The 144,179-nt window shown below is 35.8% G+C and overlaps 3 protein-coding genes across 5 annotated transcripts; all 3 read right to left on the minus strand.

Annotated features, from left to right (window-relative positions):
* Window positions 1-5,672: 5,672 nt before the first annotated feature.
* Window positions 5,673-17,922, minus strand: FBXO5 (F-box protein 5). Its single transcript, XM_044676813.1, has 5 exons — window positions 17,793-17,922; window positions 9,358-10,084; window positions 8,453-8,543; window positions 6,930-7,109; window positions 5,673-5,924 (listed from the first exon to the last, which is right to left on the minus strand). The coding sequence occupies exons 1-5, from the start codon at window positions 17,920-17,922 to the stop codon at window positions 5,673-5,675; spliced, it is 1,380 nt and encodes a 459-aa protein (XP_044532748.1).
* A 6,628-nt stretch (window positions 17,923-24,550) lies between these two features.
* On the minus strand, window positions 24,551-35,492 carry MTRF1L (mitochondrial translation release factor 1 like). Of its 3 annotated transcripts, none has more exons than XM_044674870.1 (7): window positions 35,213-35,492; window positions 33,190-33,269; window positions 31,732-31,807; window positions 30,502-30,665; window positions 29,155-29,272; window positions 26,382-26,518; window positions 24,551-25,100 (listed from the first exon to the last, which is right to left on the minus strand). In XM_044674870.1, exons 1-7 carry the CDS (start codon window positions 35,478-35,480, stop codon window positions 24,900-24,902), a joined length of 1,044 nt encoding a protein of 347 aa, XP_044530805.1. In that variant the 5' UTR covers window positions 35,481-35,492; the 3' UTR covers window positions 24,551-24,899. The 3 variants fall into 3 exon arrangements, with proteins under 3 accessions (XP_044530805.1, XP_044530804.1, XP_044530806.1); XM_044674869.1 differs by having other exon boundaries at window positions 31,624-31,807; XM_044674871.1 differs by lacking the exon at window positions 24,551-25,100 and having other exon boundaries at window positions 26,426-26,603; window positions 31,624-31,807.
* An 8,839-nt stretch (window positions 35,493-44,331) lies between these two features.
* On the minus strand, window positions 44,332-98,057 carry RGS17 (regulator of G protein signaling 17). Its single transcript, XM_044674895.1, has 4 exons — window positions 97,924-98,057; window positions 57,357-57,446; window positions 53,930-54,164; window positions 44,332-44,520 (listed from the first exon to the last, which is right to left on the minus strand). The coding sequence occupies exons 1-4, from the start codon at window positions 98,040-98,042 to the stop codon at window positions 44,332-44,334; spliced, it is 633 nt and encodes a 210-aa protein (XP_044530830.1). The 5' UTR covers window positions 98,043-98,057.
* Between the last annotated feature and the right edge of the window lie 46,122 nt (window positions 98,058-144,179).

Consider the following 144,179-nt stretch of genomic DNA (forward strand, 5'->3'; position numbering starts at 1 on the left):
CAAGAATGGTTTAGAGAAGTTCTGGATGGCTCTGAGTGGTTTCTGGATCTCTGAAGATAACTCTAAAGCAGTTGTCTTCAATTGTTATCAAAGTGACACCCAGATCTACATTCCAAGCTGCTGCTGTGTATCTCCTGATGCTAGGCAGAAGTTTCTCCCTTTTTGTCCATTCCCAAAGATTCCATCCCCTTTTTCTTAGGATAATATAAAACCTTTAATCTGGCCTACCCCACCCCAGATCTATTCCATTTCCTGCATTGTGTGGTTTTCTCTCTCCTAAAGGAAATAAACAAATTTGCTGAGCACAGTATGGCTTTCTAGTTTTCAGGACTAACAGGTATAACTCTATGGCTCTCTGGTTTTCATGGGAAAAGTTGTCCTTGTTGCTCTCTGGCTTTTAGGGGCTGACATTCACTTCAATTTCTTTTAATTTTTCAAAATTTCCTTCACTTTTCTTAAAAATATTTTTCCTTTCCCTCATTCTCTATATTATTTTCCTTTCCATTATGTAAATTCCAAGCTTTTATTCTTGAATTAGTGACCCTTATTCTTATCTATTTCTTCTTTTCCATCCTAGATATACAAACAACTAATATATATTAATTTTTATGACTAAGTTCATGATCATTTTTTTAAAACATAAAAATTATATTTAAAAAAGAAAACAAATGGCAGCATTCAGAAGAAGAGATTTTAGAGTTGAAAGGAACCTAAATGGCCCATTTCATATCTTAAAAGAATCCCCTCTAAATGTTTAGACATCTAAACTTTGCTTGAAAACTTTCAGTGAAGAAAAAATCTATTACTTACCAAAGTAGTTCATTCCATTAACATTCCCCCCCCCCCCCTTATTTTAAAAAAGCTTTTCCTTACATAAAACTTAAGCTTGTTTCTTTAAACCATTGTACCTAGCTTTGCCCTCTGGAATAAACAGTCTTATTCCTCTCTCAAGTGATAGCTCTCCAAAGATATAAATACAACTCTTCCATTCCCTTTAAGTTTTCTTATGTTACATGAATTTGAAGCCTTTTTTTTAAAGGAGGTCACTCAAAAGAGTTTGGTCTAGCAATCCACACAATAAAAAGCAAGTAGACAAAGAATGCACCTTAAAATAAAAACAAAAAACAAACAAACAAAAAGAATGCACATTAGCCAGGTGTAGTGGGACACACCTGTAATCCCTACAATCCAATCCGGAAGGCTGAGAACAGAGGAACACTTGATCTTTGGAGTTCTTGGTCTCAGGCACTGTGTAGTTCTTGTCCTGAGAAGAGGAAGCAGCTCTGCTGCCTAAGAGGGGCAAACCAATCCAGGTTGGAAACAAGAGGCCAAAACTCCCGTGATCTAAATGGGCCTGGGCCCATGAGTGGCTGCTACTGCTTTGGGGCTGATAGGAAAAATTAGCAAAAGAAGGAAAGGAGGAAAAAAAAGAGGGAATGGAGGAAGGGATGATGAAAGGGAGAAAGGGAAAGTGTTAATTCAGTCTAATTCAAGTTAGGAAGTTTTCAATGGTTATGCAGCCCATTGATAGACTACCTCAATATGTATATTTTGGATACTATAGGTGAACTCAGTAGAAGACAAGAAAGAAAGCAGATTGTATTATAGTTAGGATTTTGTGCAATACTTTCACCAATCCCAAACTCATCTTGAAGCAAAATCTCATCTTTTTAATAATATATACTCAGTGATGTTATATAGCTGCTAATCAGAACCACTACACCTCTGAAGAAAGAAAATTATAAGAACTCAGAAGGCCACAGAGCCTAGTTGTTAGTAGGCTTGTGGAATATTACCATTAAAGACTTACATGAAAAAGTTACGTAAAATCTGTCATCGAGGAAATGAATGATTAGAAAAAGCTATACAAAGTTCATGTTTTCAGAGAAAGGGAGTGGAAAAAAATAAAGTCTAGAGTTATCTAATTACCCAGAAATTTTATAAGACCAAGAAGAAGGCTTCAACTATGCTGAGATCCTCTATGAACATTGTATGGGAGGACATAGATAAGAAATGTACAGGTTGGGAAGGCACAGCTGTATTATGATCTGCAGTGGTTGAATTAGTGATTTATATGGATGAAATTATAAAGCCAGCAAGGAAGAAAGATGGAGATACTAACAACACCTGCTCTGCCCTAACCCAGTTGTAGTGATCTTTAGAGTGAAATGTCAAAAGTATACTTTCTGTTAGGAGAAAAAAACAAAAACTATTTCAAATCTCTCCATCATTGTGGTGTACAACTAAAATGAATTACTCCAAACCTTTTCCCAGGGAATGGTAAGTATTTTTCATAGGAGTAGCTAACATTACCTTTCAAAGACAATGTTTTTTACAACTGCCTAAATTTCCAGGCTATTGAAATTGTTCCCCCAGCTGGAGCACATTGCTGTTGTCTATTGTTATAACAATTATAGTGCTGAGCTGGTTGGTGCCGCACACTCTTCTGAGAAAGAGAAGAAAGAATCTGTTTTTAGACTATCAACAAAAATTAACTTAACCCGTGGTACTCTAAACGTTTGATCCAAATGGTTGACATCTAGTGGAGGAAGAGCATCGTATTCACTCAGCTGCCAAAATAATTTTTCTGAAACAAAAATCTATCTTTTGCGCCAACTTGATATCATTTCCCTCAGAAAAGTAAAAGAACCAAACCTTTAATAAACTCCAATAGCTCTCTATTACCTGTAGGAATAAATATCCTCTTGTTTAGCATTCAAAGCTCTTCACAACCTGGCCTTATCCTATTCATTTGGTCCTTTAAATTATTCACCTCCAGGAACTCTAGTCATACTGGTCTACTTGCTAATTCCACACACAACTGTTACTGATGGAAGAGGTGTCGCACAGGGTCCAATTTCAAGAGGTACTTTCTATAGATGGTGAAGTCCTCTAGATGTTCTAGTTTGCAGATGACTGCATTACTTTTGTCAGATTCAATCAGATACTGAATACTTCAAGACCCAGGACATAGATGAGCCTCCTAAATGAGACCTAATGGTTACTCAAGTGTTTGGACTAACTAGACACATAGGAAAAAAACACTTTGAAAATTTTTTTCTAGAGTGTAACAGGAAGGTGGAGAATTACTTCTGTAGTATTTATTCATCTATCAGCAACACTTGTTAATAAGCACCTCTAAGCCTGGCTCATCTACATTATTAAACCTTCAAATCCCACATAAATGGGAATTGTTATATGAAAAAAGGGAGCATAGACTAGAGGGTCTCTGTGGATTGGTCTCTGGATTGCTTCTAGTTAGTGAAGTCTTTGAGACCATGCCTGATATCTATTTATAAATGGGATGTAAGGGTATTCATTCAGGAAAAACTAACTTCTCTAATGTGAGGGCTTGCTGAGCCATTTCCTGGGTGGCTTTTTGCCTTCGGTGTCTTCTACCACTCAGTTCTCACCAGTGGCTCCAAGAAGCTGAATTTTGGCAGCCACACTCCAGCAAACCATCTTGGGCAATTCTTGTCCATGACTGGGGAATGAGATGGGGTTGGCCATGCCAGGCATGTGAAGACTTCTCCCAGAGGGACAGATGAGAACAATTTATTCCCAAGGTCATCAAGACAGGGAAAGCAAGTGCTTTAGAATGCTTCGAGTTGCATCCAAAGCCATCACCAGTCATCTTGACTTTTGTCTTGCCAGTGAACTTAGATGACTTGACTTTGCACAACTCTGCTTCACTTAAATTCAATTTATGCCCGTCAAGACATCAGCAGTGGTTATCATTTTGGTCCTCTTCAAGAACAAAGGACAATAATAAAATGGCCCAATACTTAACAATAGTTCTGACTTAAAGGGTACCTTATGATTAACTGCTTCTATAGTAAAAGAACTTAAATCTTATTTTAATATCACTAGGTAGTTCCTTCTTCCCTAAATTGTCAACCCCTCCATTTTCATTCTACTTAGTATATGTACTTTATCTCTCCACATTTATGAAATATCTAGTCTATGCCATTCAGTGGGAGACACATAAACCTCGCCTACCTTGAAGGAGCTAATGTATTTAATAAGATAAATGTTTCTATATTCATTTATCCTTTCTAAAAAAAAATTATCATACTAATTTAAATCTGTAGCCCTACCATGTAATTTTGATCTACAAGAAAATAAAATGTCACTTTTGGGAAAAAAATAAAACTACTGGATTCACTTTGTGTCACAAGAGCACCATCTTGGGATTCTTGTATGGTAGAAATAAGCGACTACACCAAATAACCACAAGGGATTTTTTAGTTATCCTAAAGATACAATATATTTTTTAAAATAATATATTTCTTTAAAGTAGTGGCAGTTGTCACTCCTCATATTCATGTTCAAAAAAAAATAAAACAAAATCCTTACCTTGTCTTAGAATTGATATCAAGTATTAATTCTAAGGCAGAAGAGCAGTATGGACTAGGAAACTGGAGTTAGGTGACTTGCCTAAGGGTCTTATAGCCTATGAAGTGTCTGAGGCGAGATCTGAACATAGGTCCTCCTGACTCCAGGTCTGACACTCTTTCCACTCATCCTAGCTTCCCCAGTAGTAACTGATTCTTAAGTGATCCCTTTATAAACTACCAGCCAATCCTGACCTTTTACCAATGGCTCACATTTGCAATAGGGATAACTAGAAATAGAGAGAAATATTTGGCGCTGAAGATAAAGCTATTTAACATTTATACAGATTGTATTTTATTAGCACTACCTAACATATTTGGAGAAATTTGAATAGAGACTGGCAGATAGAAAAAAAATACTGCAATAATGAAGTAATTAATGTTGATAGCTGGTGATAATTCAGATTTTGCATAGGGCATTTAAAAGTAAACCTGATGAGAGCTCAGAAGTGTTAGCTCAATTACAAAGAATAGTTTCCATTACTTGGCTTAAATATTTACAGAACAACCAACCAAATGATATTTAAGTAGAATATTTAATTTTTATTATGTAAATACACATAAAATATGGAAAAATATATAACAAATGTACAAAAGTCTTAAAAACAGATTTTAGAGAAGAAAAATAAGACATCACAGTTACAAATATTCCTCTCCTTTTGAATATAACTGGAGGGAATTACAGACTCACTGACATTGATAAGGACAAAAACAATCACACAGACAAGACTCTTGATATTGCAAGTTGTGGTTACTTTAACTTGGAAGCCAAATGAACAGTACCTTGAAGAATAAAATCGGTAGGAGGATATCAAATACATTTTTAAACTTGAAAATCATATTAAAAATAACTGGAAAAAATGTATAGCATGTTTAAATAGTTTGGGTATAAACTACATTCTTTTGACACGAATATCCAAAGTATACTTATGGAAAAGATATTCTAAATAGATCCCTTTTGATTGTAATCTATTCCAGTCTTAACTGGCTATTTCCTGTCTTTTAAAGACACAATCAAACAATGCTTTAATTTTGTATTGGGATTCTCATTTGGTAATAAATGTAGTAGGATTAAAAAAAAAAAACACACCAAAGCTACCAAGTTCCAAAAATTTCACTGTAGTTTTTTTAATTGATGTTCATGTAGAATTAAGAAAATAACAATATAGTCACTTTTCTTTTTGGTTTAAAATAAAGACTTCAGGCAAATAATCACCTGATGTAACATTTCCAACCCAACTTTAACAGCCTGCAAATTGCAATTGATATAACAATAGATCATAACCTCCGCAAATTCTTTTTACTTTTTTTACTACCAGGAAGTGGTCCCACTTTGGAGTTTGCTTTTAAAGTTTTTTCATTTGAACAGTCTTTGGTGATATGATAGCTGCATAAACATTTTGTACAAAAATCAAAGCCACAGCTTTCTCGGTTGCATGTCGCCCTCTGTAAATAGGGGTCATATTTTGCAGGTGAGTTGCAATGGATACAGGCTCTTAAGCTTTCGTTCTTTTTCAAGGTCTTGGCAACCTATAAAAAAAATTCACATATTAAAAAAATCAGCACAGGAATTTTCCTATAGCATAGTGAGAATAAGTTACTTAAAGACTATATAATAGGAATAAACTAAATCTCTCCCAGGAGCTTTTTTTTTCACCCATTTTCTTGAGGTGGGTCATCATATACAAATCAATTGGCTAACAATATTGGTGGAGGGAGAATGGGATAGAAAATACTGAGGATTCTAGGACAAATAGGTCTTTGTATCCCCAGAGCCTGGTAGAGTAGGCACTTTAAAAATGCTTGCTGAAGCTAAGTATGGCAGAATAGAACCATAGTCTCTTACTACTGAGGAAACGGAAGATGGTGGGTTGATCAAGCTTTGTACTTCTGAGTTACAGTAATTTGGTGAGCCTTTGGGAGGGAAAGGTCACCACGCTTGCCTAATGACAGACAAACCAATCAATACTAGAAAAACTTAACAGGTTGAAGTTTCCATGCCAATCAGTATTGGGACTAGGACTGGAAGCAGTTTCAAAAAATAAGACAAAAAACCTGTTAATTGACTGAATGTAGTCAACACTGTATGTTATCTTGGATAGGCAATAAATTGGCTCTTAAAATGAGAAAGGAAAAGTTGGCTGGATTTCATCTGAGAAATACAGAATGCTGATATCAAAATGCTTATTAATCCCCCTCCTCCACCACTCCAAACCCATCTGTTTAACAGTATTCTCCCAGGGACACTAATACTTTTGAATCATGAAATAGTAATCTCAACCTGAAATGCAATACAAAACACCTAGTGAAGGGAATAATCACTATGCTGCATCAGGTGATATAATACCTTTAGGTTTTAGGGAAGATTTACTTATGCTTTTAGATTCTTTACTTTAGTAATGATTTACATATAAAAACGGGGAGTTATGAAGAAATCCCTTTTGAAGCCAAAATTGTCCTAGAAATTGACTATAGATTTTAGAATGCATGTGTTTATATCTTTATATTATTAATATATAAACAAAAAAGATTTACCTCAGAAAACTCGTTGTGTCGGCTGTATGCAGAAACTCCTTGATCAGACAATTTAGACCGAGATACTTTTTTGGATGCACTAGGAACCTGGGCTGTTGATTTCTGTACAGAAGCCAATGCTGCCCTGACTAGAACGTATTCTCTAGTTGCAGCCTGAGCTGAAAACTTAGTGGTATTTTCCTATAAAAAATGGTTAGAAAAAGAGTTAGTGAACAGCACTTACCATCCCATTGAGAATGACATACTTAGTAATCCTTTTTAAAAAGTGTAAAAAAAATCCTTTAAAAAGAGGCAATAAAAATTTTCCCCAAATTAACCTAGAATGATTTTACATAAGACAGACACATTATTAAGTTGCACTAAGCATACAAAAATGTTTTCAAAATATACAAACAAATATTACATAGATAATTTACTACTTTTTGTTTTCTGTTTATACCTAGTATCTGGGGACAGGATACAAATACCAGTCTGTCTTAAGTGATTTTTGCTCTCTATTACAACTTTGACAACCCAATGTAGCTATCAATTAAGTGTGTAAATGGAATTAGCTGAAGCCCATTCACAGTTAAAACTCTAGCCACCAGAGATAATGTCATCCCCACCTCCCTTAGTGGGGAGGGGAGAGGAGTTACCCACAGGTGACAATAAGTAACAAATCAAAAACAAGATAATTATAGAAGCAATCTAGATTTGATTGATTCCTGGTGACCACACCTTATATATATATATAATTCCTTCAGTTTGGTTACAAATCAACTTAAATTTTCATCCTAAAACCAATATATATAAAACCCAACTTAAATCATTGATAGAAACGGCACAACAAGTTTTTATTATGTAGTTGCCATGTCCAAATTGATAAATGTTTTATTGAATGGATTACTGTTAATTCTCAAATATGTTAGGATCCTAGGTCACACTATAAGCTATTCCCAATGGAATATAAATTTCATGAAAGCGTGTTTGTAGCATAGTACAGGATACACAGTAGAAAAAACAAATTAAAATGATTATTGATTGATAGGGTTTTCAATGGAGTTTAAGGGATCCCAGAAGACATCCATACTCTTACATTTTATAGATGAGGAACCTGAAGGGTCTAGAGGTTGAGTGAGACTCATTCAAGGTCACATAGAAGAAACAGTGATTGAAGCAGGATTTTAATTCAAATCCTGTGCTTCTAAAGCCAATGTTCATTTCTCTACTGTCTCTCATATAGATTAAAATATTTGGAGGCATATAAATTGGGCTGAAGTTTCTGTTTTCACTTTCATTTTTAAAGTCGCAGGTGAGAGAGAGAAGTGCGAGAAAAAGCATACAAATATGGTGTCAGTAGGTATTCCCTTATATCAGCGGTCTCAACCATCCTGCAGAAGGTCTTAGTTCTTTGAACCCCTGCGGATACAGGAGCCTTACTATATTTAGAATTTCTAATTATTTAAGTCTGCTTTCTATCTATATTGATCATGAAAAATAGGTGATATAAATGAAAATGAAATCATTTAACTGTTAAAACTTACATTAGCTTTCTTCATTGCCATACTATATAAGTGGAAAGCCCCTTTATTGTCTTTCAGAATCTTCTTCCATGTTGCACTCACTCTGGCCACACTGACAAGGTAAAAATACAAATGATTATCTCTCCAGTCATATTGGTAAAGGCTAGCAAAATAATGACACAAGAGCTAATCTTGCTTCCTACAAATAAAGTTTTCATTTTACAGAATATCTATAAACATTGCCATTAGCTAAGTACTTAAGACCTATATTGTATTCACTACTATCTTGATTGAGACTGAATATATCAAAATCCCTTATTTAAGTTCAAATCTGCAGGGAAGCAAACACAGGTTCTTAAAATCTATGCCAGGGAAGCACAAATTGTGTCAGATTTTACCAATCTGTAAAAACATTAATGTTCTATAAATATAAGAAACAATTCTGTTTTGAGCGGCTTACCATTAGAAGACTGAAAATTTGATAAATTATTTTTTGGTCACAGTAATTCATAAAGGCTATCAGTTGTTATGTTAAGACTGTAATGTGTCTGTGAATGGGATACGTACACCAATGAAACCAAAGATTTTTCCAAAAAGCGAATATAAAAATAATAAATCCAAATTTAGCTCGATGGGACTTGAATACTACTACATAGTCCCATAGATCTTATACCAAGTATGCTTTGAAATCTGTATGTTTCTATAATTCAAAAATAGAGAGTGTACAAGAATCTGTTTTCCTCAGCAGGGAGGTCCTCATACATGATTCTAAGTCCTATTTGTGAACCTCTCTTTGTCTTCCTATTCCAAAGTATTAGAAATGTGGATCTAGACTAAATTAAAATAATCATTCCAAAGTTCTACTCTAGCATATATCCAAGAAAGAGCACCTATGAAATAACTTCTTTGCAAAAAAGTAAACTTACTTGATTAAGTCCATCTCCCTGAGGTGCCTTAAAATGCTTGCTAAGATATGTTTGAGTCCTCTCTGGAAAAGTTCACTGAGAATATCCAGTTGCTCTAAGCCCATTTTTCTACCAATTACATTATGTAGTCCAAAATCTCCATGGGAAACTAGTCTTTCCACTGTTTCCCAATCTACTTTAGGATTTCTTTTGGCATTCTTTTTTAAAGTCGAACAAACCACTTCCTCAAAATGAAGAATTGGCAACAAGTTTTTATTTGGAAACTGTTCTGTGCTTTGGCTCTGTAGAAAGCAGGGTTTGGGGCTGATAATGAAATTCCGTGACAATAGAATGCTGTTATATTGCTGTTCATCGGGGCTGCTTTGCTGAGAGAATGAAGAGTAGCCACTGTCCTCATAAAGTCTACTGCTCTCCAGCTCTTCAGATTCACTTGAAGCATCAAGCATGTGCAGTGCTTGGTTTTCCTTGTTGTGGACTGGTCTGTTTTCAGTTTTCAGTTCTACTATCCTAGGGCTCACATTCTGAGGTCCAGAGTAGGATAGCCTTCTGTGGTCTTTAATACAGTCTTTACAAAAATCTTCCAAATATTCAGGAGTACCAGATTCCAGCTTTTTATTAATATCAGGCTTTACTAATGTAGGCCCAGAATCAACATGGTTACAATTAAAATCACATTTCATTTTGACAGAATAGAATGGATCGTTGTCTTTATTCTCTGATTTGTATCCTGCAAAAAGAATACAAAACATTTACTCAAACTACTTCATAAAACAAAACATATAATTAGATTCTCTTAGCATTTTATAGTCTATACCATCTAGTTACATGGCCTCTCTGTGCCTTTGTTTCCTCATCTATAAAATAAAAAGATTGGACTAAATGTATATTTAGTCCATGTATCTGTTATCTATATGATGTTCAAGAGGTATAACTTATAAGGTAATGACAATGATTACAAGTTACCGATTACAACTATTTCACTACCTTAATTACACTTTGTAACTTAAATTAGACTGCTACCAGGCAGACTCTAAAATGAGATATACTACCATGATCATTTCTTCAGTGTTAGCTGATAAAATTAATGAAAATGAAAATAGAACCAGCCTTATTAAAGTCCATTGCAACCTGGTACTAGCCTTACCCCTCCAGGCTTATCTCTACATTATTCTCTTAACTATGTCATAGTAATGTTGGTTTACTTGCTGCCTAGAACATGCTGCTTCTTCACCCGCTTCATTAAATTCCAAGGTTCATCCAACTCAAGCACTTTGTAGTGAACATTACTAGTATCCTCTCCATAGAAATTGCTTTCTATGTGCAGAACCCTGACCGGTGCAGTGCGGGCAGCATAGCAGCTCAGTTATGGAAAGTCCAAACATGGAAAATTGAGGCAAGATTCAAACTGAGTTTTATTAGGAAAATACCCTATTGAGAGTTTATAAAAGAGATGCTCTGTATCCTTAAAATTTCAGTCTTCTCAAGGATACCCTCATAGAAAGACCCCCCCCCCCACCATTCAGTTGAATCAAATAATAATATTGGAAAAGACATTAGAAATCATGAGTCCAGTCTAATCAGTCCCTGTATCTTCCCCAGTCCTAGGATGGTGTAAGACACAAAACAAGTGCTGAATAAATTCTTGTTGATAGAGAAAAGCTGAGGTTCTGACTTGCATACTTCACAAAACGATTCAGTGGGATTATGAGAATCAGAACTCAGTTATATCTTTCATTCAAAATTTTAGATCCCAGGGTATCACTGTCTTCTGCCTAGCTCTCAATCCACTGAGCTACTCAGCTGCCCCCAATCTCATTTCTTTTTATTATTTACCAAGAAAGCTGTTCTATACACTGAAAATAGTACTAGTTCTGGAGTTAGAAGACAAAGTTATAAATCTTGCCTTTATCCTCTGTGAAAGCGAAGTCATCTAACCACCTTGGGCACTAGATGGTTTCATGTCCTTTCCAGCTTAAGACTTAAGAATTCAATGATATTATGCTAACCAAATCCATTTTAAAAAATGATTCATAAGGCCCTTTAGGATCTGTCCTTAGAATTCACTCTCATTGGGCCTTCTCTTTTAGTATCTTATTATTTCCTGAATACATTCTGAACTTGTGGATTTCAGCAATTTGGATGAGGAGAGCATCTCTGCTGCCAGCTGAAATTTTAAGTCATCAACATGACAGCCAATAATATAGCACTTTGTAATTCTACATTAGAAAGAGCACTGGACTGGTTATCTCAGAAGCCAAGAGCTCAAATCCTAATTCTGTTTATTACCCATGTGACCATTTGCCTCAGTTTTCTAATCTGTAAAATGAAGGGTTTAGGCTAGGTGATCTCTAAAGTCTCTTCCAGCTCTTAAAAAAACAACAAACAAAACAACAAAACAAACAACTACCAATCAGTTGCTGATTCTTATTGTACTTTTACAATATCATTTATATCCCAGTTTTTCTGCTCCCATAACTATGTTTGGATTAATATAGAACCAACATTCAAAGGCAGAGGAATAATGAATTAAAGTAGTAGAAAACAAGGTTTCAACCCCAGCCTCTTTCCTCCAAACAAGTTCTTTTGTTCTGTTGGGTGAGTAGATACTTGAAGTAGAAAGGGAAGAGAAGTGAACAAAAGAGCAATTTGCAAGGGGTGGGTTACTCCAGTAGTATCTCAGTACTTGAATAATCAAATTACTATGAATACCTCAGGTCCACCAGTTCTCAACCAGTATTTTGGATTTGTATTGCAAATTAGCAAATCAGTTCTTTAAACATAACAAAACCAATAGATTCCAGTGGATTTCTGATCTCAGGCAACTTCCTCAGGATACTTCCTCCAAAAGTAACTGAAAATAATCCATGACTAAATATCCTCTAAGATTCACATGTTCTCTCATAACAGGTCCACTTAAGGTCGTTGGGGGCCTTTCTCTCCTTTTGACAATGATTAAAAATCTTTACTGGCTCTCTACTGTCTTTCAAGTATAGTTCTAAAGAACTCTGCTTGGCACTGGAGACTCCATAATTTGGCATCATTTCTAGCCTTATCTCTTTAACAAAAATCAACAAACCCATCAACAAGTTCTTACTAACTATATGCCTGACTAAAGCACAGGAGTATAAAAAGAAAGGCCTCTAGCAGAGGTGAGATTTGCACTGACTACTGAAAGAATCTTGAAGATGTGAAAGGAGAGCATTCCAGGAATAAGGGATTGCCAATGAATCAGTCCTTGGAATAGAATGATGCATAAGACCGGAAACATACAAGGTCCAGATTGAGAAGGATTTAAAAAGCCAAATAGAGGATTTTAAATGCTACCTATTACTTTATATTTGATACTAAAGGTAAACAGGAGGCAAAGGAGTTTACTGAGGATAACTAACCCCCTCTTCCATACTATTGTCTTAGACAAACTACAATACTTAGGTCCTGATTAGTACAAGTAATGAATCCTCAGTGAAACTTTGGTCACATTATTCAAATTTTCACTTCATATTTCCTTTGGGCAGGAATCAATCAACCATATTTTTATGTTTATGACTTTGACAAAGAGCACCACTTTATTGATTTCATTATCAGAACTAATTAGGACCTAGTAATATTTAACACTTTCTTATCACATTTCTCAATTTTATTCTAGTAGTTTTTAATTTCTGGAATATTCCTCCCCCCCCCAACACACACTCACACTTTGCATTCTTATGTATCCTTTAAAAGCCCAATTCAAATGCCATTCCTACCAGGAAGCCTTCCCAGATCACTCAATAGGTAAAGAATTTCACTCAGTGGAACTCAAGTACCTCTTTTTCACAGTCTGGCTATTAATAGATAACAGTATATCTCATTCTTCAATTTGAGTGTAAGCTTTATGGAAGCAACAATTGGGATCTCTCTAAACTTTGTATCTCCTAAAAACCTATCAGTTTATAAGTGTTGAATGGATCAATGCTTTCCAAGTGGGAGTTCCAAGAAAGATAAACTACTCTAATGTTTTAAACTTCAATTCTATTACCTGACTGTCTTGAATGGTCCAAAAACCAGTTACATATTTGACTGTGTAACTTCTAAGTTGGCCCCACATTGTTAGTTTTAAATATATCATCTGGTACTATAATTTTTCTGGATGATACAGAAGGTCACTTTTCCTTTAACCTCTTCTTTGCACAAACTCAGTTCTTCAAAACAATGGCAAAGAAGAAACAAGTTTTACTTTACTTTTTAATGAACAAAAAGAGGAAAGCCCAGAAATTAAGAATATTAAAGATAAGAAAATAAACTAAAAATTAAAACCTTATTTTTTCATCTTTATAAGTAATGAGAAATGCAAGTTTATATATTTAGATATGCATTGTTAAATACACACCAAATAAATGCCAATTCAACTCTGGGCAAATTAACATGGGTTAAAAAAAAAATTACCCTGGTATACCAATTAGGATATTGTCAACTCATCTTTACTGCTAACCAACCTTCTTTCTTCTCCTACCTCTCCCATTACTGCCAATTTTAAAAAGCAGATGTTATCCTCAACTTTTCACTATTTCCAAATCCCTCATATTGGAGCTATTGCCAAAGAACTCTTGAATATGCCCCTTGACACTGTAGGCCTTCATTATCCCACACCTGGACTATTATAATAGCACTGGTCTGATCATGTCACTCCTAAAAAATGGATAAATACATTTTGGCTCCCTCGAATGCCTTCAAGATCAAATATAAAGTCCTCCAAACCTAACTGCCTCCTACCTTTTCACTTTTCTTATATTCTCTCCGATCCATTGATAATGGATCCTTACCATTCCATGAACAAGACTCTATGGTATGGATGATGGACTGGAGAAGAGGGTAGACTGGAGGTAGGAAGACCAAGTAAGAGCCAACCCAATGGTCCAGATTAAGAGGTGGTGAGGATCTACACTAGAGTGTAAATACAAAGGAGAGATATGAAAGGGTAATTGATATAGAGAAAGGGAGAATATATATTTTGAAAACTGACTGGTTAAGTGGAAAAAGGCAGAGTGAAAGGTGGTGGATAACATGATAAGGATAGTGGCTGCCCTGTACAGGAATCAGGAAGCTCAAAAGATGTTTTTTGCCCAGTGTCCCACAGCTAGGAAGTGTAAGGCCACATTTGAAGCCAGGACTTCCAATTTCTAGGCTTGGCGGCTCTCAGTTCACTTATATACCTAGTGGTCCCCTAGAGAATACATCTTAGGTGAAAGGTAAGATCTTAGGTCTAGAGTTGGGAGGTCATGGGTTCAAATGTGACCCCAGACACTTCCTAGCTATGTGACCCTGGGCAAGTAATTTAACTCCCACTGCCTAGCACTTACTGCTCTTCTACCTTAAAACCAACACACAGTATTGATTCTAAGACAGAAAGTAAGGGTTGTTTTTGTTTGTTTTTGTTTTGAAGCTGCACTCACTAGAAACTAACGTAACCTAATATGGTAGATTTACATAGGCAGGGGCTGAGGCACTGCTCTTTCCCACAAACCACAACCAAAAAGACTTGGGGTGGGGGAAAAAGGTTAGTATTGACTTCTCCCTTCAGGTCTATAGTATTTCCTGTCATCAACTTTAAATGATTTACATTTCAATGTTCCTTTGAGTTGCCATCATCAAACCCTGATCAAAGTCAAAAGGCACCCTACTTGGCTTCACTTTCAAAACCACTTACAGATTAAGTAGTCTCCTTAATTATAAAATAAGTATTGCTTAAACTAAGAATGGTCAAAAATTAATAATATGATTATTTGCTTTTTCAAAACTATCCCTCAAAATAAGGAGACACGTTATTTTTTGTGATGGAAAAGTGAAACTCAAATATAAAGAAAAAGGTATTGGGTGTTGGATCTAGGTTTCACTTTGGTTCTACCACAAATTCAATATGCCAACCATAGGCAGTTATTTCACTCACCTCAGTTTCCTAATCTGTAAAACTGATGGATTGATTTTTACCTCTTAAATGACTAAATATTTCTAGTGCTTTTAGATTAAATGATGTGCTTAAGGTTAGTAAGTAGTTAAGCTGAGAATGTCTAGTTCTATTATGCCTGGAAGAGCTCTAATCGACCACCTTATATATAAAACCAAATGTCCTTAATATCTGCCTATTTGTATAGATAACTGCACCTTTGCAAATGAGGAGACAAGATCAGAGGTGGTCTCAGAATTGAGCATACACAAACCATCTATTTTATTTGTCCCCGTTGTATTTCCGCCCCCTACTGGATTATAAGCAGCATTATAAAAGTCAACTGGTAACATTCTCTTCATCTTCTCCTTGTGATAATTTCTGAAGTAAAATGGTTAAAAAAAAATTTTTTTTTTAAGATTGGTAGATTCTTCAAAGAAGGGGAGAATAAACGACAGAGCTTTTTTTCTCTTTGAAGGTAAAATCATTTATTTATTCTAGTCCTTAATAATTATTTGTTGAAGTTAGGCTTTAAAACAACTATATAGCTATTTTATACATAATTCCTATCATTCACTATCATTACCCACTGTATCTGATAAAACTGTGGTTCCCCATCTTTATAAGGAATGCTCTTAAAAGTTGCAACATTCCAGGGAGTCTTCTTCACATCATAGTTCTATTATCAGCTATAATCAGTTAAGAAAATGCATAATGGCAATGCCTAGTATATACAGAAGCTGGGAAGTACTCTTTCAAAAGTTTTAATAGCACCAAAATCATTATATAGCAGAAGGAATTTTAGTAATTCATTTTTTATTCTAAATTTTACACATTTTATTTGACTTCATTAGTTCATGTTAGATCTGACTCTGAGCTACTCTCAAACTGTGAAATATATCTTCTTTTTACCAAATTCAAACACCATGGTCTAAAAAACTCTTAAGACTCTTTAGGAAAACTCTCATGTTTTACCTTTCTTAAAATCTTATAGATAACCACCATGTGACTGGCTATGTGCATGCCTTTCCAAGGCTCAGGGGCCTATTGCCACTAGCTTCCATATCACCAATGATCAAAGTTACAAGGCTCCCTACTTGCTTCACTTTCAAAACCTTTTACTAAGAAAAAATTACATTTTCCGTCCTTAGCAATCTTAATTGCCATATCAGTAGATATTCCTATTTAAGTATCTCCTATGTTTCAGGCCCTATCTTCTGTAAAACAGTGATAAGAAGGGTAATAATATCCCTTCTCAAACTATCAATCTCTGAATTACACAGGGACAGTATTGATTCCTTCCTAGAAATTTAATTTTAAATGAGTGCACTGTCATTTCCTCTGTGAGAGGCCAAGCTTCCTTTTGGGAGAAACCTTGATATAATATTATAATAATATTACTTCGCTTCACCTTTTCTTTTGGTCACTTCTGAAGTAAAATGAAGTAAAATTTTTAAAAAAGTAAATTAAGAAAAATATGGCCAGATACGTCCAATATGGGAAGAGCAACAATGAGGTAAGAAATAGCATTTATTCTAGTACTCTCTAGCTAAGGCCATCTCAGTTTTGGATTAGGAGGGAAACCTGACTCTTCCACCTCCACACATGTCTACAGAGAGATAAGGCAAAGGAGGTATTTCCCTCCCAAGGAAATGGCTAAAACAGTGATCAAGGTAATATATTTGGAAGTATTAAGAATAAAAAATTAATTTAACTTAAAAAAAAAAAACCCGTTCGCTTTGCACCCACTGGTCCAAGGAAACTTTGCTAGGGAAAGGGGGTTGGGGGGGGGGGTGACCAAATTTAACCCTTTCTTCAGGTTATAGCCCCGAATCCGCCCTGTCCAAACGCGGGGCGCATTTGGCGGGAGAGGGGAGCGAGGCCCACGAATCCTGAGGGGAGGACTGGACCTGGTCTGAGGGGCCCGCAGGAATGGCCCCGAGAGGGAAGGCAGGCGGGAGATGGTCGGGAAGCGGGCCCAATCTCCCGCGCCCAGGCGGTGGGGAGCAGCCCTGGATTGGGAGGAAAGACATCTCCAGGGCAGCTTGGGGGAACAGAAGGCATCAGGATCCCTGGCTCCTCCTGGGGCAACTGCAGGTCTGAGGTGACCTGGCCGCCCCGTCGAGGTGAGGCCTTGGGTGGGGGAGGGGAAAGGGGGGGTATTTGGCGCCTCTTCCAGGGGCGAGTCTTGCCCGCCGGAGGGAAAACGGACACCCGGGGCTGACGCGGCGCCTCTTTTCCCCCAGAGAAGCGAAGCAACCCGGTATGGAGAGGGTAAAAGCCCATCATCTCTCCTCGGGTCCCCCACTTCTCATTCCCCCTCAATTCGATCCCCTCTTTCAAGGCTAGACTCCTTTCATTCTCTTTCCCTTGCCCATACAACCCCCTGGGATGTCAACCACCCCAAGAACGGCTCGTGGCCTCAGCTCCTGGGGAGGGGGGGTCGTCCCCATCCATCCCCGCTCCACCCCTCCCGGGAGGACCGCGCGCCCTCCTTTCCTGAGATACTCACTGTCAGTCGGGCACTGGGATTCGGCGGCCGTAACGGCGCCTGGGCCGCTGCAGCAGGAGGAGGATGCAGCCGAAAGAGGTGAGGAGCAGCAGGAGCAGGAGCAGCAGCAGTGGCTGCGGTGGCGGCTCATTCCCAGACTTAGGCACTGGGAGCGGAACAACGCTCAGGTAGGAAAAGAAGCTCTACCAGCACCAACCAGCTGAAGCACCGGCTCCTACAGAGTAGTAGCTTCCAAAAGGCGCCAGCTGGTACTTTTAAAATCTTTGAATTTGGTGCCCAAATCCGTGAGACCCAATAGTAGCAGGCGGTCTGACTAGTCCACCAATAAGGAGGCGGAAGGAGGGGATGCTTCCATCCCTGGCCAATCAATCGGCGGCGGTCACCGGCAAGAGGCGGGGCCGAAGCCGACGTGCTCCGCCTCTCTCCATCTCTCGAGCACAGTAACAAGTAGTGCCGGAAAGATGCAGGACCCAAGGGTCCAGGGGGCGGGGCTTGCAAGACGCGGGCGGCTTAAACACACGTGGCGCGCAGCCCAGCCGGCACGCTCCCGCGCTCCCCTCTGCTAGGACCAATTCAGAGTTCATGGCATCATCAGGCTTCTTTGCACACTCCTGCCTCGGTCCGGGAGTAGCAACGGCTCTAGCTGGAGAATCCATGGTGGGTAAGCAGAGGCTTTCTCCTCCTGCAGGTGGTAGTTTTGGGTAGTGGCGGAGGGGGTTTTTCTGGTCAATCTCTTTGTAGTTCGGTTCTCCGCAAAGCATTTCTCTCCTATTCCCTTCGTTTCCCCCGCCTCCTCAGTCAAGCGCGCGCTCACGTCTCCCTCTCTTCCAACCTCTCCCGCTCTCTCCGCCCCCTCCCCCACCAACCCCCACCACGCAGGCGCCAGGTGCCTGGAGAGTTGGCGGGGTGGCGCGTGCGCCGTGAGTCCTCCGCGCTTCTGCTGGGGAGGGAAGGGGAGAGGCGGGGCGGATTCCAGTCTCTCCTTTTTCGTCTCCGCCCTGGGAGTCCCGCGCAGTCAGCCCCGCCAAACGGGAGGGCGGGGATCCCGCCCTACCCTGGACTCGGGCCCTTAGGGCCTAAGGCTCCTCCCTCCGCCCACTGTGGCCCGCGATCTGGATCTCTGGCTGGATGTAATTGGAGGGAAAGGGAAACAAAGTTTTAAAGTCTTTTTCTGCAGTTTTATGATTTCTGTGCAAAATCCTTATGGACTTTGGAAAGAACTTCTTGGATTTGATTTATTTAACATGCGATTTATGTAATTCCAAATTTTTACAAACCAGGTGCCACTTTTCAAGACCAATAATGAAGATTGGACCCTGGAAAATCTTAGACCATCTTACTGGCAAAAGTGGATCCACCACGATTTAAAAACTCCCACTACCAAATGCACTGTTTCGTGTTGACAGTGATAATGCTAATAATAGCCAACTTTTGAATAGTGCTTACTATATGCCAGGCACTGTGCCAAGCACTCCACAAATATAATCTGGGAAGCAGGTTCTATTATTATTCCCATTTTAGAGTTGAGATACTAAGTCAGCACTTGCTCAGGGTCACACAGCTGTTAAATGTCTGAACTCATCCTTCTTGACCGGAGAGACTCCAGAGAGATCTTCGTTGGTCCATATCTATTCACTGCTCAAATTAGCTTCCTCTAGATGACCTTACTAGAGCCAAAAGATGCAGGGGCCCCCAGAGATTAATACTGCTTCCTAGGATCACACGTGTAGGTAAGTTGTAAAGCCAGGATTCAAACCTTTAACCTGAGCTCCACTGCGCTTCCATTGTAGTTGGAAGTATATTAGTTCTATGAATTGAGATAACTCAGAAAGGCATGGCAGTTTGGCTGGCATGGAGGTGTGGTGTTGAGAGCAGTCAGGGACAGAGTGACCAAACTGGTAGACTTCTTATCGGGTAGAGAATATGTAATTTATAGCCTCTGCAGATGAAAACATCATCTAATCCAACTTCTATGTATGAGGAAACAGATTCTAAGAGCATATAGCTAGTACAAGTACCAGAGCCAAAATTCAAACCTAGTTGCTAGTTCACAGAATCATGTCTTGGGTTTAGGTTAGGTTATAAGAATTAGGTGGAAGAACCCTGCTTTTCTGGGCATTGTTGGGGTTTTTGTTTGCTTAAAAATTTTTTTTTGTTTGTTTTGAGCCAGAATTCAGGAGGAGAAATATCTAGAACCAGGCTGTTGAGTGCCAGCTTTTTTCTGCTGCCCTAAACTCAGGTGACTGAGGTTTTTAGTTGCTATTTCTGCAGTGTTGTAGTTAGTGGAGAACTAACCCCCTGAACCAAGAAGGCATAGATTCAGGTCCTGACATACTTGCTGTGTGACTTGGGGCAAGTCACCTAATTGTGACCTCATTGTGCTCGACAGCTTTAAGACTATAATTTGTAGAGGAAGTTTGTTCATCCTGAAATTCCCCATAACACTAAAATCACAAGTCTGGTCTGTTCCCTGTTCCTGTAGCTAGAGTGTGCTGAAATCATCTAGGAGGCAGGCAGTAAGCATATATTAAGTACTTATTATGTGCCAGGGATTCTGTAACTGGGGATACAAAGAAAAGCAAAAAAACAGCCCTTGCTTTCAAGGAACTCATATTCTAATAGGGAGACAACATGCACACAACTGCATTTAGATGTGATCTCAAGAGGGAAGACCCTAGTATTAAGGGAGGACCTGGGAAGGGTTTTTGTAGAAGGTTAAATTTACCTGAGGAGTACTTTTATATTATATTTTCTGGGCCTCTTCCCCCCCCTCCCCACAATCAGTTAACAAGTAGTTCCACAGAAACAAAACTCCCTAAAAGCAGAGGCTGCTTAATTTTTCTTTTTTCCTCAGCACTTGGTTCTACCTTTAATTAATGCCCACTCTGCAGAACTCTTTGTTGGATTCTAGGTGTGAAGTTAGGAGATAGGAGAAATAGAAAACATGGATTCTTGACTTGAGAAATTTAAAGTTTATGACCATAGGATATACATAAAAAAACTTGAGAACTGGTCCTTAAGCATTTATTAAGGATCATTGAAGGCAGAGTGACAATGAAAGAATATTTGAGATCATATAGATTAAGCCTTGACATTTTACAGATTAGGAAACTCAGACTGAGGGATATTCATTAATTTGCCCACTGTCACAAAAATAGTAAACGGAATAGCCTGGATTCAAATCCAGACCTTCTGGCTCTGAATCTGGCTCTTTAACACTACACCATGCAGCCTCCCTTTTGTATATGATCATACAAGCATATTGCAGGAGGGCTGAAGAAACATTGAGCAAAGGGATTATGAACCCAGGGATTAATCAGCAAAGATATCATAAAAGGGCTGTTGAGAGAAACTAGGAAGAGGCTGCATTTCAGTTTGGGAAATGACCAAGTAAGAGCTAGGAAGTTATCTAAGAGTTGCCAAAGGTTGTATGCAAATTAATTTGACTTGTGTGCAGCTGGATAAGAGATGAGGTCTGAAGAATGGGAGATAACTTCAAATGGTAGGCCAGAGGCAGGTTGCATAGTGATTAAATGAATGAATGCAAAAAGGATTTTATTAAATGCTGGGGGGGGGGGGCATTCAGTCCACAATCATTTACTAGGTGCTCCTTATGTGCCAGGCATTGTGCCAAGCAATTAGAATATAAATACAAGCAAAAAAAAATAAAGCCAGCTTCTGCCCTAAGGGAGAGTTTACAGTCTAATGGGGAAGACAAAATATAAAAGGAAATGGAAAAGCAGAGGAAGAGGGAAGAAAGACAGTACTGGGCATTGGGGCATGATAAAAGTCTAGAGTGTAGCCTGGTGAGAAATGGAAGAGAAGGCTGGCCAGGGCATGCTCCTCAAACGGATTCTGAGTAGCCATCCAATGACTGATAATTGCCATGTTACTAGTTACCCTTTTCCCCCTCCAGTTTCCTGAGGTTTTACTAGTTCTAGTATTCTGATGTTAGGTATATCATATAATTTAGTGGAAAGGCCACCTCATTGAGAAGGTTGGACTAGGTAAAAGTTCTCACATATGTAAAAGTTGGATTAGGTTACATTCTGTACTAATAGGAAGAGTAAATCAATTAGTCCCCCTGGTGCCTATCTAGACTATATTTCTGGCACACTGTCCTTGCTACCTCCTGCTCTGAGCTTTTTCAGAGCTGTCCCACATCCATAAAACTAACTTACTTCCATGGACGGTATGCATGGTAGAAAGAACAGTGGATCTGAAATAAAAAGACCTTGGTTAGTGGACAATTTCTGTTCTAGATGAACAAATCTCTTTTAGAAAGTCAAAAGCAAATAGAGTGGTTAAAATCACTTCAATGTAAATGAGTTAAATATTGTGCCCAGTTCTATAAAAATACCAGAATAACATTGTCAGTTTTTTTTTCTGTAAAATTCAATCACTCATAAGTTGAAAAGCTTCTTAGAACAAAAAAATTGCATGGGCTGAAAAAACAGATGGTTATCTTTCTAAAATATTGCCATTTAGAAGTGAATTGGAAGAATTTTATGGACCATAGTGTGGAGTGTTCCAGATATAGTGACAGATACATAGGGGACTCTTGACTGCAAAAATAAGAGCTGAATGATAATTGATTACAAAACATTTTAAAGAGTGTCATTGGAGCCTTACAACAGTCTTATGCAGGAGGTACTTTTGACCTCATTTCATAGATGAGAAACCTGATCAAGATTTAGGTTTTAAACAAGGGGGTCCTGCCTCCAAGTCTAGTCCTTTGTCTATTCAACCACAGGACCACCTGTGGGGAATTGTGGAAATGAGTCTTCAATGATGAAAGGCCATTTCTTTAACAATCCTTTTATTTCATCCTACTTAACCACCTAAATCACAGCTGAATTTTTTTTCTCAGTTCCCTTAAGAAATAGTCTATATGTTGGCTTTATGTTAAAGTGGCCCTTATGGCAGCCCTGAGAACCTAGATTGTTGCATTGTTCAAATTGGCATGTTTACCAGATTTATAGGTAACAAAACAGGGAGGGATAGCTAACATATTGGGTGAGAATCAAAATTAGATTGGCTTGTGTTCAATTAAGTGAAACTTGCTAGGAATGAATTTTAATACCTTCCGGCTCTGCAAAAAACAAACAAATAAATAAATAAATAAAAATAAATCAACTCTAGGGGCAGAGTAGATACAGCACTAGGCTTGACTTAGGAGGACCTAGGTTCAAATCTAGCCTCAGACACTTATGCTACCCTGGGCAAGTCATTTAGCCCCAGTTGCCTAGTTCTTGCTGCTTTTCTATCAGAATTAGTAATAGGACAGAAAGTAAGGGTTTAGGAAAGAAAAAATTTTTTTCTTAAGTATTAGATGGGAAAGTTATGGCTTGTTTCACTGGAAAGGATCTGGAGGTGAATGGTTACTGAACTTAATAGGAATCAACAGTGGGATAGCAGAGCCCTCAAAACCAATGTAATCTTGGGGTGATTTAAGAAATTAATAAAGGTAATGATTTTACTCTATTATGGTCAAACCATAAACTTAATACTAGCTCTGGACATCACATTTTGGAAAGGACATTGATAAGCTGGAGATCTTTCCAAGAAGGGATCATTGGGTTACAGATGAGAAACCTTGAGCTCTTCCATTGGAGTCCTCTCATTTAACAGATGAGAAGGAATGCCCAGAGAGAGAAAGTGATTTGCCAGGTTCTTCAAATCCTGCATATCTCTCAAATTAATCCATGGTGAACCCTCAAAGTGGTTTAATTTGAAACCTGACTTAGTTTACCTTTAGAATTCAGTGGTTCCGAAACTTTTTTGGCCTACTGCCCCCTTTCCAGAAAAAATATTACTTAGTCCCCTGGAAATTAATTTAAAAAAAAATTTTTAATAGCAATTAATAGGAAAGATAAATGCACCTGTGGTCATCACTGCCTTCCTGGATCACTGCAGCACCCACTTTGGGAATCACTGCTCTAGATCCTAGTTAACAGGGATCCTCCTTAAAGAGATATATGAGATTATGACTTTGCTTAAGTACATTTAGTTTTTATAGGACATGTAACATTAGATTATGATTTGTAAGATGCATGGCCACAGTACTTTTTTCCTGTTGTAAAAGTCCCCTACCTTATAGTCACTAATGCTTATTCTAGTTGATTCAGCACAAGCAGCAGAGATTCAGATAATGCATTTGAGAGTGGAAGAGTGATACAGGTCCAGTTTTGATGCTGCCTCATTAATATGATTAGATCAAATGGGAGACTGGGCAGTCAGTCTGGGGACTGACATTACATTCCACTTAAACTATATGTATTTTGTATATACATAGTTATTTGCATGTTGTCTCCTCAGTTTCAGGGTAGGCGCTATTTTTACCTTTTTAAAAAGAAATTGTTATTCTTTGTATTTAGCATAGTGCTGCACATATTAAGTGCTGAACTACATAGACTTGACCCAGTTATGATTTGAAGTGGGGAGGGTACAAAGTTCCAGTGTGATAGAGGTGCATTAAGGTATAAGATGAAAAAAATTGATCCAAAGATCCAGACCCCTTCTATCCATCTCTGGGCAGAAATAGTATCTAAAAATGTACCTTTAAAAACATTTTAGGCCAATTTGTATTAGCAAATAGTTTTTCTTGTTTTAATAAGCTGAAGTTCATTAGTTTATTTTTTATATTTATCATGGATTTTAAATGACAATGCTATAAATAAAAGTTTATTACAGAAAGACATGTTGACTTGATTATGATGAAGAAAAAAGCCACAAAAAAGAAGATATTAAATCAGTTGTCTTAATATTTTAATGTAGTAGGCACTTAATATTTGTTGGTTTCATTTGAAAAAAGATAATCCATTGTAACAATAAATTTACAACCAAATTCATATTAAATGTTTTCGAGAAGTAGAATGTACGATATCTGGAAAATTGTCTGCCTTTTGACAACATAATTAACAAGAGGAACAATTTAAGAGCCCTGAAATACAGATTATTCTGGCTTCTGTTATTGTTCTAATAGATATTTACACATGAATATAATATTCAAGTGGGCATTTTAAAAAGGATTAGTCTTATATACATTAAAGGTGACCTGAAAGAAACCAATTTTGCTAAGTAATAGAACAAGATGCTTTGATGAATTTAATGTTTTTCTGAAATAACTTCTGTTATAGATTCATAATCAGCATATTCCTTTAGTGACTGTACAAGTTCATCTAGTAGATATTCTCCTAGCATGAAACTCTGGATGTCGTACAATGATTTGCTTATTCTGTGATCTGTAACCCTATTTTGTGGAAAATGGTATGTTCTTATTTTTTCGGATCTTCCTTTGGTTCCAATCTATAAAACAAAAGTTAATTAGTTTACAGTTTATAAGAGATAAATAAAATGCAATTTAACTTAATCATATCTTATTCCTCAGACTCCAACATCAATCAGATTAAAAAATAGTATCTAATAATTTAATACCTATAATAGTATTTAAATAGCATGGTGTGGTAGATGAGAAGCTTCTGATACATGTAGATATGGGACTCTATAGATAAGTCCCTCAATCTCTTAGTGCCTTAAACACGTCTCTAAGATTATAAATTGCAGGTACATGCTGATCTGCATTGGTAGATGGAATTTCCTCAGCTCTCTATCCTAATTAAACCATAAGTCAGGATAAAGAAACAACAAAAACCCCAAACCAGAGTACTTCAAAATATCTGTGCATTTATCAGTGTGATTTATTGCAATATAGATAATACTCCAGAACTGTAACCAAAAATAATCATCTAGTAAACAATGCCAGTTTTTTCCACTGGACCTATCTATACCTGAAGACTTTCTAACTTGGTAAGAACAAAGAACTTATGATCTGCTTTGGTTTAAGAAAACATTATGATGAGGCACTGAAGCATGGGGCCTTATGATAGTGATACTTGTGTTATATTATTAAAAAAATTAATTTGAGAGAGAAACAAAGTTTATGAGACATATCTATTAAGAAAGATCTTTTGTGTATTTATTTATTATGTAGTACTAGTGTTTGCTGGTCCGACATCCTACCTGACTATAATGAAGACCAGGACTGTCTTTTATCTAAATCTTCTACCTCCCTTAAAACCTAGCAATGACCTGAATACACACAACAAACAAACAAACAAATAAATATATATATTCTCAAGTGAATTTAAAGATGTAAAGAAATAACCCAAGGAGAGGTAGTCTAGTCCTTTAACTATCTGAACACTGAAGCCTTAAAATAAACATAAAGTTCAGTCCTTTGAAATGGAGTTAACAAAGCATTTTCATTTAAATTTTTATTTCTTTATATTTTCTTCTAGATCCCTTTAGAGCAACTAGGTGGAATAGTGGATAGAGTGCTAGACCTAGAGACAGAAAGACTCATCTTCCTGAGTTCAAATTTGGCCTCAGACACCTACTAGCTGTGTGACTGGGCAAGCCTCTTAACCTTATTTGCCTCAAATGGGCTGGAGAAGGAAAGGGCAAACCACTTTAGTATTTCTACCAAAAAAGCCCCATATCAGGTCACCAAGAGTTGAACACTAATGAATAATAACCACAGCAATAAGAGATCCCTTTATTTCTATTGTATTAATAAAGAAAATTTACCTGAATCTTTCTAGCACTGTATCTTTTATTTGTCTCTTCTTCCAGCTGCATGTTATACAGTTTTGCTCGTAACTTTTTCATGGCCATTTCTTTATTTTTTATTTGAGACCTCTCTTGTTGGCATTCAGTAGCAACACCTGAATAGTGTCATGAGAATGAGAGTTTTAACAGAAATCCTTCTTCATGTTTTATGCTCTCCTTTTTCTTTCTCTTCCTTTTTTTCTATTTCATAAGGGAAAAAAAGAGTGCTCTAATAAAAAAATGAAACTAAAATCATGACTTTTCAAAGGCTCACAAAATACCTTTAATCTAATTACAGAGTAAGTTCTCATTTTAGAAATTTTATCCAACAATACGCATAAATCATTTAACATAGGATATTTAATTTCCCCCACTTACGGCCATCTACCATTAATTTTTCAACCTCTTCTAGATGTTCCTCTTTGAAAACTCATCTGCCTTGTTTAATATTAACAACGATTCTCAAAAAATTAATGTACTAGGTCTATTCCATGTGATCTTATCACATAACTTCCCTCCAGAGGTACAGATTGCCATCCATTCAAATTCATTTCCTCCCCAAAAATTATCCACAGGAAGGTCAGTCAACAAGCCTTATTAATAAATAAGCATTTAGTATTTATCAGGCAAAGTGCTAAGCCATGAATACAAAGAAAGGGAAAAGCAGTTATTCCTTTCAAGGAGCCCATAGTCTTAAATGGGGAGACAACATGCAGTTATGTACAGAGTATATAGATAGTAAACTGGAAATGATCCCTGGGAAAGGCACCAAGAGTAAAGGTTGAGAAAAGACTTTTTGAGAAAGTGGGACTTGAAGGAAGCCTAATATGTTAGGAGGTAGAGATGAGGAGGGACAGAATTCCAGACATGGGAGACAGCCAGAGAAAATGCCAAGAATCAGTTGATGAGAGTGTCATGTTCAAAGACAAGCAAATTACTCTTACATTTCCCAAATGTACCCACTTTTTTCTTTCTCAATTTCAGGCCCAACTCATTGTCCACTTGCACTATTTTTCCTAGAAATGTTTAATGTCAGATATATTCAAGATGTTATCCAGTCAACTGCATATTACAATTTGGGCTAGTAACTGCCTTTTCTTGCATGAATAGTTAGGCTGAACTCTTCAAAGATTTTTAATAACATTTCAAAGGCTCTATAGTGTTCTAGGGTTTGGCACAATCAACATAAGATTGCAATCAGCACAAAAATTGCAAATAAGCATTTGAAGGAATTCACCCTTGTCATTCTTTATAAAGAATTTCTCTTCAACTTGCATTCTGGGTTGTGCCTACTCCAGGAAGGTGACCAGCACCTTTGGTGAGTATTTGTCTTACCATTTCTCGGTCTAATTTGATATTAGTAATCATTGGGACATCAATTATCTCTGTTTATTAAAACATTTTGTATGATCTCTATGCATAGATAATACTACTACAAGAAAGCCTCTAAGACTGCATTTTGTTGTACTGAATCAAGTATATTTTTAGAGTTGAACATTTAGTACAATGCGATCTTGTATACTTTGCACCTTTCAGTCAAATATGTGACCATCAAAGATGTTCTTTACCCCAGCTAAAATAGACAATCTAAGTTACTTAATAGGTGCATTCCTTGGGACTTTAATTCAGAAGTTTATTTCAGGAATAAACTTTGAAGACATGAAAGGAAAAATGAAAACAGATTAACTTTTCAGTACTGGTATTAAACATTGCAGAAAAACTTGTTTCCAGAGAAGTACTGTACTAAAACTATTAGACTAAGAATTCTAAAGGTAACTGAATTATCAGGGCATGCAAGGGTACTATGTCACTGAGTTCAGCTTATACCAAAAGATTTAAAAAAATTTTGTTTGCAGAAGGTGGAAAACAGTTTCAAGTATTCACCTAGGCATATAAAAACTAAAAGCTGATGTCAGAAAAAATAAGAATATCTCTTCAGATTCATTACCTGTCTATTGCTTTTAACAACTGCAGCCTACTAGGTGGGAAACTTAAAAAAGAAAAATGCATTTATTCAAATTTGGGATGAGGAGGTAGAGGAGAGTATAGAAAAATATATCAGGAGAAAACTACCAGTAAATATAATTACTTAAAATCAGGAATCAATCTTTTGAAACATGGATAGAATTTCAACAATGTTGAACCACTTTCCATCAGGGCAACTGGAAAAACTTTACCTAATATTCCATTCCTACGTAGCTCACCTCTATTTCCTATTCCTTTATAACACTTTGATTTCAATACCAATCAATTTTAAGCATGTTTGGATGCACAAATTATCCTGCTTTAAGTCATGTAAAAACCAGTATAAAATTTATAATATTATCAAAAATATTAATTTCATCCTACCTGTCCAGATTCTTAGAGAATTTTGTGAAGATGAAGCAATTACTCTATGAAGAGTGTTTTTCACATAATAAAAAAATATGTATATATAACTTTTGAGGATATTACCTGAAGAACTAGAACTACTCAGCTATTCAACTAATATTCTCTAATAGAGAGGTCTCTTAAACTTGGATACCTACAGTATTAGCCTGAGGTGTTTCAGTCTTCAGAACAAGTTTCAAGGCCAATGAATATATAGTAGCTCTGCCTACATATTAACTGATTCTTTATTCAAAGGTTCTTCAGTAATTTCTTTATTCAACAACTAAAGATCTATTTTATTATTAGGAAGAAAAATGTCGACATTATGACATTCAATTGAGCTTATGTAGTTCCTGTCAATTTCTGTTAGAAAATCAAGTACCTGTTGGAAGATGAACTATTCGGACAGCACTGTCAGTAGTGTTCACATGCTGACCCCCAGCTCCACTAGCTCGCTTAGTTTCAATTCGTAACTCTTTTGGATTGATGACCAGATTAATCTTTGTGAGAGAAAGAAATAGGATTAAAAATAATTTCATACACATATACATTTGTGTATGATTATTTGTATAAAGCTAAGAATAATATCAACCTATAATGCATCTGACATTCTCTAGTAGGTGTCAAGAGACAGAGATTTATTTATATCAAAAAGGTAACAAAGTGCTTTGCAAACCATATTATTCAAAAGGATGCTGGTCAAAACTTTGTTCAAATATTTTTTAATCCTCAAAATAGGGGTTCCTTGGAAATTAGCAAACTTCCATTTTACAAAGCCTATAATAAAAAGGTTATAGGAGGAAAAACTTATTGGCTAAAACCATTTTTATGGAATATCTCAAAATTCAGCACACATGGTTGTCCTTTATATTTGAAGATGGCCAAAAGGACACTGCTGGGTAATGTCTTGACTTGTACAAAATTTAGATTTAAGTGAGGCAGAGTGCAAAGTCTTTGGCCTAATATATATAATATACAAGTTGAATAAGCATTGAATTGGTTGAATTCCTGAAGTCTGGGATCAGTTTTCCAAACTGTAAATTGAGAAGGTTAGACTACACCAGAGGTTCAGTGCAGTCTGAACCAGACTAAAATGTAATTGGAAAATATTAACAAAACAAAACATGTTAATATATAATTTTCTAAGTTAACATGCAGCCTACAGGGATCCTCTGTACATTTTCATGACTGATTTCTATTCAGATTTGAAACCATTGACTTAAGTGGTCTCTTGAGGTTTTTTTCAGCTTTTAAGTCTATGATCCTATGATCATTGTTTAGGAATCTCCACTATATTCCCTTTTGGAAAAGGATTGGATTATTCATGTGAATAATAACAAAAACAGCTTATATTTGTTCTGTACCTTCTGGATTAGGTTTTTATTTTAAAGAGTTTTAGATAAAATATGAAAATTTTACTTGTTGAAAGGTTAGGTTACTTTGGACTCCATCTCATGTAATATAGTTTTCAAAATTCCAAGATATTATAAAGTGATCTTACCAGTAAAAGCTAAGGATCTCAGGTATAGTATTTACAGCAAGAGAGCTAAAATATATTTTTTAATAATTTACAACAGTTACCTAAGGATAAGAGGTGTACAAAACAATTATAAATAATTATCTTTCCTTACAACTCAAAGTGAAGACAGGATCTCTCAAAACCAATTATGTCTAATGAGAAAAGAACTATAGAATGATTCTAAGAATAACTGGAAATATTCCTGCTTACTTCAGTAGGCTGGGGCAATATTGCTACAGTCATTGTGCTGGTGTGCATACGGCCTTGCTTTTCAGTCTTTGGCACTCGTTGTACTCGATGCACACCTCCTTCAAACTTCATGTGCCTATAAGCTTCTGGTCCCCCAATGCTGGCAGATGCATGTCTTAGGCCACCTTATAGAATAGAAGAAGCACAATTATTATTCATTACTGCTATCTACAAAGACTAATCTAACTTCCACTATCTTTAAATATAATTCGCACCATAACAAAAAGAATGTAAAAATTCAAATTTTGTAGACACTATTAGTTTATTCTATTTCCTCAGCTAATCAGTAATACTTCAACATTCCTAAATAAACCTAAGTTATTCTGTACAATGCCCCCTGTTAGGTGCAAGGAAATGTAAAAATTTAAATAACATATGCTTCCTGTCCCTCCACCTCCCTTTTTTTATAATTCATTTAAAAAAATAGCCTATATGTGCATTTTTGTTCCTCCTCTCCAAAATTTTTTCTTAAAAACAAAAATGTACACTTTCATAGCACTTTAAACAAAGTGCTCTCTTCACAAAGAATCTGTAAAGTATAAGATTTACTTTCATTTTAAAGGTAAACAAACAGACTGTTATTATTAAAAATGATGAGGGCCGAGATCAAAAGGGAGAATAGTATTTTAATAAAAGCCATGCAGATAGAGATAAACTGACCATGCGCCTGTAAGAAAAACCTATTCCAATCTCACCTCAACCATTTACCTTCCTCTCTCCTCGAGCTCAGGTAACTAAAGAGGAAGTTCCAAGTCACTACCCCCTACTTAAAACAGTCCTCACCTTTAATACATCATCCAAAACAGGAAACCCATGAAACCCTTTGGACCACGGGAAATGTAGTTTTTAAGGACCCCCACTGGTCCACAGAAGTTTGTCAAACACTATATTGAGGTTCAATCCTTCCAAATAGAACCCCAGGTGATTTTAACTAACACAAGGCTCAGAGGAAAGGAGACATGTCACTCTCACAGCTAGTTTCAGAGACAAGACTGGGACCCACATATATCTCCAAGTCCAATGCTTTTTATCTGGATAATAAAATCATCTTAAATTCTAAGTGGATGATATGGTAATACTGACCTATTTCGCTGGGAAAATATTCTAGTATTTCAAAATGCCATTTTTTATATGCAGCATATCGCTTATACATATCAAACATCTCTGCAGTAAACAACATAGCTTCTTGACCCCCAACTCCAGCAGTTAATTCCAGTATTAAATCATTTTCATCTGTTTCTTCTGAGGGAATCAAGAGTAGGATTATCTGTAAAAACAAAAATTCCAACCTTCATATTTAAGATAGGCCCTTTGGCAGATAGGGACGATGTAAATGTTAAACCTAACGATGCTATTCCAGATATATATATGACAAACAATACAACATGACATAAAGATTAAAATTTTTACATAACTACTAAGAAGCAATAGAAAGAACACTTGATTTGACATAGTTCTACATTTCAGGGATAGTAGTCAGCTATTCCCAGTCAGCTTTTAGGATCAGGGTTCTGAGCTCCTCTGCAGGAGTAGGAGTTTCACAGATATAGAACAGTGCATATATTTTTAGATTTTTTTAACGTGCTACTTTTGATGACTGTTTTGACTCTTCTTTTTAGTACCAAAAAAATGTTATTTTTAAAAATGCCTATTGTCCAAACTATAGTACACAATTAAATAGACAACCCAGAGCTATTGCATTACTACATATATCTTTATTCACTGCAATTAGTGAACTAAGTCCAAAACTGAATAGGAGAAAGGGGGTTGAATTGGGAAACTGTCCAATGACTTTATTAATACCAAAATTTCTCCCTGAAACAAACTGAAAAACTCCAAAATTTATAACACCAGTATTCTTTTGGTAATAATATATGGTTGAGAGTCATAGAATGCCACAAGATCTAAAGAATTACATCTGTGAGTCAACCAAAGGGCAAGAGAGGCACATAGTAGATAAGAATAGGTCGTAATGTATACGTGAACAAAGAACAATTCTATAAAAGAACCAGCATATTACTTAGTTATAAATGTGAAAAGAAGGTAGACTGGCTATGCAGTGAAAATGTTTCCTTCAAGTCCCATCTGCAAAAAACCTTTCCTTTTGTCTTCCTTAATATTAGTATCTTCCCTCTAAGATTTTTCTGATATGTAACTTGTTTTCTTGTATATATCTTGTTTGTACATAGCTGTTTGTCTCTATTAGGATTTGAGCTCTTTCAGAGTAGGTATTGTTTGATTTTTGCCTTTCTTTGTATCCGTACTGCTTAGCCATACCTAGAATATAGTAGGCACTTAAACATTGTTGGTTTGACTTATAGCCTGTACAGATACTCCATTAGTATCTATGCAATCAAAAGATCTAAAGGAAATCCCCAAACACAGAGGGGACCCCTTCTGTGCCATTTACAGAAAGAGATGAGTAAGAGTCCCACAGGAAAAGATATGGATAAGATGTAATGTCCGCTATTTCCTCTCACTGATGTAACTGGATTCCTCTAAATATTGAAACTTCAGGAAAGAGCTACAAGCCAGTATCACTTCAGTATTAACTTATGTGATTATGAAAATTTCTTTCTAGGGCAGGAAGTTAAAAAAGCCCCCAAATGCTTTTTCTAATACACCACTTACTTTTCAAAAGTACAATACCTTTTGCTTCAATTTAGTTAATTCTTTCTGACAAGAAATTATTTCATTTTCTGCAAGTTTCCTTAGGTCTTCATTCTCATCTAGGAAAGCAAATGTTTAAATTTACACAATTTTAAGTAACACATTTTAAGAAAACAGTTGAAATTTTGTGTAGAAAAAATAATATACACTTTTATTAATTTTCCTTTTCCAGCAAATACCTGTTAATTTTCCAATATACTTGTAAAGATATTTAAATTGAGGGAAACCTTTATTTTAGAGACTATTTATTGATTAATTCTCCGTAGCCTTTAGAGGTAATCTTCTCAAAAATTATACCTAGCTGTTTTCATTATCTAAAAACACTCTTCATAGCAAACATTTGCTTCATCCGAATTCTTTGGGCAACTGAATAGTTAGAAATGGAAACTTTCAGATAATCTAAGATATGTTTTATTTGACAACTTATAGTAGAGTTATCAAGTCATATTTTAAAAAAATTTAAAAATTTATTTTATTAAGTATGTATGTATGCATGTGTCTATATGTACACACACAACACACACACTCTCTAAACTTCTGTTTTAGAATGGATATTAAGTATGGGTTGCAAGGCAGAAAAGTAGTAAGGAGTAGGCAACTGGGGTTAAGTGACTTGCAAAGCTCACACAGCCAAGAAGTATATGAACACCAGATATGAACCGAGACTATCTCTAGGTCTGGCTGCTCTGACAACTGAGCTACCTAGCTGCCTCTATTTTGTTAATATTTCCCAATTACGCATACATTTTTTAACAATTATTTTTAATAATTTTGAGTTCCAAATTCTCTACCTTCCCTCCACTCAATCATTCCATAAGGAATATTAAATATACATGTGAAGTCATGCAAAACATATTTCCATATTAGTCATTCTATAAAAGTAAACACAAAAAACCCCAAGAAAAATAATGTAAAAAAAGTATCAAGTCTTATTTTTAAAAGTGCTTCTTCATGAAGAAAATTCAAAAATGTTCATATTACTAGTGACTGCACTGATTAATTCATTTATTGTTCATCTCTTAACAAGTTTGTTTTCACTGGGAGTAGTTCTCTAGGGGGTCAGCTGGGAGTACAAAAAAGTTAGGTGACCCTCATTTTGCAAAGTGAAAAGAAGCAATCAAGGAGCAAGCAAAAATTAGATATGCATTGCTAAACACTGCCCTCAAGATATATAACATGCTATCATGTATTATAATTACATGCTATAAAAAGGGTATGAGTGCTAAAGGAGTTCACGGACAACAGAAAATGTGTCTGTTTCCAGTCGCTAAAAAAAGCTTCACTAGACGGAAACATTTCAGTTAAAAGATTATAGGTTAGTTGTATTTTGATAGGCAGAAGTGGTAGTGAAATTCTAAGGGGAAAAAAATGCCACAAACAATAATGTCCTAGAATGGAAAAATGTTCAGAGAATGGCTGGAATATGGAGTAGGGTCAGTATAGTTTGGTGGAAAGACCAATGGACTACGCAGGAAAACTTCAGCTCTAATTCTAGCTTCATTACTAACTTAGTTGTGAGACTATAATGAATAGTGACAACCTTAATGAGGTTCAGTGTCCTCTTCTATAGAGTGAGTGTGGGTGGATGGCTGTAACGCTAAAAATAAATGCTATATAAGGTGTCAGACACTATCATCCTGCCAAATATTTTTGCTTAATTATTTCTTACTTACCCCAAGGAGGATTCAATACCGAAATGACTGGTGTAACGACAAAAGCACTAATACACGTATTAAGAAAAAATAAAAAGAACGGTTTTGCGAACCGTGATCTTAAGATACAACAGGTGAAAATGAAAGTGGGATGTAGATCTAGGACACAGGAGAGGGGTTAACCTATGACCCATACCAGCAACTGGAGTCATCCCCAACTTTTAAAGTCACCAGAACCAGCAGTTTCGTCACGGGCCGAGGGAGGGGACAGAGACGAATTCTCTAGAAACCCTTCCGGGGCACCGAACAGATTCCGGCCGCTGCACGCTTCCCTCTTCCCGCACCCTTACCCTCCAGCAGCCGCTCTGTCTCCTGCAGTTCCTGCTCCTTTTCTCTCAGTTTCTTGGCCGCCATCGCCAACTCTGGCTTCTTGGCTCCGGAATGGGCCTGGACTCCGGGCCCTGTCAGGCGTTCGAGAAAACTCCTCATGGCTCCGCCGCTGGAGAACAACTCTTCCAGCTGGGGGCTGCCAGAGCTCGCAGGACGACGAGGGGTCCTAACTAGGGCTGCTCCGGCCCTCAGGGAACGAGCGGAGCGAAGGAGCTGGAGCGACCGCATAATTGCACTGATAGACCGGAAACAATCTTTAATTCTGAAATTCCGGGGGCATCTGCCAACTCTCGCGAGAAGGGGTGGAGCTTGGGGGCCAGCTAAACGTGCTCCCGGAGGTTTGACTCGAGTTGAGTAGCTACACGTGGTTTAAAGGGCTCTTTTCATTCCTCCAAGCCTAGAGCCGGAAAGTACGCTGTCAAGTTTAGGGCGATAAGATTGGCTGTCGCTAGCAGGAGGGGGCGTGGTTAAAAGTTGCAGCTGATTTTGACAGAGGGCGTGGCTAAGCTACACGTGGAAGCGTGACCTGTGGTCTGGCCCCCCCGTCCCAGCTGAGCTTGGGAAACCTAGGCACCGCCTCCAAAGCACGTGCTCTTTTGTCCAGGCTGTGCACCAACTTCTGGACTGCGGGAGGCTTCATTTAAAGATCTTCTGGGCTGGCTCCAGGAAAAGATTAGCCCTACTTTGCCAGAAGAGGGCGTTGAAACAAAGGGAGCGGTAGGAAAGTAAAAACTGCGTCCTCAAGCTTTATGTTTGAACCGGTCTCTGCATCTTGTTTTCGTGCAGGGCGGCCTCTACTTTATTCTCCTTAGATTTGCGGGATTAGTATATTCCTAGTAATTTATCTCTACTGTAATCCCTGACTGAGAGTCCTCCATTTATAATCTCCACCTTTCTTCCTTCTCTAACTACGAAATGCGATTGGAAGCGGTGGCATTTGCACACTAGATTTCTTCTCTCCATACATTCATTCATTGACTTGTTACCATGTGTGATGATGTAATCTATGAGGAAAACCGATAGGGAAGGCATTCTTATTCTGTATTTCTTATAAAGCAGCTATGAAAGTGCTTTCGTGACGTCTAGTTCCTTCAAAATTCTTTTTCCAACCCAATATCAGTTCCTTAGGCTTTCCCCTCACTCTCAACTTCATCCTCATCTCTACTCCCTTACTCTCAGATTGCATCTTTCACGTATCACAAATTTCCTACCCCCAACTTTTTTTTTTTTTTAAGTTGATGCTGTTAACTGAACAGATGTGGCAACAAATTTACAGCCACACGTGTCCTCCGTTTTAAGTATATTTTGCTTTCTTAGCCGTCCTTTCTCTGTTTTTCTGTCCCTAAACATGCATTCATACACACACACAATACATACGCTCTTGGAAGATCTTAGTAACTTTTCAAGTAAGCTCCCCTCACAGGAAATAAGACACAAAATATTCTAAGGGTAGTAGGGCTAGTCATCCTTGCAGACTTATCCCCAACCACTACTACCTCACTGATCCCTCAGTCATTTGAGCCCCATTCATAAGAACTAACTGGTGTGTTCCGAATGTTACACATTGATACTTCAAAACAATACTTTTAAATAATAACTAATAAAAATCACGGTAAAAATATAAGGTTCAAAGGATCCTTAACTCAGAACCAAAACCATTCTACAGGATGAATGTTTAGCCCATTTAAAATAATTCCTGAAATTGTGCGTGGGCTACGGGGTGGGGTGGGGGTGGTTTGGGGCAGAGGAAAAGAACATGAAACATGTAACTATGAGAAAATATTCAAAATTTAAAAATTAAAAATAAAATAAAATAATTCCCGAGAGATATTGCAACCTTTATTCTTGATTCACCCTCCCCTTCTCCCATGTCAGTTTACAAAAAGCAAGTGGAAATTCCAGGTCAAATAATTCTGGCCTGATGTCCAGTTGATAAATGCAAATAAATTTTTGATGCTTGATTTATTCACCTAATTTCTTTAGTCTTTATTTTGCATGGATAGACAGTTTTTTCTATCTCATGAAGTCTTTACATTTTAAGATTGTATTTGAAACCCACTTCCTCTTTTGTGGAGCCTCAGTAAAATTGGACAATCATCCTTTCCTTATAGTAAGCTCAGATGTCCATCCTCTAATCTTAGGGTTAATTGAACATAGCATCTTTATTAATGATGTTTTAACTCCACAGGATAAAACTCTCAGCTGAAATCTCAAAACATAAGTCATTTAAAGAATATACTTTATTATATTATAAAAGGTGCAAAATTGTAGTAAGCAATAACCTTATGATACAGCCATTGAAAAGAATCCAGTCAGAATCAATCTTTTTTCCCCTCAGATGCATATAGTAATTAAGTAACAATTCATTAAGACTACTTTTTAGTACTAAATTTGAACACCAATGGGAAAATGGTAAATTCTCTAAGGATACATTATCAATTATTTATAATTTCAAAACCTTTTAATAAAATCAATATAATGCATATGCATTTTACAATATCATCTGTTTCAACAGTATAGTCAGAAAGGAAAACATTATTAGGGTTTTTTTTCTACTTTGAAAACTCAAAGAAAAATATTTAATTTTTGAACAAGATTTAGAATTTTTCACATTAATGTCATGCTCAAATTCTATTACATTTTTAAAAAATCTGGTCAGTATAGAGTCCCTGCAGTTCATCTGGCTTTGCAAAAGAGCCTAGAATGCTGCCTATTAATTTGTATTCATGCATTCAAAACTTCTTAATGGTCCACTGATCTGCCAGTGAAATCTATCAACTTAAAGACAGATAATGATGAGCATGGTAATTTAAAAAACTGCACAAATGTTAAATATTAATAATTTTACAAGACCAAATGCTTTGGAGTTCTTATTAACATTTGTTAAAATTGATCAGAGAGCCTAAAATTGTACATAAGTTGACTTTAAAATTGTGACAAGTGGGTAAAAGCCACAACAATTGAAAATTAAAACATACATGGATTTCAGTGTTCAGTGAAGGACAAAAAAGAACATTATTCAATAAAAAGGGTATAACCAACTATAATTCGATAGAGAAGAATCTAAGGGAATCTCAAAAGATAAGGGTTAGGTCCAGGTCATTATTACCTAAGTAAATTGTAAAATGAAGATAATTATTCTGACAATTAAAGCAGTAACAATGACAAAAACACTTTCACTTCAATTATCTGAACATTCATGGTGAAATTTTTATTTTAGGCATCAATTATGTACTTTACTTTTCAAGATCTCACTCTGAATTTCAGTATATTTGGTTTAGCACATTGTATTCATTCTTTAAACATGAGTTTGTGACTATTGAGATAAAGAATTTAGGTATTTTCCAACATTTACTGCAAGTTAATACTAAAGTTAATACTAAGTGATTATTCCTCCGATATTGCCTTTTTGTTAAGTTTCTCTTACTATATACAACTGTCAAAATTCCTTAAAGTTCCAACTTAAAAGTACTTTCAGTTTTAATTCAGTTCTCTGAGTTAAAATACTTGATGCTTACTCTTTTCTATAACTTAGATTATGGTTTTTATATCAATCAACAAGTATTTAAGTACTTTCTATATACACCAGGCACTGGTCTTTGGGGAAAATGATTTTACACTAGTTTCTTGTTTTGCCTTTTAAAAAAAAAATTGTGCAGGTTTACTTTGTTCCATTTTCTAGCCTCATTGCAAGTATTTTTATCACCTTTACACTCCCTTTTAAGTATTTAATAGGCTGAGCCATGAAATAAAAAAAATGTTTCCAGGAATTATGAGTTTTGTGCCTTATAGTAGATTGAAAATACATATTTAAACAAAAGTGATCAAGGGAAAGACATATTGATATATCTTGAAAGAAGCACCTTTTTTTTTTTTTTGGCCACACAATTTTAAATTCCAGCATTTTTTAAATGCATACTTCATTTGAGAAGATAGGTAAACTGTATCTTCTTTTGCAATAAGAAAGCCCAGTGCATCTTTGTAGCTTTCTTTTTGCACTTTCCCATTCTATTTTGCTTTATATATTGATTTGTAAAAGTTTAATATCCCTTATGAGAGTCCCTAAGTGCAAGAATGAGTTGTCTCATTTATTTTTTGTATCTCCTGTCAACCAACATAGTACCTTAAATTCATTAGGTAAGCAATAAATATTTGTAGAATGAATGTGGTTTATTTGTTTTAAAGTAGGAATGCCCTGTTAGAAGTAACTTTAAGGTCACAGTTTAAGTATGCAGATTTTTGGAACACAAAGGATAATGTGTGGACGTAGTGAGGAAAGACTAACAGGTGCTACACCTAACAACTGTTTCTAGAAATCTGTTTACTTTTTGTGGCTAGTTTGAATGTCCTCTTCTTTTGCTAATAATCTCTTTAAAGATATTTGGCAAGATTTTTTTTTGCACCCACCCTTCTCTAGATCTTTCTTTTTTTTGAAACCTGGCCTGAGTAAATCCATTCTCTTAGAATGAACAAGAAGATACCTTTCCTATACACTATTTTGTTCCTCCTTTATCCCTCCAGTAATATTGTTACAGCCAAAGTTCTAAAAAAGGTTATGATTTTTGTTATAGTACAATATTATATTCTATTTAACTAATATTCAGTGTTGTAGCAACTAAGACAGAAAGGTCAAAAAAATTTTTAATAGACTTCCTCACTAGAACATTTGTTTTTCATATATATGGTTGGGAGTGACATTGTGGCCCAATAGAATTATTTGGAGAAAAAAATAATTTTTTATAGGTTAAGATTGCCAGTGTTCTTAAAAAAACAAAACCAAAAACTACCACCAACCAAGGGAAACATAAATTATATTCTTGACTAATTCTTGGAAGGCAATTAATATGAGCCAGTTAACATTTTTGAAAAAATTCTCCCTTGCTCCCAAATTGTATCTGGTATTCAACACACTGTGGAAAACAACTCAATTGTTCCTTGAAGGGATTCTGATTGATGTTTCTTGAAAATGTTAGGAGACATTTTCAAAAGGAGTCTCTGGAAAAAAACAAAAATGAAAATTCTTTACTATTTTCCAGTCTTCACAGTGGCCTAAACCACTTTATATTTTGCAGTGCAATAGAATAAAACACTGGATTTGGAGTCAGAGAACCTGGTGGGTTCAAATCTCATCTTTGCTATTTACTACTTGTGTAATTTTGGACAAGTCATTTAACTGATTTGTTCATCTGTAAATTGATAGGATTGGAATAGATGACGGTGATCCCTAAAGTCCAATTAACTCTAAATCTATGACCCCTAATATTTAGCAAATTGTTACAGTCATAATGCTACTTGTCTTTATAGAAAGTTAACATTTTAGAAAAATTAAAATGTTATCAATCAAGCCCCAGAACAAGGTATCAGTTAAAATTCAATCCCAGGGTGAATATAAGTTCAATTTTTGTTCTCAATAAATGCACATTATTTACTTGCTCCTCTTGTCCTTCTGAAATACTGAATTATCAGGCAAATACATATCAATGCATTTCATTCTACAAGTAAATACTTAGGCAGTATTAAAGGATACTAATAAACAGTCCCCCTCCCCACCATGCACTCTAAACAATTTTCAAAATTGATTATCTTCATTATTTACAATTTTTAAAAGGCAGCCAAAAAAAAAAGACCACAATGTGGCCTTGGCTCTTGTCCATTCTTGTGTTGAGTTCAAAATTGTTCTTAGCTCTTATTACAAGTAAATACAAATGTGCCCACAGTACTTAAATCTGCTTGTACCATGGCTGGTATTTGCACCGGATTCACTCAACTTGTATAATTCTGACAAAACAACTACTCTATTAAAAAAAAAAAGGCTGTTATCTAGAAACTCTCAAAATATAAAAAAGCCATGGAGTAAATCTGTCTACTTGGGATAAATAAAATGGAGAGATGAGTAATACTCCTGTAACTGTCATCTGTGTAAGCAGATAGGCATCCTGGAAAATTCTGACAATCAAAGTCCCTTTTCTCAATATCAGGACATTTTGTCTGAACAATCCAGAGGATGATCTCTCCTTCAATTTCCAATGTAGACACAGCTCACTTTGGGCACGCTAAGTGCAGTAACCACTTGCAGATCACTGTAGTTAGTATACAATAGCAGCATGCAAAAAACCACCTTGGTGGCCTAAAATATATTTTTTGCACCTTCCAAGAGGCTTCATTTTTTTCCTAAAAAAGACAATGTATACAGTAGGAGAATTTAGGATACTAAAACAGATGTTGTGCTATTGAAACGGTAGTATAGACACCACGTAAGTTGTTGGGCTTTTCTCTTTTGTTTCTTGATTTTATTTCCTGTTTTATTTATATAGAGAACATAATATAAAGCAGATGGTTTTTTCTTTAAATTTGATAGAGCACAAATATACAGATACCACTCCTAGGAAGAAACTTCAGGGTTCTGTGGCTGATTATTAAACCCCTGAAAATAGGAGTTTATTATGGAACTGTTCACACAGTTGTAAAAAAAATTGATGTGTAAACTTATTCCAGTATCTTCCACAAGACAACTACCTGAACAATTTCCAAAAGGATGCACCTGTTTCAAAATATATACTTTATGAACTCCAATATTTGAGATCAAGATTGTTTTTGTAAGGGCCCTTATGTTTAGATTTGGTAAAATGATAAAAGTATTGTCAAACAGACAATTCATCTAATGGTCCAAAGTATCTTATAAAGATAGTTTCTGACTATCAGGTCACCATCAAATAGTAACATCAAGAATATAAAGTCTACATTTTAAAAGATTTATACATGCACTATTTGTAATAGTATTTTACATTTTTTAAGTTCTATGCACCAATGTTATTGTGCCTCAACACTATAACAAATATGAAAATACACCATATATGTGTATGTATACACAGTAATAGTATAACCAATGTAATTCTAATTCAGAAAAAAAGTTTAAATCATTTCAGGAACAACAGAACTTCACAGTAGAAGTGGTGATTCTTTCTAGTATTTTCTTCATTCTTCAGGAAAAAATATGAATTATCTATTATTGTAAACATATTCATAGCTATCATTCTATTAATATAGTACTAAAAACTTTTATTCATATGGTAAATAACCAACCAACATGAATAAAGTATGTCATAACACAGTAACATTTTCAGACAAAACAGGCATTTATTAAAAGAAATGTTTGTTATAAATATTTTATGTCTTGCATTTTAACTACATTTTCATAAATAACAATATATCTAAAAGTGCTGAATATGATAGGATAGTCAGCAACGCCAGTGTAAACAGAATATTTTGTTTTTTATTCTGGATTTTTTTTATCCCATTTTGTCAAACACTACAACAGTTAAAATATTTGCATAGGGAGTAGAGAATAGCCCTTTAAATAGCTCCTGAATTCTATATTAATTACAAAATCAAATTCACTTAAAAACAGTTTTAAAATGTTTTAGGTTCACGGACACAAAACTTATAATGTCAGGCTTCAAGTAAAATAAGTTGTAAAATAAAACTCCAAACCTGCTCTTTTGAAATATTTTTAATAAATTAAAAATAAATGAGAGGTAGTAAAAGAAAATGAAAAAGAAAACCTAAAATTTTAATATCATCCCTAGTATAAGGCCAGTGTTCTCAAGTGGTTATAACTATTTTCCAACTTTCATTCCAAGTCACATAGTTATTTTCACCAAGCTTACAATTAAAAAAAATAGCCTCCAGGGGATATTAACATTTATAACATAACACTTTGATATAAATATGAAGCTGATGGTGTTTTGTACGTTACAGGATATTGTTTTCTTGAATGTCAAAAGTGCATACCCACATCAGGCAAGATTTTTCTTTCTTTCCTTCTGTTTTTGTAAAGATCCAGCCATGCCTGTACAAATATCTGAGCAGCAGAAAGCTTTGAGTGCTGCACTGCCTTTTGAATTTCTGATTGAGAATTTAATATTTGGTATTTAATATTACTTATTTTTGGAAACTTCTTGTTCTTGAGGAACTATTTTAAAATTCACTAGGTCTGAAGTAGCTATTTGTCTTCTTCAAAACCATTGATTAAAAACATAGCTTTTCATGGGATTTGTCTTGAAGAAAAATATGCCACAGGACAGATGCTATTCATCAAAATGTTTTAAAATGCTACATGTAGGCAATCTTTTATTAAATCTTTCATATTCAAAAACTAAAGATCAATCTTTTTTTCCCTTGCTGAAGTACATAACATTACACAACAGTATTAGAACTGGATAGCCAGTCTTTAATAAATCAATTACAGTATCTGACATCTGAAATGTACACAGGTTCTGTTCCCTTATAACAATTAAAAACAAAATCAGCACATAGATTTTGTCATTGAAACATGATCCCTTCAAATGGTTTGTGCTTTTTTTTTTTTTTTTGACATTGCAAACGCTTCTGTAACGAAAATGCCACAGTTTTGGCAGTGAACAACCAGAGGAAGTCCCCATGATGGGTTTTTTCTTGTTTTTTTTTTTTTTTTTAAATAAACAGCGATAAATAGCTCTTTTTTTTTTTACAGAAATATTGGCTTCAAAATCAGTGTATTGAATGCAGTATAGCATATTGAATTCCATTGTTACACTTTAAAAATTGGCTTTTTCTGTAGTAGTTTATCCTAAAAAAATGCAAACCCCAGCTGATTTGCCAAAATTATTTCTATGTAAGACCATATTGCACAAAAATGTTCTTAAATACATAGATAAATTATGTTATTGGATTAAATATTACAACAACTAAGTGGCAAATGAAGCAGCTTTACCTTGCACATGCAGTGTGAGGATACACAAGGAGACTGTTCATAGGACTACAAATACATCTTGCTTGCAGTTAAAGTGAATGTTGTGTAAAATATATGTCATTTGGCAACTCCATTATTGGTTTTTTCCCCCAAAAAACTTAACTATGAATGACCTTGGTAAAAATGGAGACAAAGACCAGAATGTGTTGTATTTTTTTCACAGTAGCCTGAGTAGTGCTAAACTGCAGTTCTCCAGGAACTCAGCTTCTGATGTTATGTAACTACTTGAATGTCACCCCCCCCAGCCTTCCAAAATGATTCTGCCCACCCCCCTCAAAAAAAAGAAAACTAAGATTCAGAAGTAGATCCAGCAGTACTTTCAACAAGAGACTTATAAATCTGAGAGTTCAAAAACCTTGGAAAAGAGTCTCTGTGCATTAAAGTATATATCTGAAGTTGGGCATCTTCATACATGTGAGGATTAGGGTCCAAGAGATTTCTATTGATCACCTCTCTCACTCGGGAATCAAGACTGACCTGTGAGGGATAGAAACTGACATGTTCAATGATGTTTTTGTTGGGAAGGAGGGGAGGATGAAATAAAATTAGTACAGGTATGCTATTCAGATAAATATTTAAGATTAAACCCATGCCCTAGATCTTGAGTAATCAACTTTTTAAAACAGTGCCTCCACTGACATCACTTACCCCTCATCAGTTCTCTTGTCTGTTGACATCCCTCCCTTTCTTCAAGTTCCAACTCAGGATGGAACATCATTCTCCATGAAATCACACTACGAGAAGCCCTGTGCCCTACCACGTGAAGTGGGCTTTTGCCCTTTGCCTGGCTATCTCCTTTGCACATATTTCACTATCTTGTGTATATTATTAGCTCCTATATTATTCAATTCAGTAGAACTATACAATAGTTCATATCTTCTCTTCCCTTTTGTGAACAGGATAATGATAGCTAGCAGTTATTTCATTCTTTAAGATTTACAAAGTTCTTTACATGCATTACCTCATTTGATTCTCACAAAAACCCTATAAGGTAGGCAGTCTGAATGGATTAGTGACTTGCCTATGGTCACACAATCAGTAAATGTGTCTGAGACAGAATTTGAATTTAGGTATTCCTAACAAGTCCAGGATAATCACTGCCAAGTTTCCTACCTGCCTCTTTCTTATCTTTGTATCCTTGGCAACCATGACAATGCCTTACAAATAGTATGTGCTTAATAAATCTTTGTTGAGCAAAATCTATGAATGTTGAAATGTTTTTACTCCTTTACTTCAAAAACTGAATTTTAAAGGTTAAATAAGAATTAGAAAAAGTAACTCATCAGATATTCCAGTATATTAGTCAACGTATACATTTATTACCTTCCCAGTACTATCCAATGTGTTAGGGATAAAATACAAAAATGAAACAGTCCTTCTCTGCCTACAAAGATCTTACATTCCATTGGGGGAAACAGTTATATAAATTTGTTTGCAATGACACATATCACATATGTACGTCTAGATGACATAACATATATGTAAATAAGTTTGCCTAGGATGTGTATAACACAGATGTAAATATATATATATATATATGAAAGGTTTAACAAATAAAAGGCAAATTTATTTTATTTCTGCTAACAGGCAGGAATATCAGGAAAGACTTCTCTGAGAAAATAGTGCCTGAGCAGAGTTTTGAAGGAAACAAAATATTACTGGGACAGAGGTGAGATGCACTTCAGGCATGGGGGTCAGTCATTGCAAAAGTTTGTAAGTAGGAAATGGACTATCATGTGAAGTATAGCAAAAAAACCCAATATGATTGCATTTTAGAGTTCAGAAAAGGGAGGAACATATAATAAACTTGGAAAGATAGTAAGGTAGAATGAGGAGCCAAGGATACCACTGAAGTTGTGAACCTGGGTGACTAGAAGGATGATAGTGCCCTCAGCAGAAACAGAGGTCTATTTTGGGGGAAAAATTAAAAAATTAAGCTGTCTATAATTTGCCTTTTTCCATGATCTGAAGAAGAGGCTGCTAATGTACTGAGAGCAAGGGATAATAGAATCAATAATAATTAATTACTAATCAATCAGTTAACATTAAATCAGTGGCTACTATGTACCAAGCACTGGGGATACAAATAACCAAAACAAAAAAAGGGAAAAAAATAGACCAGGCAGGCCCTCAAAGATTTTACAATCCAATGGCGGAGACAACAAGCAAATAATGATATACAAATAAGTTTTCTATAGGATAAACAGAAAGTAAATAACAGGAAAGGCACTAGAATTAAGAGTTGAGAAAAGCTTCCTATAAAACATAGGATTTTAGCTGGAACTTAAAAGAAGGCAGGGAAGTCAACAGAAGGAGTTGAGGAAGGAGACAATTTCATCTATGGAGGGGGGACAGTCAGAGAAAATATCTGAAGCAAAGAGTTGGGGCATTTCTTTTGAAGAATACCCAGGAGGCTAGTGTTTCTGCATGAAAGAGTACATGGTAGGTAGTATGGTGTAAGGCTAGAAGGGGGCTGCATTATGAAGAGCTTTGAATACCAAACAGAAAATTTTATTTTTAATCCCGGAGGCAATAAGGACTCACTAAAGTTTATTGAGCCACTGGAGTTTATTGAATAAGATGGAGACCATGTCTGATTAGTGCTTTAGGAAAATCACTTTAATGGCTGAATGGAGGATGGATTGGGGCTGGGAGATGAGGCAGGCAGGACCCCCACCACCCCAAGGAGAGACACAGTACTGACTTGAGTGGGATATGCATTCTCTAATCCTAATTACTTAGTTCTAGATAGTGTATGAAGTTAAATACAAATGTACATGTATACAACTCCCAACAAGACAATAGAATTTTCTTTTTCTTTTTCTTATAGTAGCTGATCAGATATCATTTAAAAGTTTTCTTAAGCTAGTTCTACCTTGACAGGGATGTGACACATCTTCATCTTGTTATTTCTGATCAGAATCAGAATGTTAACATTGGGGATATAAAGAAAGGGAAAGGGCAGTCATTTTTCTTAAGGAACTCCCCAAATAATTCATATTTATGTTAGGTTTTTTTTTATCTTTACAAGGTACTTTGGTACAATATATGAAGAATGCATATTGTGCAAGTGTTATCTCCATTTTGCAGTGGAAGACCCAAAAGCTTACAAAGTTGAAGGCAGGGTCAAGAGATCAGTAGGCATCACAGTAAGGACTTGAACTGTGGTCTTCTTACTCTAAAACCATCCTTTTTTCTACTATCATAGCAATCTTACTTTTGAAACAAATTTTATTTATTTATAATAAACTCTCTTCACTTATTTTACAGCTGAGGGAACTAAGGATAGGAGGGGTTTAGTGACTTGCCCTAGGTCACATACCTAGAGAATGGCAAAGTCAAGATTGGCTTGATGCAATGAAGGCCCTGTTGAGTTTATGCAACTTAAATTTGTTGTGGACTCAATCAGATGGTTTTGTGATTGTCTCCAGCTTCATTCAGCAACATACGAAGATGAGTGAAGGCAGCCAATGGTGGAACCAATCCCAGGTCAGAACTCTGCTTTGTATGATCAGCAATAGGATAAGGGGGTAAAGGACTGGAGAGAAGAGGGCAGTGTACAGTTGAAATGGTTCATCAAGAAGTTGAAGAAAGGTGGGGCAGCTGGGTAGCTCAGTGGATTGAGAGCCAGGCCTAGAGATGGGAGGTCCTGGGTTCAAGTGTGACCTCAGACACTTTTCAGCTGTGTCACCCTGAGCAAATCACTGAAGCCCTATTGCCTAGCCCTTACTGCTCTTCTGCCTTGGAACCAATACATAGTATTGATCCTAAGATGGAAGGTGAAGGTTTAAAAAAAAAAGTTGAAGAAAGGGACTAGAGTCTAGACAGTTAGGCTTGGTTGCATGGGAAAGAACTGAGGGGCAGAAGAAATGGAGTTCATGAGGATGAAGAACAGGATTAGGGGCCATAAGATAGAGGAAAAATTATAAGATAAAAGAATATGATTCTATAAGGAATTTTAGGATTCAGGAACATGGAAGCGAAACTCTTAAAGATGATGAGCGTATATATTCTTCTTGCTATAAACTTAGTATTTGGGGTAAAAAAGTTGGTCATTGGAAAGTAAGTAAAGGAACTGGAAAGTTAGGCTATTTGGTGGGGGTGGATAAATATGAATGTTGGAGAAGAAAGACTGAGAGCCAGGTGCTAAACTAATTTAGAAAGGAAAGAAGAATGTTCTGGGATTCAGTAGCTAACAGCTACCAGGAAATGGTATAAGAAGGATGGGGAAGGGAGAGAGAGATGAATTCCAGTGATGACAGGATAGATAGATGTAATTAATTAGCCTATCTGTTACTAGCCAGGAGAAAATTCCTATGGAGTAAAAGAAATTATTCAGAATGAAAACTGTTCTTCCATTGGAAAATGAGGGCTAGCATTAGTGTTTTGAAAAGGGTGTTTGATTTGTTCACCATATGTTTAAATTTTATCCTATTTATTCAAAATCCTATATTTAGGTTTAAATTTATGCCATGCCCAGAGAGTTCACTCTCTTTAGTCAAAGTATCTTGGGGAATCCATATTGGCTTTGATTTTCTTCTTTTTTCCCTCATTTTCCCCCTCAAGGCCGTAGCAAGTTTCCAGAGTAGACTTTAGCTCTGTTACAGGTCATAGTGACACAATCCCAGGACAGTTTCCCCATATCTCCAGATGATGCAATATTGATTTATATGCTTTGGCTGAAATTTTCTAAGGCAGGGGTTCCTAACCTGGGGTCTGTGAACTTGTTTTAAAAAAATATTTTGATAACTCCATTTCAATACAGTTGGTTTCCTTTTTAATTCTATGTATTTTATTTTACTCAGTTAAATTTTTATTCTGAGAAAAGGTCCATAGTGTTTACCAGATTGCCAAAGGTGTTTATGATGCAAAACAAAACAAAACAAAACTAAACTAAACTAAACTAAACTAAACTAAACTAAACTAAACTAAACTAAATTAAATAATAAAAATTAAGAACCCTTGGTCTAGGGCAGTGATGGGCAAACTTTTTAAAGAGGGGGCCAAAGGAAAGGAAATGCTCATCTGTCAGTCTGTTTCTAAGGCAACTCTTTCGAAGTTTCATTGTATTGTATCCTACTCATTATATTCATCAGATTAGGAATAATATCCTTTGGCTGTATAGAACATTTCAGGGGGCCACATCTGGCCCGCAGGCCGTAGTTTGCCCATCACTGGTCTAGGGCTTACTGGTCCAGAACAAAGTTTTAAGGTTCAGTCATCAAAAGAGGAAATTTGAGTATATAGCCAATAGCTCTTTGGCACGTTAATTCTGATCTTTCTTATAAATCCCCCAAATAAAGAAAATTCTGGAAATGAGTCACTTAAAATAGGATTCAGTTTTAGTTAAAAGTCTATATTATGTCACTGTTGTTAAATATACTATCAGTATCTCTTTCCTAAACTTCTCTTTAAAATATACCTTTGGGTTTCTTCTCAAAAGACATTTTTTCCCCTTAACTTGATTCAACTTAATTTTCAATTGTAAGATTATGGCAAGTTGAAGATTTTCTAAACACACTCCAATATTTAGGTGAACTATTATACATACATATAGGGATGGCTTAAAATAGCTATGGTTCTTAATTTTAAACCCAAGAGGAATCTTAATTATTTTGGAAGATAAAATATTACTAATTATGAAGAAAAATTCTTAAGAATCAAAAAGTGTAGGAAAAATTTTAAACTACTAGCTTAAAAAAATAGAACAGTTTTATACCACAATCCGAAAAAAACATAATTTACCTTAAAACAGTGGAAAATGATAACTAGATTCTTAGGAACCAAAGTAACTTAGGTCCCTATTGATCTGCGCTGAAGAGCCATAAGGAAATTAATAACTAAAAGTGTTCTGGCACAACTATAAGTTGGAAAAAATTCAAATTTAATAACTAGTGGCTAAAATTGACTTTTAAAAAGTATGCAAATTTGATTTTTTAAAAAATGCATACCTTAATAGCTTACTGCTTATTTGAGAAATATTTTTGTACTGGAGAAGGGAAGTTTGGCAAAGGCAAGATACAAATAAGAACCCTAAGAGGTCTGCCATAGTATTAGGAGATTGATTCAGACTATGGCATCCTTGTCTTCAGCAAGAACTCTGTTATTAGATTGAGTCACAGGCTTCCTGGAGAAAAACTAGATTTATAGAGGTTGAGTCTCCTGGCTCTGCCAATTACTAAAGCTGTGTAACTCTGAGTGTTTCTTAATGTCACTGAGCTTCAATTTACTTCTCTGTAAAAAAAAAAAATGGAAATATGATGTTTTGCTGGGTCCAGCTGCTCTGAAGCTTTTAATGCTGTGAAATTAATGACAAAAATATAAAAAAGGGAACACTGAACATTCAATTAATCCTATATACCAATGACTGGTTAGTCTATAAGCTATCCAAATAGCTCAATAGAAAATAGGTATGATTGAAAGAGCTTAAAAATAGATTGATTAGCATTTATTAAGCATCTACTTTGTGTCACACTGTACTGGGATTTGGAGATTAAATATGTAAAAATTAGACAGTTCTTTCACCCCAAGGATCTTATATGTAACTTAGGGAATATGATATGGTAACAGATAAGTAAAAGTATATATGTATACACACACAGAGAGATAGAGTAAATGCAAAGTGAAAAGTGGAGATATCACTACCTACTGGAGTTAATCAATACTTTGAAGGGAGATAGGGATTCCAAGAGCTGATGGGGCAGTGTATTCCAGGAGTGGAGGTAGGAGGCAGCCTGAAAAAGTGTCAGAGAGGAGAAATGGAATGGAATGTAGAGGGAATAACAAGTGGAGTATAGAATGTCTGAGATTAAGAAGTATATTATAAACCTGAAAAGACAGGCTGGAGTCAGATTATGAAAGATTTAAATGACTAATAAGAAGTTTGTATTTTTTTCTTAGAGGCAATAAGGGACCACTGAAGCTTCTTGATGAAGAGAGCAATGTGATTAGACAGGAAATTTAGGAATATCAATTTGACAACTTTACAGAAGACAAATTTGAGAGGGGGAAGACTTGAGGCAGGAAATCTAAACAGATAATTTAATAAATAATCAGTGGAGATGATGGAATTATATAATTTTTACATATTGAAATTGTCTTTGAAATTGTTCTGAATTAATTCTTATAGTTTTAGTATTTTATTTTTTCATGGCAGTTAAGTACACTAATTATAATCTGAGTTAGGCATTGTCCTGTAGGGGTAAGAAATTAATAGGAGCAGAGAAGGTAACTGCTGAAAGGGATCTTAGAGATCTAGTCTAAACGTCTCACTTTATAGATGGAAAAATTGAAGTCTAGAAAGTTAAAGTAATTTATCCAAGATCACAGACAGTTGCTAAAAATCAGCTACTGTCCCCATGGAATAGATCTGTGTATACAACTAGGTTTCCTATTGAGATAAGACATGTTTAGAGAATCTTTTTATTTATTTCATTTAATTCCAATTTCATTTATTTATTTATTTATTTATTTGTCTGCCTATTTATTTATTTACTTATCCATTTATTTATTTATTTATTTATTTATTTATACATTCATTCATATCTCTCTCTCTCTCTCTCTCTCTCTCTCTCTCTCTCTCTCTCTCTCTCTCTCTCTTAAAACCCTTACCTTCTGTCTTAGATTCTGTACTGTGTACTGGTTCTAAGGCAGGAGAGTGGTAAGGGTTAGGCAATAGGGGTTAAGTGACTTACCGAGGGTCACAGGGCTAGGAAGTGTCTGAGGCCAGATTTGAACCTAGGTCCTCCCATCTCTAGGCCTGGCTCTTTCAATCCACTAAGCTGTTCAGCTGCCTCCTAGAGAATCTTTTAAAAAATTACTTCTTTCAACAATTTGGTTATAGTTTATAGCTGAGAATAGTTTGATTTTCTTTTTGTCTTTCTTTTTTTTTTTCTTTTTGTAGGCTTTTTATTGCTTTATTTCATTTAACTGGACTTGAATTAAAGTGCTTAATAGACAAAAGTTGACACCAGAATCTGTTTTATGTGCTAATGTTCCTATTGGTTATAAATCCCTCTTTCTTATTTCAATCAACTCTTTCCTTTAGGCAGTCTTAGAAAGTGTTAATTTACTCTTGGAAGTAATTCTATTTTATTCTTTAACTTGTTAGCAATTTTTTACTGAAATATTTTATCTTCTTTTCTCCTTAATGCATTTTATCACACAAAAAAGAGCAATAAAACATCTCCTGGGTACCAAATTAGTCGATTTTATAGCCAAGGCTAAAATGATTAAAACCACTGAAAAATACTCTTGAGGAAATCTTGTGTCAGGTCAGTTTAAGTACTGTACCTATGTGAAAAGAGCCACGTGGGAATGTACAATTTAAATTGTACATATTTTCTATGTAAGTATTAAAATGCAGCATCAAAAAATTTAAAGGTGAAAACAAAAGCCAAGAAAAAACAAAATGTAATTTTGGTAGTCATGACCAAGACCATAATATTCTGAAGCTTCCTGGTTATCATCCTTCAATGGACTACTTAGCTATAATTTATTTATTTTTTAAATTCTAAATGCTTGAATTCTTAGTTATTGAATCAGAAATGGAGAGAATATCGAAGATTCTTTTTTTTTTTTAACCTTTACCTTCTGTCTTAGAATTAATACTAGGTATTAGTTCCAAGACAGAAGAGTGGTAAGGGCTAGGCACTAGGGGCTAAGTAACTTGCCCAAGGTCACATAGCTAGGAAGTTTCTGAGGTCAAATTTGAACCCAGGACCTCCCATCTCTGCACCTGGCTCTCTATTCACTAAGCCACTTAGCTGCCCTGTAGCAATCGACTGTTATTGAAGGGACTAGCCTACTGTTTGGGGAGGCTCATCACTACAAATCTAAATATTGTATAATGATTTTTTCCCTCCAGAACAACTCATAAATCTATCTACCAAAGTATGGAGTTCTAAACTTTATCTGTGGAGAAAGGTGCCAACACTACTATGGAGATCATAGTGTTGTTTTTTTTCCCCTCAGCAATAAAATATCTTACTCCAACAGAAATGTTTTTTAAAAATATTTATGGATTAGGTGTGAGTGAATAATTACATGCTAATTAAAAATTAGGTCAAAACATATTGCCCTCAGCAGTAAATGAGATTCAGTGTAAGGAACATGGACTTGGTGGTAAACTAGAGAGGCACTGAATATCCGCATATGCCAAAAAAAGGTATAATATAAAAGACTATGCTTTTTGAATGCTTTCTTACCTCTTTTTTTTCTGCACTCCTTTACTTCCTTTCAGTTAATTTGCCAAAATTCATCATAGGCTGAACAGAAGGTATAATATAAAACAGACTATGCCTTTTGTATGCTTTCTTACCTCTTTTTTTTCTGCACTCCTTTACTTCCTTTCAGTTAACTTCCCCAAATTCATCATAGGCATGCCCACTGATGCCCTCTTCCTGCATCTAGACTTCCCAGTTAGCTCCTACCTGAATTTGACCATCGTGGGTTTATCATCTCATCTTCACTGAAACTTGCCTGTCCCATATAAAAAGGGAAGGAACCATATTTATCTTTTTTTCCTTTTTTAGTAACATATTTATTAATATTAATAACATTTAAGCAAAAAATTGCTAACAAGTTAAATACTAAAATAGAATTACTTCCAAGAGCAAAATTTTTTTCCCTTTCTCCATTGCCTAGGGCAGTGATCTGTGTGCATCTGCTACCTAATAAATGACTATTTAATACAATGAAAGATGAATGAATGAGTGAATGAGTGATTTTTAGAGCTGAAGTTACCTCACCCCCCCGCCCCCCAAGTGAAGCTCTCCAACCTATTTGAGCCATGAGCCCTCCTTAACTTAAACCTAATGAGAATCAGCCCCAGGTTAGCTCCTACTGGGGACAGGAAGCGTGACTTCACGGTTTCCCAGATTTTTACCTCTTTGGGTGACAGTATAGAAATATAATCTTCATAGATAAGCCTAGCTTTTTCTTCAACAACTTTCTTGTTCTGTTCCTTTTTTAGGTCTTCACATGCAAGCCAGAAAAGTAGATTCTCTTCACTATATTCTGTTCGAAGAAATTCCCTGAAGAGATTTCTCCCAGCGGGCGTCTTCATCATCTTGTCAAAATTTTGAGACCAGGACATAATTTCATCTGGGGTGGGGTTTTGGCTGTAGAAAGAAAACATGGCCATTATAATAGGGAGAAAAAAAGGTTTTATGAAGTTTATGCTGCCTGAGATATCTGAAATTTGACTTTGGAGGAGATACAACATGTTCAGTCACTATGGCTTTGAGGTTGGCTTCATGCCTCAGTAAAGCAGGCAGCTCATTTAGTACGACTTAATACTACCAGTAATTATTAATAGTATCATCATATATATGCATATATGCATTTTCTTTTAGTTTTAAAGTATGAATTGACATATTATTTATATTGTGCTGAAGTTTAATTAAATTTTAATTTCTTTAGTAAAATGAGTATTTAGGAAATCTTCACCTTAAAATAAATGAAAACAAAATTCCTTACATGTGCATCCTAATGAAGTCTTCAGTGTATACCGATGAGTATGATCTGAGGGCCTCCAAGAAAGAACCATCTTTTGCTACCCACCCTCTCCACATGCTCAGAACTGATGTTAGAAATGCCACTATTAGGAATTCAAGCTCAACATTGACTTAAAAGATCATTCCCTATGAAAATGTAATTATTCCATGGAAATTCAGTACATCGATCCATCACCAATTATTTATATCTTAGCATACTGATTAGGTCTTTTCCAACATGACAATTAGTAGGTGAGTTTTAATGATGAGGTGGCTACTAAAGAAAAACCTAAGTCCTGCTGTGACATGAGGCTTTTCCGGTCAGCCTGGGATGAATTCTGTGAATCCTGGTGAAATCATTTTGCTTCTCAGACCAGTGTCCACATCAATAAAGTGATCTCTTTAGTTCTGTACATCTCTAAAATTTATTCAACAAGTCTTTGGATAAAGCTGTGCCAAGGGAATGTTCCTTTCACTAGAGAACACCTAAAAATTGTTCCAAAAAACATGGATTATTTATTTTGTGGTAGCTTATCTCTTTTTTATAACTATCTTTACAAAAGTGTTTCAATAAGAATCAAGAATTAAGAGGTGTGGAAAGCAAAAGCAGCTCAAGCATAAAATTAGATTTAAATATTTAACACATCATATTTGACTTCTTACCAAGTTATCCCTGTACTGATTTCATACATAAACATCAGGAATAGGTCAGCTAGGTTCTGAATGAGGCCATATACAGGAATTTTATACTAATGTACTTCAGAAATCACAATGGGTCACAGAAAAATTCAAAGGGGAGGAAGGTACTTTTCTTGCCTCTTTCTCCCAGTGTTACTGGCTGGTAATGCTATCAGTATCATATTAGCCAGTGGATTTTTAGAGGATTGTTATACTGTTATTGACTGACCTGATGTTGACCTATAAAGAGGACTAGTAATGGAACATTTGGAACATTCTACTCCTTTCCTTCCCCTTTAAAATTCAATTTAAAAAGAAAGTCCTAGGCAGTAATATCAGTATATAAAGTGTGTGCTACAACTTTGTAAATTGCTATCACAAAAGTAGACATTACTCTCTTGCCCCCAATTTATTTATGAGGTGGTTGTGATTTCATTTATGACCTAGTCAGACACTTACAGGAGGGCAATCTATGTGTAAAGATCCTCAATATTTAACAGACAAGGAGGTAGAACAATATTGAGTCTTTAGAAAATCCTTGTTTGATTTTAAAACTTTAAAATGCTAATAACTCAGATTGTAGGTATGGTAAAAATCATCAGTCAAACACATTTAAAAGCCAATTGAATTCTCTTCTCAAAGTTCATATGGATTTCAAATCTATTTCCCCAGGATAGGGTTATTATCTTCTTATCTATGGTACTGATCCCAGGCTCTGAAATAAAAATACAGAGTATAATATTGTGATGTTGCCATTTTTAACGTTAATAAATTTACTTTCAAATATTCCTCATGGATTATTCTAGAAGATCTACATCCCAAGTCATAATTTGAATATGAACATGGGCTTTATGAAAACTCTGAATAACCTGACAGGATGAGAAGAGAAAAAGGAGGCATGTGGGAATTCACTAATTTTATTAGAACAGTCTCATCTGATTAGCCAGGATTTGTAAAAATCACCAGTTCTTGTACCAATCTTTCATGTATCTGCTTTCTACTGTCTTTTGCTTTGAACATGCTGCAGGGCAAAACCTACTTGACTTTTACTCAATTCGACTTCTTTTATATCCTTTCCATTAAGTGTTTTAAATAACCTTGTTAGTATTCTCTCATGCCAAAACTTTGCTTTACTCACTTTAAAGGATTTGTGAGCAAGAAAATTATCATCAAGTACCATTATTAAAATCTCTCCTAAGAAGTAGTGAAGATAATACCATTTATCATTATATAGAGAATTTACTTATATTGTAGTTTTCCTTTCCTTTTGTGGATTTAAAATTCAAGCTTTTGGTCTATTTTAGACCTAGAATTCTTGCTAAAGCATGATCAAGTGAATAGAAACTGATAAATGAAATATTGTGAAAACAGTACTGGATGTCAATTGAGAAACCATAGGTCTAAGTCCCAAGATTGCTGCATACTCTCTGTGTGACTTTGGCAGGACTTAGCCCCTTTAAACCTTGGTTTCCTCACTTGTAAAATGAGATTAACATTGATACTACTGATCCCACTGTGTTATAGTGAGGATTAAAATAAGTAATGTATCTAAGCTAATTTGTGAACCAGAAAATATACATATCTACATAGTACACATATGTATATAGGTATATTGATATTTATTGTTTTGGGTCTATGTCTATGGGTGTGTGTATATCTGTGTGTATAATGGGTTGTGGGGTTTGGACCCTTATATCTAAAATCCAGTTATAGCTAGTCTAAATCAGGTTGGCTCTTTCTGAATAGCTTGAGAAACTGATTTTCCTCATATTTTAGATTCCACTATAAATAAAGGTAATCTTTGAAAAGAGAAGTGATGGATTAGGGTCATTTTATGGATGACTCAGGTAACAATCTTGCTTTTATTAATCAGAGAGATGAGGATTTACAGTATATGAAATCAGGTAACTATGTGGCACCATTTAGAATAATAACACAATAGTATCTTGAGAAATAACTGATAAAAAAGCTCACTGCAGGGAAAAAACTGGGTTGAATACATTTGACTGTAACTCAGGCTATGAAGGCACTTGGTAGATGCATTAGTTCTGAAAACAAAAAACAAAAAACTTAGTAGTTACTGAATGTAAATGCCATATAAACATAAGATTTAATTATCAACACAAAGTCCAAACTTACCATTCTTCTACCGCCTGGATACTCTCCATTTTTGTTGTATGTGTTGGCCTTCCAGCATTGTCACCTCTATCTTCATTCCTAACAGTGAGGCTGTAATGTAGCACAACACTTTATTTTGTCTAGAGAAAGTCAATTATTTTAAATAAATGAATATTTATCAAAATAGTATTTCATTGAAAAATGTATGGCTAAATGACTAATTATAGGGATATGCTATAATGCTCAAAGCAAGATAAGAGTGAACATTGAAAATTATGTATTTTATATATACATGTATATAATTTAATATGCATTTCTACAAACATAAAAATAATAAACAATAATGATATTTGATAAAAAGAAACAAAACTTGTTTGAATAGGTATATCTTCTGACATCTTCCAGAATCTGAAACAGACAAGTAGGTATTTCAGTATTTAATATGTATCATCAATGTACCAATACTTGATTATTTGATACTTTGCTACTGTTTAAGTAGAAATTAATTTTTCATTTAAAAACTATCATAATTCCATTTCTGACTTTTTATCACCATAAAGTTTTTCACCTTTTCCATAACTTATGTAAATTGAATGTATAGTGTATTATTTACCTATCATCTCTCCTCTCCCAATTATCATCTTATCCAACTCTGTCTCAGGTTTAAAACCCTGAATTCATTCTTGCCTGTCTTCTCTCTCCTCTAATACCCAATCAATCAAGTACTGGTAATCCTTCCACTGCAATATATCCTTTGAATGCCTGTTATTTTCCACATCCACTGTGGTCAGCACCTTATTCTCCACTCTGCATTTGCTATCCTGCTATAATTTTTTTTCCAAGTCTATAGTAATAAGATGCCCTTCCAAGGTTAAACTCATCACTTCTAATCTCATCTAAACTAATCTCAACTCACAGACTGATAATTACATTGACTGATACCACCTCTCTCAGCCTCCTCTGGAGTGAAGTATCCAACAATTCTTAATAACTTTTTTTTTATAGAGGGCAGAAAATGGAGTTTGGGGCAGCCCTGCCTGTTTTCTTTAGCTCTATGGAATAAGATGTCCCTGTGGTAAGTACCCTTTGGAATTACACTTGCTCCCATTCCTACCCTTCCCTTGATTTTCTTACTTCTTTTTGTGTGTTATCTCCTCCCCCATTGATTATAAGTTATTTGAGGGAAGGGATTGTCTTTTTATTAATTGTATCCCTAGAAATTGAGCCAAATCTGTTGAAATAAGAGCCATTCTCCAGGTAATAAACAGTCAAAGGATATTAACAGGCACTTTTCAGAAAAAAATCAAAGCTATCAATAGTCACATGAAAAAATATTCTAAATCATTACTGATTAGAAAAATGCAAATTAAAACAACTCTGAGATATCTCCTCACACCTATCAGGTTGGCTTACATGACAGAAAAGGAAAAAGACAATAGTTGGAAAGGATGTGGAAAATGTGGAAAAGTTGTACTAATGTACTGTTGGTGGAGTTGCAAAGCAATCCAACCTTTCAGGACAACAATTTGGAACTATGCCCAAAATGCTATTAAACTCTGCATACCCTTCAGCTGAGCAATAACATTATTAAGTCTGTATCCCAAAGAGATAGAAGAAAAGAGAAAGACCTATTTTTACAAAATTATTTATAGAGTTCTTTTTGTGGTGGCAAAGAAAAACTGAGTGGATGCCCATCAATTGAGGCATACAGAACAAGTTGTGGTATACGATTGATGGATCAAAATCTTAATCAGATTAACCAATTTTTTCATAGTTGATCATCCTTAGAATATTGCTGATATTGTTTACAATGTTCTCTTGATTCTGCTTACTTCATTTTGCATCAGTTCATATGTCTTCCAAAACCATCCTGTTCATCATTACTGATAGCACAATAGTATTCTAAGACAGGACCAAAGGACCATGATGGAAAATGCTATCCAGCTCTAGAGAGAGAATTTATGAAATCTGAATGAAGGTTGAAGCATATAGTCATCCCTCACTATATTACAATTCACTTATTGGGGCTTCACTATATTGAGTTTTTTAAAAAAAATCTAATTTTGTTTTGAGGAATTACACTTATCACGGTACACTATTGGCTAATGGAATAAAAGGTAACCAACCACAGCTCTGTGCTCTGTATCTTGGGAGCTGATTGGCTCAGTGACTGTAGGTTAATGCGGGTGGAAAAGGTTTATAGGAGAGTGGGAAGGGGTTTATAAAGCCTTAAAATATATATAGGGGGCAGCTGGGTAGCTCAGTGGATTGAGAGCCAAGCCTAGAGATGGGAGGTCCTAGGTTGAAAATCTAGCCTCAGACACTTCCCAGCTGTGTGACCCTGGGCAAGTCACTTGACCCCCATTGCCTACCCTCACCACTCTTTTGCCTTGGAGCCAATAACCAGTATTGACTCCAAGATGGAAGGTAGAGGCTTTATATATATATATGTATATATATATATATATATATATAAAATAAAATAAATATAATGCTGCTACTTCACAGATTCAGGGGTCTCTGGAACGTAATTCTTGAGATAGGTGAGGTATCACTGTACTTTTTACTATCTCTCTTAATTTGTTTGTGTTTTGTTTTGTAATACAGCTAATGTTGAAATTTATTTTGCATGTGTAATAATTAAAATAAATGTAATATGTAATAATTAAAATGCTACATGTTATATTTAGAAATTGGCTTTGTGAAATAATATTAGTAAAAAAATTGCTGTGGTCAACATTTATAAAGTTAATGCTTAAGTCATGAGGATGATAGTAGCTTTTAACAATTTAATTTAATATAAATATAGTATAAGAAAGAAATAAGGAAGGAAAGAAGTAGAAAATCATTTCCTAGCCTACCACCCTAAAGTCTGATCCTTAGAATTTCAGCCCGCTCCCTGACAAGGTTCTGATCTCTATGTGGAAGTCTGGTAGTCTCTTTGGAGCAAGAGCCCACAAGGGTGTCTTCTGCCCTAGCCACCAATGTTGGATAGAGTAGAAGAATCAATCACAGAAAACTCATGCCATCAATTATGATGAACTAAATACTGTTTAAAGGCAGTATGATTTAGTATAAAGAACATGGGAATTAGATTCAGAGAATGTTTCAAATCTTGGTTGTATCCATTACTACCTGTGTGATCATGGGAAAACTCTTTGGGTCTCAGTTTCCTAATCTGTAAAATAACAAGTAAAACTAATCTCTAAGGTTCTTTCCAACTCTAAATCTATGATTTTATGACATGCAGACTCCCATCCATCCAACATATAACCCTTCCAAATTAATCTACTCAAAATAGTAATTGGTGCATCAATTTTCTCTATATCTGGAAATATTTAGTATATCTCCACTGTCTATAGGGTAGCTAGATGAAGCAGTGGAGAGAGCATTGAGTGTAGAGTCAGGAAGACCTAAGTTAAGAATTCTGCCTAAAACACTAATTGTGTGATCCTGAGCAAATCACTTAACTCTTGGTTTCCTCATCTGTAAAATGAGCTGGAGAAGGAAATGGAAAAGCTTTCCAATATCTTTGCCAAAGAAACTTCAAATGGGGTCATGAAGAGTTAGTCATGACTTAAAAAAAATGAACAACAACAACTTTGCCTACAGGAAAGAGTCTAAACTTTTTACTTGACATTCAAGAAATTTTATTATTCATCACCTACATAACTCTCCAAATTTATCTCTACTACTTCTTTACATAAAATTTCTAGATGAACATACAAAAGACATCCTCAACTCTACTCACTGGCTGGTATCGTTACCTTTGTCTGAAGTTTCTACTGTCTTCCATTGTTCTTGGCTAAGACATTTCTTTTCCCAAAATCCTGGCAAAGGCCTATTTTTGCCACAGGTTCTACTAGTATTAGCAGGGTGATCAGAATTTTAGTGGAAAAAATACAATATCTGTAGTAGTAAAAATAAAGACAACAATAATAGTATTTATGTGGGATTTTGAGGTTCGCAAAATACTTTACAGTTATCCCATTGAATCCTTAAAATGACCTTGGGAAGGAGGTGCTACTCTTAACCCCATTTTACAGATGAAAACACTGAGGCAAACAGAGGTTAAGTAATTTGTCTAGGGTAACACCACTAGTAAGTGTTTAAGGTAGTAAATGAACCCAGGTCTTCCTGACTCCAAAGCCAGTTTCTATCCATTATTTCATGCTGCTTTTCTCTATGCAAGAAAGAATGAAAAAAGAAAAAAATCAAGGGGCAATGGAGGCAAAAAAAAAATGGAGGTACAAAAAGCAAAGCAAAAATGTTTTCTGCCTTCAGAAAGCTTCCTTTCTAACAGGGGACACAACATATTTCTGAATTTTCTTTCCTTTTCTTTTTCTTTTTTAACCCTTATCTTTTGTTTTAGTATCAATTCTAAGACAGAAAAGTGGCAAGGGCCATTAGGCAATTGAAATTAAGTGACTTGGCCAGGGTCACATAGTAGGAAGTGACTGAGACCATATTTGAACTCAGGACCTCTCATCTTCAGGAACTTTGTTCACTTTTAAAAATATCCTTATCTTCTATCTTAGAATCAGTATTTAGAACCATGGCTCCATTAAAATTTATGTTCATGATAAAGGTGATGGAGAGGCAAATGGGATAGAAGATAGAGATCAGATGTTGAATCAGGAAGACTTGGGTGCAAATCCCACCTCTGACATTTATCTGTGTGACAATGGGCACATCACTGAATTTCTTGGAGCTTCAATGTCCTCACCTGCAAAATGGGTACAATACCTCGAGAATCAATCTGCCCAGGTAGATGTGATGTTCTAATGGCAGACAGAATGTAAAACATTTTGCAATAATTAGAGCACATACAAATGCTTTTTCCTTATTGTTGTTGTTATTGCTATATGTTTTCATAAGATAACAGATAATGGATAAATAGGATTGTAAAATGATTAAACTGTGCTAGTAAGGAATTGCCGGGAACCGTCAAGTTCATGATGGATGACAAAGTCATGCATGAATCCTGAAAATTTGTAAAGCAGATCAAAGGAGGATGGATTTCCCATTCAGTTTCCCCTGTGTGACTCTTCTCTTCCTAACACTCCTCATTATAGGAATTATTATGATCAATATCTCTAATCAGCCCCAGGAAAATGTAGAGGAACATTATAGGTTATTACTAGATCCCTTACAGGCCCCCCTAGGAAAGCCCCACCTTAGATGTCATATTACAGATATTCCCCTAAAAGTCCCTCCACAACAGAACAGCAAATAGTGAGTTAACATTTAAAGACTTCTATTCCCCAAACAGAAACTGCAGGTTTCACAATCCCCACACACAGGTGTCTGGAACTGCTTGCAAGCTCCCCCCTAATCCCTGAAGTGGAATGTAACACAGGGAGGATAGGGAATGAAAAATTAAGGCAGGCTGCCTCCTCACAATATTGGACTGTTTTCATTAACCCCACAAGTTCAGAGAACATACCAAACTTACCTTTGAAAAATACTGAAAAATTAAAGGCTGTTATTGAAACAATACTTGGACTGGTTTGGATTTATTGTGTACTTTGAATTCTGATTAATTATGTACTTATATAATCAGCTAGCATAAGGAATCTTCATTAATTGGTTAGCAAAATAGAGTGAGGTATAATCATGCTTAATCTGACTGGCTAAAATGTAATTGAACATTATTCTAGCTGAAATGCATGCCTTGTACCTCGCAAATGGGTGGGAATGGTAATTTACAACCCCGTTATTTTGTGATGAATTATTCTTGACAATCTTTGCATCTTTTGTTAATCAAATGATTTTTGTAATTTAGTAAAAGTTAATGTATGACTTAATCCATTATCTACAAGAAAAAAATGTATGTTGCGTATTAGAAATTCATGCCAAACCTGCATGTAATCTTAAGAAAGAAAAAAAGGGTATAAATAATAAAGCCAGCAGATGGCAGACAGAATAGCCTCTGCAAGCCTGAGTCTCTGGCTGTTCTAATTTCATCTCAAACTGCTTAACCATTCCACCTCTGAGATACCTAGACCTGTGAGAGTGAGCCTCTTACATTATGGTGACTGAACAGGAACTCTTGGAAAGGTATTTTGCAAATCACCACAGCATTGATGAAGGAAACTCAAAAGACACAAAATACCAAGAAATTTAAAAGGAATAACAACACTTAGTTGAATCACAGTGTTTTTTGACAATATACTTAATACCTTAGCTTTTTAAGGGGTAAGAAAGTACCTTTTTTTTAGGACAATTAGTATAAAAATACAAGATGACTCCACTTCATCAGCTGAAGTGTCCAGAGAAGAGTGATTGCTTCTTTCTCTCTGTAGTTAGTCTTCAGGAGGGCAACTGAATAACCCATGATAGAGGCCAGGATCAAAGAAGATGTTTTTAATAGTTCTGATGCTAAGCCACTTTGGGAATTGTTCCTCCATAGCTCATTACTTGATTATACCTTATATTCTCAGCTGACTCAGGACTTCGTATAACACAAGCCCGATGTCCTCAATTATAGTACCAGAAGCCCACTTTTATTTAGCTCCAAAGTCTGTAGTAAAGACATATTCTTATGGTAAAAATACATGAATAGCAACATCCAAGTTACATCTCTATATAAGCCATTTATTAAGTCAATAGGATAGACTCATGGTGCAGAATGTGAACTAAGATGCAGAGATGAGAAATATCTTGATGGACAACTCTTCCATCAATCTTTTTTCAGATTGATTGATTTCTTGATGCTGATGAAGTATGATCATGATAACTCAGTCAATGCTATTGTTAACAAATTCCTTGTATTTACAAGAGGTAAAGGTGAACTTATTGCCCCAAATGAAAAAGCATTGGAAGATGGCAGAGTAAAGCAAGAAGCTTCATTACCTTCCTAATACCCAACATGAACAATCAAAAATAATTCCACAGAATCAATGCTAAAAGCATCAAAAACAGATAGGAGTCAGGAATAAAGTTAAACAGAAAGGGACAACTAGAGAAGAAAGTGCCTGACTTCCCTGGCCTCAGTCCCACTGCCATGGACTCTGGGGTTAGGAATAGAGTAAACAGTAGCACTAATAAGGCATCCCCTGGGGGGAAGGAGACAACCTCATCTTGTTTGTTGAGCCCTGGAGCATATATTTCTGAGGATACCACTAGAATCTGTAGGTGGAGGGCCCTGGGAACAGCTCTGTCTGCTGTGGGTCTTGTTGGGAAGACTCCCACTGACCCACAGCTGGGGATTGAAAGAGTGGACATTACGGAATTTAATGGCACCAGGTTCTTAGGGCAGTAACTCAAGCCTTACTGCTACCAAACTATGAACTTTGGAGGTCTGAGGAATGTGGACTAGACACCTGCTCTATCCTGGGCTTTGGCAGTAGGAAAAAAGTGGGGGAGGAGTGCACCCTGTTGAGTATAGTTGCTGAGAGCCTGGGGCCCTGTCAGCTGTAGTCACTCCCAGGAGAGTGAGGTCCCTAGTTGCAGCCACAGGGAGAGGTAGACTGCTTGCCAGGCTGCAATGGCAGAACTGCTCTCAGGTTCTGGTTGGAACACCTAGGATTCAATCATGGACTGGGATCTAAGAGAAGACTCTGGACTATAAAAATGAATAACTAAATAGGACCCAGGTAAAACGAATACCCCTAAACATCCTGAAACCAGAGGTTACACACCTCAGGACCTTGGAAACCATGGGATGCCAGTAAAAAGGCAGTAATTAAGTCTAGTGGCATGGCCACTAAAAAAATTTAAATAAGCTAGCAAAGTTGAAGGAAACCAACTACTGACAGATATTATGAAGAAAGATAAGACTTTGGTTCAAACTCAGAAGACAGTGAAGTAAGAACACCTACTTCAAAAACAGCAAAAAAGTACAATAAATGGTTACAAATTCAAAAAGAGCTTTTAGAAGAGGTTAAGAAAGACCTCACAAGCCAAATGAAAGAGGTTGAAGTAAAATTAGAAAAAAAAAAGCAATGCAAAAAAAATCAAGAAAAGTATAAAAGGAAGATCAGGCAAATGGAAAAAGAAATCCAGATACTCATAGAAGAAAATTATTTATAAAGAACTAGAATTAGGCAAGGGCAAGCTACTGATTTCCTAAGACAACAAGAAATAATAAAGCAAAATCAAAAGAATGAAATAATAGAATATGAAACATCTTATCACAAAAACAATTGGCTTGGAAAATAGATCAAGGAGAGACAGTATAAGAATACTTGGACTCCAGGAAAGCTACAATCAAAAGAATTTTAGACAGCATAATCCTAGAAATCATCAAGGAAAACTGCCCAGAAATTTTAGAATCAGAGAGTAAAATAGAAATTTAAAGAATTCACCAGTCACAATCTCATAGAGACCCAAAGATGAAAATGCACAGGAATAATATTGCAAAGTTCTATAGCTCCCAGGTTAAGGAGAAAATACTATAAGCAACAAGAAAAAAACCAAACAAATATTTAAATACTATGGTGTTACAGTCAGAATAATGCAAGACTTAGCTGCCACAACATTAAAAGAATGGATGCTATGGAACACAGCAATACATAGAGCAAAAGAACTGGGCTTACAATCAAGAATAACATATCCAGAAAAAATGAACATAATTATAAAAGGTAAAAAATCTATATTGAATGAACTAAAGGAGTTTCAACTATTCCTGGGAAAAAACCCAGAACTCAGCAGAAAATTTGATCTATAAAAAACATACAAAGGTAATGAAAGAACAATCACAAGCAACCCAAAAGGCCAAATTGTTTGATTGCTGCATGGAAAAATGTCATCTATGGCCCTGGGAATGGTATCATTGCCTAGGCATTTTAAAGGGGCATGAATGGATGGAAGACTTGAGGGTGAGGTGAATATAATGGAATGACCTAAAATGGTAGTGGAGTAGATTAGGAGGTGGTAGGGTGGAATGGCTATCTCATATGAAGGAGGAAAGAGTGGAGTAATTGCCACAGAGAAAAGGAGGAGCAGGTGGAGCTCTGGCAGTACTAGAACCGTGCCTTAATGCCCTCTGGAATTCTGTGGCTAAGCACATTCCAGAACCTTAAGCTGAAGAGTAAATCGATAATTCCAATACCAAAGAATTCCTCTTTATAGTAGTCAATAAAATGTGTTTTTTGCAGGAAACAAACATGATATAAATTCAGGAGTCCCAGGAAACCTCAGAAGTGGACACACTATGGTTTTCATGACTCTTTTCTGGGGAAAAATGAATGTCAGTAGCTATGATCCAATTTTCCTAAAACAATGATATAGGAGAGTAATTGGTAAACTACAGCCCGTGGGCCAGATGTGGCTCCCTGAAATGTTCTATCTGGCCTTGGGACATTATTCCTAATCTGGCAAATACAATGAGTAGGATACAATACAATAAAACTTTGAAAGAGTTGTCTTAGAAACAGACTGACAGGTGAGCATTTCCTTTCCTTTGGCCCCCTCTTTAAAGTTTGCCCATCACTGATGTAGGAAGATGTAATCTTATAGGAAGATGTAATCCTATATAATTTTTTAAAACTGAGATACCTGAGGCTTCGATGATGTCCTGAAATCATTCTACTAGTTTATTCCTAGTTATTCCCAGGGTAAAAAAATTATGAAAATAAGCTACTAACAATGAAATTACATTTGCAATTTATAGAAGCCTTTAAAATTTTAATTTATTTTTAACAATCTTTTCTTTCCTTTTTTAAATGTATAACTTCTGTCTTAGTATCACTTCTAAGACAGAAAAGCAGCAAGATCTAGGCAATTGAGGTTAAATGACTTGTCCAGGGTCACACAGCTACAAAGTATCTGAGTTCAAATTCATTTTATGAAAGCAATGGTCATCCCTATGTGAATCTACTCACTTCCAAACATCTGACTTACCAGATGAAATAAATTCCCTCACCTTTAATTAATTCTTTGTCAGCTCAGTGCTGAGTGCTTTGCTCTCTTTTGTTATATTTTAAATTCTGTGGTTCTCAAAATTGGATATTATTGCAAAAAGATATAAAAAGTTATGTCTTTTAAAGAACACACCACAATGACTATTAGAGATGATGTAGTGACTGTCAATGTAAAGAAATCAGAAGTTTCACATCCACAATGAATCAAGACCAGTTGAAGTACAAAGGAAGCATTATCAAAAATGAAAAATACCACCAAGAACTGACAATTTTTAAAACAGTCTAATTCATCCTGAAAACCTTCAGAAGAACATGGCAGCTGGAGGGATCATCATTGATTCCTCTTTCATATAGCATAGGCTTTTTGAAGTTGGAAGAACAGTGAGAAAGTGAATTAAAAAAAATAGCTTCTAATCTTTGCTATGAAGGAAAAAAAAATCAACTCTCAGTGGCTAGACTATATAAAAATTGTTGTACTAAAGATCAAAAAAGGGTAATTTTTGTTAAGGAAACAGGCCTTTCCTATTTAAAGTTGTTACTAAAATTGTTACCTAAAAAAAAACACAAGTAAATCTATAAGATTTAGGCATCTTCATCATATTGTAAAACATCCACCAAAAGAAATATCAGAGGATTAAAAAAAATCACTATATGTGGATAATTTGTCACCACTGAAGGAATATTAATCCTGCTAATAATAACAACATGAGAATATTTAAAAAGGTCACAGAAACAGCTAGAATTTATATAGTGTTTTTATGTTTATAAAATGCTTTACATATTATCTCCTTTGATCCTTACAATAACCCTGTAGGGTAGACACTGTGGTTATCCACAGTGTAACAAATAAAATGTGGTCTGGAGGCTCAGCACCATAGTTATAAGCATTTATTAATGAGGAGAGAGAGAGAGACAGACAGACAGACAGACAGACAGACAGTCAGACAGAGAGAGGGAAAGAGAGACAGACAGACAGAGACAGACAGAGAGGAAGAGAAAGAGAGAGAGAGACAGAGAGAGAGAGGAGAAGAAGAAGAAGGAGGAGGAGGAGAGAGGATGACAGAGAGAGAGAGAGAGAGAAAGAGAGAGAGAGAGAGAGAGAGAGATTTGAGCCTTAGTATATCTGATTCTTCACCTGGGTTTGAGAACTTTCCTTGCCAACTGGCTTTCAAATGTCATGTCTTCTACTCTTTCCATGGTGACATTCAAATGGCTCTTTCATGTTTGCTAGGGACACCCAAACTGACTCTGGCTCTGCCATATTGTTATTCACACTGGTACTGATGCCAAGGGATGCCAGGGCTACACTCTGTACTGGAGGTCAATGTCCCCTAAATAATTTACTTCACACATCAGTTTATAGATGTGGAAACTAAAACTTAAAGAAGCTAAGTCACATACCTTGCCCAGGGTCACACAACTAAGCAGAGCCTGGGGCAGGATTTGAACTCATGTCTTTCTGACTCCAAATCCCTATTCACTCTCTCATCTAGCTACCAGAGAAAATATGTTGATATGTTGAGAAGCAGAGTTCCTGAATGATAAAATTCTCAAACTGAGGGGGAACATATCAACATGGCATTTTATCATTTACATATCTAAAAGCTAGGACACTTATTCAAGATATGGTGATAAACATGCTTCAGTGGCTTAGGGACTCACCAGATTTAATCTTCACTGAAAAGCTAAGAAAAATAATCAATTCTAGAAATGAAGAAATAAACTGTTTATGACAAGTACTCAATATTCCCTAGAAGGCATATTGCATATTAAGGCATGTTTTTAGAAATTAAAAATATTTGTAATATTTATTTAACTATGTCCCAGGTAATCTGTACATCACTCTAAAGGATATTGATATTAGAGGTTATTCCTTTCTTTTCAGTGACATGTAGTATTGGTGCATCACTGGATAGAGTTTTGTCTTTGACCATTATATTGTTATATTGGGTTTGATTAAAAGATGCTATTGGAGGGCTTCTTTATAAACTCCCCCTTTAAAATCATCCTAAAATATGGTATTTAAGATATACTCACGCTGGCAATATTGAGATATGGCACAGTTCTGCAATATATTTAGCAATGTTTTCATCAGTCTGTTGTTTCTGAGTGGGACAAACAAAGCTCTGAACAATAGTAAGAAGTCCACTTAAATTTTAATTCTACTTTTCTCCCTTTCCTGCCACTCCCCTCCCCTCTCCAATACAGATAACAGTATATGTCAAGGGTGGGAACCCCGTCTCCCTGACTCCAAAGTCAGGTCTCACCACTGTGACATGCTGCATTTAAATGCCCTTAAAATTCCCTAAATTCCTCAAATATCTTACTTTTGAAATGAAACAGAGACAATGAATAATCTTATAGTAAATGTTTTCATACAGTAAATGGTCCCATAAATTTTGAGGGTCGCAGTGTGTTTCTTTTGGCGCTTTTAGCCTCTCCCCACTTCCCCTTTCTTCCCAACAAAGGAAGGAAATTTTAATATAGGAATCCCAGGGATTGGGCTGACCAATTTTAAACTCCCTAAAGAGTCCCTAAAAAGTCTCCCAGGCAAAAGCTATATTCAGTTGTTTACTGCAGGGACTGGTTATTTTAAACAATATTGCATCCTCTTTAGCAGAATGGGTAATGTGACTAGCAACAGTAACAAAAAGGGAAGAATAGGGAGATATTCAATACAGTTTTATTCAAATAAAAATCTCTGGAAGTTCCTTCATTAACTAGGGAGACTCAAAAGATACAAAATAGTAATGAACCATAGAGGAATTCCCTATCTCTACTGTGCCCCAAGATTAGCAAATCTACATAGATGACAGCTATGGGCAGCTAAATGATACAGTGGATTAGTGAATACAATGCTAGACCTGGAGTTAGGAAGACTCATCTTTCTGAGTTCAAATCTGGCCTCACATACTTGTGAGTTGTGTGACGTGGGGGCAAATTAATTATGCCTGTTTGCCTCAGTTTCCTCAGTTTCCTCACAGATAAGGAAATGGTGAACCACTTCATTATCTTTGCCAAGAAAGCCCCAAAGAGGTTAAAAAAAATTGAACGAGACAGAAAATGACTAATAAATGAGATCTCAAATATATTGTGAATTCCTTTACAGCTGGGATAATTTTTTGTTTCTGAAATTTTATAGCACCTAGCACAATGTTGATCATAGAATAAAAGCTCAATAAATATTTATTGATCTTTGCCTAAGAAACACTAAGTAGTCTAAAGATATTAGTTAAATATGTGTCAGTTGAAGTTCTAAGGGACTAAGGGGTTAAATCAATTCTGACAGGCCCTTTCTTAAAAATAAATACTGGGTAGCTCAGTGGATTGAGAGTCAGGCCTAGAGACAGGAGGTCCTAGGTTCAAATCTGGCCTCAGACACTTACTTCCTAGCTGTGTGACCTTGGGTAAGTCACTTTGACCCCCATTGCCCACCCTTACAACTCTTCCACCCAGGAGCCAATACACAGAAGTTAAGGGTTTAAAAAATAAATAAATACAATTCTCATTCCCTTTTAGGACCTACAAAATATTTTTCATGTTATATAATTTAATAACACAAAAATATATAATATTTCCCTTGCAGACAAAGATCTACCTCTTCTACTTCATTCTTATCTCCATAGTATATTACCTTTCTGAACATAGTGACACTGAGTATAGCCCACTTTATTAACATTCCCATGAAAAATTTTACAACCCCTCTTTTAAAAAACATTCAATCATTTAAACTAAACTATTATAGAATTGTAACATTTTATAGCAGAAAAGTGTAATTTAGATCATAGTGGATCTGAGACTAGAACTGGGAATTTCTGATTCCTAGATCACTGCCTTTCTCATTATACCTTGCCTCTATGGGGGGGGGGCTTGCAATTTAATAGAACTCTATGGTGATCCTCTTGTAAAGTGGATAATTATATTTTTGAATAAATATAGATTTTCACAAAGGAACTATACATATTTCCATAAGCATATGGGCATATTTTGGCAAATAACATATATACACAAACTGGAAAATATAATAATAACAACAATAATATTATTTTAACATTATATAATATATTACAATATAATAATAATAACTGGCATGTGGCACCTAAGTAAGGTGTGTCACGAACTATGCTAAGGATTTTACAAATATTATCTCATTTGAACCTGACAACAATCCTAGAAGGTAGGTGCTATTATTATCTAGTACCAAATGCATGCAACAACAGGCAAAGTAATGCAGAAAAAATTACATATTTCAGGACTGAGGATATACAGTATATAGAATCTGGAGGGATAACCTAAGGAAGTCATCAAAGAGGTGAATTTTGTATGGTGTTTTGAGAGATACATAAGCAAACAGGCAAATTACTCAACGTCTTTGGGTCTCTGTTTCCTTAAAAAAAAATCCAACATGGCTATGTATGATGAGGAAAAGAAAATAGAAGAGTATTGCAGTTGGAGAAATATAATATGTAAAGTCAGCAGCAATCAAGCAGGGCTCAGCAAGTCTTGGTTTATGAAAAATATGTTTGACAAAGTAAGAGAATTGATATAACCTTGGTGCTAAGGCTAAAGAGTTTGGGGTACTATAATAGGCATTAGGCAGCAGCAGGCATAGGATCTTAAGCAATGACAAACAATAGCATTTGAGAAAGATTAGAGTTGAGACCTCATTGTGCCATAGATACAAAGAATTTAGGAGCCACTGGAAATGATTCACACAGATTTCGGAACATGGATTCTGGCAAATGCATCTGTTTTTGTAATATTTACAAACATGCCAAATGCCACCATATTGGTATGATGATTATGAAATATTGGGTTGTGCTCATATTCCCAGTTTTGCAGATGGTAGAATATGGACACACATTTGTGCTAAAACCATACAAGGTAGACACTCGGGAAATGCTTATTAACTAACTTCTCTGTGCTTGGGAATTACAGTGCATATGACTGTCATAGCAGAGTCTAACGCTACATGAGGTCTTGATCCGTGGAAAGAAACCAAAATTTATTTGTCTCTAAGTGATCCATTAGTGAATTGCCTTTTAGCATTTCCCTTAGAAAAAATGCCAGATAAAATCTGGAGTCTTGAGTAGATTGTGACTGCATGCAACCCTTTATGAAGGGTTATTACAGCATTTGTAGGTGATAAAGGATTGAAAAAAATAAAATGAAAAATGATGGTGTCTTTAAAATTCACAAAACACTTACTGAGTGCCAGCTATGCTCAATAGATTTCTCTAAAACGTGTTGTGATTGATTCAAAGGTCAATAAGGCACAGCCATGCAGAGAATATCATAAATGTAGAGCTAGATAGGACCTAGACACCATGTAGTGTAGCCATCTCATTGCACAGATGAGAAAACAGATTCAGAGAGGTATAAATGATTTTCTGAGAATTTAAATCCAGCTCCTTTGATTCTAAATCTAGTCCTCTTTCTGCTGTTCCATGTGGATTCCCTCATAGTCAGGAACTTGTTTTTTAGAAGAAGTAAATAAAACTCTTATTTTGATAATAAAACATAGACAAGTAAATGTCTTTTTTGGTTGGGATCTGTAACTTTATACTCCATATGGAAATAATACTAACACCAATTCCTATTTAAAAAAATGTCTGGAGTAACTGAAGTAACTTGCCCATGGCCACATAGCTAGTAGGTGCAAAAGGCAAAACTACCCCCAAATCCTTCCTGTCTCTAAGGCCTTCTCTCCTTTTTTCTATGCTGCCTCTCACATAAATAAGTACCTCAGAAAAACAAAAGGGTCAAAGAGTTGTTAACGATGTCTAACATTTATGTAGTGCTTTCAAGTTTGCAAAGTATTTTATATATATTATCTCATTTTGATCCTCATAACCCTGCGAGGCAGATGCTATTATCAACAATATCATTATTATCATCCCCATTTTACACTTGAGGAAACTGAGATTAAGATTTACCCAGGCCAATGGTTCCCAAACTTTTTTGGCCTACTGCCCTCTTTCCAGAAAAAAATATTTCTTAGTGCCCTGGAAATTAATTTAAAAAAATTTTAATAGCAATTAATAGGAAAGATAAATGCACCTGTGGCCATTGCCACTCCCCTGGATCGCTGCAGCACCCACCAGGGGGCGATGGCGCCCACTTTGGGAATCACTGACCTAGGCTTATGTCAGAACTTAAACTCAGCTCTTCTTGACTCCAAGTTCAGTGTTTTATCTACTATGTCACCTAGCTAATAGGTTCAATCTTGAGGAAACTAGGGAGTACAGTGAGCATCAGACTCAGAGTCAAGAGGACCTGAGTTCAAATATAGCTTTAGACTGTTCCCAGCTATGTGACCCTGGGCATGTAACAACTCTGATTGCCTAACCCCTGCCACTTTTCCATCTAAAAATTGATACTATGATAGAAGGTAAGAGTTCCCTGTCCTCCCTCCCCCACCACCAAAATAAGTTCAATATTATGACAGTTTATATTACATGCATACGTTATCTATATTTCATTTTACCCTTTTTTGTCATATTTTAAAATAAAGGCACTTTTAAAAGTCTGAAAATATTTGACTTACATGAGATATACAGTATCTTTTCCGGTAGGTACTCTGGTTCCTGATCAAAGACTAAATATTTTACTTTGGATAATAACTTCATTTAACCCAAGAAACAAGTGAAAACTTTATTCATTCTTACATTAGTATGGGGTGAGATGTGTGTGCATATGTGCAAAAGATTTTGGAATGAAGGGTGGAATACCAGAAATCTGTTCCTAGAAACTCTGGCCTGGAATATTTGGTATTTGCCTGACCTTCTTTTGGAAGTAGTTCAATCTTAGAAGAACTGATTTCCACTGAAGAAATTGTGGCAATTAAATACAAACTTTTCAGTAGTCATGGTAATCCTGGTATAGTCCAATCATGAACCCCACTTTATATTAACACAAAACCTGGTTATAGTAGCAATAGGATGCTTACATTTAATATAGCTATGATTTTAAGGCTTAGAGAAAGAAATATTATGCTCAGTTAAGATGTTGTTCTATGTCTGTGATGGTGAACCTATGGTACATATGTCAAAGATGGCACACAGAGACCTCTGTGGGCATGCTTGCCAGAGTTAGTTTTTAGAAAGATAGTGGGATTCGAGTGGAGCTGCTCCTTTCCCCCTCTCCACCACACCTCCCTCTGCCCAGCTGCCAATGGAAGTGTTTACTCCCTCTCCTGGGTGGAGTGCTTTGAGCCACTCTCTTCCCCCTCTTCACATGAGCCTCTCCCTCCCTAGGAGTAGAGTGCTCAGGCCACTCCACTCTCTTTCTCTCTCCCCTGTCTGGGGTAAGGCAGACATGGCACTTGATCTCTGGGGAAGGGGTGGCGAGGCACAACATACAGTCTCTAAAAGGTTTGCCATCACTGTCCTGTGTCATTTTAATCATCTCAGTTTGTAAAGTCAATTCATATTTTTATTCTTTTAAGATTAATTTCTTGAAGCTGCCTAGTAAATCTATAGGGTATGACATAAGATATTTATTTTTTCACATTTACTTGAGTTAAATAATACATAGGTATTTTTTGTATATAATACAGGTAAAGCAAAGATCCTGGGCTATTCATATTCTATTTTATAACTATTAATGAAAAAGCTTTATATTTATATACTTATTAAATATGTACTTATGAAAAGCTAGTTATGCCATTTCTCTTCTGTACCACACACTGTACTAGGTGAATAGGACACAAAGAATAAAAAGAAACAAACCTCTGTCATCAAGGATATTAGGCTTCACTGGAGAGAAACACTATCCGTCATTCAGTTCATAAACACTTATTAAATTTCTACTGTGTGCTAAGCTCTTTGCTAAACACTGAGGATACAAAATGAGGCAAAAAAGACAGTTCTTGCCCTTAGGGAGTTCACAATCTAATGGGGGAGTCAATAAGCCAGAAAATATGTACAAATTAGCTAGATTCAAGACAAATAGGAAATAATTAACAGAAGGAAGGCTCTAGAATTAAGAGAGTTTAGGAAAGACTTTCTGGAGAAGGTGGGATTTTAGTGAAACTAAAAGGAAGCCAGGGAAGTCAGTTGAGGAGGGAGCATATTCTAGGCATGAGGAAGAAAGAAAATGCTCCAGAATGGAGAGATAGAGTATTTTGTTTATGAAACAGTAGGGAGGCCAGAGTCCCTGGATTGAAAAGTACATGACAAGGAGTAAGATTTTAAAAGATTGGAAAATATGAAGGGAATAGATTATGAAGGATTTGTGTAGTAAGATCAACAAATCCAACATATATATACATATACATATACATATATATTGGAGGGGGGGGGGAGAGGAAGGGAGAGAACAGCCTTGTGTAGGAATTAACACCTAAGCTCAGCCTTGAGAAGCTCACATTGAGAGGTAGTTAGGTAGTAAAGTGGGTAAGAATAGTAGACTTGTAATCAGAAATATCTTGAGTTCAAATTCAGCCTTAGAAACTTACCAGTTATGTGACCTTGAGCAAATCACTTAACCTTTCTCAGCCTCAAGTTCCACATTTGTACACTAGGGATGATAATAGCAACTCCTTTGAAGGATTGTTGTGAGGATTAAATGAGAACACAATACACCTCTTTGCACAACTTAAAGTATTATAAAGATGTTGGTTATATAATAATAATTATTATGTCACAATAACAATAATTATTATATCACAAGGATAATAATAATAATTATTGAAAGGAGCTAAGGATTCCAATAGGCAAAGTTGAGGAAATATTCATAAAAATGCATAGCATGAGTCTTTAAGGTCACTTTTAGCTCTCTGATTCAAGAAGCACATGCATATAAACATAGTCTGGTCTCTGATATAATGATATCATCTCTATTCTGATATAACCCAGAGGCAGATGGCAGTGCCATGTAGATCGCTAGGCTTAGAGTTAGGAACTCTTGACTTCAGATTTTATCTTGAGTACTTACTAGGTTTGTGATCATGACAAGTAACTTAATCTCTTCCAGATTCAGTTTCCAAATCTGTAAAATGAGAGGGTTGGATTTGATCGGCTCTAAAATCTTTTCTACATCTAAATCTATGATCCTACAGACAAATGTTTTCTAAAAAACTGTCTCTTATTCATCATTCTCTTTCATTGCTCTGGAGTTTGTGTTGAATAATTGCAACTAATATTTATTTTCTTTTCATTATTCTCCATTCCGTTGGCCCTTGAAAAAATGGCCCTCTCCTAGTTCTAATAATTCTCTAGTTGTTCTTTCTCTTTTGCCTCCTAAATGATGACACTTTCCAAGGCTTTGCTCTTAATCCTCTTCTTTCTATATTCTCTTTCTTGCAACCTTATTATTTTTTATCCTCAAATGAGAAAATTCTTAAACATATCATATATCTCTTGTACAGACCTTTTTCAAATTCCAGAACCACATTTCACAACTAAGTTTTGAAAATCTCCATCTTGAGATCTATCCGGAACCTCAAGATTAAAATATCCCAAACTGAATAAATTGTCTACTACCTGTTCCTCTAAACTTACTTCTCAGTTTTCATTATATATCAATATTTCATTACTCAGAGACAGATCCTTATTACCTTTCAATTGTACCAATTCTATAATCTAGATGTCTCCAACCCCAGACTTTCCCTTCTCCAATTCATCTTTCATATTGTCACCAAAATAGTTTTCCTAAAGAATTATAATTCCAACATTCTCCTTTCTTAAAAATCTCCTATGACTCCCTATTGCCATTTTCCTCAATTAACAGATATTCATTTTATTTTCCTCTAACCTAATCTATTCACTTTCAAAAAAAAAACTGAAAAAGAAAAAAAAAACACCTTACACAGACTATAGCAAGACAAACTTCCATTTTAGCAACCTCCAAAAACCATGTATTTCATTCTGCATTCCTAGTCTATCTTCTCTGAGATGGATAGAATTCTTCATCACTGTTCCTCAGGAATCATAGTTGATTGTTGCATTGTTTTCTAAATTAAATAAAATTGAGTCACTTGGAGCCAAAGTCTGGCCCCAAACTACCTTTCTAGCCTTTCCTTATTATTTGCAAACACATATAAAAAGTAATATGAGCTAAATTTACCCTTTTATATAAAATAGTATCTACCTTGTCCATTGTTAATCACAGTTAAATTTATTTAATTCATTCCTTTTAAGCTACATTCAGAAAGATAGGCAAATTTTATAAAAAGTCATCCAACATTATGTGTGTATGGATAGACAGACAGACGTAGTTAAGTAGATGTGCTATGAAACCTGCCTAAAATGAAATTTCTTCCCCACCATTCCAAACTTTGCATTCATGTTAAAATACAACATAAAATGATCTGCTATCAGTATTTAGTAGTGGTATTGCTGGGTAAAGGGTATGTATAGTTGGGCATAGATCCAAATACCTTTGCAAAACAGTTGTAACTGTTTGTAGGTCCACCAACAGTGTGTCAGTCAGTGTGAGTATTTTCCCACATCCCCTGGCAGTATTTGTCATTTTCCTTTACTATCATCTTATTCACTCTGATGGGTGTGAATTAATATCTCAAAGTTATTTTAATTTTCACTTTTCTAATTAAAAGTAACTAAGAATTTTTTTCACATGACAATGCCAGTTCACATCCTTTGACCATGTTTTGTGTGGTTCTTATTCTTATAAATTTGATTCGGTTCCTAATATATTTTAGAAATGAGAATTTTATCAGTGAAACTTGCTAATGAATTTGCTTTGGAAAATAAGGCAGGTGAGAAATTTGTGCCTAGAAATGCTTGGAGAGTGGTTAAAAGGTAACTCCTAAGGGAAAATGCCCCTAAATTTTACTTACCTATCATTTCTGATGGAGCTGATACAAACGTTTGTGTTAAGATTTTATTTCATAAACTGAAATCTTGCAACAAGTGAAAGCACTAAACTATAAAAACTGTCCACTAGATGGCTGTGTTAACTGTTCCAGATGATTTTTGATTGAAAACAAATGAATAGAGAAAGCATAATGTGTGTATTATTTGGTAAGTATCCATTTTTACATGTATTTTAGCTTTTAAATGATGTATTTCTAAGCAATTTAAAACCATTCAACTTAAGATAGATAAATTAGAATTTTCAGTATGAAAAAATTAGTCTATTGTATGGGGATGGGTAGGAAAAAAGAACTGGATGAACAATTGAAAGAGAAACATGCTTGCCATTGCTAACATAATTTTTTTTCTAGATTGTAGCACAATTAATTGGATATGGGTGCATTTTAGCCTTTTAAAAAGCTAGTGCACATGAATTTCATCAACATTTTATTTTTCCTTTCAACTAATCTATCAACAATAACACGAAATAATTTTTCATCCGAATATCTTTGCTATTGTGAAATAATATTCAGGATCTACATCCAGGGGGTATGGGTGGAGAGGGAGTATCATACTTTAGGAGTAAATTATTCAAATCTTAAATCATCCCCAGCAGGGAAATTTCTTTTTTAAAAAATTAGGTTTTAGAAAAGAGTTCTCAAAAACATCCTCTTTTTTGCAATGTATACATTCTTTTTGGAATCCACAAAAAACGCATTAGGGATTTATTAGGCATAATAGAGAACAGCATATAGATAAAATGTAAAAGGCAGCTGCATGATTGAAAGCTGGCTGTACTGAGGAAGCTTCTCTCTAGTCAGTGATCCAAAAGATTTTTATTTAGGTATAAACTTTCCATCTTAATGGAATTCATTTAAAACATATAATAGGGGGCAGCTTGGTAGTTCAGTGCATAGAGATTCAAGTCTAGAGATAAGAGGTCCTGGGTTCAAATATGACTGCAGACACTTCCTAGCTACCTTGGAGAAGTCACTTAACACCAAGTGTCTAGTCCTTACTGCTCTTCTGCCTTGAAACCAGTAAGTACATGGTATTGTTTCTAAGGTGGAAGGTAAGAGTTTAAAGAATATATAATGGAGGGGGCAGCTGGGTGTTAAGTGAATTGACACCCTAGAGATGGGATGTCCTAGGTTCAAATCTAACCTCAGACACTTCCTAGTTGTGTGTCCCTGGGCAAGTCACTTAACCCCCCATTGTCTAGCCCTTACTGTTCTTCTGCCTTAGAACCAATATTGGGGAAACAAATCTCCTGACTATGAAAAGGCAAATATAGATCTCAGCTTAGTATCAGCTAAAGCATCTTATTATTCAAATGGTACCTCCTAATTAGAGAGACAGTATTGAGTAGTGAATGGATTGGTTTTGATTCCTGGATTGCTGATATTATTATTACTTTTTTGACCTTGGGAATTACACTAGATTCCATGGAACCCCATTTCCTCATCTATAAAATTAAGAGGGTGGATTAGATGATTTCTAAGATTCTTTCTGTCTCTAAACTGATGTTCCCTATAAGCAGCCTCTTTTAAAAGAGTGAGTGCAATTGGAGCTTAAGTCTCTGATTTGGGGTAGAATACTTTCAGAGTAGAAAATAGGAAACAAAATTGAAAATTAAATATAATTTTATTAATTTCAAAATTGGAATCTATCCATAGATATTCAGACATTTACTCAATGATCCATATTTTATCCTCAAAAACCTATATTCAGTGACCGGGGATGGAACAGGAAGCTGCCTGGATATAAGTATACTGGAAGAGGAGTTAGAACACTTTAAGTTCAAACCTTAAATTTGTTACTTTTCTTCAAAATCACTTTAGCTCAATGAATTTCAGTTTCTTCATCTGAAAAATGTATACATTGGGCAAAGTGCCATCTAAAATCCACTCAAGCTCTAAGTTTTTGTGATTTTATGATCTTAAAAATTTGACTGTTATGTTGGGGAACTGAAGATGACCTTTGGGGTATGTGTGTGTATGTGTGGGTGTGTTGAGTCTGTTGATATTAAAACTGCTTAGCAGGGGTGGCAGGCAAAGTGAAAACTGGCTGTAAAGGATGAAAGACTGTTAGTACAAAAAATAATAGAGGAAATTATCTTGTCTAATAACAGAATAGTAAACCAAGAACCTGAACTTGAAACTAAGAAGTTAAATGACTTGTTGAAGGGCACATAGCTAGTTTGTGATAGAATTGGAATGGACAAAGGTTTCCTAAATTCAGCACTGAGTTTTATACATGAATGAAAATATGTAATTGTTCAGTGTCAGTGAAAAGGGACCTTGCAGGACTTTGTAGGATCTTCTTTTTGTAGGAGAGGCTAAGATTAAGACATAGAGGAGAGAAAGAGGGAGGAGAAGAGAGAGAGAGAAATGGGTGAGAGGTGAAGAGGGGAGAAAAACAGAAAGAAGAGAGAGATGGTTGAAAATGAAGAAGGAAGAGAAGGAAAGAGAAGAGGGGGACAGAATTGGAAAGGGAAATAAAAAAGGGAGAAAAACAGAGGAGAAGAAAGAGAAAGGAAGGGGAGAAAAAGGAGAAAGAAATGATGAAAGAAATCATTACACTAGAGCTAATGTGTGAGCCATAAAGCTGATGGATCTCTTTGAAATGGGGGTGAGGGTACTGAGTTGTAATCTCCCCAATTGATTATTATTGTTACGTGCATATTTCTTTGAATTTATGATGTTTAAATAATGCAGGGTAGCTTTAAATATAAGCCACAATAGAAAGGATTAGGTCTCTTTACAGATCCCATTTCTAAGCATTAAATATACATTATTAAGTGCTACACTGAATTTTACAACAATATTTCAAATTGTATAGTGTGGGACATTATAATTATAATAAAGATTTAACAGAATTATTATACAATTAACTGCATAACCAGAAAAGGATTTCATCTTCCTACTCAGGAAAGAAAGAACAAATGAGACTTGGATTACATCCTAAAATAGCCCTGCAAATTGTAACAAGCCTAAAAGACTTAGACCCTGAAAGACAGTAGGTCAGCCCTAAAAAAAGAAAAGATTGTGGGCATTTTAGTAAACATAGAAGAAATATCCCACAGTCAACACTTATTTCCATTACAAGCACCATTGCTATGATACTGGTAGGTTGGGAACCAATGGTAACATTTTTGTAAGCCAATAAATATTTTGTAAGATGCTGAACTTTTTTGAAACTATCAAAAATGCTGCCCAAATGACAAGTTGATTTCTTTAGCATTCTTCTTCTTCCCCATGTCAGATCCCTGACTCCCACATCTCACTAAGGTTCCCTTAATGCAGAGTTTTAAGGACAATAGAGAAATATTGTACTTAACTCTTTGTCTCCTGGGACTTCATATATATGACAGTTTAATGTTTGAATTTACCCTGTGGCTTACCTTCAAGTGCTTCCCCAGAGAAATCCGTGAGGCAACAAGAGATTAAATGTATAAGAATATCCAGTTCCCACAAGGGTTGCTACATGCAAGGGGGAACAAAATGAGTTATTTTATGCGCCCTGGGGATTTGACTTCACACAGTAAAACCAGAGCATATGTTATGTGGAAAGCAGAGGGAACCCTTTATTTCCAAAACATGTCTGGAGGAAGAATACTAGGTCTGTGGGTTGCCAAACTAAGAGGGAGTGTCAGAGGAAGCAATCCTGATTTATAGGCAGCATTTTTTAAAATTTAGGTATCTTCAAATAACTTTATCATGGGGGAAAAAGATACCAGGAACAATAAGTCTAACCAGTTCTCCTTAATCATAGAGATTCTTAGAATGTTAAAGCTGGAGAGAACCTCAGAGACCATCTAATCGAATACCTCTCATTTCACCAATGAGGAAATAGAGTTAGACAGACTATATAATCTCTCTGAGGTCACATAGTTATTTAAGGGCAGGATCAAGAGTAGTAACCAGAACTTCTGATTTATAGTGCTTTTCCCATAGTTACTTAATTACATAGTTTATATAGTTACTTACGCGTTACTTACTTGCTCAAAGAAAAAAACAATTCTTGCCCATATTAAAGGAAAGAATGACACTTGACTTTGTAAGATATAAACAAGGAATATAAATAAATTATCCACTGATAATTTAATATTTTAAAGACACAAGATATTAGCAATGGGCATTTTTTTTTCACCAGTACAGACTGCAGCTTTTCTATAAACCTTCCCTCACCCAAGAAGTTTCTGTGTCAAAAAATAAATCACTATTTTCATGCTTCTAATGATGAAAATCTCTGAACCTGGCTAGATTGCTCTTTAGATGACAGGATTTGCTTATCTAATTTTCAAAGATAGGAGTGGTGTTGTAGATAGAGTTCTGGATCTGGATAGTCTTGAGCAAGTCGTTTAACTTCTAGCATCCTCATTTTCATCATCTGTAAAATGGACCTAATAATAGAACAGCCTTCCAGGGATGCTGGGAGAAAAACAACGCGATAATACTCGAAAAGCACTTTGAAAACCTTAATGCACTACAAAAAGGCTAGCTATTATTTTTGTTGTAATTATTGTTAATTACAAAATTTTCAATTTGTTAGGAGCTCTTATAGTCTTTCATATAGCTTTTGAGAACCCTGCCAGATCACCTAATGATATGTCAGTGGAGTTATTAAGTCATATATATAAAGACAGAAGAAAGGATTTTAGAGATCATTTAACCCGTCCTCATTTTACAGATGAGGAAACTGAGGCTCAGAAAAGTTTAAAGCCTTGAATAAGGTCACATAGGTAACAGAATCAAGATTCAAATTCAAGTTTTCTGACTTCATATTCTGGGTTCTTTTGACTATTCAATGTAGCTTCTTATATTAGCACAAAATTATATAAATTTTTATACTTATAATAAGAAGAGTACAATGACAACAATAATAATTGGAAAAGAGAAGCTAGTAATGATAACTGAATAAATAAATACCATTTTGATATCTACTAAATGACTAATAAGACATAACCTGATAGCTAAGATAGAAGTTTGTTATCTTTTGTTGCCTAATAGATGACAAATCCTCATGTTACAAACACATAATACAAAATATCCTGGAGAACTGAAGTAAAAAATTATAATGGATACAGATTATTATCATGGACCATTCTATTGCCAATGGCCACCTACCTATAACACTGAGGTATAAAAACTATATATGTATATGTATCAAATGACAATAATAATTAAAGCTGATATTTTATATAGTATTTTAGAGTTTGAAAAATACTTCACTTATTCGCGTGATTCTCACAAAAGGCCTGTCAAATATATACTTCATATATTTTCTTCTGTTTTGCAGAAATGACTTGCCCTTCCTGAGTTACACAGCCATAAAATATCAGAGACAAGATTTGATGTCGGATCTCTTCTGACCTCAAGTACAATATTCTTTCTTCCACTGTATGATAAAAGAGACTAGGCTATAAGACCAAAAGAGGAATTTTACAAAACACAAAGCATGCTTTAGAAATTACTAATCTGGGAAATTGGTAGTATCCCTTTTCACTAAGGTAATTGCCTATTCTTTTAATTTCGTAAGTATCATATAATAATCTCACCTGTCAGATGACTGCTACTTGAATAACACTATTGGAGCCTCACCCTTTAGTTTAGGGTTTTAATCCCTGCAGAGATTCAAATACCAGAGAGGACTTTTGTAAGTCACTTACATGCTGTTAGGAATTAAGCCTCTGAGAACAATTTATAAGAGGTGTAGACAGTAAAGAAAAATGAAGGTGTTCAGTAATAGATTTGGGTAGTAGAGATGTATAAAAAGGTGATGGAAACACATCTCCTAGTTTAAGAATTTTGCTAGAGGCTGCTCCTAGTGATGAGATAGCAAGAGTCGTCTATATTATTTTGGAAAAACAATTACAAGCCATCATGTTTTTATCATTTGTTGCATGATATTCAATTGAATGAATACTAGAAGAAATTTCATGATCAACTCTTAAAGGATTTGATTAGGAAAGTAGCTCTTCCATGAACTAAATATAATTTGTCTTTTTAGAAATATTATGGCTATTGAATAATAATAACATATAGTACTTAGAAAGGCTCTGGTCCTTAGAGACTTTAGTAATGACTATGGAGACTCAGTGCAAACTTTAATGCCACACTGGGGAATCATTTCATTGGAAAATGATGAAGCATGCATCATTAGGTAATTTGTTGGCTTTGCAAGTACTGATTAGTACTGATTATGCTACCCTCCCCCCATTATTTAGTGGATGGGTAGGGACAGAGGAACTGGAAACGATTCAATCCCACATAGTTTTCTAAAACCCATGTCTGGGAGAAACACTTCACTGCTTCAGTGGATGGTAGAGTAGTATAGTGGGAAGAGCTAGGGACTTTAGAATCAGAAGATACCTGGGTCCAAATACTGCTAGTTGAGTAATGATGGGCATGCACTTAAGTGCTTATTTCCTTACTAGTAAAATAAACATAATATATTCTCCAGTTTCTTGTAAGGCTCAAATGAGATAATGTATGTCAAATGCTTTGTAAACATTAAGGGGGTATGTAATGTCACCCACTGCTGTTAGTGTTAGAGGAAAGTAAAATCCCATAGCTCAGAGTGCACTTCTAGGTTTGATCTCTGCTTTTTGAATGATCTAGGTCCTCCCTCCACCACATAAAGAAGAAATGAATAAATTGCTACCTATTACACTGGCTTGTGGAACTTAGTTTTCCATTAAAAGCTTACACTTGGACATCTCATCAAAGCATGGCATACTGGTAACCAAGGATTCTTACTCACACAGACATGTACACCAAGGAAATAATAACTTGAATATAATTTTCTCAAACTCTTAGGGTAATGATAAGCTCCAATAGCTAAAAATGGCATCAAGATACCTGGAACGTTATATAATGTCAAATTAGTAATAGTTCAACGATTCCATAAGTCAGGGTCCCTATCCTCTTTGTGTATTGTGGACCCCCTTTTGCCTATGGTGAAACCTATGGACTCTTTCTCAGAATTATATTTTTAAATACACAAAATACATAAGATTACAAAAGGAATCCAAAGGTCAGTAAAAATAAAGATATAATTTTTTTCCCATTCAAGATCATGTACTCCTAAAATTTATTCTACAGGGGTATAAGAACCTCTGCTCTAAGTGGAGATATTTGTCTAATATATAGACTTCCGCCAAGGATATATTTCAGTGGATAGAATATTGCACTTGGAGTAAGGAAGACCTAAGTTCAAATCTAACCTCAGGCATGAGCCGTGTGACTTTGGGCAAGTCACTTAATGCTATTTGCCTTAATTTTCTAATTTAAAAAAATATTTCCTCATTTGTGAAATGAACTAGAGAAAGAAATGGCAGACCACTCCAGTATCTTTGTCAAGAAGACTCCAAATGGGATCACAGGGAGGTGGACATGACTGAAATGACTGAACAACAACAACAAATCTTTTCAAAGAAGGCTTATTTCTCTTTACTAAGGCTAGCATAAGGTATGTGGATTTGCCAGGATAAATGTATCATTGTCAATAATTTCTGCAGCAAATCTTATGCATCTGCTAAGCAGCCCATTTAGAAGCATCTGCAGTGGAAGGACAATGGATGAGCCATTGAAAATCTAAGTCTGCTGAAAAGTAGAACGAGAAGCTTGAAAAAAGCCACCAATCCAGATGGAACATTTATATTTGAGAACGTGGGGTAAGGGTGGAGAGCAAGGACCTTATTTTCTCTGCTGTGCCAGGGCAGCCAAGGATCTGGCAGTAGCTACCAAGCTGAAAAGACTTGGAGTTTAGTTTTGGCTATAGACTGTGAATCTGTCATCCAAACACCAGGCTGAGTATGGATGGGCTCATTGCCAGAAAGCTGGCCACGGAGTAAGGAAATATTTTTTGGCAACAGAACTCATAAAACAATCTGTTAGGGCATAGAGGGGTTGTGACGGTCTCTATAGAAGGAGGGCTCACTTTGAAGAAATCAAGATTCCTTCAAGTAAAAGTGTATATGGTGATTGGAAGATGGGGATGAGAGCACTTGGGGAGGAGGTCAGGGAGGACTGGAGTGAGCTGCTGACAGGATATTCACTCTCATTATTTAGCAGTTGTTTGAAAGCCAAAGTCTGTTGCTTGGGGACAAAAGAGAGAAGACAAAGCACCTGCCCTTAGGTCTAATTCTACTTAGGAAATCAAGTTATACATGCATGAAATAACTATAGAGTAAAAGCAAAGGCATAGTAGGTTTAAATTATACACATAAATTTAAGCTGGAATCATGGAACGCAATGAAAATTTAATCAGGAAGCAGACAGCTATAATCTAAGAGATGAATTCAGTGAAAGGGAAATGATCAATCAATAAGTATTTATTAAGTGTTTATGGAGCAGCTAGGTGTTTCAGTGGATAGAGAGCCAGTCCTAGAGACAGGAGGTCCTGGGGTCAAGTCTAGCCTCAGACACTTCCTAGATGTGTGACCCTGGGCAAGCCACTTAACCCCCCTTGCCTAGCCCTTACTGCTCTTCTGCCTTAGAACCAGTATTGGTTCTAAGATGGAAGGTTTTTTGAAAAAAGTATTTACTGTGTCTCAGGCACTGTGCTAGCTAGGCACTGAGAATATAAATACAAATAAATACAAAAAATGAAGCAATCCATACTTTCAAAAGATAGCTAAATAGGGGATTATCCTCATTGACTGAAGCTAACCGTCCATAAAATATATAAATGAAGATATGTTTTTCAATTTTATTTTTTCAATATCATTTTATTTTTTATTTCAATATCATTTTATTTTTTAAACGAATAAGTATTTATTTTATCTTCCTCCTACCTACCCTCAAAAAACCAAAACAAACAAAATAAAACAAACACCTGTAAGAAATTGGCATGTCAAACAAAGCAAAATCCTACACTGGCCATGTCCAAAAGTATGTTATTCATTCTGCATATTAGTTTATTCCTTCTTTGGCAGGAGGTAGGTATTATTCATTGTCATTTATCCTCTAGAATCAGGGGTTGGTTTCTGAATTTGATAAGAATTCTAAAGTCCTCCAAAGTTGTTAATTTTGGAGAGAGCTAGGTGACTCAGTGGCTATAGTGCCAGGTCTGGAGTTGGGGGGCCTAGGTTCAAATTTGGTCTCAAACACTTCCTAGCTGTGTGACCCTGGACAAGTCATTTAACCCCAATTGCCTAGTCCTTAGCACTCTTCTGCCTATTGATTCTAAGGCAGAAGGTAAGGATTATTTTTAAAAAAAGTTTAGTTTTTACACTGCTTTTGCTTTAGTATAAATTCTTCCTCTCATTTTATGAACTAACTGTTAACATTCTATTAACTCTGCATCAGTTTATAACATGATTTCCCGAGTTTCTCTGAAACTATTCTCTTCATTGTTTCTTATAACACAATAATATTCCATTACATTCCTAAACCATAATTTATTAAACCATAGATAATTCATTAGTTTATACTTTGTTTTTGTTGAGTTATTTCAGTCGTGTCTGACTCTCCATTACCCCATTTAGGGTTTTCTTGGCAGAGATACTAGAGTGGTTTGCTATTTCTTTCTCCAGCTCATTTTACAGATGAGAAACTGAGGCAAACAGGGTTGTGTCTTTCCCATGGTCAAACAGCTAGTGACTGAGGTCATATTTGAACTCAGGAAGAGTCTTCTTTAATCCAAGCCCAGTATTCTATCCAGTGTGCCACCTAGCTGCCCTTTGTAGTTCTTTGCCAGCAGAAAAAGAGCTGCTACAAATACACACACATGCTTAAATATTAGTTCTTTTCCTTTTATCTCTTTGGAATATAGGCTTAGTAATGGAATTTCTGGGTCAAAGGGCATGTAAAACTTCATAACTACTTGGGCATAGTTTCAAATTGCTTTCCAGAATGAATGTACCAATTCATAGCTTTGCCAATAGTGCATTAATGTGCCAATTTTCCTCAAAGTCCCACTGGCACACTAGGTTACAATTAGCATATTTAGATTTATATAAAGTCAGAGCTGGAGGGGTCCATAGAAATGATTCAGAATTGAGATCCAGAAAACAGAAACAACTCACTCAAGACCCTGTAGATTATTGTTGGCAGAGCCAGAACTTGAAGTCAGGTTTCCTGACTTCTTTTCCGTGCTTTTCCCATCACATCATGTTGCTTATTGTCAGTCAACAAGTATTCTTAAGTCCCTACTACATGCTTACCACTGGGTTAAGCACTGGGATTGTGTGAAGATGAAATGACAAATACAAAGAGAAGCACTGTGGATTACCATTTAGAAAAGGGGGATCTGGAGAGCAAGAAGGTATCATTATTTCTTCAATATAATCCAAGAAATATCAATTTCTTGAGCAGATAACTTGAATATATGGTCAGCTTGGTAAATATGCACCTTATTGTGAAAAAAGCTTTTTTTCTGGTATAGGTTTGTTTCATGTAATTTTATATTTTTTAAACCAATTCAACAAAAATTGTTTGTGCTAGTTGCTGATTCACAAAAAATACAAACCTTGGCTTCTACCTTAGAGCTACATATATATATATATAAGGCTATAAAATATCCTCAATTTAAGAGTTTTGTAATTTCATCAAAGTAGGTACTGATCTCACTGGTAAATAACACAACCCCTACCATGAAAGCATAAAGACCATCTTACTGAACTGAGATACCTCACTTGGTGGTCATCTTTCTAGGGATAAGCCCCTATGAACTTTCCTGTTCAGATGGTAAACACACAAATCTGTCACTAGAGCTGTACTCAGAGAGTTTTCAGTTTTGTAGGACCTGCCAAGTCCTACTGTGATGGCAAAGCCTTTGAGAATTTGTCAGTTAATAATTCAATCAATTATCAATTATTTATTAAGCAAATTTACTATGTGTTTGGCAGTGTGCCAAATGTTGAGGATGCAAAGAAATGCAAAAGACAGTTTGTGCTCTCAAGGAGTTTACAGTTTATTTGGGGAGACAGCATGCAAACAACTACACACAAACAAGATATATATATATATATACACACACACACACACATATATATATGTATATATATATACATACATATATATATCCATCAGATCTATCTCTGGAAGTAGACATACACATCAGTCCTCAACCAATATTTCTGCTCTGTATGAGGTCTATGATCCAGCTCATTTCACTCCATAATTTTATACAGGTCTTTCCATAAGTTTTCCAAAATTAACATGTTGATCATTTTTATGACACAGTAGTATTCCTTCACAACCATATGTCACAACTTCTTTAGACATCCCCCAACTGATGGACATCCCTTCAATTTCCCATTCTTTGAAAACACAAAGAGAGATGCTATAGATATTTTAGAATACATAAATTCTCTTCTGTTTTCCCCTCTCACCTTAGGAAATAAAACTAAATAATAGTGGCATTGCTAGGTCAAAAGGTATACACAGTTTTATAACTCTTGAAGCATAATTCCAAATTGTTCTCCAAAATAGTTTGATCGGTTCATAGTTTCACTAACAATGTATGTGTCCACAGTTTCCCATATCTTCTCTGACATTTCTCAGTTTGCCCTTTTATCGATTTAGCCAGAACAATAGGTTTGTGATACCTCAGAGTTGTTTTGATTTGTATATCTCTTATCTAAATTATTATGAGACTAATTATAATCAAAACAATGACCCACTATAATTCCAAAGGTATCATGATACAAGTTGCTATCTACCTTNATATATATATACACACACACACACACATATATATATGTATATATATATACATACATATATATATGTGTATATATATAAAACACAATGGAGATAATCCATCAGGAGAAGGAATTAAAATTAAGGAAGATGGAAAAATCTCTTGCAGAAAGTAGGGCCTCAGCTAAGATTTAAAGGAAACCAGGCAAGTCAAGAGGAAGTGAATAATTCAGGCTCAGGGGACATCCAGTGAAAATGCTTAGAATATGGAGATAGAGTGTCTTGTGCAAATAACTGCAAGGAAGTCAGTGTTATTGGAACTCAGAGTACATGGATGTTCTAAGGCCACGTTGGTGATCTATGGCACCTGTGTAGAGGGGTTGCTTCCTTCCCCCTCTCCATGCATGCCTGAGGACCTTTCTTATATGACCAACCCCTCTGCCTAACAGCCTAATGGGAATGTTTCCTCCTTCCCCTGTCTCAGGTAGGGCAAGGGACTTACATGTGGCAGTTTGGGCACTTGGTCTCTAAAAGGCTTGCCATCACTGGTCTAAGGTATAAGAAGATTGGAAAGGATGGGGCAGGTTATGAAGAGCTATGACCCACAGAGAATTTTATATTTGAAAAAAAAGAGGACCCAGTAAAGAAGGTTGGGGGACATCTATCATTAACAGGTGGGACGTGGTTGAAGGTCCAACGAAGAAGATGAGAAGTGGTCAGAGAATTAACATAGTATACTATGTTATAGAAACCTAAGAAAAAAGAAAATACAAAGGAAAGAGAGTGATTGACAGTACCAACAGCTATAGAGAGATCATGAAGGATAAAGATCGAGAAAAAGCCATTAGATTAGGAAAATAAGAGATCATTAATAACTCTGGAGAAAGCAGTTTCAATTGGATGATAAAGTAAAAAGCCAGACTAAAGAGAGTTTGGAAGAGAGTGAGAGGAAAGGAAATGGAAACATCAGTTGTGGACAGCTTTCTCAAAGAATTAAGCTACAGAAGGGAGACGAGAGATGATATGATAGCTGGTTGTGATGCATGGATCAAGTCACCTCTCCTCCATGTTCTGAGGTATCAAAGTAGAATTTCAATGGAGTATTAATCTATAAAGGTATCAAAAGTCTACAGAATTAATCAGAAAATACTGAAGAAAAATACCTTTGTTTTGACAGGGTGAGAATTCAAAACTTTACATTCTTTATAAGAAATCCTTATGTCAATCTAATTATAATTAACAGTATAGAAGTCTTAAAAAAAGACAATAACTAAGCTCTTCTTTGAGATGAGCCATACAAAGCTTTTATACAGAGTAATAGTGTTTAAATGAACTGATTTATTCAGTGGGGCCTCACAACTAATGGATGATTCACCTTGTGTATATGAGACACTTATTTCCAGGAAGAAGCATCTTCATCACAAAAGCAGAAATGGATTTCCATTTTCCCCCCTTTGGGGGACTGTCCTTTGACTTTTAAAAGTATGCTGCTTATTATTTCCATTGCCAGAGAGCCAAAGTATCACAGCTTCAGAGGACAAAATAGAATGCTACTTTGGCACAGTTTCTCTTTTTAAAGCTGCTCTTTAAAAAAAATTGGACTCCTTGTGAAAAAGGGAGGTGGGAGTGCCTAGCAAAGGGCACATTTATGAAGTGCTCAAAATTTACTTAGACAAATCTGCCATGTGGTCTGGGAACTTGGTGAATCAATGGGTTGAAAGGGAGGACAATTTTAGCTTTTGGAGGTCTAGTTGATTTACTAAATACAGTCCATGACAGATTTTTCTCTGAGAAGAATGAAGACTTGAATGCAGCACGACAGATCTTATAAGTGTGGACACTCACTGGTGCCTGTCAGAGTGCATGGATGTATATTCACAAGGCTATATTTGACTCACTGGTTGATGTTACTGAAAAGTTAAAAAAATAGTTTATATCAAATCTGAAAAATGAAAAAAAGCCTTAATTATTTTTGAAGTCACAATTTGGAAAAGATGGGAACATTCTCCTTGATGGAAAACTCTTGAATCTAGAAGCTATTTTCCTGAGCAAGCTTGGAGTCTGAGATCTTTAGATTTAAATGCTGATGTTATTAAGTTGGAATATACCTCTGACCCCAAACTGAACACTTTCTTTTATATTACTCTGCTCCTTCATGTCTTTGATTTCATATATTCATACAGCAGCCTTCTGCCTTTAATTTGGTTGCCCCAGCAAGGAGAGCTTCCTTTCTAGAAAGAGGTATCTCTCATATATATCATTAAATTTTTTTTTTGTTTAAACCCTTAACTTCTGTGTATTGTCTCATAGGTGGAAGATTGGTAAGGGTGGGCAATGGGGGTCAAGTGACTTGCCCAGGGTCACACAGCTGGGAAGTGTCTGAGGCCATATTTGAACCTAGAACCTCCCGTCTCTAGGCCTGACTCTCAATCCACTGAGCTACCCAGCTGCCCCCTTAAATTGGTTTTTTGACACAAACTAAACTCGGAATAATTTGGGCAGATTAAAGCTATTTGCTCAGGGTTTACTCATCACCATTACTACACCCCTTTCTACCAACACAAGATAATCATGATTGTAGATATACAGGGCTCAGAGACCAAATCCAGATATGCAGAAGTAACAGAACCCTTGAAGTCCTTCCTCTTAATATACTTCTCCCCACCTCACCTCTGCTGATTCATTGTAGCAGATAAGTTAGAGAAGAAAAATGCGAAAATAAACTTTAAATAATTACCTAAACAAATTATCCAGAATCCAGAACAATTGAATTTTAGCTTAATGGAAATCAAGTATCAGGCTTAAAATACAATTTAAAAACTGTTTTCTTGATTCTGCTGGATACATTTCATCTCTGTGGTTGTGATAATTATCAGTGTTTTAGTATGTCCCAACTGTCACAGGAACAGACTAATTGAAATGATAGAATTGAGATGAGTATACAATTCCTATCAAAATAATCTGCCCTACAAAGAAGAGAGCCATGACAGGGACCATCTAGTTCATTAATTTCAAGGATGCCATTATAGAGTAGGCCTTCATATGGATAAAGCCATCATGGTGATCAGAAATACCTCAGTTACACGTTTTTGTCTTGAGAAGTAAACAGGAAAAACTCCATCTACTGAATCATAAGATGTTAAAAGTTAATAGGGGTCATAGAAATTATCTAGTCTAGCACCTTCATTTTACAGATGAGGAAATTAAGATGTAGGGAGGTAAATTGATTTGCCCTCACAGTAAGTGAATAACAGACTTAACAAATATTCAGGTTTCTTTTATATTTCACATTGGAGAAAGAAAGTGGAATGATCTGAGGCCTAGGTAGTGCCCCTCTTAAAGGAGTAAATTAGGGTTTGCATTAGGGAATTTAGAAAGCATACCCTCTTAACCCACTCCCACCTTACTCAGTTCTGCTTCCACAGAATTCTGCATCGAGTTTCATAGCTAAAATATATTCTCCAAGTCTGATAATATCAAAAGCAGTAGTAATAATTGAGGAATGACTTGAAAAGGAGTGGAAAACTCTAGAAACATAGTATAGGGAAAATGAAAATTTGGGGGTTAAATTTTGATTAAGACAAAAAATATCTATCTTCACCCCACAATCCACCAGTAGACAAGGCTAATGTAACACGTTTGTATTTATTAGGAAATATAGACATTTCCCTAGCACTGTATTTCCTTAAAAGGAAATAAAATTCACAAGATGACAACTATTTGTTTTCATAAATGACAATTACTTCATATTCTGAGTCCTAACTTTTTTGTCCCTAAATTGCATTTTTCATTGTTTCTTTTTGTTCCGATCCTTTGACCTAGCCTGGAAAATGTTAGGAACATTTCTCTTTTTAAAGTCAGAAATACTTTTAATGAAACAGTTTTTCCCAGTCAGATTTCAAAAGTAATGTTATTTTAAAAAATATGAGTAAGCACTGTTTTCATTTACAATAAGTTGCCTTCTTTATTTAGTAAATGTTAAAAGATACATTTGGCTTAAGCCATATTTTCCCTTTCCCTTGCCCGTCTTGTTTGAACTACCATGCACATAGGAATTCATACATTTCTGTCATATGAATTGGACTGGGGCAGGGGGACATGGGTGCTCTTCTTCCACACTGGACTCATTAGTATGAACACTATTTCTGGCAATGCTTCTCTGGTATGCATTGCTTGACTCTGAACACAGATGATATGGGTCAACATGGCTCATTATTTGTCAGGAATATTATAGAAGATATTGCTGTTTGGTGGAGTGCACACTCATTGGAATATAATGGCATCTTTAAGAGCAATGAATGTCCATTTTCTGGATATTATGCCAGTAGCTTAGAGGAATGCAAAGAGGTCTCCAAAAATTCCTGACTTGCTCCCAGGGATAAAGTATGTGCACTAAAAAAAGTCTGATGCATCCCTAATTTTCTTTTATGAATATACATAAGCACAGTCTTTGTAAAAAATCCCAAGACTATTTTTTTATAGGCAAATGGAGTTAAGTGACTTGCCCAGGGTCACACAGCTAAGCAGTATCCCAATTTGAACCTAGGTCTCCTCAACTCCAGATCTGGCACTCTATCCACTTTGCTACCTAGCTACCCCCAAAGACTATACCTTGATTTTGAATCAAGATACCAGTCATCAAGGCTCAATAGCTGTAGAGATATCAGAGAATCTGCCTGTGTCAGGTAGGAGGTTGGACTAAATGACATTTAAGATCTCTTCTAATTCTACAAATCTCCAATTTTGTGCACTTACTTCCTTAAAGATGAGTAAAACTTTTTGTTTTGGTAGATTTGTCTTAGAAAGGTACAAAAGAGAATTTGGGCAGACATTAAAATAAAGGATTCTAATATATGGCACAAGACAGAAAATGAGAGCTGAGAGTATAATTCTTGTTGTTACATGATCATTACTTAAGGAATAGTTCACATTTATAAAGTGCTTTAAATTATAAAGTGTTACATGTTATCTCACTTGAATCTCACAACAGCCGCCATTAAATAGGTATTAACTATCATCCCATTTTACAGATAAAGAAACTGAGGCTCAATAAGGTTAATGTCATAGACTCATAGCTAGTTAGTGACTGAGACAGAATTCAAACTCCTCTCTTTTGAACTAACAGTTCATCCACTATACTTCAATGTCTCTTATGAGCTCTTGTACCTATAACAATAAATATGTTGGCTTTAATTATTATCATGTAAAATTCTGAGGAAAAATGCCTGTCTCTTCTGTTGTTATTTCTTTTTGGTACAAATAAATACAACAAAAGCACAGAGTCTTATGATAGAGGAATACATAAATACCAAGTATTTCTGGTTAGTCTCCTTTAAAGCAATACTCTTACTGAGAACCATAGAACACATATAGCTTACACCTTTTAACTAGAAATAAGTCATTGTAGAGGGTATTTCTATCTACTTTCTTAAGCCAAGGATTCACAAATTACACACCCATTTCCTTAGTAATCATAAAGCACATCTAGAAGTCACATAAAATTATTCAGACTGGCACAAAGGTGCCATAGAAAATAATGAAACATTCGTTTTCTAGACCAGGCTAGTGCTTTGTCATCATCCAGAGTGGGCTATAAATCAGCAAATGCTATCCTTTACATATCACAGTGTCACCTGAAACTCCCTAAAATCTCTTTAGGTCATGAAGATACTCCTGCAAGCCTTGTTAGTTATATATAATTTAGGATGAATGCCAAGCATCTGGGACCTACCCAAGGACCTCAAACATCAGAAAGTCATCCAAAGAAATCATAATTCAGATGCTGAGAGTTGATCTTCAGACCCAGAAATTTCCAGGTAAATTAAGTATGGTCTGTCTTGTAGATTTCTTAATAAACTCATTACGGGGAAGATTCATTCAGTCCAAACCCCTCTGGGGATTTCAAACTGAGAAAATAAAAATGCAGATTTCATCTCTAGAATCCTCTCACTCACCTAGACTGATTTAGATTTTTGGAGCTAAAACAGAAGGTTAGTGGGTTTTGGAATCAGAGGACCTGAGTTTGAATCATAACGCTATTACCTATTACCAATGACAGCCAATAAATTACTTTACTCCTCTGTGCCTCAATTATGTCATCTACAAAAGGAGAGGGTAGAGTGGACTGGGTGATTCTTTAAGGGTACTTTTCATCTCTATATCTATGATTCACAGAGAGTGTTGGATCATAGCCTTTTAGAATTAGTACTTAGTGTGAAGATAGGATTAACTCCTCCCTATTTTTAGCTAACCAAATCAAGAATTTAAAGTACCCCAATTTACCATTAAGTGTGAGTTCACAAGTCACTTACAAGAGTAAGTGACAACTTCAAAGGCCACGCTCCCTCCTCCACGCCAGGGCAGTGCTAGGCAAATTGAAAGACTGCCATTGTTTCTGTGAAGAGGGAAGAGTGACAGGAAGTGATGTGGGAAAGAGGGGTATAAAAAGAGACTAACACAGTCTAGCTTCATTCATTTCCAGGTTTCTGGAGAGTTTGGTTCCAGAGATTCCTTTCCTGGTTTCAAGGAGACCTTTTCCCTGGATCCTGCATTGGCTTGCTGGGTGAGTGACTGAGATTCCTGCCTTGGCTTTGGAGGAGGCTGCATTGGTGGAACTCTGGCTGAAGACACTACCGGGATTTCTGAAATCCACGTGGGGACAAGGGATGTGGGGAAGCCCCTGCGGGGCTGAGCCTCACTTCACTGGAGAAGGGCTGGTAGGCTTGTTAAAATCTGTCTCTTAAGTTACATTTTTCTACTTTCTCTCTTTCTACCTCTTTGTAAATAAAGCTGATAAAAGTCATTTTTACTTAAGCTATAATATTTTAATTTGGTGGCCATAATATTACTTTATAATTCTTATATTTAATCAAAACCCTAAATTTTAAACTCTTTCTTTAGGGACAATTTAGCCTTACCCTCTTACTATACAATCAGGGAACTAAAATCAAAAGGTAGCATAACCTATCCATTAGAAATAAGGTTCTAAGTTCCTCCTCCCATGCTCAACAGGTTTTCCTGGCCTACCTATCTTGTTCATAGACTAGATCTAGCATTCTGCTGGTGCCAACTTGAATCTGCTCTCAAGTCCTTTGTCAAATTTCCATTAGAAGCATTTTATATCTTTGAAATCCACAAACACCACAAATAAGAATTTTGATTTATTTTTGTTTTGCTGGTTGTCTAGACTTAAGAAAGTGATGGAAAAAATATTGGTAATTCAGATAAACTTGTGAGTAAACTTTTTTTCTGTAAAGACAATTGCTTACCAGCATATATCTGCCTTTATACACACAGCCAATCCCATGCCAATCTACTTCTATTGGAAGGAACACCTTAGTTTGCATTGTAATCCTGGGAACACAGTTAAAAATTAAACATGCAGCCTCTGGAATGAGTGTTAGCTAGGGGACACTGAATTGTTAGAGAATCATTTCTCTTGATGGCATCTTTGAGGCCTGGAAGAGTTCAAGTAGCTTCTGAATAATTGCCTTTCTCCTAGCACATGGCTTGTATCTGGTGCATCATTAAGCATTTATTTTTGATGCTGTGGACTTTGCCTCCATTTCTCAGCTGTTGTCTTATCCTCCCACTGCTCTTAGTGCTTGGGACCTTCTTGCCCCAGGAACATCACTCTGTAATGCCCACTCCCTTCTCTTTTGGTGAATTCCCATTTGTGTCTCCATTTAGGAAATGGGCCTAGTCCAATCCCTCCTGGCTGTGCTTCTCTGGGGAGTAAACACCAAGGGACATCTCCACCCCACCCTGAACCTTTCCAACTTCTTTCTGTTTATTATCTTCTTCCATTTGAATGTAAACTCCTTGAGGGCAGGAATTGCCCTTCTTTTTGCTTCTTATTGTATCCTCAGCACTAACCACAGTGCCTGGTACATAGTGAATACTTAATAAAAGCTGGATGCCTGCCTATTTGTTAGACATCCCATCCATTTCTTTCAGAAACATAGCTGAGTAAAAAAGTACAGATTTTTCTTCTCCCACACCAAGATTAATTTTATATTCTCAAATAAGGAAAGTTCAAATTTTAGTTGTTTTTTATATCTCATATTAAACTGGAGGAAGTATTATCTTTATTAATTCTTAGTTGTGAAAAAAGAAACATTTCCTCTTTTATTTAATGGACCTTGAGATATTAGAGCTATATCTGACAGATTTCTGTGAGTCCAGAAACTGGCATGTGTTCTCTCTCATTATTTACCTACCTTCAATACACTATCAAAGAGATAATGTGACATACCATGAGCAGCTGCAACAACAGCACCAACAAAAACAGCATGTGTTGTTGGGCCTCTGGTTTCCAGGTGCTTGAGACATAGCAGATGTTCCTTCATTTTGGGACTGCTGCCTTTTTCTCATGTCAGCTCCTTCGGTACCCAAGTGGCTGCAAGAACAGAGACAGAAGAGAGGAACAGAATTACTGTGGAGTGAAATTAGATGTGCAGTTAGATACAGAATTGGAGAAATAAGTCACTTAGTTACAAATAAAATGCAGTTTTCAAAGCAAAGGTCTTTAGAACATTTCATCAGGAATATTCTAGAAATTTTGGGGCCAATAGTTCTTATTGTCTGTGGCTCAAGAAATATATCAAGTAGCTGCAGTGATAAAGCAAATGAGATAGGGCATGGCATTTTTCTACTTCCTTCTTTGTTCAAAAATGATAAAAACCTTTATGAAAAATGTTAAATAAATTTTGGAAGTCTGTCTTCTCTATTTCTTCACTGACGTCCATGGCAAGGCTAATAACCAAGTGCTCCTCATTTGTCTAAGGTACTGCTCAGGGTAAATGTGCATGAGACAAAGTCTGATTTGGATGAATACTACTAATAATAACAAAGAGAACTAGCATGGTAGTAGAATCTATTACATGCCAGGTACTGTGCTCAGTGCTTTACAAATATATCATTTTATCCTCACCACAACTCTGGAAGGTAAGTGTTAATGTTTTCCCCATCTTACAGTTAAGGAAATGGAGACAAACAGAGGTAAATGAGCTGCCCAAGGTCACAGAGCTAGTGTCTGAAGAAGGATTTGAACTGAGTCCTTCCCAACTCTATCCATCTAGCCACCTAGCTATCTCCTTGTTCTTCTGCTCTTCTCCCCTCTTTAAAATCACCCATCTCCTCTTCACTAGCATCACTGCCCTACTTTGTAGTGCTAATTCCCTGTGCCAAGGTGTTGTTATACTCAAGCTATCAACGAGGTAAGTAAATATCCAAAAAAATGGGAGCTTCCCTTTTGGGGGGTATTTGCATTGTAACCCTGGACTCTTTAATATTAAAGGAAAAAAGTTGTTAAGAATTTTAAGACCAGTTTTAAGGTCAGAGATGGAGACACTTTTGATATCTGGTAACCCAGGTGCATGTCCTCTAGTTGATGATCCTAAATCATCTCTCATAGGTGCCTTTTCATAAAGCCAAATTCTGGGTGGGAAGGTCTTTAGAAATTGCTCTAATACAGTAATTTGATTTGGCACCCTTGGAAGAAAGAATTGAATGCTATGGGTCTGACAGGTTGCTTATAAGTTGTGGTGTATAAATTATTTGAATTGCACTTTGGTGCCAGGAGAAGCACTTGTTAAAATATACTAAGATTTATACCAGAACTTTGCCTTGTCTACATTCTAGATATTTTCTTGAGAAATAAAGCTTTCCACAGCATTTGATTATGCCCTAATGATTTGCTGAAAACACACTCATCATAGGAAAAATCAGAAGGAAATACGTCTGGAGAAAAACTGTAATTTGTGGATGGACAAAGACTATATTCTTTGGATCTTCTCCTCTTGCTTTTTTCCATTATATGCTGTTGGCTGAAAAGTCTCAAAGAATGTTTCTTTCCCTAAAACTCCCTGACAGCTACTCCATGCTCTTCCTAAAAAAAAATTCATGTATGTAGATGGGCCCTCTTGAGAATCACAATTGGAGCTGACTGCTAAAGATAATTTCAAATCAATTCCCTCTTTCTCCTGCCCCAACTCACTGAGCTAAAACAAAATGTGGTGGCATTTTTTCCTGTGCAGGGTATTCCAAAAATCTTTGTGTAGTTTTAAGCTTTAATTTCTTTTGGAACATACTTTAATATGTTCATTGACCTAGAAATGAAAAACCCAGAGTTTAATGGGCAGAAACAACATATGACAAAGAAATGCTAAGACATATAATGTTCAAACTAGTCCCTAACATCAATTCTCAGGGAACAGACAATTTTTTATATGTTCTTATGTCACAGGAAAATGTACTTAGGCCATAGGAAACAAATGAAGTCTGCAGATGGGCATGCAAAGGAAAATCTGTAGAATTCTTGCATTTTTCTACCTCCTAGGCCCTGGCATTTAATCCAAACACTTGAGGGTTGAAATTAAGTACTTTTGAGTGCAATGAGACCAGTTCATTGTTTCCTCTCCATCGAAGCAGGAAGCAAGTCTGGGAAGCTTAAGACTGGACAGTCAAAAAGAGTTTTGAGGTTGGGAGGAAAACTGAGCTGTCCTCTGCACAGGAGATGAATGGCTTTGCCCAAGACTCTGATTATAGAATTTTTGGACCATGTAACATGTAGTCCCAGTGGATGTTGGGAGGGGAGATAGATTGGAAATAGTGCTGGTAACATATGCAAAATACATATAGCAAATCCATTGAAAGCCTTGTGTCATTTTTGAAGTAACACAGAAGACCTGCTTTACCCATTCCAGCAAGCAATTTTCCCACTGAGTGGGAAAATGTTAAAGAGGTGGAGGTTAAGGGAGTTTTATTTGTGAATCATTTGTATTTTACTAGTAGTCAAATGAAGAAGGAGGTTCAATAGTAAGTAGGGTTGTTTATTTTTTTTTTAATGAGAATTTTAATGTGTGCTTAGCTGAAGATTCTCTTCAATCTTTTTTGTAGCTCTATAGGTGAACTTTAGATAGGTATTTTTTCAAATGGCAGGCAGAGACAGAAATTGTCAGAGGTCTTCAAAGTCAGTTGTAAATTTTAACAACTCTTTCCCACTTTGGTTCTGCCTTTCCTCAAGATTCAGCTGTGATGACTAACCTCTTATACCTCAAGAATTTGGGGTTACTGACAAAGCTGCCTGAGAAATCTAGGAGGCTGGATCATATTGCTGAAAGGATTCAAAAATCTTCCCTTCCTCTGTTCAGAAAGAATGTTCTTGCACTCCCTTCATCATTTGGAATGTTTCATATAGATGCGAGCGTGTTTGCTACTGGCATATGACTTGTAAATCAACATTACTGTTCCTGTATAGAAAATGGCATATAGAAATCCATACCTCTCCTTCTTATTGTATTATGAAGAAGGTGCAAGGGAAGAGGTATAGAAGAAATCCTAGAGCTTAAGACAGTGGGACTAGTTTGCTTTTACTGGTCAGGAATTTGGGGTAGTTTATCTTTACTCAGCCAATCATTGAGTCCTCTATGTCTCTTCAGTTGCCTCCTTGGAATTTCATTGATCGAGGAGGAACTCCTTGATTTGATTTAGGATCCCTCTGTGAACTCCTTAGATTCTAAAGCCATTTAGATTAGATTTTCAAAATACCAGGCAAATACATTCTTGTCTTCCTTTGTTTCTCTATCACTGGCCAGAAGGTCTGTCATTTTTTATTTTAAGAAATTTAGAAAGAGGTGGTCTATTTGGAAAATAGAAAGGGGAAGTTAAAGATGAAAAAGAGAAAACTTTTCAGATACTAATAATGGAGCAATTCCTATAATGTCCAGGAAAGCCCAAGGCAACAAAAGCTGGTCCAATTATCTAGATAATTGGAAATAGTCTGGACTGGTGGTCTTCGAATAGGATTAAAAAAAATTCCAAATTACTAGTTATGTGACCCTGGGTGAGTCATTTTAGCCTGTTTGCCTAATCTACAAAATAAACTAGAGCAGGCAATGGTAAACCACTCTAACATCTTTGCCAAATAACACCCAAATGGGGTGTCAGAGTCAGACACAACTGAAATGACTAAATAAAAACAACAATAGTTATTATTTCTAAATCTATCTAATCCCCTAAAGCAAAAACGTGGATTTAAAAAATCAGGTATATTTAATCATGAAGCTCTCAAGAGCAAAAAAAAGATTTTATAAAAATTGCACTGTTATTTATATCATCTTTATTACATCATTTAAAATTTCTGCTTTTTTATTTGTTTAATAAGGTATATAATGTATTAATACAATCATGTATGTGTATAATTTGTAAATAAGCAAATACGCAAATATTGAGGGTGCATATTCAAAGCTTTTTTTTGCTGAGAGGGGAGAATTTGGAGGTCCCTAGGCTAGACAAACAGTGCAACTTATTTAATTTTACAACTTACTATTTCCTAAATTACTTGGATCCTGAATCATCAGGTACTTTTATATCTTTTACAAAGGTTTTATGACAGATGTAAGCAAACTCATCAGGAAGGACCTATTCCTTTATTGCATCAAAATGAAAAATATCAGTGATTAATGTAGAATTAAAATGTGTTTACTTAGCAAAGGACTGACAGCACTTTCATCTTCATGACATGCTCATTTTGAGATTCATCAAACTGCTTTTCAGAAAGCATAAGTGCTTATTATTTCACTATACATTAAAGGAGATAAGCAATTTTTAAAAGAGGCAAAGAAAAATATTTCAAATATGACAAGGGGAAAATTTTAATTTGACAAAACAAAATTCTAAAAACCCTAAAAAATAAGGAGGTGTATGTGAGCTGCTCTCCTATATTAGTAATTATACAAATAATTGCTAAGAAACCCTACCACAAATACAAGAACAATTGCTAAAGAAATCTCACACCAAGTAATGTTTATACGATCATGTTGGAAATGAATAAAGAGGGTAGGTCTAGTTAGAAACATTCTCAAAGAGCTAAAAGTAATAAAACCAGTCTCATTTATTTAAATGCTTAAAATGTTACCCTAATCTCTCCACTAGATTTTGTTTTCACAACTAAGAAAGCAAATAGAAGACTGACAGTTTAGAATGTGAAATTTTTCAACTTTAATATATAATGGCTACTGGAAGGGGGAAATCAGTTGTAAGGATTTTTATCTGATTTTTTTTTGGTAGTTCAGAAAATCTCTTCAACAATGTTCCTTTATTCTAGCCTCAAGAATATCCAGAATTCTTGGGACCACATTCTCTAGTCTTTTTCAATATACCAATTCCTAGGCTTTTGTAGTTGAAAGGGAGCTTAGATATCTCTTAGAATCAACATTTTATTGCTGGAAGGGAACTTTGAGAGTCTTATAGTCCAATAGTTAACATGATACTAGAGTTGATACTACTACTACTACTACTACTACTACTACTACTACTACTACTACTACTATGTTTTTTTTGTTTTTTTTTTTAAACCCTTAACTTCTGTGTATTGACTTATAGGTGGAAGAGTGGTAAGGGTAGGCAATGGGGGTCAAGTGACTTGCCCAGGGTCACACAGCTGGGAAGTGTCTGAGGCCAGATTTGAACCTAAGACCTCCCTTCTCTAGGCCTGGCTCTCAATCCACTAAGCTACCCAGCTGCCCCTACTAATGTTAATTCATTTGATCTTCATGATAACCTAGGGGGAGGTAGGTACTTCTATCACTCCCACTTCATAGTTAAGGAAACAGAGGCAAATAGAAATTAAATTAGTTGATTTGACCAAAGTCAGAGAACTAATAAGTATCTGATTGCAAATTTGAACTCAGGTTTTCCTGCCCTCCAAGCCCAGTTCTCTATCCACTCTACCACTTAACTGCCTTTAATTTTCTGATTCTTAGCACATTTGATCTTGTGATACTGAGTGCCAAGATCTGATGTCAAAGGACATGGGTTGAAATCCAATTTTTCTATTAGCTATACAACTGGGCTTAATGTATTTGGGTCTTGGTTTTTCTCATCTCTAAATTTTAAAGTCCTTTTTTTTTTTTGTTTTGGGAGGGAGTGAGGTCCAGAGATTTAATTCAGACTTCTAGTATGAAAACTTCCCCCATTAATTCCAATCAATCCATAGAATTTCATTTATGGTCTTAAGAGAGTTGTCTGTTTACTCAACTAGTATGTGTCAGACCCTGGACATCAATCCAAGGACACTCTGGAGTGTGTTATCCTGGAAGCTTTTAAGGAAGATGAGAGGGAAGATATGCAGCTGGATAGATTACAAAGAGTGAGATTTGAGCTCAGGTCTAATCACTGGGAATTCTAACTTGGGGCTTAAACTGAACAAGAGATTTTACTGATAAGCAAAATAGTAAAGTAAAACTGCCCCAAAGCAGAGGAGAATAAATCCAATCCATCCTGGAGAAAGGATGAACTAGTTGTTTTCTAGAGGGAGAAGATTTGGTAAAGGGGCACAATCCTTCTTCCCACTTATTCCTTTCAGGGGTAGAACTGAGGGCAGAACCTGGAGAAAGTTACACACCACAAAGTCTTTCTTTGTTCAAGCTAAAGTATTCCAGTTTCTTCAATCCATCCTCTTAGGATATAACGTTGAGGCCCTTCACTGGCCTGGTTGCCCCCCTTTGGTTACTCTCTAGCTTCTCGTAATCTTTCCTATCATGTGGCATCTAGAATCGAGTACTATATTCCAGATATGTTCTGCAGCACAGCTTTACTAATCCTGTAAACGGTGCCTCTCTATCTTTATGCAGCATATGATTTTATGGTAGCTATATCTAATATAATGAGTGGATTATACAATCCACTAAAGCTCCAAGATCTTTTTCAGTTGCCTTAGGTACCATGCTACTTCCTTCTTTTATTTATGCAGTTGATTTTTTGGGAAGCCAAGTGTAGATTTTATCCTTATTAAATTTCATCTTAAGTGAGTTAATGAGTTAATGTTTTAGTCAAGTTTTAAAGTTAATGCAAAGTGCTTCATATATTTCCAAACTCCATCTTTAGCAAGTTTGGTAAGGCTATCACTTATGTTTTGATCTAGGTCACTGATAAAAATAAGAGGTAGCATAGGGCTAAGCAGAGATCCTTGAGGCACTCTACTGGAGACTTCACTCCATGCTGACATTGTTCAGAGCTATAATTTGGGTTCAATTCCATATTCAATCAGAAAGCATTTATTTCTCCATCTTGCCACAAGGTTAGAATGAAAGACTATCAAATGCTTTACTGAAATCAAGGTAAAATGTTTCTACAACATTCCCTTGATATACTAGGCTTGGAGGAAAAGGAAGATAATATTACTCTTGCATGACTTATTCTTGTGATGCCAGCTGGGTCCCTATGAACTTTGTCAATATGAATAGTAGCTAGCATTTATGTAACACTTTAAGGTTTGCAAAGAGCTCTACATATTTTCTGTCATCAGAGCCTCACACAACATCCCTTAGAGGTAGGTGTTATTATTATTCCAATTTTACTGATGAGGAAAGTGGGGCAGAAAGATGTTAGGTGATTTGCCCAAGGTCACACAGTTAGGAAGTGTTTGAGACTGTGTTTGAGCAGGTCTTCTGATTCCCGATCTAGCTCTCTATCTACTGTGTCACCTAGCTGTCCATTTCAATAAGTTCTAGATGTTTGACTGGAACCAAAATCACCTTCATTAGCCTGCAGTACTCACACTCCAAATTTTTACATTCATTTGAAAAATTTGTGCGCACACACACACACACACACACACACAGTTTTCTTCCTTCACTTTTGCTTTTCAGCTTAAAATTTGCCTGGGTCTGGTGACTTAAAGCATCAAGGGTAGTTACTATTACCTACTCACTAAGATTTTTAGCTCTTTTGATTTAGTCTACTTCAGCACAAAGATATCTCTTCTCAGCAATGAAAAGTGAAGTTAAGTAGGAAATGAATAGTTGCCCATTATCATCTGCTCCCCCTACCTAACAGTGGGTGGATCCTGTTCCTTCTTTGATTCTCCTATTTTCTCCAAGATGGTCTTTAAAAAAATCTTTTTGTTGGTTTTAGCATTTCTCATTAGCCTCAATTCATTAAGTTTAGCATTCTTGATATTCACTATTCTTAAAGAACTGTACCATATTTTTTGCCTTCATATTCCATTAACCACTTTTTCTTCCATCATTAGTATATGTTTAAAAATATCTGAGTCATTAGATGAGTTATGTATTCACACTGTTCTTTGTAGACATTTCCCCACTTCTCCCCCACTCCCATCAGAATTATTTCTTTGCATGCTTTCAGCTTTTTCTTAAGACCTTTCCACCTTTTCTGGGATGCTATCCTCTATAGAATGTTAGTTCATGGGCTCCTGTCTATCTTTCCTCTAGTCTTGGTTGCATTTCAGTCTATGCCCGACTTTCTCTCCATCATTACAAACTCTAAGATGGAGTGACTTCTTCTTTATACAAGTTTGCCATCACGTTTTCCCCAGAAATCAGTTTCTCTTTCTTGGTGAGGCAGACAAGGGAGAGGAAAAAATGGAGAGGGGATAGACTACCAGATCTTAGTAGGTGTGACAAACAAGGAAACCACAAAATTCTGTTCAGTAAAATAACTCCTTAAGACAGATCAGTGAGACAGACTAGTCTCCAACTTCTCATAACTATACTCAGTTTGGATCGAAGCTCTTGGCCATTGGTCCTGACTTATGTTTGCATACCAAATGTATACACACACCTTCCCAGTAGGCTTCTGTTTCCCATGATCCTTCCTTCCCTCTCTAATTTGGAAAAACTACACTTCCCATCATTCTCTTTGATAAGGGGCTATATTTGGCTACTTTACCAATTATTTGAATAATCTTTTAAGGGGGATGTATAGCATTCTAAATAAATGTAGCTCATGTTTATATAGTGCTTTAGAGTTTAGAGAGTGTTTTTCTTGCAACAACTCCATAAAGTTATACATTATAAAAGTATCCTTTTCTTTTTTTCAAAAACCTCTTTTATTTTTCAAGTTTATTATTTTTATTTCTCAAGTAATGTATATTTTAAAAATAATCTGTCCTTTCCACAGCCTCTCTCTGAAATTAAGCAAATAAAAAAGGTAAACAAATGCTTTAGCACATGTCTTAAAAAGTCGAGCAAAACAAACATCCACATTAGCCATATCTGAAAAATCATAAATTTCTTTCTGCATTTTAAGGTTATTGCTTGTCAGGAGGTGAATGTTTCATATTTATTCTTTTGGAATCATGGTTTATCATTGCATTGATTAGAGTTCTAGTTATAGACAATAAACTCTTACTAAAGCAGTAGGCAGCATGCTAAGTGCTGGGGATACAAAGAAAAGCATAAAACAGTTCCTGCTCTCAAGGAGCTTAAGATCTAAAGAGGGAAGACAATATATAAAAAGAAGATGAAAAGCAAACTACCCTTAGACAATTAAGTAGTACCATGGATAGAGTGCTAGATAGGGAGTTAGGAAGATGATTTCAAATCCCATCTCAGATCTCAGTTGTGTGACCCTAGGCAAATCACTTAACTACTCTCTGTCTCAGTTTCATCATCTGAAAAATAGAGATTAAAAAATAGCATCTATGTCCTAGGATTGCTTTGAGGACAAAATTACATCATATTTATAAATTTTGAAAAATCTTAAAATGCTACATAAACGTTAATCATTGTCATTATTTTCTCCTCCTCCTTCATCTCCTTTTCCTTCTCTCTTCTTCCTTATTTACCAGTTTTAATGTTCACTTTACTGAGATGAGATACAAAAATGGAATTGCTCAATACTTTGCCGTTCTATTAATTATAATTAGTTAATTAATTCAACCAGCAAGTAGTTATTACATGCACATTATATGCCAAGAAAAGCGGGCTTTCAGTTCATCTCCTTTCTTATATGGAACAGGTGTGGTTGTCCCTTCAGCTTGAATGTAATATTGATAATACCTTATAATTCTGAAAATTTTCAAAATTATCTTAATTTTAACAGAATTTAGCCAAAGAAACTAAGACACCTTCATGTTTCCTAGTCCTTATTAATTAGTTTGAGGCTACCCAGGATTTTCTAAGTCTTGTTTTCTTAAAAGTCTTTCCTTGTAAAGGAAATAACTATCTTTTTTAGGCCCAATCGTAAACTACAACTAAGATGTTCATAGGTTGGGGATTCCAAGAGGAACAGCTTCCAACTGGGTTCTAAAGGTAACAATTATGAGCGAAGTCTACATGCCAAACACTAATTCAGAGCCCCCACTAGTGTGCTTCTCATTAGTATTAACTATATTTAAATATTGTTACTCCATAAAATAATTTGTTTACAAATAAGAACAAAAAATAAAATTAAATATATACAGAATTATTTATGATATTTTGGCTATAGCAAGTGTTACAATCAAAATTACTTCAAGCCTTTAAACTATCGGTAGGTGATTTTTCTACACTTGTATGAAAACTCAGAATTACTCCATTTAGTTTTTTCTCGAGATATTAAGTAAGGGGCAGCTGGGTAGCCCTTAGAAGCCTCTCTAAGATATTAAGTTATAGAGATTTGCTGGTATATATAATTAGAGCATCTTTCCATACTTCTTTCCACATGGGAAGTTCCCTTCAATGATGATGAAGTCATAGGTCTGAGGTAGCTAGATAGTATAGTGGATAGTGTCTGACATGGAGTCAGGAGGACCTCATCTCAGAAGTCTATGAGACCCCAGGCAAATCACTTAACCTTGGTTACCTAGCTCTTGCTACTATTATATCTTAGAACTGGTACTAAGACAGAAGGTAAAAGTTTTTTTTTTTAAAAAGAAAGAAATCATTGGTCCACAGCAAAATGCCCCAAAACTCCCCCAAATGAAATAAATATCTTTTCTGGTATACATAGAAGTTCAGAAGGAAGATGTCATAGCTATAATTTATTTTTGTCTGAACTGTGGTTTGTCCTTCATTTTTCTAAAGGACCAGTGACATCATGGAGTGATGTCTTGACTTGCATCTGAATTGGATTTAAGTGAGGCAAGGTTGCAAAGGTGTCAGTCTTATCTCTTCCAGAGTCATTGAAATCCAGTGGCAAGACAAAAGTCAAGATCACTGGCTATGGCTCATGATGCAGTGGATGACAGACATCGTTCAAGTCTGCCCAAACTCTGAGCACTCTACAATATTTGCTTTAGCTGCCTTTATGGTTATTGGAATGAATTGTTTTCATCTGTCCATTCTGCAGGGGGAAGTCTTCATATGCTTGAGGAGAATATCCCTCACTGATAGGTATGAGGCCTGTTGGTTATCCTCAATATGATTTTGCCCTTCTGCTGAGATGATTTTATGGAGGTGTGGCCATTGAATAGGCTATAGCTTCTTGGAACCAAAAGAGAGAGTCTAAATAAAATTCAGTTTCCTCTTGGAACATGTCCTATATTGGTTCTAATGTAGGAACAATGTATTTAAGACTATAGGTGATTTGTATTTTTACAGAATAAATTATTTATCTAAAATTATTTTCTTATCAACAGGGACCTAAGGAGAGTAAGATTTCATAAACAATATTCTTTCCAAAAAAGAATATTTTATCATGCCCATATAATATTAATCTCTACATTAAACTCCATTGTTTCCCAGAGAGAAAATTCTCATATGGACAACTAACTCCTCAGGGCCACAAATAATAATTTAATCCAACAAGCATTTGTTAAGCACCTATGCACCAGGTAACATGTTGGTGCAGTGGGTACAAAAAATGAAAATAAAACAGTCCTTTTTTTCAAACAGAAAAAGTAAATGAAAATAGTAAATTGAATTCCAATTGCAAAAAGTATTGTGATTCCTTAAATTTAAATGAAAAAAGTAACAAAAATATTGTTAAGAAACAAGATTTTAGATCAGAGCTTCCAGAGCTTGGGTATGACAAACTACTACCCTGGGAAAAAATACCTCCAAAGAAAAAGCTGATAAATAGAAATAAGACATAATTTTATATACATACCTTTTTGTCAAATAACGTGCTCTTCGATGGGAGAAGAGAAGGGAGGGAGTTAACTGGGTATTTTAATGTAACAAACAAGTAAATAAATCTAAATTAAAGAAAAATAAAAAAAATACTAGTATGAATGTTGTGTAATTTCAATGGCACAAAAAATTTTTCTAGGAGACCTGAGAACAATGAATGAGGTTTTGATTAATGTCAGCTGAATGGCAGTGAGAGAGAGATGCTCATGACTAAAGGCAGCTGAATAGAATGCAGACCACATTTTTCTGTATCATTTTTGCAGAAATGTTGGGAATAGAGAGAAGTCAAGGTGACACAGTATAGTTTTATATTTTAAAGTACTGTCAGCTTCTCCTCAAAATTTTACTTTTCATGCCTTATCAATGTGTGGAGGTCACCCTAGTTTTTTGAAATGTATGCCAGCAAAGCACAATCTCTAGAAAGTTCTCTGAGTTTTCTTTCTGAAGACTAGCACAGCTAAGTATAGAAAAAACCATTACCAGTCAGATAGGGTGGATATTTAGGGAGGAAATCTGTCCATGACAACCCCTAAAATGCAGAAAAGTACAGAATAGACCTCAGCTCTGTATACGTCTCCCTCTTTTACAATAAAAGGGACAAAGTGATGGGGCAGAGAGTGGAAGATGGAGAGGACCGTTCAATTTTTTAGACATTATAAATATTAACTTAGCTGTTGGTACTCTAAATGTAAGTTCTTTGCCCAGTGATCAGCCAGCAGACCCATGAGTATAAGAAATGATTCATATTAAATTTACCCTCATTGCAAAAAGAAAAAAATAAAAGAAGGTTTTAGATAAAAGGAAGAATGGTTCAAAACTTCTTCAAGAAGCAGATAAAAGATTTGTTAGTATAAATTGGAGTTAGAAAGACCTAAATTCAAATCTACCACTTACACTCATTAGCTTTAAGTCATTTAAGTTTTTTGAGTCTCGATAGCCTTATTTGTAAAATGAGGAGGTTAGATGATTTGTAAGTTGCCTTCCTACTCTAAATGAATGATCCCATGAGCTGGTTTGATCATGTATCCAAAGTCAATAAGAAATATTTCTTGAGATGTTTAGATATTTCATTATGCAATTTTCAAAAGTATTTGCAAAAAGGAAACCATGAAAATAATTGCAACATATTGATCAGTATCTCTCACTCTAGAGAAGAAAAAGGTAGAGAAATACTATTAAGAACTCAGTAAGATGTTTCCAAATATTTTGGTATTTGATAACCACATTTGTGCACCATAGTGTAAAGGTTGGCATAAATGAAAGCAAAATCAAACAAATACAAAAATAATTTTTTTTGCAGTTTAAACTAAATCAATCAATCAGAAATCATAAATAAATAAATATACCGAACAAACAAATAAATAAAGAATTGGAGCTAGCTAAATCAATCAATCAATCAATAGAAGCTGCTCAATATGATTGCTTCTCTACAGGAAAACTTTTTCGCTTTTGCCAAATTGGAAACCTTTACAGTTTCTAAATACTTCCTTCTTTTGATGCTGCTGGGAAATTTTGTTTTTTTTAATTTCCAGTAACATGCAGAAGGCTACAAATAGGAAACTGCTGGCCCAAATTCAAGCAGCAGTACAAATCCAATTGGACAATTTCAAATACGCTATGCACAATGCACTGAAAAAGGAGGATCCAATTCAAATATCTGATTCAAAATTTTGGGAGTATACAATTCAAAAATCTGATTCCAAATTTAGTGAGGCTAGTCTTATTCCTCCTATTTCTTCTGAAATAGTGAAGGAGTCATATGTGAAGAAACTCCTTTCTCATCTTGTATTTCTCTTGGCCAATCCTTCCTTCCCTCCTTCTTCTCCTGACTCTCCTGTCCCTTCTCCCAACCCACAACCAACCCCAAATGGGATTGTCCCAGTTCCTACCCATGCCACGGTAAGCACACAAACCCTTCAAAAGACCTGTTCTGCCATGGTAAGCACCAAAACAACTAAAAAGAAACCAAAACCACACTATGATTCTAATTCATATGATTCTGATTCCTGTGATGGTCTTTTCCCTCTAAGCCACAGCTGTTGTTCATTGCTCTGCACATACACATGGTACTGACCCTGTCTCCAGGGGAAATGACCACGGAGATGCCACAGCAAACCTAGTGACCTTGGAAGGACTTGAACTGATTTTGGCACTGACAATCACTGATTATCCCTTTCCTATACTGACAAGGAAGTGGGACAATAGAAAAAGAAATTTAAAGCCAAACAACTTAATGGAGTATGGATATCATCAGACAGCAAACCCCTGTTCCCTAGACATTTCTACACCCAAATTTGTCAATCCATTCATAAACATGATCATTTCGGCACCCAAGGCATTGTAGACTTTGTTAAAAGAGTATTGATAGCACCCGGAATAACTACAATTGCCTCCAAAATATGTACAGCTTACCCTTCATGTCAGGCCTTCAATCAACATGCTTTTTGTGGCAAAGCCTTGGGTGGATGTCCTCTTGCTTGCACACTATTTGAGCACTTACAAATTGATTTAATCTCTATGCCAAAAGCTGGACAGTATAAATTTTGCCTGGTCATAGTTGATCAGCTGACCAGGTGGCCTGAAGCCTTTCCTACTGTTTGGACCACAGCGACTTTTGTTGCCAAAGTCCTCCTAAAAGAAATTATCCCTCATTTTGGACTACCAGAATGGATTGATTTGGATAGAGGAACCTATTTTATGGATTTGTTCTTATCACAAATTTACTCATTTTGGGGGGATAACTCCTAAATTTCATACACCTTATCATCCCCAGAGCTCCAGCCAAGTTGAACAGATGAATAAAGAACTTAGAACTATGATTGGCAAATTGTGCACAGAGACTCATCTAAAATGGCCCAAAATTCTCTCTCTGGCTCTATTTTATCTCAGAAGCCACCCCAGAGGTGATTTACACATCTCACCATTTTAAATATTATTCAGACATTCACCTATTCAGGCATAACCATTTAGCCCTGCCTATGCTTAATTTTTAGGAGGGGATACAACCATTGACATGTACATCAAAGAAACTAAATTGAGAGAACTCCACGATTCTGGAGTTGCTGTTCAGGCAGATCCCATAGACTTCTCGCTTCATGATTTAAACCCACGTGATAGCGTGTACATAAAGAAATTCAAACGTCCTCAGTCAACTGAACTTGCTTATGATGATTAATCCAGATCCTATTGACTATACCAATGGCTATTAAAATTGTGGAGAAAGACTCATGGATTCATTGTAGCCATGTAAAACGAGTACTTTCTGTTGATACTGAATAATTGACTGTACCTGTACCATCCTGTAATTGACTATTGATTGTATTTGTGACTTGCTACATCTGTACTTTGTATTTTTTTGTTTTGTTATTGTTGTTATTTCACTGTATTTGAACATATATTACCTTGAAGAAAACCTGTATTAGTAATATATATTGCTTTGTTATGCATTTTGTGCTTTTTGTGAAATTTTTGTATTTTCTTAAATGTATTATTACTTTTATAACTCCATTGTTTCACCTCATTTGCATTCACACTGTGGATCATGGCTAAGCTAAAAGGAAATGCATCAAAATTCTTGGTTAAGAACCTTTATATTCTACCCCTCCTTAAGTGACATGAATTGCAACATACGTATACATCTATATTTTTTGATTGTCACTGAATATAGGAGATATAAAATGTTTTGAAGTTTTAGCATATTTTTAAAAATTGCATGTGCAATTTTTGTATTTGAAGCACATGTTATCTAAATTGAAAGAGTTTTTGATTATTAGATTAGTGTAGGTTTAGTATATCCATTAGTTCTAACTGTAACTGCCTGTTCAAAATCCTTAGACTACTGAAACTACCATGGTATTTAACCAATATGGGACTTTGCATATATGTCTGATTCAAAGAAATGGGATCAACAAAGAAGCACAGATTTCATCTATACAGTGCCAAAGAAGCACATACCTAACCTGAATGATGCCAAACGAGCACACAGGTCAAATAGAGAAACTAATCCTATTAGGATTGCTGAGACTTCTATGCCAATAAAAAGGACTTGAACGTAGTGTGAGAATCAAGGTTGCAATGCTTAACATATGTTAAGACATAGGACTCCTTGCACCACATTTCTTGTGAAAATTTTTATCAAGTATCTAACAATTGGCTGTTCTGGCTCCATATTCTATCCCTGAGAAGAAATGATGAAAGAAGAAAAGAAGAAACAATGAAATATCAGACCAATAAATAAAAATCTAGTCCATTTTTTCTAAATTTCTTACTATGGTTTTTGACTGTGGTCCTGGCTGCTAAGTCAGTATGTGCATGATATTGGACATGAATTGCTTTAATTGAGCATTATTCAAAGACCTGGTGTGATTTCCTTTTTTTCCTATTTAGAATTTTTTTCCATATAAAGTTTAGAATTGGATGTTTAGAGTTTTTCATCCACTAGTTATTTGGCTTTTTTGTGCTAATTTTTCTGATGAATTTGATTGGCAGTGATTCATATGTCTCCTGCCTCAGCCATATATCCTGCTGTGATTTCAGTGTTTCTTTCTATCTTCCTCAGGGGGGAATGTGTTTTTATTTCATATGGAGAGTTTAAGTTGTTTTAGGAAAAGAAGATTTACTACCTCCTGGAATCCAAATGGAGATGCCCACGGAGACCACATGGAGAATGCATGCTGATCCAGGAGCCTAAGAGAGCAACTGGAGGTGCAAAATATTGAACTTTGGGGGGTTTTAAATTTGTTTTTCTTGTTAAAATTCATTTATTTTGTTAAATTCACCAGTTTTGTTTAAATGCATTTGTTTTATGTATCTATATATTTTGTTGTGAAAGAAGGGGACTGCCCCTGGAATTTTTTTTTGTAAAAGAAGTGCCAAGTATTTGATTTCCTCATATTTAAAAAATGTTACCATTCTCCCCTTGTATTGATGTATATACCCTTTATTTTACTTTATTGTAATTGTAAATTTATTTATGTTTGTTATGATCCATTGGGGAGACTGGTCTCCCAAAGGATCACAGGGGTGAATGTGCAGTTTAAAATTCTTCTAAGCCCTGGGAGACTATGGTACAACTTCCCTGACACCTCCCACTTTCTTTGTGGGAGGTGTTGGAGAAAGTATAAAAGAGAGAGTTTGGTGTCTTTTCAGGCTCTGCTCTCTTGAGCCTGGATGCAGCTCTCTTTCTGTGGACCCTGCAGAGCTGACTCTCTCTACCTGGGAGACTCTTTTTTCACTATCTAACCTTTCCCTTTCCTAATCTAAATAAAACCTAGCTATTCTAAACCCTAATTTGTTCTCTGATCTTTTATTTGAGCCCCAAAGGGCTGTGATCAATTTCTCCCTCCCAGGGACTGCTACCTTCCTTTCCCTTCCTCTATCTTCCTCTCTACTTTCTCTCATTCCTCCAATCCTCCTACCTTCATCCCTTCACCCCCTCACAGTTGGCATAAGTGAAGATAGTGAAAAATGTTGGAAAATGTGGTACTAAAGAACAAGAGAGGCCAAAGGCTTGAAGATTACAGAGAAATATGTCAATGTACCCTGGACACATTTTTGGGAGAAAAGAATTGAAAGTGGACATAGTAAGCATTGAATAGATTAGGAAAAATTAAACTGAGTATATTTTAACAAACAACAAACCACAAATTACCAATGTAGTGGTCATTTCTGACTCAGCTGGATAGCTATACTCAAGCCACCATCTTTTAAGAGCAAAGATCAAAATTACCACAAAACTAGAAGAATGAAAGAAAATGAGGAAGAGATTTGGCATACCAGCTCTGACTTGGCTTGTAGAGCACGTAGATGGAATAGTGGAAAGAACACTAACCTAGATTCAGGAGGACCCATGTTGAAATTTGGCCTCAGATACTTACTAGCTGTGTGACCCTGGGTAAGTCATGGTTTGCCCCAGTTTCCTCACTTGTAAAATGAGCTGAAGAAAGAAATGGCAAACCACTGCAGTATCTTTGATAAGAAAATAAAAAATGGAGTCACAGTCATTCATGATGTATTGGCCCCCAAACCCCTCAAAACAAAAAAAAAACAACTAATGGTCTCTGTAAGTAAAATATTGATTCCCTCAAAAAAAGAGAAAGAGAAGAAAAAATATCAATGTCAATTATAATGATTTCTTAAAGAAGTTTCACCAATGTAAATCAATTGTTATATGGAAACCAAAATAACATAGAAATGATGACAATGATAACTATGACTTCTACATCATTCTTTAAGGTCTTCAAAGTACTATGTCTAATATCTGATTTGATATTCACAACTATCTTGTAAAGGAGGTACTATAGGTATTATTATCATTGATAATGAAATAGATGCTTACAGAGATCAAATTACTTGCTCAGGATCACATAGCTGATTTGTGTCTAAGGTTCTGGATACAAATTTAGATCATCCTTTTTGCAAGGTCCAGAACTCTATTCACCATTATGTCAGCTAGCAAACACCAGATTTTCTTGCCAAGCAAGGAGATATGGCAGGATAGGGCACCACTGGTCTAGAATATAAACCCTAATAACATTTATTGAGGACAGTGAAAGGTTATTGGCATTATTGCTTTATAGAACATCAAGAAGTAGAAGGAAAAATAAAATTTTAAAAATTGAAAGACTCAATTAAGTACATTATCCTGGGAACATTTAGGGATGAAGTGGGGAAAAGCACAACAAAGAAATAAAAACAGAAATGACCTGTAAAGATTTTTATAACATTTTATAAAATGATCAAGAATAGTGGAGCCACCGCACTTGAACTCTAACATCACAGTATGGATGTATTGTCTCTGGAAGGGGAAATGAAACTGAAGCAGAGCATTAGGCCAGACCTTTTCTGTGTAGAGAAAAAGTACATGTAGGCAGCAATTCAGTTTTGAGGGTATTGAAGGATCAGTTCTCAAAGGAGATGAATATATAGAAGGTATGGAAAGAATGTAGGGCATTTTTATTTTAAAAAAATAACCAAATGACTATCAATAACTATTGACCTATATGAAAACATTCCCATTGCTACAAAATTTTTATGAGAATAAGCTATAGACAGGGTAAACTGGAGGTAACCTGAGAGGACATTGAGGGAAACCAGGAAAGAAAGATTTTAGTTAGGACTTGAAAGAAGTCAAGGAAGTCAGGAGGGGTAGCTGAGGAGGGAGAGAATTCCAGTCATAGGGAACTGGCAATTAATGGTACTGAGTTGAGATTTTGGAGAATCTTTTATGAGGAATAGGAAGGAGGCCAGTTATTGGATCATAGAGAAAGGAAAGGAGAGTAAAATGTAAGAATACTAGAAAGGTAGAAAGGGTCAAAGAAATGAATGGCTTTAAAACCCAAACAGATGATTTTAAATTTGGCTCTGGGGGTAATAGGGAGCCATTGGTGTTTATAGAATAGGAAGGTGATATGGTCAGACCTGTACTTAAGATCTCTTCTCTCAATGCTCGGCACAAGAACTAAATCTGAAAGTATATTTAGTGTTCTAAATCCATATCCTTCTCCCCCTCACCTCAGCAAATAAGGCAGGAAAGTAGAGTCACATATCTCCTCTTTGGAGACAAACTTGACCAGTATAATGCTAGAGCTCAGTTTTAATTAGTGACCATCATTCTTTCCATTTCTATTGTAGTCATTGTGCAGTCCTATCTTTTAAATACTAATATTCTTCTAGTGATATGGTATTGCCATAAGTCATGTAATAGTATAATTTCTGAAGACATGAAATGGTGAATCACCCAAAGAGCATTGGAGAACTACATAGTACACACAAACCAGAAGGCTATAATACCATAAAAATGGGCAATTAAACAGGAGGAATTATATAAAATATGCCATTAGGGAAATCCATTACCATAAAAATGATGGTCCATCATATGAAAAGATGAAGGATAACCAACTCCTAGCTCATGTGTTCTTTTGGTATCGATGAGATATTAAGGGAAGAGCTCAATATATTAGGTAAAAACCCAATGGTTGATTTATGGGAAAATATACATGCATGTCACACAAGATAAGCAGGAAGCATGGGGGTGATCTGCATCAAGATCCCTAGAAGTAGCAGCCAACTTGAGGCTAGCCACCCCCTCCATATGCCAACCAATTGGCACTCATAGGGCAAGTCAAGTTCAGCAGCAAGGCACTCTGAAGGAAAGACAGGAGGCAGCATATTGCTAGGGAAGTCAAACTACCATCACCATGACCACCCCAGATTCTTATGGGGGTATTCTAAGACCTTAAATCCAAGACTCTTGGGAATAGCTGTGTTACTAGTCCAGTATCTATAACCATTTTTTAAAAAAAATAATTCCTACACAGATGCAGCCTGGCAACTGTTCCTATAGGTGCTATAGCCATAGCAAGGAAGATCCCCCCCAAAAAATTTTTGCCATCAAAGTCCTTGACACTGTGCAATGGCTCAACATCAGAAAGTGTTATAATTTTCTCGGTGAAAATGACATTTAAAAAGAAGCATCATCAACTAACTACTTTGCTGCTGTACCCTAGGAACCATAAGACCTTTCTATTGAATTGGCATCTGAAACCTTCTAGTCACCTGACTGCTCAACTGGACTTTACTCTTATCTTCAGAAATTCATGTTCCTATAAGACCAAATCAACTCTGAGACTTATACCTTCTCAGTACTCTCTGCTCCTTGGGGGTCTCTCCATTTGACTGTGAGAATGGAGTGATAGCATCTCCCAGATCTTTCTTTCTTTTTTTTTTTAAACCCTTAACTTCTGTGTATTGGCTCCTTGGTAGAAGAGTGGAAAGGATGGGCAATGGGGGTCAAGTGACTTGCCCAGGGTCACACAGCTGGGAAGTATATGAGGCCGGATTTGAACCTAGGACCTCCTGTCTCTAGGCCTGACTCTCAATCCACTGAGCTACCCAGCTGCCCCACCTAGATCCTTCTAATAAGAAGAGGGCATAGGAAGAACCCTCATAATTTTGCTGGGTACTCTCTTTCATCTACTTCTTCCCCTCTATTCCCTAGCCCTCCCCTTTTTGTCTTTTTTATATTATCTTTCCCCTTTTAGATTTTGAGCTCCTTGAGGACAGGAACTTAAACCTCCCCCCCCCCCCCACCAAAACCTTTATATTTCCAGCACTTAGCACAGTGTCTAGAACACAGTGGTCCTATAATAATTGTTTATAGATTGACTATTGCCTCCTCCATTAGAAAGTGAATTCTTTGAGAGCAAAGATGGTCTTATTTTTCTTTAAGTATATCCAGCACTTAACAAAGCTCTTTGCAAATATTTCTTTTACTCATTCATTTATCACTGGAGGAAGTACTTTCAATGACATCACAGTTCCTTTACTAAGACTCTAGGTTGTATATATTCAAGGGGAAGAACCTCGGGAGATTACTAGTTTGAGAGATTCCCTAAGCAATTACTAAACAATATAATTTACTTAATGAACTAGGATCTCATCAATTGAGATTAGATTTGGTGATTCATCAAGCAATCTTCTATATTTATAAAACATGACTCTTTTATTTGGGATCCAAGAAGTCAAAAAGTGGAACCACTCACAAAGGTCATCAAAACCTTTGACCATCTTTGCAAGATTATTCTGATCATGTTGGCTTCAGACCACAGATAGTTGGTGATTAATAACCAGCTCTCCAAAAATGTATGTTGAGTTTAATTTGCATTATTAACATTCTACCCATCACCTTCAGTCTAAATAATCAAAATAAAACAGGTACTGATTTGTAGTTGGCTGATTTCCAAGGTGTAAATTCTAACACTAAAATTTTAGTAATTGTCTCTCCCAAACCTGTTGGAGCTGCATGTGGCATACCCCTACCTGGGACCTTATTTTTAAATTATTTATTCTTTTGAATCATTCACAGCATTGCTCCCTTCTATTATAATGGATAATCAAGAAATAAATATCTTTGCTATGACATAAATTTTTTTTCAATTATGTGTAGAAAAATTTTTTGATAATTGTTTTCTGACATTTCTCAATTGGACATTCTTTCAGTTTCCAATTGTTTGACACTACAAAAAGAACTGCTAAAAATATTTTTTATAGATGTAGGTTCCTTCCCCCTATCTCTGATCTCTTTGGGATACAGACCTAGTAGAGGTATTACTGGGTCAAAATATATGCATAGTTTTATGTCCCTTTAGGCATGGTTCCTTATTGCTTTCCAGAATGACTATCACTTCACAGTTCCACTGACAGTGAATATGTGTCCCAGTTTTCCCACATCCCCATAACATTTATTTTCCTTTTTGGTCATATTAGCCACTCTTTTTAAAAAATTTTTAAATCATTTATTAATATTCATTTTTAACATGGATACATGATTCATGCTCCTACTTTCCCCTTCACCCCCCATACTCCCCCCACCCATGGTCGATGCATATTTCCACTGGTTTTATCATGTGTCCTTGTTCAAGACCTATTTCCAAATTGTTGTTAGTTGCATTGGTGTGGTAGTTTCGAGTCCACATCCCCAATCATGTCCTCCTCAGCTCATGCGTTCAAGCATTTGTTTTTCTTATATGTTTCCTCTCCTGTAGTCCACATTAGCCACTCTTATAGGTATGAGATGGTATCTCAGAGTTGTTTTATTTTCTATTTCTCTATTCAAAAGTAATTTGGAATACTTTTTCATATGACTATCAACTGTTTTGATTTCTTCATCTGAGAATTGCCTGTTCATATCCTTGACAATTTATCAATTGGAAATGATAGGGCATCTTTTAAAAATAGCCATTTTTTTCCTTGACCCTTTTATTTATATTTACCACAGTCACCTTATATATCTGTATACTATTTGATTTTTGCACAGATGTAAAATAGTAATAAATATAAACTTTATTCTTAAAAATTTACCTAATTAACAAGTCTCTACCTGTTAGGGATATATAGCTGTTGTGTGTTTGTGAGGTGTAAGAGATTAGCTTTGTTTACCTGGTTCAATATTTTCCTATCTATTGCAACAATAAAGAGGAGTAGCTTGATGGTGTAATAAAATGAATTTCGAAAAGGAGTTGGATTCTAATCTTAGCTCTGCTGCTTTATATGTAAAAGCTCTTTAATTTCCCTAGTCCTTATTCTCCTCATTTGTAAATGGGAGAGTTGGATCATATGATTCCTTCAAGCTCTAATTTATGAGCTCTTGGGACTCAGCATAGGAAAAGTATGTGGTTGGGGTGATATGAGGGAAGAACTGAGGGAAGCATGACCTTTAATCCTTATGGTAGACTCAAGAGCATGTTGGAGCTGGCTCATAGAGTCTCTCAGAGCTGACTGTTTAGTTTTCCTCATGAACATTTGGAAATCAGAATTACTCAGAGGTTGGTTTATTATTTTGTCCAATGTGAGAAAATTAAGAGAAAATATTAATAATGTAGATTAAATTTATTAAATATTGGGGGAGGGCAGGTAGGTGGGTGACTCAGTAGACAGAATAAGGTCTGGAGATGGGAGGTTCAAATTCAGCCTCAAGACACATCCTAGCTGTATGACTCTGGGAAATTACTTAAGCCCCACTGCCTAGCCCTTGCCACTCTTCTGCCTTAGAACTGATACTAACATAGAAGTATTGATTCTAAAATGGAAGATAAGGGTTTAAAACAAAATTAAAAAGTGTGTCAGGAATAGTGTGTGTGTGTGTGTGTGTGTGTGTGTGTGTGTGTGTGTGTGTAGAGCTGCTAATTAAACATTTACCAGCACACCCCATGCATAGGCTGCTCTGACTCCTACCACTCTCAGGTATGGAAACAGATGTCCTAGATCCATGATGGCAAACCTATGACATACATACTCAAGATGGTACGCAGAGACCTCTTTGTGGGCACCAGAGTTAGTTACTAGAAAGGCAGAAGGATTCAGGCAGAGCGGCTCCCTTCCTGCTTTCTACGGTGCCTCCCCACCCACCCCTCTTCACAGCAGCCCAATGGAAGCACTTACTCCCTCCACAGAGTAGAGCACTCAGGCCACTTCCCTCCTTTTTTCCCTCCCCTGTCTGGAGTAAGGAGTGTGGGGCAGCAGTCTTGGGACAGGGGTGGGTCACAACACAGGATGGAGGGGCAGGGCACAACATGTGGTCTCTAAAAGGCTCACCATCACTGTACTAGAAGTTCTTCTTCAGGGTATTGCTACAAGGCTTCCAACACTGGCCTATTCTTTCTTAGAAGCAAGCCTAAAGATACCAGAAAATTGAAGACTGGAGTCAGTGTGCCTCTTCGTTGTTTCTTGGGTACTAGCATTCACCTGGGAGCATAGTCTATAGCAGTGATGGGCAAACTTTTTAAAGAAAGGGCCAAAGGAAAGGAAATGCTCATCTGTCAGTCTGTTTCTAGGGCAATTCTTTCGAAGCTTCATTGTATTGTATCCTACTCATTGTATTCATCAGATTAGGAATAATGTCACAGTCAGATAGAACATATCAGGGGGCTGCATCTGGTCTGCAGGCCGTAGTTTGCTCATCACTGGTCTATAGTACTAGAGAAATTGTACATTTAATTAGATGAGATTAATTCCAATCAATTAACACACTTATCAATAGCTTATTATGTGCCAAGCCCAGGAAACTGGACATTCAAAGCCAAAGCAAAAACAATTCTTGCCATCAAAGAAATTTACTTTCTATTGGGAGAAACAATATATACATAAATCAATATCTACAAAATAAATATAGAGAAGATGAAAAGTAATCTTAGTGGGAAAAATGCTAGCATCTGGGAGGATCAGAAAAATCTTCTGTGTAGTGGCAATTGAGCTGAGTTTTAAAGTCAAGTAAAATCAAGTCAGCAAGCACTCATTAAGTATGACCATTGTGCCAGGCATTATGCTAATCACCAGGAAGCTGAAGATTCTAAGTCAGAGATTAATGAAGGGAGTGTATGCCAGGCTCCCTTCAGGGGTGATATAGCCAGTGCATATCTTCTATGCCTAAACATGTGACAAAAAAAAGTCAAGTCACTTCTGCCCTTATATAACAGATAAACTAAAATTAAAAGTCATCATTCTATGTATTAACCCTTTAAATATCAAAGAGAGAGTTAAGCATTTAGTATTTTGAGCTGGGTAAAGCCTTCAAGCACTGAATATGCTGCAGCAGCTAACTTCCATTATGATTCTTTATCTTATTTTCTTACTTGGTTCTCCACCACAAGTTTTCCCCTGGTATTTTCCTACCAAGCAGACAACTAGCTGGCACCCTTTAATATCCATGATTGCAAATTGCTTGCTTAGTAACTTACCAACTGCCTTAACAATTATAAACCTCCTTACCTTTTTAGTAACAATCCTATGTATTTTCCTGATAAATCTTACACAAAAGTTCTTCCCCTACAATCATAAGCATACTAGGGATACAATTAATTACTCCTGTAAATTCTCTAGTTCATTTTATAGATTAGAAAGTGGAGGCAAAAAGGATTAACTGATTTGCCTAGAGTCATAAACTACTGTCTGAGACTAGATTTGAATTTAGGTCTTCCTGACTTGATACTCTATGCATTGTATCATCTAGCTGTCTTACTAGTTTGATTAGTATAAACCTAGTCTAGACTTTTATAAAACCTCAAATGTTTACTATTGTAAAGTCTCCTAATTGATCTCCTCATCTCCAGCTGAATCCTATACAAAAATATATCCTATATATTGCTATCATATTTTTCATTGAATTCATAGAAATAGAGGTAGAAGGAATTTTAGAGTCCCTGTATTCCAACCTCTTCATTTTACAGATAAAGAAAGTGATGCCTAGAGTGGTTAAATATCTTATCCAAGGTCAAACATAAAGTAAGGCAGAAATGGGATTTCAATTCAGATCATCTGACTTCAAATTCAGCACTCTGTACTTTGAATTGCTTAGCATTCTGTAGAAAAGTCCTTAAAATGTAGCTTTTACTTAGAGAATAACATAAATGTCTAAATCTGTCATTCCAAGACTGCAGTGCTTTTGTTACATAGGAAACCTTTACTCCAGTCAGACTGGGTGGTCTATCTTTCTTTGAATGTGTGTATGGATGTAGAAATTTTTTATGAATCTGTGAATGAATGTAGAATAATACAATCTGCCTTTGTCCACATAGTTCTATATTCCCCAAATCCCTTTCTTCCTCTTTGATCTTTATTTCAGGTTCTATATCCAGAAACATTCCTTAAAGATGCCAGTGCTTGGTGATCATTCTTTACACAGCTATCAAACTGATTTTCTTAAAGGGCAAGTCTGACCATCACCTGTGAGAAGTCTCACTCTCCAACTCTGGAATCAAATGGAAATCCCATATTTTAGCTTTGATAGTCTTTCACCATCTGGTCCCAACTTACCTTTCTAGCTATGATACATTATTTCTTTTCATATAGATTGCAGTTCAGACAAACTGACATTATTCCTCATACACATTACTGTATCTTCCATCTCTATTATTGCATTATCCCACTAACTATGCTCTATGTATGCCTGGAATATCCTCCTTTCTTGCCTCTTAGAATACTTATTTCTCCTTAAAAAAAAAGAATCTTTACTCTAAGGTTCAGATCAAGTAATGCTTCCAGAGGAAACCTTTCTCAATCTCTTCAACTTCAAGTACCTTTCTTGAAAAGTTTTCTTGTATTCTGTATGCATGTATGTTTGCATACTTGTGCACATGTTGTTGCTACCCTTGGCTAGACTGTCAGATCCTGGATGGATCTGACATTCATTTTATATTTATATCACCAACACTTAGCATAGTAGCTAGAATATGGTAGGAGCTTAATAAATGCCTGATTGATTTATTAATCACTCTGAGTTCCAGTGGCAATGAAAGTCCATACCACTTGCTGACATCTTGGATAATTGTAGTTTTGTTAAAAATCTTTTAATCTATATGCCCCTTCTTCCTCGCTAGACTAGAAGTCGTGCAGGACTAGAGCTATGTCTTACCCTTCTTGATATGTTCATTGTAGTGGCCTTTGTATAGCGGCTGCTCCAGAAACCACATAGCTTCTTGCTCTAAGATCATTTATATAGAAATGTGACTGGGTTAGTGTGTGAGAGGGAAATGCCAAAGGCAGCTCAACAACTTTTAGCAAGGAGTGTCACTGCTGATCTACACTGTATAATTTACAAGCCATTAAGATGTCACAGAAAAGAAACAGGCTACACACATCATAAGGCTCAGCAGGAATCTACAAATATATTAGTCAGTGCCATGAAAACAAGGGCCTCCAACACTGTGGTTATTGAGTTATAGAGAAATGGATCACAGTGTTAACTATGAGTTGGAGATGATACTTCTCGGTTTCAACATTTTCTCATCATTGGCACATCTAAAGTGCTTGTTACACAGCTTTTTCTGCTTTTACTTCCTAGCCTACTGCCAAAAGAAGGCACTAAACAATATCCGGGCACTTTCTGCTTACATTTACAGTTCTTCTAAAGTTACCATTTCTAGAAGAAAAACACTGAAATTTCCATCAGGATTGCCTTTTAAAGAGTCTTAATAATGTATAGGATTTCATTTTCTATATGACGTTCACTTGCTCAAGTGGGGAGAAAAAACTTTCCTCAAAGGAAAAAAAAATATTTCCTCACAGGGAAATTTCTAAAGTTTTGGCTATAATTTCTGAATATAACTATTTGTGGGCATCAATTCTGATATTTTGTTTAATGAATACACAAGGATTTTTGGAGCATTTGAGAATAGCCAAATAGCCAAAATAGCCAAAGAGAACCAGGGACATTTTGGTCCTGGGGGACACATTCCAACTTAGAATTTAAGGCAACAAAGAAGTGGTTTATGTGGCAGGGCTTAGTCTTAGGATACCTAAGTGTGCTACAGTCTGATGTTTGCCTTTTGTTTCTAAAGAGGACCAATGACATCACAGGATCAGTGCAGTTTTGGCTTGTGAGTAAATTGGATTTAAATGAGGCAGAGCCAAGTTTCACTTTCTTTTCCACAGTTATCGAAGTCTAGTGGCAAGATTAAAAAAAAGACCAGGTGACCTGCAATGGCCTGGGAGGTTGAGATTTTGACCTTGGCATCTTCCATGTCTGACCAAGTTCTACTAAGCCCTCCATATATCCCCTTCAACCTCCTGCATGGCAGTTGGAATGAATTATTATTCTCATCTGTTTATTCCTCAGGGGGCAGACTTTACATGCTAGGGGTAGCTATCCCCCTAATTCACCAATAGGTTTAAAGCCTGCCAGTTACCCTCAATCTAATTTAGCCAGTCTGCTGATGTGGTTTAACTGGGGTATAGCCACTGTGCATGCTGCAGCTTCTCGGGACCACATTTGAGAGTTGGGTGAAAGGTGGACACAAATGGTGGATATACAGCCCTTAGACACATTCAGTAAGTCCTTACACCAGAGGTGCTAGTCCTCTCAGAAAATCCCACATACCCCTATAGACTGATACATGTTTTGTCAAGCATATATTGTCCTAAGCTCTTTTGAGTCACTTTTAAAAATTCTGGGGATACCCAGGAATAGAGAAAAAAAGTAGTTTCACCATTTTATTCTCATTATGTGCCAAAGGCCTTTAAGTAATTTTGATCCTCTTTGGGGCCAGGAGAAACAACTAGAAATACTCATTACCTCTTTAAGCACAGGTAGACTAATGAGAGTGGGGTAGGAGGGAGAGGGAAGAGAAACATTGTTGGAAGATGAAGGAATAACCTTCCTAGATAAGGCTCCAAAGAGTGCATTTTTGAAGCAATTTTCAAACTCTGACCCTGCCTAGAGTCTCATATGCATACTCCAAGAAAGAGTCCAAATTGAGAAACAGACTTGAGACACCATAGTGGATAAAAGTAGAGCAATAAATGGCCCTTCTTTTTTACAGATCTTAATTGATACACAATGGGCTATCACATATTTTTCAAAGATAAGCAGAAAAAAAGATCATCTGGTTTCTGATGTGACTTTATATACTTTTCACATTATTCAATATTTTTGTACCTTTCCATGATTTGGGGACTCTCATAAAAGATTAAATATTTTTCAAAACAAGGAAGTCCAGAAAAAAATGAAAATAAAAAGCTAATAGTGTAAATAATTTTGTAGGAGTATAAATAAAACATCCTATTGAATTATCCTTCTATTTAAATAGCTCCAGACTTAGAAACTAACAAATTTCAAAGGTGCAAGAAAGTTATCCAAAATCAAGCACCCAATCAATATTTTTGAAGGGTCTGCCAATGTACAAAATCCCCAAACCATTTTCCTTTTTTACCTTTCCCCTCCCCATAAAATAAAATTTGCATAAGTGATTAAACCTACATTGAATTATTGATGGCAGAATGCTGCCAGAAAATTTCTAAAATGTCCTTTAAAAAAGAGTGTAAATATTGTCACGATCAGGGAGCTATATCAGCAAATCTAACAAAGATACTCTAGTTAAGGGAATTTCAAGAAAACTTTCTTTAACAAACATCTGTAATGTCTGAGATGGGGCTCGTCCCTTTCTCTTTTCTTTCTCTCTTCCCTTCCTTACTGAAAAAATTATAAGGATGTAATATATACATTTTGGTTAGTTTTTTTTAGATAAAAAATTTCTTTTAGATTACTGAATATGCAGAGAAAGAACTGTGGGAGGAAAAATACAGAAGAAATACAATTGCTTGAACACATGGGCTGATGGGGATATTATTGGGGATGTAGACACTAAATGATAACTCTAGTCCAACTATCAATAATATGGAATTAGGTCTTAATCAATGATACATGTAAAACCCAGTGGAATTGCACATCGGCTAAGTGGGGTTAGGAGGGCTTGGGGGAGAGGGAAAGAACATGAAATATGTAACTATGGGAAAATATTCAAAATAAAAACTTAAAAAATTAAAATTAAAAAGATAGATTACTTAATATGCTTTTGAAACAGAGAAGAAAGAGGACATTAATGTTCATAGTTTATGAAGATTGATAGGAAAAAAGGCTAGTCTAGAGAATATAGAAAGCAATTAAGTACATCAAATATTTCTTAAACCTTCACTATATGTTACATTCTGGTAGCAGTGAAAATTTAAAGTAAGATACTCTCACTCTTCTTAGATTTAACAGTTTAGGAGGGGGTATGGCACATGTACAAATGAATAGAATACAAAAGAATACATAATAAGTTAATGAGAGAGGTACAAATAGTGGAAAGAACATGGAACAGAGAGGAATAAGATTGTCTCTTCCAGGTACTATCCCTATGACCATGGGTAAGTCACTTGAGCACTGTAAGTCTCCATTTTCTCATCTGTAAAGAGGAGAGGTTAGACTAGATAACTGTTAAAGTCCATTCCAACCCTAGATTTTTGATCTGTGATTTTAGCAGGAAGATCATTATTAACTGAATGGATTAGGGAGGGTTGCTTTTTCTTTTGAGTTACCATTTATTTTTTAAAATATATAACATAATATAATAGAATTTGTTTTAAATATGTAATAAATTATAATAAATATGTTTATCTAAGAGAAACACATTTTCACATTAGTTATGACCATAAATCTATGTCTCATTCTTTTTTCCCTTCTTATTTACCTCTCTCTTCTCAAGAATGTGGGCAATATGATATAGGTTGTTTATGTGTCATCATATCATACATATTTCCCTGTTCAACATGTGAAACAAGACACATATAGCTTACACACTAAAGAAAAATTTATGGGGGAATAAAGTGAAGAATGGTATTTTTCAACCTGCATTCAGATTCTACTCTATTCCTTCTATGGTAGTAGATATCAAAAAAGATATCATGACTAAAAAGTGTTGAGTTTCTTGGAGTTGTTCTCCTTGTTCTGCTCATTTCACTTTGCATCACCTTTTCAAGGCTTTTTTTATGATCATCTTTTTTGTAATTTCTTATGGCACAGTAGTATTTCATCACAATGACACACTACAATTTGTTAAGTTATTTCTCAATTGATGGACATCCTTTCAGTTTCCAGTTCTTTGCCACCATAAAAAGAGCTGCTATAAATAATTTAGAACATATAGTTTCTTTTCCTTTTTTCTTAGTCACCTTAGGAAATAAACCTCATAGTGGTATTAATGGGTCAAAAGGTATATACAGTTTAATAACTCTGAGCATACTTTCAGATTGTTCTCCAAAATGGTTGGATTAGTTCACAGTTCCATCAACAGTATGTTAGTGACCTAATTTTTCCAACATTAGTTTTTTTGCCCTTTTATCATTTTAGCCAATCTGATAGGTGTGAGATATCTGAGTTGTTTTTATTTGCATTTTTCTAATCAATAATGATTTAGAGGATTTTTCAAATATTTATATATAGTTTTGATTTCTTTATCCAAAAACTGTCTATTCATATTCTTAGACCATTTATCAAATGGGAATGGCTTATTTTCTTATATATTTGAGAAAGTTTTCTATATATTTTATTATTTTTTTTAATATTTTGTATTTGCCAATTTTATTTATTTATTTATTTATTTGTTTGTTTTTATTTATTTGTTTTTAAACCCTTTTAGGCAGAAGGGGTAGGCAATGTGGGTTAAGTGACTTGCCCAGGGTCACACAGCTGGGAAATGTCTGAGGTCAGATTTGAACTAAGTTTTCTATATATTTTAGATGAGACCTCTAAGAAACTGTCAATAAAAATTTCCCCAACTTATTATTTTCCTTCTACTCTTGATTATATTAGTTTTATTTGCACAAAACTTTTGAATTTAATGTATCTGAAATTATATATTTTTCATTTCATCAAGATTTTAACTCATTTATTCATAAATTCTTTTTTTCTTTATATCTAGCTTATGTATCCATTTTGATCTTTTCTGACAAACTGCTTTCCAGTTTTCCCAACAGTTTTTACCAAATAGTAAATTCAAATACAAGATTACTATAATCTTTTATGACTATTTGTTGCATATCTTTTCTGTCTCACTGACATACTTTTCTACTTCTAAACCAGAACCAGATAGTTTTGATAATTACTGCTTCATAATATAGTTTGAAATCGGGTATTGCTAGACCTCCTTCTTTAACATTTCTATTTCATTATTTCCTTTGATATTCTTGACCTTTTGTTTTTCCAAATGTATTTTATTAATTTTTCTAGTTCAATAAAATTTTTTTTGGTTATTTAATTGGGAGGCATTGAATAAGTAGATTAGTTTAGGAAGGCTTACTATTTTGAATATATTAGCTCTGCCTATCCATGAAAAATTAATACTTCTTCAATTATTTAAATTTGACTATATTTGTATAAAAAGTGTTTTATAATTATGTTCATATGGTTTCCAGATTTGTTTTGGAAGATACTCCCAAGTATTTTATTCCAAGGTTAATTTAAATGGAATATGTTTTATTACTTCTTACAAGACTCAGTTAGTAATAAATAGAAATGCTGATGATTTATGTGGGTTTATTTTTAAAAAATAGTTTTACTATCTTTGCCAATTCTGATATCTTTAAAATTTCTTTTTCTTCTCTTACTGCCATTGCTAGTATTTCTAGTACAGTATTAAATAATATTGGTAATAAAATTTTGCATCTATATTCATTAATGAAGTTGGCTATAGTTTTATTTCTCTCTCTTAGCTCTACCTGGTTTAGCTATTAGCACTATACTTGTTTCATAGAAAGAGTTTGGCAGAACTCATTATCAATTGTTCTAAATATTTTATTAGATAATATTTATTATTTTTTAATTATTATTTTAATTAATTAATAATATTTTTCCATAGGTACATGATTCATATTCTTTCCCTCACCTCCTTCCTCCCACCTCCTGAAGTTGATGAGAAACTTCACTGGGTTTTACACGTATCATTGTTCAAAACATATTTTCATATTATTATTATTTGCAATAGAGTGATCATTTAAAGTCAACATCCTTAATCATATACTCATTGCACCAGGTGATCAATCATATGTTTTTCTTCTGCATTTCTACTCCCACAGTTCTTTCTCTGCATATGGATAGCCTTCTTTCTCATATGTCCTGCAGAATTTTCCTGGGTCATTGCACTGCTAGTAAAGAATTTCATTACATTCAATTGTGCCCCAATGTATCAGCCTCAGTGCCTCTTTCTTGAAGGTTTTTGTTATAAAGAATTCCCGCCCCCCCCAATTTGTTGTTTCCCTTCTAATTTTGGTTGCATTGGTTTTGTTTGTACAAAACCTTTTAAATTTAATGTAATGAAAATTATTCATTTTACATCTTGTAATATTCTCTATTTCTTGCTTGGTCTTAAATTCTCTCCTTTCCCATAGATCTGACAGGTATACTATTCTATGTTTGCGTAATTTACTTATAATTTCCCTCTTTATATTTAAGTCATTTACCCATTCTGATATTATCTTGGTATAGGGTGTGAGATGTTGATCTAACCCTAATCTCTCCCATACTGTTTTCCAATTTTTTCAGCAGTTTTTGTTAAATAATGGGTTCTTTTCCAAAAATCTAGGATCTTTGGATTTATTGTACACTATATTGCTGAGGTCATTTACCCCAAGGTTATTCTGCTGATCCTTTCTTTTGTTGCCTTCTTTTTTAAAGGAGGTGCCAGGCAGTTGGGTGGCACAGAGAATAGAGTGCCAGGCGTGGAGTCAGGAAGACTCATCTTTGTGAATTCAGATCTAGTTTCAGACACTGGCTGTGTGACCCTGGGCAAGTTACTTGGCCTTGTTTGCCTTAGTTTCCTTGTCTGTAAAGAATGAATTGGAGAAAGAAACAGTAAATCACTGCACTTAAAAAAAATAAAGGGGGTGGCATTAACTTACTTAAAAATAATTATGCTCTATTTATTTTAACATTTAAAAAATTCTAGGTTTCACATTTTCTCCCTCCTTCCAACCTCTCTCCCACCCATTGAGAGGCACACAATATGTCAATTATACAAGTGAAGTCATGCAAAACATTTTCAAATTAGTCATGTTGCAAAAAATAATAAAAGCAAGAAAAATAAATTTAAAGAAGCATACTTCAATATGCACTCAGAGTTCATCAGTTCTCTCTCTAAAAGAGGATAGAATTTTTCATTGTAAGTCCCTGGGAATTCTCTTGCATAATTGTTTTGATTAGAGTAGGTACGTCTTTCACAGTTGGCCATACTTACAATATTATTGTTATTGTATACTATGTTCTTTTGGTTCTACTTACTTCATTTTGTATCAGTTCAAAAAATTTTTCTAAAACTATCCTGTTCATTATTTCTTATAGCTCAACAGTATTGCATCACAATCATATACCATAACTTGTTCAGTCACTCCCCAATCTATAGGCATCTCCTCAATTTTCATTTTTTTGCCAACACTAAAAGAACTGCTATAAATGCTTTTATATATATAGGTCCTTTTTTAAAAACTTGATCTCTTTGGGACATAACCCTAATAATGGTATTTCTTGGTCAAAGAATATGTAGAGTTTCATAGCATAGTTCCAAATCTTCTCCAGAATGGTTGGACCTGTTTATAATTACCCCAATATTACTGGTGTACCTCTTTTTCCATATCCTTCCAGTATTTATCATTTTCCTTATTAGTTATGTGAGCTCATTATGTTAGCACAGCTGATAAGTATGAGGCAGTACCTCAGAATTGTTTTAATTTTACTTACTCCAGGCAATAGAGATTTACATTTTTTCATATGACTATTGATAATTCTGATTTCTTCTTTCAAAAAATAGCTATTCATATCCTTTTACCATATATAAATTGAAGTCCTCATATTTGTAAATTTGACTCAGTTTTTATATATGTGAGAAACCTTATCAGAGAAATTCTAATTTTTTCAAAGTTTCCTACTTTCTCTCTAATTTTGGCCACATTGGTTTTGTTTGTGCAAAAATTTTAATTTCATATAATCAAAATATCCTAACCTCACTTCTAAGGAATGGGTTGGAACTCAGAAGGGAGAAAAAAATGAGGGAAGGGAAATATATATGTATATATATATTTTTTACATTTTTAAACCCTTAACTTCTGTGTATTGGCTCCTTAGGTGGAAGAGTGGTAAGGGTGCGCAATGGGGGTCAAGTGACTTGCCTAGGGTCACACAGCTGGGAAGTGTCTGAGGTCGGAGTATTGGCTCCTAGGTGGAAGATATAGAGTGATATAAGAGTGATAAGGGTGGGCAATGGGGGTCAAATGACTTACCCAGGGTCACACAGCTGGGAAGTGTCTGAGGCCGGATTTGAACCTAGGACCTCTGGTCTCTAGGTCTGACTCTCAATTCACTGAGCTACCCAGCTGCCCCTGGAAGGGAAATATCTTAAGCTGGACTTGGAATAAGGAGAAACTTTGGTTTGAGTCCTGACTCTTAACACTCACTGGCTGTGTGACCTTTAGCAATTCACTTAACCTCTCCAGGTCTCAGTTTCTCCATCTGTAAAATGAGATTAGATCAGATGAACTATAGAATCTCTTTTGGCTCTACTTCTAGAATCCTACCAAAAGAAGTTATTTAACCTCAGTGAACCTTATTCTCATTTCTCATTAAATGAGAATAATATTACTGGCAGCATCACAGAGTTCTTGTGAAGATCAAATGAGGTAATGCATGCAAAGTGATTTATAAACTGTAAAATGTAAATGTAAGCTATTATTATTTTTAAGCATATGTCCCTTTCTAGTCTGGATTGTACTTAATACGCACCAGAATGTGCCCCTCTTTCTTCTATCAGTATATAGGAATTGGTTATGGATTGAAAGAGGAAGCAGACATTGTCAAAGGAATGGAAGAGAAAGAAGTTGTTAGATAGAATTGATTCCTCTCTCTTGGTGATAGCAAATCCAGAGCAGTTCACAGATATCCTGGGCTTCCTTAAAAATGCTGTTCAAAGCTCATCCATGAAGCTTTACCTGTTCTAGTCATTTAAATAACATTTTCCATATTTTCTATTTTCCTGTCCAAGGTTTCGTATAATGTATTTTCAGTCCTGCTGTTATTTAGTTCTATGTATATTTAATTTCCATTTAATGTTTTTTCTCCTCCCCTGTATTTTCCTTTAATTTTCAGGTTCCAACAGGAAATGTGGAAGTACATTACCAGGGGTACTTTATATTAAATCAGCTGCTCATGGTCATTCTAAGATTATACAATGAAGGAGGGCATTTGAAATGGAATCAAGACACTGGGGACACAAAAGATTGCAACCTAGGACTTTGGATGTGTCTGTGTGCACATGCAGTGTGTGTGTGTGTGTGTGTGTGTGTGTGTGTGTGTGTGTGTGTGTAGGAAAATAGGCTTGACCGTGACATATGAGTGCAGTAGGGTGGTTGCTCTTTCATATTTGACTATAGACCTGCTACTTAACCCTTCTCCAAACCAAGGCAAAGCCATGTGATGCTGGAGACACCAGGGACAAGCTCAGAAGCTCTGCCAGGAAAGATACCTGAGATAGTACCTGACCTTGGATCATTTGCCCATTAGTCTGTTGAAATATCTGATTGGAAAGCTTTTCTCTGGTTGTGAGAAAAACTTCCTCTTTTCCCCCATGAGACTTATAAATTATGGTGCTGGGAAGTGCTTCCCTAACCAGGCATTTGAGAAACACCAGATAGGGAAGACTGGGTGAGGGAACATGGAACTACTGGACCTTGCTAGCAGTGAAATGGTGCTGTCACCCAGGACTTTTAAAAAAGATGTGGAAAGCTTCATTTTCATTGTAATAAAAAGGCCAGGGGAATTGAAATTTCTGACTCTGTCTACGAGTGGCCCTGTGGCTCTGGCCTTCTAACCCTGTGTTTTGTTAAGTTTGATTCTTCTTTAGTCAAATGGCACTTTCATCTATATGTGAGAGAGCAATCCTTTTGTGTAACATGAAGTAAAGAGATCAGAATCTCCACAGTATAGGGACAAAGCCGTGAGAGAGTTATTTATGAGTAATTATTGTTATTCAGATCCCTGGAAGGAATGCAGGTTGGAGGTACAAGAAGGAAAGTCTGGGAGACATTAGTCCCAAGTAGTTTGGGTCTGCACATGTGTGAAGTCCTGCTAATGCCCATGAAATCGAGTTGGGAATGCCATCTCCTGCCTGACCCAGATATATCACGCTGAATTCCAGAAAATTTCCTGTAGCTATATAAAGTAAATATATGACTTTGATGAGGGAGAGGGGGGAGCAGAGAAGGGATGGTATATATTATATTGTCATATAAATGATGATTATATTGTATGACAATTTATCATTGAAAAAAATCAATGATTTTCAGTAAAAGCAATGAAACATTTAGCCCAGAAGAGACCTTCAAATCCTTTACATATCTCTCTCGAACAAGGCAACATTTTGTACACCACTGAGCCATATGGGTTTTATCCTGGGGCCAGGGATTTTATTTCAGACTAAAGCAATTATAGTTAACTTCTTTAAGGACTACCCAAGGAGTTAACTGAATCTCTGAGTTTTCTTTTTGATATGGAAAACCTTTTGGAAGTCAAGTTAATTCCCAGAACCTTATTAATGTGTTTCATTTGCTTGGAAGAAACAGTTAAGTGATGCAATAGATAAAGAACCCAGCCTGATGTCAGAAAGAACTCAGTTCAAATCTCACCTTATCTATTTAGTAGCTGTATGAAACCTTGGGCAAGTCACTTAACCTGTTTGCTTCAGTTTCTTCTTCTGTAAAATGGAGATAATAATAGCATTTACCTCCCAAATTATGAAGATCAAATAAAATATTATTTGTAAAGAGTTTTTAGCATTATGCTTGGCACACAGTAGGCACTATATTAATGCTAGTTATTCTTATTCTTATTAGGAATTTCTAAGTAAAGCAGGACTTTCCACTGTAAAATAATGCCCTGGAATGAGAGAAGGAGGCTGGGTTCTGAAATGACCACTCTGTTGTCTTCATTATTGTAACAGACTAGACAGATATGGCAAGAGGTCAAGCAAGCCTGCATTTTGGAAATTTTCAGATGGAACACAGAAGGACCCAGGAAGGATGACAGCCTGAGGGCTAAGAATTATGGGAAGAAGCCAACTGACACACTCCCTATCTCTCCAGCGCTGGAGGGACAGGGAGGTGGGAGGCAGAGATTCTGTGGGACCCGCAGTACCCTCAAACCTCAAATTTGGAGAGTTTCCCAGAAACATTCAACAGCTACAACTAATCTAATTGAATCTTCAACTTTCTTGAACACCTTGGAAGACAGAATATTGCAGTTCTTCAGTTTGGCCAGAGAGCCTGGACTCTGGTGGGGGGAGCCAGCCCCTGGGGGCCAACCAACATTGCTTTAAACCTTGATTTACTACACTCCCTCTTTAGTTAGTTAGTAATATAATAAACTGGGTTTTGGGGAACACTGAAAAATATCTGTTATTACCCTACCTAGGGGGAGACTGATAATAGGATTTTAGGAAACCACCTACCTTTTCATGATATCATTTCCTTTACCCCCTAAATTACTTCATTCCTGAATAAACCCTTGTTAAGAGAGTCAAATCAGATCTGGACAGCAGCTGATTTGGGAGGGAGGCAGAACCTCGTGGGTTGTGAGTGAAGGGAGAGTAGCTCTCCATTTTGAATGGCAGTCAGCCTTGGGGGAGTGGGAAGGCTTGAGTTAAAATACCCCAGCTCTGAGCAATTGATGGGGGTCCCTTGGGTCTCCTTCTAAAGACAACATCTCCCTCTACCCACGCATCCCCAGTATGTCCATATTGGGGAACCTCCACTCGCTCAGCAACCCCAAATGTCTCCATAGTAAGGAGGGGTGGCGTGTGAGTAGTTTGGGCCCTTAATAGTCACCCAGGGGGTCACCTGAACACACCCCAACTATCTGAAACCCCACTTCTTACATTATGTTGCCTCTTGATTTAAGATAGAGTCTCTGCTTAAGGTTGCTCTATGCAGAAACTCTTGCAACATCTTCGACTCTGAAATACTGGCCAACTGTATATATCACAGGCCACAGGGCACTTGGAATGGCCCAAAATAATAAAAATTACTGGATTCTTTAGTGACACTTGAATGAGACACAAAAGATATATTTTGTGATGTTAATTCTACAGAAAGGATGTTAATTCTCTGTCTTTCATTGAGGACTGAGGTAGGCTGCCTCTGCTGATGAAAGATGGAAAGAATGCCAAATTTACTTTAAAAATAAAATGAAAAAATAAGAGTACAAAATTGGCAACAGTTTAAATGGCAGTGGAGACTTTTAGGTTCATTGGGGATTTACAATGACAGAATAGGATGAAGACCAGTATATGGGTAAAGGGAAACTATAATTCTTCCCTCTTTCCCCAAAAATTTCTCTTTAATTCCAGCCATGTCCTTCAATATTTATTGCATATCCACTGTATTAAACACTAGGAAAGTAAAATTTAGAAAATAATCCTTGCCCTTTGAAAAGGTATAATTTAGTTGGGAAGACAGGATGCTTTTCCATGAAAAACAAACTTAAGAACCCATCCAAAATTATATTTAAATGAACATATTGCAACTGGAGTACTTAAGTGCTCAGAGATGGCAGAGTAAAGGAAGGAGCAACCAGAGTCACTTGGACTTAATCATGGAAGAATTCCTGGAAAAGGTAGAAGATAAAGTAGAATTTAATTGAATAAAATGTAGTATTTGGGGCTGATGCCCTGAGATAAAAGTATCCTATTTTTGCTTTTGTCTTTTTTTTGTATCTGCAGCCATATTGTACAGTGCCTAGCAAATGGTACCTGCTTAATAAATGCTTGTTGACTTATTATTATTTAGAAAAGAATATTCTACTGATTGTGAATAGTAAATAATTGAGGTTTCTTTAACATAAAGATAAAATCTAAGTTAAGTTAGGATGTGACATGAAGCATGAAATTTAACTTAGCTGCTTCATAATGTACACTTTTTAATTATTAAAAGAGTTTGATAAAAAGTTAAAAAAATAATTTGGGTGGGGTTAGCTACATGGTTCTGTGAATAGAGATCCAGGCCTATAGATGGGAGGTCCTAGGTTCAAATCTGGCATGAAACAGTTCCTAGCTGTGTGACCTGGGAAAGTCACAACCCCAATTGCTTAACCATTATCACTCTTCAGCCTTGGAATCAATACTTAGTATTCATTCTAAGATAGAAGGTAAAGGTTTCAAAAATAATATTTTGGTGTTTTGAGGACCCTTGATATGCTAGTGTATATGTGACCTTCAGAAAGCCATTTTATCTTTTTTTGCCCTCAGTTTCCTCATCTAAAAAATAAGGTCATTTTACCAGATTATTTCTAAGATATGCAGCTCTATATCATGTAAATAACACAGCATGAAATAATATAGCCTAATACTGAGCTTGACAGGAAGTGTGGCATAATAGATAAAGGGCTGGACTCAGAACCAGTAATACGGGGATTGGAAACTTTCATCTGATTTTATTAGCTTTGTGCCTGCAGGCAAAGTTGCTTAATTTCTTGGTGCCATTTTCGAAAAATATAAATTAAAAAGATACTTACCTTACCATTAGGCTGAAAACTCAAAATTTTGGCTGTTTTTGTATCCACAGAGTTTAGCACAGTGCCTGGCACATGGTTAGTGTTTAATAAATTTTTATGGAGTTGAATTCAATTCAACTCATTGGAGTTAAGTGACTTGCCTCGCTCATACAACTAGAAATTGTTTGAGGCCAGACTTAAACCTAGGGCATCCCATTTCTAGATCTGGATCTCTATCCAAAGAACCATTTAACTGCCCCTCCCCAGATTATTTTTTAACTTTCTATCAACCTTCTACCAATAAAATAAATCCAAACTATATATCTATTTCTCTAGTGGTTCTGAGCTTAAGGGAAGTTGTAACAGAAGTTAACTCTGCAACATAATGTTATTAAAATCAATGTTTATTTACCCAAATATAGGTGTCCCATTTGCTCTCAAAAATGACTAAAAATTAACAAATTTCTTTTGTTGAATTCTGAACATTTGTTTTGTTATCTGTGTATGTATTATATCTTATTGACCTCAAGCTTCATGAAGATACGATAAAGAGATAGGACAGTCTTATCTTTCTATTTTTTTAGTTGGAATTTTGAGTTTCTAATTAGAAGAATTTTAACTTGGAAAAGGAATGCAAAAGATAGGGGTCTTGAACTATCTGAAAAGGAATGCACATATATTTGACAAGTCTGGTGCCATAGTGGGTAACAGGTATAAGAATAGGAATAACAATAGAAGAAAGCCAACAGAAATTTTTAGGATACAATATCCAAGAAGAGAGAAAGTATCAAAACCCATCACTTCAAATAACTATATAAAAATACATTAAGTATGGGTAATAAAATAGGATGAACTAGAGATACCAATGAAAGGAGGCAAGTGACCTCACAGGTATCAATGAAACATGATGGGATAGGAGTTAAAACAGTTCCTTCCCAACCTCTTTTAAAAAATTATTATTTTTATTTTTGTAGATTACATGTTAATACAATTTTTAATAATATTTTTCCGACATTGTGCAATCTATGTTCTCTCCTTCCCTTCCATAACTTCCTCTCCCCAAGAAAGCAGGCATTATGATATAGGTTGTGCATATGCATATGATACATTTTCCATGTTGATCATGTTATGATACAAGACACATATTGCTTACACTAAAGAAATATTCATGAAAGAATGCAAACTTTCTTTTAAAGAAGCAGCCGCACTAGCCACCATGCTGTCTTTAAACTGGACCAGTTCATGATGCCTCTTAGACCACCTCCCTTGCTTAAATGGATACCTTCCCCATTCTCCTGGCCCTCAACTTTTCAGCTTCTTTTCATTCGTTGTTTCCCCACATTAGAATTTAAGTTCTTTGAGGGCAGGTCTTTCTTTTTGCTCCTATTTTCAGTGATTAGAATAGAGCAAACATTTATAATAAGCATTTAATAAATGTTCTATTTGTCTACTGAATATGGCTCTAGAAGAGTAGATTGAAATAAAAATAGTAGCAAGTATTTATACAATATTTTTCAAAGCATTTTATATGTTTATTCATTTGATCCTAACAAAATTGTGTGGCAAGGGTTCAAAGTACATATGAAAAGATAAATTGGGAATAAGGTAGGATAGTTCTGTGTGTTAAGAAGTGAGGACATCCAGAACTTGAGTGGAAAAGCTAGCATGATACATTTGTTTAGAATAGCAGAGAGGAAAATAGAAGTAATATTGTCATGGAAATATTCTACAGATCACCTGAATAGGATGAGAAGTTAGGAAAACACCATAAAACTAGCAGAGATATATGATATTGTAGTTATGGGGGTCTTGAACTATTTGAATTTCTCTTGTAGCACTCTTTTTCATAAGATAACTGGTGGATGAATTTGTGACTTCTTTTGATGGAAATTTAATCCTTAAAAAACAGAGGTACAACAGACAAACTGCCATTCTGAATTGTACCCTCACCAACAAGGAGGAGGAATAGGTTGCTTAAGTAGAAATGATAAGAACTTTGGGGCGAGGAAATATTCCTCCATCAGGTTCAAGATGGAGAGGAGGAAAGCTAGAAATAGCCTGGATATGCAGCTTATGTTTTAGGAATCTAATCAGTCAGTCAACAAGCATTTATTATGCATCTCTGTGTTAGAGAAACTGGCATACAAAGAAAAGCAAAAATAGTTCCTGCCCTTAAGGAACTCACATTTTAATAGGGGAAACAACATATAGGTAATTAGGGATATTCAAGGTATGTAAAGAATAGTTGGATGGTAATCCAGGGAGAAGATATGTAAAGAATAGTTGGATGGTAATCCAGAGAGAAGAAATTAGCAGTTGGGGAAACCAGCAGTTGCAGGAAGTAGGATTTGATGATTTGATCTGAGTTGTTAAGGAAGCAAGGGAAACAACCAACATGAGTAAGAGTCAATTTCAGAAGCTAGTGCCTATGTACTGAGATGATAATGGAATGTTTTGTAGGAGAAATAGCAAGATGCCCAACTGGATAATACAGTATATGGAAGAAAGTAAAAATAAGAAGGATAAAGAAGCAGAGAGAAATGAGGTTATGAAATTTTAAATGCCCAACAGTCACTAGATATGTGTGTGTACGTGTTTGTTTCTGTGTCTGTGTCTGTGTGTGTCTGTGTGTAAGGGCTGATATGGTGAACTCTGTGCTTTAAGAAAATTAGTGTGAAAAATGAAGGGAGGATGGATTAGTGGGGAGAATCTTAAGGAAGGAGATCAATCAGTATAGGAATAGTCTATTTGAGAAGTAGTCAAGTATTAAACCAGAAACCAGAATGTTGTTTGTGTGAGTATACTTCAGAGGGTTTGAAGAAGGTATAGATAGGAACCAATGTTCTAATATTTTAAAGAGGGAAGCAGTTTAAGAGGGATGAGAAACTCTAAAGAATGAAATTATTAAAATCAAGCAACAAAAAGAACTCAGATGAAGGAAAAAAAGGACTTGACAAAAGAGATCAGTTTGAATGCTTAAGGAACTTATTAATCAGTTTAGATTTTATAAACATATGCATATATATGTATATAGATACACATGTTTATATGTGTATGCATACACAAATATTTATATGATAGAAACAGGACAAGTGACAGAATTATTTTAAATGGATAGCATAGTTCTTTAAGAATGGTATTAGGAATTCCACTCAAAAAGAGTGGAAACTGGTGATAATTGCAGAGGACAACAATTTAATTTTTATTAATTAATTTTTAATTTTGTAATTTTTAATTAAAATTTTAATTAATTTATTTTAGAATATTTTTCCATGGTTACACAATTCATGATTTTCCCTACTCTTCTTCCTTCCTCCCTCCCAGAAATGACAAGAAATTCCACAGGGTTATACATGTATCATTGTTCAAAACCTATTTCCATATTATTCATATTCGCAATAGAGTGATCTTTTAAAAAACCCCAATCCTATCCGCATAAAACCACATGATCAATCGTATGTATTTCTTCTGTGTTTCTACTCCCACAGTTCTTTCTCTGGATGTGGATAGCATTCTTTCTCATAAGTTCCTTGGTGTTGGAGGACAACAATTAAAAAAAATTATATTAAGCATCTAAATGATAATAGTATATTTGCTAGATTCGGAACTGATTGAAATATTGAAAGCAATGAATGAGTTGATCAATCATTATAATATGGAGTTAACTCTGGGATTCTTGAAGGTTATGTCTGTGGGGCTCAAGCTCTTTGGAAGGTGTTACTATGGAAAAATTCATAAATGATCCAATCAATAGATTATGCCTGCTTTCTGAGGTTCCATCTGGCTAAATCCAGAAAGCCTCATCAACAGTAGATGGACAAGGGGGCAGCTGGGTAGCTCAGTGGATTGAGAGTTAGATGGGAGGTCCTAGGTTCAAATCTGGCCTCAGATACCTGTTAGCTGTGTGACCGTGGGCAAGTCACTTGACTCCCATTGCCTAGCCCTTACAGTATTGCCTAGCCAATACAGTATTGACTCTAAGACAGAAGGTAAAGATTAAAAAAAATTTAAAAAAAAAAAGGAAAAAAACAAACAGTAGATGGACCACTTCAGTATGAATTCTATAGTCACGGTAATCCATAAAACTACAAAACTACAGAAAATATGAAATTGTTCTTTGTCTTGTATAATTATTATTATTCTGCTTTTGCTATGACAGTTATAGCATGGTAGAAAAGGAGGCTGGAAGTGCTGAGAATCAACTTTCAAGACCATTTATAAACATTAACTTAGCTACCAATATTCTAATCATAGCTAGCACTTATTATATGCCAGGCATTTTGCTAAGTAATTTAAAAATATTATCTCATCTGATCACCTCAACAACTGTACAAGGTAAGTACTATTATTATGCCTATTTTACAAATGAGGAAATTGAAGTATAGAGTGGTTAAGTGACTTGCCCAAGATTATACAGCTAGTAAGTGTCTAAAATGGGATTTGAAGTGATTTCTTCTTGACCCCAAGTTCTACTGTCTATCCACTGCTCCACCTAGTTGCCTAATGATAACAAATGGACCTACTACTAGGAAAAGACTGTCATATCAATATTTCTGTAAATAAAATAAGAAATTGTAAGAGAGTTGCAGTTAATGAAAGGATGGCTCATAAGTTCTTGAGAGTGATAAAAGGATTGGCAGAGATGGGTTTATTGTATATCCAAATGTAATAAGAAATATAATTTCATAGAGTATTTGGCTATACTAAATTACAGTGTTTTAATAAGGATATTAGAAGGAAGAAAGAAGACATGAAAATTGCAGTTTATGTCAAAGTCTGTTGTAGAGGAGGAAGAGATAGAGAAATTCTATGAGGAATTTATTAAGTCCTTCCAAAAGAAATCGAGATATATTTTATAGACCAGTAGGTGGTGTTGTTAACCACTGTTATGATCCTATTCAACAAGGATTAGAACCTGTTTATTCCCATGATCTCCTACCTAGCAAGTATGATCATTTACCCCACCAGTTGATAAATGTTGAATTTTCTATGGTTCTCAGAGAGTCACTGACCTTCTAAATCCTCATTATTCCTCTGATTATCTCAGAGAATGTAGATTGTTGTGGATCTCCCAAATTAGGAGATCTTTGAGTTCTTCCCTACTTTTAGATCTTGTATCCTCCTTGACATTTAAGTGAACCTTAGTAATGAGACATTGGCACAATGGGGTTGATTTCCCAAAGAAACAGAAAAACATATTTAAAAAGGAATATATGATCAGTTGCTTTTATTCTTGGCATAGAATCAATCAACAAATAAACATTATGCTATCATAAAATAAAGCATAAAAACTACCAAGCACATACCCTATTCTCTCAGACCCTGGAATTCCCCTACGAAACATAGAAACTGTTTTAAATTCAATAGTTTTAAGAAATGCACAATTCACTCTTTTAAGTGGGCAAAGGAGCAGTGACAATCTGAATAGTTCAAAATGATGTTTAATTCAGTCATTTCAGTTTGAGTCATCAAGGCAATCAAGTTCCTTACATGCCAGTCACTGTGCACTGAGGATAAATATACATGCAAAAACAAAGGTAGTCCCTGACCTCAAGAAGCTTACATTGTAATGGGAAAAACAGCATCTAAAAGGAAACTGACAAGGGCTCGGGATGAATTAAAGGACTAGAATAGGGGCATGGCAATGAAGTCCAGAGGGTCAGAAGCCCAATTATTATCAGGTAAAGTTTTGGGGACTGCTTTTAGCATGGATGGGGCCAGGATACAGGAGAAAGATGCTACCATATCTAATTCTTCCCTCTATCTCAGATAAAGACTTAATGATGTATATATATATATATCACCCGAACTAGCTCAAACTCGAAGAGCAAGGTAAGTGATCCCAATCCCTGACAAAGAGAAGTCTACTTCTGCCATACACCTTGGCTTTGATCTACCTTAACTAAGCAATACATCTCTCTGTATGATCAGTATTATTTCCATTCTAAAGTTTTAATTATCATTTTTTTCTTTTCTAAAATCCCACTACTTCTCACAATATGAGGGGAAGGGCAGAGAGATTCAGAGGCTGCAGGGCATCTTGATATTCCCTGACTTCAATGCAACTAGGAGTATGATTAAAGACAATCCAAAAATGTGCTTAAAAATTGGTGCAGGAGTGAGGAAATAGGTGGCTGAGTGGACTGAGAGCAAGGACTTAGAGACAGAAGGTCCTGGGTTCAAATATGACCTTAGATACTTCCTGGCTATGTGACCCTGGGAAAGTCACCTAACCTCTATTGCCTAGCCCTTAACTCTCTTTTGCCTTGGAACTAATACTGTGTCTAATATGGAAGGTAAAGGTTTTTTGTT

Source organism: Gracilinanus agilis, chromosome 4 (assembly GCF_016433145.1).
Source record: "Gracilinanus agilis isolate LMUSP501 chromosome 4, AgileGrace, whole genome shotgun sequence".
Taxonomy (NCBI): Eukaryota; Metazoa; Chordata; class Mammalia; order Didelphimorphia; family Didelphidae; genus Gracilinanus; species Gracilinanus agilis.

Excerpts from the sequence above, each read along its gene's own strand:
- FBXO5 (XM_044676813.1), bottom strand. The coding sequence starts at position 17,922 with ATGAGCCGCCACCGCAGCCACTGCTGCTGCTCCTGCTCCTGCTGCTCC. Across the intron at positions 8,544-9,357 it reads AGGGAGATGGACTTAATCAA|TGTGGCCAGAGTGAGTGCAA; the intron begins GTAAGTTTACTT and ends TTACCTTGTCAG. Across the intron at positions 5,925-6,929 it reads GACACAACGAGTTTTCTGAG|GTTGCCAAGACCTTGAAAAA; the intron begins GTAAATCTTTTT and ends TTTTTTTTATAG.
- MTRF1L (XM_044674869.1), bottom strand. The coding sequence starts at position 35,480 with ATGCGGTCGCTCCAGCTCCTTCGCTCCGCTCGTTCCCTGAGGGCCGGA. Across the intron at positions 31,808-33,189 it reads TAACTAAATTGAAGCAAAAG|ATAATCCTACTCTTGATTCC; the intron begins GTATTGTACTTT and ends TTGTTTTTACAG. Across the intron at positions 30,666-31,623 it reads ATATTTTCCCAGCGAAATAG|GTGGCCTAAGACATGCATCT; the intron begins GTCAGTATTACC and ends CTATTCTATAAG.
- RGS17 (XM_044674895.1), bottom strand. The coding sequence starts at position 98,042 with ATGAGAAAAAGGCAGCAGTCCCAAAATGAAGGAACATCTGCTATGTCT. Across the intron at positions 54,165-57,356 it reads ATCCAGGCGGTAGAAGAATG|CCAAAACCCCACCCCAGATG; the intron begins GTAAGTTTGGAC and ends TTCTTTCTACAG. Across the intron at positions 44,521-53,929 it reads CTATACTGTCACCCAAAGAG|GTCAGTCTTGATTCCCGAGT; the intron begins GTAAAAATCTGG and ends TATCCCTCACAG.